This window comes from Uloborus diversus, chromosome 10 (assembly GCF_026930045.1).
Source record: "Uloborus diversus isolate 005 chromosome 10, Udiv.v.3.1, whole genome shotgun sequence".
NCBI lineage: Eukaryota > Metazoa > Arthropoda > Arachnida > Araneae > Uloboridae > Uloborus > Uloborus diversus.
The window spans coordinates 8,835,951-8,970,334 of NC_072740.1; the positions used below are offsets into that span (position 1 = coordinate 8,835,951).

The following is a 134,384-nucleotide window of genomic DNA, read 5'->3' on the forward strand; positions in this document are numbered from 1 at the left end:
TTTGCCCTGCATGTACTTGTCTTATTGTACAAAATATTTAAAATACAAATAAGCTTAATATTAACTAAATAAATACTGCACCGAATATTAGAAGGTCTCAAGTAATATTTCAACTGTTAATTACAAGAACTTTATCATAGAACAATGCCAAAAATAATTTGACTTGCAACAAAATATTACTATATGAGTATCAATTTTTGAAAATTGCTTGCATTATCATATTCTACAATAATTTTCAGAGGTAATTTTTTCTTGACTGGAATAGACTACATGTGTTACTACATAATTAAAATATTAGCAGATAGAAGTGGCACTAAAAGCAAAGTAAATATTTCACTTTGCCCGATATTCTGTACATCTATTCTATTTTTTTTTTTTTTTTTTAAGTCATAAGATAAAAGTAACAAAAGCAAAATATATATTTCTTTAATCTTTTTGTAGCAACATCCTACCATTCAAGCATTGATTTACTAATAACTCTTCCCCCCCCTCCCCTGAAAGCTCAAATTTTAAATTAAAAAATTGGTATTTTGACTGTTAATAAAATATTAGAGAGAGAGTTTTGTACTAGAGTTTGAAGTACATGCAGACTTAAATGCAGCTCTGATAAATAAAAAAAATTACATATCATGTTCACATTGTTAACAGATGCAAAATGATTATTGCTTAATAAATCCAGTCACCAGAAATAAATATGTGTATTGCCATAAATTGTTTAAAAATCTTCGAAATCAACAACTCATTCATTATTAGTTTAAATGGTGTAAAAAGTTTGTCTATGAAATAATCATGAGGAAAAAATGTTTGTATAGTGGTTCAGGGGAAAAAATATCAAACATGGAATAAACAAATTTTTATTTCAGATTTAGAAACAAACAAGCAGCACAGTCATGGCCGTATAAATTGAAGTAATTGAGAATATATATAAATTTATACATCTCAATTCACACCTACAGTAAAAATTAAAAAATAAAAGATTTATAAAATACTTATATTTAAAAAGATTTTCAGAAACAATGAAAGTATATATTAATTGACATTCTAATTAGTTTATTCAAGGAAAAGATGAAACAAACATTAGTACTTTAAGAATCTAGTGTAATAATAGATAAATAAGATAGAAAAGTGTGCATACAAAAATTAAGATTAAATTTTTTAACGTGCTGTACAAAATCTCTCAAAAATAATGTTTGGTATAACAAATTTTTATGCCAATTTTAAAAGTGTTTCCAAAAGATAGACAAAACTAACAAAGAAAGTAAAAATCACAGTTTCATGTAAATTGGAATAGAAAAACATGTATATTAAGTAGACAACACACATAGAGATTCAGAAAAATGTAATGAATTGTCCAAAGTTCCACACCAAAGTCATAATTAATTTATCAAAGTGTTAAGACCCGAAGCTCAAATTTTAAAAAAATTGTATTTGAAGAATGTTATAAATATGAAAAATGTGGATGATCAGTGTAAAAGGTTAGTAAGAAGTAAATCACAAGGTTCACAATAAAACTTACAGATATAACTACCTAAGTTGTATATCAACCTATGTATATGAATATCGCATTATAAGCTAAACCTTGAACTCAAGATAAAACATTGAAACTTTAGAAGTTTTTTTCCTTTGATTTACAACTTTTACTCTTTGACATCAGTTAAAAATATCTCCTTCTTTAAATAGTCACATTTCAATTACTTGATATAAAAATAAAAATACATATTTACCCAAAGTTATACATAAATCTTAAGATACGTTAAAGGAATTTAATTTTAAAGGCAAAGTTTGAAAAGAACTGCATTCATATATAATATTCTTTTTAGCAAAACTCAACATGATTTTTAAATATTTCATCGTAAAATGAGTAATTGCAAACATGTAAATGCGTTGTTAGCAAAAAGGAATGACTTAACATAATACTTAAGTGTGAACAACTAAAAAAGGTAGAAAACCATTATGTCTACTTTACAGGTAATTTTAGGGGAAAATTCAATGTTTTAATAAAACATTACAAAAACCAGAAGCCAATTAACTATTACTTAATAATTTCTTCAATAACTATTACGAGTTAAATAATTTCAACTGCCGAATTTTTTTAATAATTGAAACTGAAGGAAATTGGGGTTCTCTAACTAAATGTTTAAATATGTCATAATTTTATTCTATGAAGCATTATACTTCAAAAAGAAATTTTTTTTTACTCTCTCTCTTGCAAATACTATTAAAAACATCACATTTTATATTAACATGCACATCACATAACTTAAACACTCTTTATGAGAGGAGAATAGATGTTTGTGCTTTGGCTATCAGAAGAAGATAAACTTTCTTGGGAAGTGTTTGGCTCATAGGGTGTTGCAACAACAGGATCTATATTACCCTCTATCAATATTCCTGGAAGTCCAAAATCATTAACAGGAGATGAGCCTCTAGAACCAGATGAGCTTTCTTCCTCAACCACAGACAAATCTGGAATTTTAATGATGCAATGATCTGGTGGCTTTTCTTGATATAAAACGTGCTGATCTTCAGTTTCTAAATTTTCGCCACCAACATTGATCTCTTCTTGAGATAAAGAAGTTAGAAGTGGAGATTCTGCACTCATTCTGGTTTCATTTATCACTAACGAAGGTTCACAACTAGACCTTCTTTTTGGACATGGGGATTTCAAGATAAATGGTGTTGAGACTGAATTGCTTTGCGTATCTTTAACTGAATCAATGCTACATGACAATTCTCGATTAGAACCAATAATCATATTGACAAACTTGGATCCAGGAAAATCTAATATTTTAGATCTTGACAATGATGTACTATCTGCATCAATGCTACAGGTACTTGTTCTCCTAGTAGGTGTGTCTAAGACGAAATTTGAATGACCTAAATCAAATGAAGGGCTCCTTGGTGGGCTACTGTAATTATTTTCATCTTTATCGTCTTCCATGATGGTTTCCATTTGTATGAACTCTGCTTCTTCTAAGTTTACACTAAAAATGAGCAAATTTTATCTTCATAAGTAATATTTAAAAAATGATATTTTTTCTATAATCAACAATTCCCCCCCCCCCCACATGATTTATAACTGATCATATGCAAGAAAAATATCAAAACATAACTTCTGTTCTTTATAAAGAATTATTTCTTTAGGGCTTTCAGAAATAAAACCAGAAACAACATTTTATGAGAGCCCATAAAGATAATTTGCTTAAAACTGAAACAGGATGCACTAAAAAAAGCCTTGCATTTACCTTCATGTTTTTTTTTTTTTTTTTTCGTTTTTTGCTTAATCACCAATTTACTTTTAAAAACATAACAAACATAAATAGTTCATATGAAAATGAACCTCTCTCTAAAAGCTATCCCACCAAAAACATTCTGTAAAAAACTAGCCAAGTCTCGATGGAGCTGCTTGTTTATCTCTAAAAAGTAATGAAATCTAGACAAAGTCATGACAAGTCTAAGGTTCCTTACTGCGATTTCTTTATTATTATAGTTAATGTTGTGTGACTTGGCCGTTAAACGTTCTTTATACGTTAATGGGTACAAGTCAATTTTGTTTACACGTTTTCCAAGTGGCAATTTTCCATCGTCATTGGGTAGCGGTTCTGGCGACAGATTGGTGCAATGGTGTCATGGAGCACCTGGTTTTGTACCCTTGTGTACCCTTTAACGGCCAAGTCACACGACATTAATTATAATAATAAAGAAATCGCAGTAAGGAACCTTAGACTTGTCATGACTTTGTCTAGATTTCATTACTTTTTAGAGATAAACAAGCAGCTCCATCGAGACTTGGCTAGTTTTTTACAGAATGTTTCTGGTGGGATTTCACTTCTTTTTGTAGAAACATTTAATTTGTGTAATGTTCGAGTAGACTCAAGTTAGACTAGATTAAATTAGAAGATGTGTCCCACTACGCTGGACTTTTGCAATGACAGTCTATTTTTTGATGTACCAATAGTAGAAGGGGGCATTACCATATCTCTAATACAGCTGAGACCAGCTGAGGTTTCTTCATTAGATACTTCAGACTTTTGATTTTTGACATCAAATGAAGCGGCCCACCAAGTTGAATATTTTTCGTAAAGGCGTTATGTCGATCTCTAATAGTTTGGTTGGGCTCTTTTGTTTTCTAATCACGGTCACTCTAGAACTTTGATTAGCCTAGTTTTTATAGTTTTCCCTTTATGTAGTCATCAAACCCTAACTCTGTACCAAATTTCACCTCTCTGAGTTTATGGGAAGTACTAGTTCTATTTTGATGATCATGAGTGAGTGAGTGTCATAAATGCGAAACTTTGCTTTCCCTTAACTTCGGAACTAAATGACCTACAGACTTGAAATTTCGGATTTCAAGTATGTGATTATAGCTTACTGGATGACGAAAATTTCTGCGTTCTGGTCTCATCAGAAGGTTCTCAAATAGGGGCCTGAAAATGCGGCGAAATGGTTCCAGTAAAGGATGGTACGGCAGTGTTTGCTTCGTGCTCGACTTGGCCGATTTACGTGCGGCAAAGTAATTACTCTTTTCTAAATGAAATCTTTACGAATTCCCTATTTCTAAACAAAATGACGACTGAACAATCTAATGCATCCAGTTTGTCACTAAATCCGTACATATCCCTTGACAAAAAGATAAATAATTAAAAAAATTCTAATTTGTCTAAATTTATTCTTTATTCATTACGTTCAAAAAGAACCAGCGGACTTATTATTCTAAATAGCCATGCCAACTGTTATAAAAATAAAACAAAATATTTAAGTTTTCTTTTAGTTTTTAGATCATTTACAGATGTTGAAAAATGTTTAAAAGCAGACCAGTGCCCCATTTTAAATTAAAAATTTAAGATTCTTTCTCAGTAATGGGTCATTCTTCAAAAACTAACTTTTCTGTCACACACCTCTTACAGTAAAAACGTTAAGGGACAATTCATTTAACAATGATTTTTAATTTCATCAAAAATATATCTATTTAAACCTACCAATGATTTTTAAATACTAATACTTATTTTAGGCTCCCAACATGTGAATTCTCACATTAGTGGCATGTCACACATCTTGTGTAAGTGTTTATGTTGCTTAATAACTTGTTTAATTAAAAGTATACACTTATTTATTATTCCTTTCACAAGTATCTCAAATACTAATTGTTTAAGTATATTTAATTTTTTAATATTGTGTTTTAGTTCGTTTTAGTAGGACAAGGAGTCATGTCACACAATAAATTCTCACCTCAATTACCTAAACACAAAATGCCATTCTTCATTAACACGTGGCAGTAATGACATCAAATTTTATTTTTCGTAATATAAGGGAGCCTCCTTGTTTATTTACCAGTCATAAAGAAGTTGTGAGATCTTTGTCCAAAAACAAGATGGATTTTACTTTAAAAACTTAGTGTGGTTATTCTGACTTCTCACCTCTGTGAACTTGAATTTCAAGGATATAAATTAATGTAAAAAAAGCAGTGAACACGTCTTTATATGCTTAAATGTGCAGATTGTAGCAACGAAGAAATAAAATCCCTGAAAACTGTATCTATTAGGCCTATATTAATGGAAAATTCCTCATCTCTGTGAATCTCACCACCGTGACAGACCTTATCCATGTCATCATTTCTGAGGTGAAAATAAATGATAGAGGGGAAATACATCAATTATAAGCATTCTACCAAAGTTATAAATTGCCAGTATATCCTCAAATTTACTAAATACTATTTTTTAACATACATTTGAAACTACTAATTAAGCTGTATTTTAATTAGAGAGTGGTCTCAATTTTTAAATATTTAAGTTTTTTCTTTTTTTTATTCCCATGAACGCTTTTTATTTTTATTTATGAGTAAAATAATTGGAACTTAGCTGGACCATTGTTTATGGTTACTTCTTGTATGTAACAATTTCATGTAAGAATGAAAAAAATAAGTTTCGGAATTGAAAAATATTTCCATTCAAAAGTTACGTTTTCTGGAGAATGACCCTAATAAACAAGTTAACAACATCCATATTATTTTCTAGTACGAAACCTCTAGTACTTTTTGTTATTATACTTGAGATTTGAGAGTTTTGTCTGCCTGCAAGATGAAAACTTAAGGATCCAATATTTTATCAAATATACACTAACATTTAAATTTCTTGTTAAAATGTAAAATTGAAACTATGTCACACTTAAATATATTACATAAAATTTGGGATACTCATAGATTGCAGGGATGACCCATTTGTCATTAAGTTTGCAAAGACTGGCAGATAACATAAACAGGAATCCCAAGAGGTTTTTTGCATAAGCTTAATCGGGGAAAGTTCGAAATAGTCATATTGGGCCACTGGTTGATGAGCACGGAATTTTAATTCAGGACGATAATGATATTGCTAATGTTCTTAATAACTTTTTTCGAGTGTTTTTAACGATAACTGTATCTCAACAGTTGACACCAACAAGACACAAGCTATAGTACAGCTTGAGGACTTTGTATTTTCCAGGGATGACGTTTTACTTCATTAAAAAAAAATTAAAGAGACTAAGGCTCCAGGACCAGATAATATTTATCCAAAAATTTTAGTTGAATGTGCAGAGGAATTAGCAGATGTAATCGCAAACATTTTCAATGCTTCTTATAATTCGGGGACAGTGCCAGAGGACTGGAAGCTGGCTAACATTACACCGCTCTTCAAGAAAGGGTCTAAAGGGAGTAAGGGAAATTACAGACCCATGAGTCTAACTTTGGTGGTTTGCAAAATTTTTGAAACATTGATGAAAATTAAGATAGTAAATTTTCTAGAGACTAATAACCTATTGACTAGTTTTCAGTACGGTTTCAGGAAAGGTAAATCTTGTGCAACTAATTTATTACATTTCTATGACAAAGTTACCATGGCTTTGGACAATAAGAAGCCTGTAGATGTTGTTTACATTGATTTTCAAAAGCTTTCGAGAAGGTACCGCATGTTGCTCTACTGAGCAAATTAGCTGATATAGGAATAGGAGGGAAAACGTTCATTTGGGTAAAAAACTGGCTGACTGGAAGGAAACAAAGAGTAGTTGCAAGGGGAAATTATTCTAATTGGAGAGTGGTCTTAAGCGGGGTTCCTCAAGGATCAGTGTTAGGGCTGGTTTTGTTCATTGTCTTTATGAACGATATTCACAAAAATATTTCTGGGAACATGAATTGTTTTGCTGATGATGTCAAAGTTATGGGGACTGTAGAAAATGAAGAACAAGGAAATCAGCTGCAAGAGGATCTAGATCATATTACAGAGTGGGCTGATAAATGGGGTATGGCTGTTAATGTTGGGAAATGTCAAGTGCTACATTTAAGGCATGGAAATAAGTGTACAAGTTATTATTTGCAAGGTTCAGTCATTAGTCAGGCAGACAAAGTTACTGATCTGGGGGTCTTAATAAGTCAGGATTTAAAGTTTAGCCAACAGTGCAACATTGCTAGCAACAAAGCCAATAAGATGCTTGGGTTTATCAATAGATCTATTTCAAACAAATCTAAAGAAGTTCTTCTGCCCTTATATAGAAGTTTGGTAAGACCCCATTTGGAGTATGCTGTTCAGTTTTGGTCTCCTTATCTTAAGAAAGACATTAATGTATTGGTAAGGGTTCAAAGGCGGGCTACAAGGCTAATAAGTAGACTTTCCCACTTAGATTATGATTCCAGGCTTAGAAGGCTTAAAATGTACAGTCTTGAGCAAAGAAGAGACCAAGGGGACATGATTCAGCTGTTTAAATTTATTAAAACGAAAGATGTTACGGGGCTGAAGTTTAGCACTGAAAACAGGACAAGGGGTCATTGTTTTAAGCTATTTAAATCTCAGGCTAACATGGATATTGGGAAAAATTATTATTTTAGCAGGGTAGTGGAACCTTGGAACAGCTTACCGGAAGAGGTGGTAATGAGCAAGGGAGTAGACAGTTTTAAGAGGGCCATTGATCTTCACTGGGGATTGTAAATTGACTAGGACCAGTCTAGCTGGGCCCAGAACCTGTTGCTGGTCGTCACTTTTGTATTTGTATTTGTTATGTGTAGTAAAACTTTAAAAAAATTTGTTCAAAGCAAGAAGAGAGATGAATAAAATATTGTTGATTAGTATTCTACTTTTAAAACAGATAATCTGCAGATAATTGGGTATACCTATACGGTATTTTCCTGCATATAATCTGCTGATTATTTGTTAATGACTCTGTGGATAATATACAGGAAAATATGGTATATAAATTTAATCCAATATTTATCAGTCATATTTTAAAACTTGCAATCTCATTCTCAATCTCTCTAAAGTAAATATGTCTAGAAAGACGGAACATGTGTAATTCTTTACGCTGTTGACACTAATCAAGCACAATTTATAATAGAGTTAAAATAAAAGTATTAAATCACAGTCCCTCAGCTACATAACACTCAAAAGTGATCAGAGGGGGAAATTCCAATAGGATTCTTTAAAATAATTATTTCTTACTTAAGATCTCCATTTAAAAAATAATAATACTTAAGCTGAAACGTATTTTATAAAATGAATAATAGATCAGTATGAGCACAGCATGTGTCAAGTAAACAGCTCCAAGAATACAAAGAGAATCAAGTTTTCACCATATGTATCATATGTGACATCATAGAAGTTGAACTATTTGTTTGGCAAGTCTGCAAATCTGGACATAGAGAATTGTTCAGATTCATTTCATTTATTTTAGGCAATATATATAACATAAATTTAAATAATGTTTGAAACATTACTTTTATACTATATAAGTCACAGGCGATAACCCACCTTTTAAAGACATACAAGCTGAAGCTTATCTGCCAGAAAATACAAAAATTGATAGTACAAAAAATTTTTCTTTAAGAAACAACCTTAGGGCAGTGTTATGGAAAGAAAATTTCAAAATTGGAATTCCATTCTCTCCTACCAGATTGGATCACTCAATAGAAAAACACTTGAGCATGTCAAAATATCTCAACAGTTAATAAATGTAATACCACATAGTAAAATAATGCATGACATTATGAAAGCTACCAATGGTTTTACTTTTTAAACAAAAAAAAAGGGACAAGACAAACAGATTCTAGATTTCTTGCTTAAACCCTGTTTGGAAAAAGCTGCTGATTGCATGCTAAAACCTAATTTTGAAGCATGTACTGAACTCCATATTTCACATCCAATTATTTGATAAATTAATTTCTTTTATGTAAAGGTTAGAAAATTATATATCTTAATGCAATACAATAGCAGATGGGTCATTCCATACAGATTCAACGGATGAGTGAGCTCGACCATTTTTAATTTTTTTGAAATTAATATCCCAAAAAGATGCATATAAATGATGTTTAAAACCACTATTTTTTCTCTAACCTTAACCCTTGATTTTTTAGAGGTCATCAAAAGTCATTTTCATAGTCAAAAATGGGACTTTTAGACCTTTGCATTTTGGCCCAAATCTAATTGAATAACAATCATGGCAGAACATTTTACATTTTGATGTTAAAGTACATAAGATAATAGTCTCACACACTGAGTTATGTACCTGTAACTTACTAATCAAAATAATGGCAGCAGGCCAAAGTTCAAGGTCAAATGTAAAGTTTTTACTCATTTCAAAAGGGTCATTACTCGCTTAGGAGATAAAAACACAAAGTGAAATATGACAAAAACTAATCACTGGAGTCACACTAATGAAAAATATAGCTGTAATTGTGTGTTTGTTTACCCTTTATAAATTACAGCCCCTCAAAGATCAGAAAATTGAGAAAAATGACATTTTTAGACCCCTGTAAACCAAAAGGGGATGAAATTAAAAATAAAATTTTTCAACCAATTGAATATTCCATTCTAGTACTATGCACGTTACATGTATTGTTTTGTGTATTTGGTTTGTAAAAAAGATACAGCTGTTCGAAATTGTGTTATTTATCCATTTAACTCATTTTGAAAAGGAGCACTAAATCATTGAATTTGTTAATTTTGGAGTGTTTTTTAATCTATAAATGGGCTCTAAAGTATTGCAAGGCTGCTTTAATTATAATTTAATGAAGAACAACAAAAATTTTGTTTGCTTTAAAACATATTTAAATCATTTTCTGAGTTAAAATATTTAAGACAAATGAAAATTACTGACCATTTTTTAGCTTTAATTATACAAAAACAATGAAGCATTTTTTTATGTCAGAGTATCATAAATAATCTGAAATATTTTATAAAATTGCAAATAACATTTTGTGTATTAGTAAATAAAAAGTGATGTTGTATCAATGAATTACAAACCAACAGCTTTTGCATAAGTGATTATTTGCGCCACACTACAGTTGCAGTTGATTCTTTTCAAAAAGAAGTACTACAAATTGTAAAATCTGACATTCCTAACTTGGAGAAAGTTTATTATTTTACAGATGGAGCTAGCGTACATTACAAAAATAGAAAGAACTTTAAATTTATGTCATCACGAAGACGATTTCAATTTGAAAGCTGAATGACATTTCTATGCAACCTCACACGGTAAAGGACCATGTGACGGGATCGGAGGAACAGTGAAAAGAGTTGTTACAAAAGATAGCTTGCAAAGACCTACGGGAAGTCATAGTTTAACTCCTTTGGAAATTTATAACTTTTGTAATTCAGCTGTTACAGGCATTAAATTTATCTATGTAAGCACTCAGAAAGTTGATTTAGCTGAAAAAATGCTCCAAGAAAGGTTTGACTCAGCAAATAGAATTCCCAATACAAGAGCTAATCATTGCTTTATTCCAACGAGTTTTAATACACTCAAAGTAAAATTATTGTCCAGTTGCAATACACATGAAGTATGTATAACTAAAAAAAATCTTCTGCTGAAAAAGGTCAAAAAATGACTATATGACCTGTGTGTTAAAATTTTATTTTCTATATTTGCAATATGATTTTTAGTTTTCGTATTATATAGAGTACAATATACATAATTTCAAGATGGTGTAATGCTGTTTTCATAATTTTTCTTTATGTTTTAGGGATGAGTATTTGGACAAATAACACAATTTTGAAAAGTTTAAAATTTTAGAAAGAATTTTCGATTGTTTGTGATACTCTGACATACAAAATGTTTCATTGTTTTTGTATAAATAAAGCTAAAAAAAGGTCAGTAATTTTCATTTTAATTAAATATTTTAACTCAGAAAATGATTTGAATATTTTTTTAAGCGAAAAATGTTTTTGTTGTTCTTTGTTGGAATATGATTAAAGTAGTCTTGCAATACTTTTGAGCTCCATTTATAGATAAAAAACACGCCACAATTAAATAATTCAATGATTTAGTGCTCCCTTTCAAAATGAGTTAAATGGATAAATAACACAATTTCGAACAGCTGTATCTTTTTTACAAACCAAATACACAAAATAATACATATAACGTGCATAGTACTAGAATGGAATATTCAATTGGCTGAAAAATTTTATTTTTAATTTTATCCCCTTTTGGTCTAAGGGGTCTAAAAATGTCATTTTTCTCAATTTTCTGATCTTTGAGGGGCTGTAATTTGTAAAGGGTAAACAAACACACAATTACAGCAATATTTTTTCATTAGTGTGACTCCAGTGATTAGTTTTTGCCATATTTCACTTTGTGTTTTTATCCCCTAAGCGAGTAATGACCCTTTGAAATGAGTAAAAATTTTACATTTGATCTTGAACTTTTTCCTCCACCCATTATTTTAATTATTAAGTTACAGCTACATAACTCAGTGTGTGAGACTTATTTTATGTACTTTAACATCAAAATGTAAAATGTTCTGCCATGATTGTTATTCAAATAGATTTGGGAAAAAATGCAAAGGTCTAAAAGTCCTATTTTTGACTACAAAAATGACTTTTGATGACCTCTAAAAAATCAAGGGTTTAAGGCTAGAGAAAAAATAAAAGTGATTTTAAACATCATTCATATGCATCTTTTTGGGATATGAGTTTCAAAAAAATCAAAAATGGTCGAGTGCACTCATCCGTTGAATCTGTATGGAATGACCCAGATTTGAGAGGAGTTGCGCATGTGGCAAAAAAGAAAAAACTCAAATATTTGGAAATGAATTGTTAGGTACATTTTGCAAGCTTTTGCATCCCCCCCCTCCAGAAGTAAATTCAGAGCTTTTCTCAGAGGTTCTTTTCGAGAATACATAAATATTTTTCATATCTAAACAAAGAGAGGGGGGGGACCTAAATTTTTTTATACAATTTAGTTTTAAAATGCACACAAATTAAGTTATAGTTTCATGCTGTAGAAAAAGTTAAGTACAAATTGAAGCAGATCAAAAGTTTATCAATAAATAACACATTGAAAATCATAATCAATAAATTTTTAACAACTTTATGTCACTTACTCAAGGTTCATTGCAGATCCAAGATGCGGTTGTGTTCTCAAATTAAAGGAGGATCTTGTATAAGGAAGCTGTGGTTCACTCTCATCCCAAAATGCATCTTTTACTAAGAGAGGATGGCGTTGGTGCATTACATCCACCGTATTGTATGAAAGCTGTAGAATATGAAAGCAGAACTTGAAGGTAAAATTGCTTGATATAACATAAATATTAAAACATTTTTGCACTTAAAAACTGATATTCAATGCATAGCATAGGCTTTCCTAGATTTTTATCTTTGAGTAGGCAAATTTTTTTGAATGACAAAAAAAATTTCTTCTGGAGTTTACTGAAATCTTTTATTCATACTATATCATCATTGAAAGTAAAAAAGCAGTTCGGAGAAAATTACAAAATCCAACTTCTATTACTCTCAGTTCTCTACAATTATATTCAGTAAAATTTGACATGTCCTATTAAATATAACATACAAAAGTTTGAAGCCATTATAATAGAAAATAACTGAAAATTTAAGGGTTTTTAGAAAAAGGCTAAAATGTCAAAATTTAACTGGATTTCTTAAAGCTATTTCATTACTAAATATGATTGCCGTACTAGATCTTATACCTTTTGCAATATATAATGAGAAAACTTTGATAGTTAAACAGGAAAGAAACCATTTGTAAGAGATGTCCGGCATTAATACATTGAACTTGAAACATTGAATGGCTCAAATTAAGTTGTATCAACCTTCCCCATCACAAATTTATGATGAAAATATTCTTCAACTTTCAAACTATTCATGTAACAAGAGATTGCTTAATTATTTAACTTTACATTGCACCTAATTTCAATCTTTAGTTGATTTAGATTATGTTGTAAAAACTCTACAATATAAAAATTGCGTTGGTAAAAATTGTAAATTTTGAAATTAAATAACTCAATGAAACATTATCGTATAAGCTTTGTATTACAATATGCAACCAATTGTATTGGTTGCTTAAGGATTTTTGGTTGTGCTGGTGACTTTTTGCACTGATGAAGAGGCTCCATTGTAGCCTTGAAATAGCTATATGCTGCATTTTCTTAAAAATTTTTGCTTTATTTACGTTGGTTTTTCACTTTAATTAAATAATTCTAGTTGCACAGAAGCTAAGCTGTTTGTATTACATTCACTTAGACAACTAAACTGATTCAAAATGTAACTAAAAATAACAAACCAAAAATAATATTTTTCGAATTCTTAACTTTAATGTCAAAAATCATAACATTCACATATTTACAGTACTTGAAAACATGCCAACAACTAATGGCTGAAAATGAAGGCTGGGCAATGATGAAATGTTATATTTTGTAGGGTCTGAGGGGTCATAAAATACAGGTTTTTCAACTTAAACTTTAAACTTTTAACAAAAATAAAAACAGGAATTTCTTTTAAAACTTCAAAATTTTCAGAGAGAGAGTTGTTATTTTACATTACATTATTGAAGAATGAACATTGAATTTTCAGAAGAAAAAAAAATTGATTTAAATAGCTTAATGGGGCTTTTTCCTTTTCACGTGTGTTAATGACCAGAGTTGGGGTAAATGGTCATAGTTAAAAAAAATTATCTAAAACCATCATAAACAACTAATTTTTTTTTAATGCTCAACACACGTAGTTCTTTTGAAGATTTTAACTTGATTTAAATACATTTTTGATGGTCGACTATGGTGAAAAGTTGGTTCACCAAGAATATTAATCATATTTCACTCTTTGATTTCATCAATATCATCAGGAAAGGTGTGATAATTTGCAATCAATATTTTATTTTTTTAGGAATATATTAAAGATAGCGTCTGAATAATGTCTTAACTACCTAAATTACATAATAAGAAAATATTACACTTAATTAATATTTTTTGGCACTCTATTTAATTGAAAACAAAAGGGAAAAAAATTCAAGCTTTATCTATTTATTCAATATATGCGAAATGCTTCTAATTTTCTATTTTACTAATATTTAACATCTGGAGGGGGGAAGAGTAGTAGCACTAATTATTCTACTAGAATAAATTGAAAGCTGTGGTTGCAGAAAAAATGCTTTGATTTATATTAAATGATTTTAGATGAAGGATGCACATTAAACTTAACCTATGACCACTTTAGCCCATCTTACTTAAGTTGTTCTAAAATATCATATAAAATGAAACCATCTTTGCTGTTTATGCATACGTGTTCTAGAGATACCTGGGAATCTACCTGCACAACCAATCTGCTAAAATTTTAATAAACAAAATATTACAAAGTAAAAAGAGGTGTTTAAATTTTAAAATGTTTCATGTGCACACAAAACGAATTTTTTCATGAAATAAAATACTGCCAGTTTCAAAATTTTGAATTCAAAATATGGTTCCTAATTGTTAAAATCTAAAATAAAATATTTACCGTCATTCTTTTATTTATTTTGAATATATAGCTCTTCATTTGATTCATGACCACTTTATCTGATTGACCACTTTCCCTCACCAGAACCTATACATGGTTTCAGGATAGATTTCTGTTTCTGCTTAGAAAAAGTTTGATTTTAAATGGTGTACTTCAGTCAAGTAACATATTTAAAACTTCTTTGGATGTTTAAACAATTGCAACACTGTTCTCATTTAATTCTTGTTTTTCAAACTCCGGGCGCTTTAACCAACTTTTAAAGCATTGATAATCCAAAAATTATCTTTACATTCCACATGTTTAGTTGTTGTTGTCTTATTCCTCCTGTTCTACCCGCTAGGCTAGATCAGGTCCATGAGTCTAAAAAGTCTAACACCAGAAGAGGACTAGAATAAATGTCCTCCCTGGTAAGGCCAGCGCAGTTCAACAGATGTTCTGGGGAGGCCTGTTGTGAGTTGCGTTTGGGACACAAATATAATTTTTGCCCCTTTTCAAAAGATTCATTCATGAGTCAAGACATGTTTAGTAGAATATATTATGGCCTAGAGTATAATATGCTTTCAAAAAGAGAGTGCAACAATCACCACCAATTGTGAATCATAAAGCAAAGTGTTTATGCATTATTAATATATATGTGGGAGTGCTCACTATGTAGTGATGGAGTGTGCAAGTCGAGATTTCCGATCTCAACAGTTAATAAAGGCTTTCTTTAAAGTTCAATTGAAGTCCACTTGAGTTATTTGAGTTATGTGTAATTATTGTGAAAGTTGGAGGAACATATTATGCATGTGAGGTGTGAAATGAAAGAGTTCAATTAGCTTTAAAACAAGACTAGTAGCCAAAGCAAAATTCAGCAACCACTTCAAATTAATTTAAGGATTTATACAACGTTTTGAAAACTCTTTATTAATATCTTTCCTCCAATTAAGAGAACTAAAATATTGCAGCAATTGCATTTGTACAAAAAGCAAAAAAATATACAGAGTGGCTTGAGGAAACACCATTTAATTTTAAGTGTTTCTTACCTGTAAATTTCTGTCCAAGCACCAATTCAATTCAAAATCATCATCGTCCTCACCAAAAGGATTTATTAACTGTTCGGCAACCTTTAAAAGAAGTAAGAACTTTTCTAAGAAAAATAAAAGATGATGGAATTCCATTGAAATAAATGTTAATTATATTTCCATTATTACTATACCTTAAGCCATCCCATATAAAAAAAGAATTGAAGAAGGGTAAAAACTGGAACGTAGAGATCTATTTCATGTCCAGGATAACCCTTTTCAGGATTCAAATACTGACGTCCCATCAAAGTTGCAATGAAGTAAGTATAAATAGCTAAAGTCACAACCTAAAAATGAAGAAAATGACTGTATAACAAACTACATATAACTACATGTAACTGCATATAACAAACAAATGAGACTTTGCTGTTAACCCCTTAACAATTGAATAATTTTCAAGAAAAAGGTCATAAAAGTGTTTTTATTTAAGAAAATTATATAAAAATAAGTGTACTAACAACATGTACATTCAAATTTTCATTTTTGATATTTTTCAGATTGAAATTTTAAAATTTTATGAAAAGCCAACAAGCAAGCTCAAGCAAGCAGAGAAAATTTAAGAAATACATCTTTTAAACATTAAAAGAGAATTTTATTAATCTTTTGTGTAATATAAGTAAAGATTTTTAGTGTACGGGGTGTGTTGCGCGTAGCACTATCCATTAGCAGCAAACGAATGATCAAGGCTTGCAAGTATGTTACGATACATTTAATAACACGTACACACACACGCGGCCGAAGCCGTTCGAACTTTTTTAAGGACTGACTAACTACAGTGAACAAGTTACGGTTACAGTTACACATACAAATACGATTACGATTACAAACATAAATACATAACATTCCTCCCCCCTAAGTTTTATAGTCTTTAAACCATTCTGGTGGACGCCTGTTCCTAACAGGCCTCTGAGACTGTGGCCCAGGACCGGGGCCGCTTGCAGTCACTGCGCCAGGATCATCATTAGTCGAAGACTGCACTGGGTCGTTGTCGACATCATCTACTAAAGGCAAATCATCAGACATTGTAGGAGAGTCCTGAGAAGAACCTGAAGATTGAGCTCGCACTGGTGATCTCGGTAGAATATCCGAGTAGATTTCATCGGAATTATCAGAAATATCGGACTGAGAAGTCGGAACAACCCGGCTCCTTAGTTGATCAACGTGTCTTCGCCAGACCATGCCCTCATCCGTTTGTACTAGGTATGTAGTCATACCAAGAACTTCTGTAATTGTAGCAGGAACCCACTTCCGATGAGGAGGGAATCCTAGTGCATAAACAGCTTCTAAGGGAGCGAACATTTTTACCTTTGTGCGATTATTTAAGTAGTCCCGTTCTTGTTTAGTGTTAATGGCTTCTGATAAGTCAGGATGCAATTTGTCAAGACAAGTTTTTAATCTTCGATTCATCAGCAGCTCTGCAGGAGACACGCCTGTTGTAGAATTTGGTGTCGCGTGTTGAGAAAGTAAGAATGCTGCAAGTCTGTATTCCCAATTTCCTGTAATAATTCTCTTTAAGGCATTCTTAGTCGTCTGCACCATGCGTTCCGCCTGTCCATTTGAAGATGGATGATGTGGTGCAGTAGGAACAAATTTTATACCGTTCCTAACCAAAAAATCTTGAAATGCTTCAGAAGTGAAGGATGGACCATTATCCGAGACTAGTATATTGGGTATACCATGAGTAGCAAATAATTTTCTTAATGCATTTATCGTTGCGGCGGACTCGATGGAAGGAACCCGCACTACTTCCAACCACTTAGAAAATGAGTCCACAACAATAAGGAATAGCGAATTTTGAAATGGACCCGCATGGTCGATGTGGATTCGAGCCCATGGAGTCTTCGTGTTTTCCCACGGAATTACCGTTTTTGGAGGTACATTTCTTGTCTGTTGACACGTTTCACATGAATTGACCACCTTTTCTACATCTTTGTCGATGCCAGGCCACCAGACATAGCTTCTAGCAAGAGCTTTAGTTTTAACAATACCCTGATGAGTATTATGTAATATTCCCAACAGGTCAGCTTGAGCTTTTTTTGGAATAATTACCCTTGCTCCCCATAGCAAGCAACCTTTGTGTACAGACAGTTCTAACTTCAGGGGTCTGGCCAGACGATATTTGGGTCCGTTAACGGACCCTTCACAAAATCCCGATCAACCAAAACGGACCTTTCACAAAATCCCGATCAAACAAAACGGACCCTTCACAAAATTCTGATAAACAAGATCGGATCTTTCACAAATTGTTTATTGAAAGAACAAATCTGAAAGCAAAATAACGCATATTTCTGTGTATAAACCGATAATTTTTGGATTTTTTTAAAAGTCAAATTAAAGGGATCAGCTTATACAAAATCCGCTAATTTTGAAAAAAAAAAGAAAATCGGCACTCTTGCGATGTTCCTGCAAGCGATAAATAATTGCTGCTGCCAAATAAATATAATGGTTGTTGGTTTTATCACACCTAATTAGCAGCGGTGTTGCTGTAAACTTTTCTGAAAAGGCATTGATAAGCACTTTTCTCCGCTTATGATTTAATAAACAATAATAATATATATCTGCGAAATGAACTTAGAACTGCAAAGTGATAGTAAGGTGGGGGGGGGGGGGGGGGGTTAATATGATCGCTTCAGATAGGGTTACCAACTTTAAAATTATCACCACTTAGCATCTGGCATTGAACCTTTATAATGACTTGATTAGAAAATATTCTCATCATTTTACCAGATGGTCAATATTTGCGTTTTTATGGTGCGGTGTGGTGCGATGTTTAATTGTTATTTTGGGAGAAAATTATATGGGTTTTGATTTTTCGATACTAACAAGGATGATTAATTTTAAATAAACTCTTTTAATTACCTTTTTTTTTTCTTTAGATGTCTACATTTTGAAAAATGCAATCTTTTAACATCCGATATGAGAATCATATTTTGTTCTTTTTTCAAGCTAATTTCGCTTTATTAGGATGCAAATAAATGAAAAGTCTCTTTATTTCTGTTAGAACTCTCATTTCAAGTTTTTAAAGCAAAATTCCATTTTCTGTTATGAGTCAAAAATTAAGATGCTGAATAGATGGTTTCTTTTATTTATTTATTTTTTGGCGTCAACTGTGTCCACAGATATTAATGAAATGTTTATCATAGGACTCTAAAATGCAATTTTAAAATAATTTTATCAAAAATATCTTTTACAAGTCGTTTTTATACTTTTGATGCCTTCACTTTGAGAATTGCGATCTCTTTGCATCCGCTATGGGAATCCGATTTTTCGAATTTTTGATGATATTTACGCTTTGTTAAGAGGTAAACAATTAAAACATCTTTTTATTTTTGTTAAAATCACGGAATATATAAGTTTTAAACGAAATTCTGTGCTTTTTTAGAGTGTCTTGGGTCAAAAAGTTAAATGCTGAACCCCCTATTCTGAATTTTATTTTATTTATTTATTTTTTTGTTACAATTATTTTAAATAATGTACAGAAATATTTCTAGTATAATATATTTCTGTACAGTATTTAAAGTAATTGTAACAAAAAAATGTTAGATAAATATTGATACTTGAGAGAGCGATGCCCCCCCCCCCCGCCAAATATCAGAAAAACACTCCAGAATGATTTTCTCAAAATAGAAGAGGAAAACACTCAACTTTAAGTATAATTGATGCAGTTTGTGCCACCTCTAAATTCCAAAATTTCGTTTTAACAAAAAAAAAAAAATTTTTTTTTGCGAAATTTTTTGATTTTTCACAAAATTAATTCATTTTTCACAAAATTATTTGATTTTTCACAAAAAACGGACCCTGTGAAAAATCCTGGACAGACCCCTGAACTTTCTTGTGTAAAACGGTTCAAATACCTTATCGGGACTTTGTTCGGGCCATCCCCTCCATGTCCAGTTGAGAACTCGAGATAATACGGGATCTAGGGCCGTAAGACGAGCTAAATCGGCACATTTCAAAAGCGGCTTCTTCAAAGCTTCCAACAACAAAATTTCCATTGGAGAATTTTCTTCGTTGGACGACATTGGCTGTGGAAGGCGACTTAGACCGTCAGCGTTGGTTATTTCCTTTCCTGGTTTATAGACTAAATTGTAATCATATGAACTTAACATGATCGACCATCTCTGCATTCTTGGTGAGAGCATTGAAGGTATAGGTTTGTTCGGAGCTAAAAGTCCTAACAAAGGTTTGTGATCGCTGCGAATTTCAAATTTCTGTCCAAATAAGAAGTTATGGAACTTCTTTACACCTTGAATAATAGCCAATGCTTCTTTGTCGATTTGTGCATATTGACGTTCTGTTTTATTCATCGTTCGTGAATAATATGCTATTGGAGCTTCGGTGCCATCTTCTAGTTGATGACTTAACACAGCTCCGATTCCAAATTGAGATGCGTCACAAGTTAAAATGATGGGCTTCTTTTCGTCAAAATGAGTAAGTAGAGTTTCCGCCGACAGGAGTCGCTTTACCTTTTCAAATGCAGACTGATGAGTGTTTGTCCACGTCCAGTGAGCATCCTTGTCTAAGAGACGATGAAGTGGTTCGGCTATGTCAGCCTTGTTTTTCAAAAACACATGATAAAAGTTTAAAAGTCCTAAAAATGCTTGAAGCTCTTCCTTGGACTTGGGAGTTGGAGCATTGCGAATAGCATCAACCTTGTCTTTGGTTGGTTTAATTCCATCTTTATCAATGTGAAATCCTAAATATTGAATACTTGAAGCTCCGATGATGCACTTTTCTTTGTTGAGTCTTAAGCCAGATTCCGAAAACTTCTTTAAAACTTGCCTGAATCTCTCTGTAAGTTCTTCCATAGTTGATCCTTTTATTAAAACATCATCAAAATACGGCAGCACGCCTGGAATACTCGATAACAGCCTTTCAATGAACTGTTGAAAAATTCCGGGAGCAGAAGATATTCCAAATTGCAAGCGTTTACATTTAAATGCACCCTTGTGAGTTACGATTGTCTGAGCCATAGCACTGTCTTCATCAACGGTGAGTTGTAGGTAAGCTTGCGAAAGATCTAGTTTGATGAAAAAACAACTACCTGCAAGTTCAGCTAACACTTGACTCACAGCAGGAACTGGATATGGGTGTTGACCCAAAGCTCTGTTTAACGTGCATTTATAATCACCGCAAAGTCGAATTTCTCCATTGGATTTTAGAATCGGGACCACAGGAGTTGTCCATTCTGCATAATCCACCGGCTCAATTGCCCCTTGTTCTTGCAACCGTTGCAATTCCTTCTCGATTTTTTGTTTTAGTGCATATGGCACCGTTCTAGCTTTTAATTGGATTGGGCGAAAGGTTGGATCTAATTTGAGTGTTATAGGTGCACCTTTGTAAGTCCCTAACTCATCTTTAAAAACGTCTGAAAATTCTTCCACCACACTGTCCAGAGTTAAGTTACTGATCCTATGAACTCCAGTTAAACATATTCCTAATGGCTCAAACCAATTTGTGCCTAGCAAGCTTTCTCTAGGCTCCTTAGCAATTAAAATTGGAAGTTTTCCTTTGAAAGATGAATAATGCACGTCAACGTCACATTGTCCTAAAATTTTGACAGCATTCTTGTTGTAATCTCTAATTATGTAAGGACAATTTTCTAATCTCGGAGGATTAGTAGGGAACAGTTCTTTAAATGTAAAATTATCAATAATTGTAACTTTAGCACCCGAGTCTACTTCCATTATAACTGGCGATTCATTTATATGAACAGTAGCTTTCAATTTTGAACAGTTAACATTGTTTACACATAAGTATTTTAACTGCAGAGACTCAACATCAGGAACAGTGTCGATTAAATTTGCAGAATTAGTGTTAAAATTTTTCTTAAACACTTGCTTATTATTTGGAAAATTATTAGATTTACTTCTACATACCCTTGCAATATGTCCTTTCCTCTTACAGACATGGCATTCAGCATCTTTAAATTTACACTGTATTCTAGGGTGATTACCCCCACAGCCAGAACAGTTCTTAGATTTTGAACGATCTTTGTTTACATTCTGTTTCTGATTCCACTTGTGAGTTGAGTTGTTATTCCTGACTTGAATCGGTTTCACGGATAACGAATCAGAATTTCTTATTTCTTTTACGTTTCTACTAGCAGTTTCCGCTGCAATTGCTTTATCCAGGGCATCCGAAAACGTTAGAGAAGTTTCAGAGAGTAATCTTCGTTGTAGATTTTCATCTTTAATTCCGCAAACCAATCTATCTCTTAACATTACTTCTAGCGATGCTCCGAAATTGCAATGTTCTGCCAATCTTCTTAATTCAGAAACAAATGAAGAAATTGTTTCTTCGTTTTGTTGTTTCCTACGATAAAATAAATATCGCTGAAATATTTCGGATGGTTTGGGCGAAAAATGAGCTTTAACAGTTTTGATCAAATCTGGGAACTTGATACTCGTTGGAACGCTCGGTGATACCAAGGAACGTATTACAGAGTATGTGTCAGGACCACAAACGCTTAAGAATACAGCACGTTTTTGTTCATCTTTTTCAATAGAATTTGCTTCAAAGAAACATTCCAATCTTTCGTAGTAAGAGTCCCACGACAAAGGTTTCGATACGTCAAAATGTTCCAGAGTTCCGATAGTCGACATGATGGCGAACATTTTGCACACAATTTTAAAAATTAACACTCGTAAATGCTTTTAATACTTGCAATTGGTCTTGATATAGGCGAAAACAACTTACAGAACATGCAGAATTGCATCGGCGTCAGTTTCGATTTTGTTCACAAAGAACACAAAGTTCGTTCTGCTGATTCCGCGATGATTCATCATCCGGTCCTCGTCGCCAAAATTTTAGTGTACGGGGTGTGTTGCGCGTAGCACTATCCATTAGCAGCAAACGAATGATCAAGGCTTGCAAGTATGTTACGATACATTTAATAACACGTACACACACACGCGGCCGAAGCCGTTCGAACTTTTTTAAGGACTGACTAACTACAGTGAACAAGTTACGGTTACAGTTACACATACAAATACGATTACGATTACAAACATAAATACATAACAAGATTAGTAAATTTTTCTTGTGTGATATCTTTCAAAGCATGAGATAGAGGTCAACATCACAATCTGGACAGTACTACCGAATTTCCTTCTTGCATCTCAGCAATTACGTTTAAAATGGACTGGTGCTGCCATCTGGTGTATAAAAAAAGAAAATGTATTTTGGGCAAAGGAAATGAATTGGTTTTAATTGTTTCGTCACATTAATATTGCACACCCCAGCATGGCAATATCAGGGAAGCTAGAAATGGAGGTTGAAACCCCAGCCCCTCATTTTCACGGGAGCGAGAGGGAAGTGGTTAAGCTACATCCATTTTCATTTCATGGAATGTATAGAGCCTTTGCTACTTTTTTTTAATTAGAAATCTAAACTAAGCATCTCTTATGAATAATGCAGTTCAAAAGCATAGTAACCTTTACTGAATGTATCATCCTCATTAAAACAGCAACTGCCCCCCCCCCCTTCAATCGCCCAAATGGCAGGCCTGATTGCTACACTGAAAAAAAATCTGTTGTATAGGTAGCCAGTCCAATAAATACGTGAACTCATGCAATCTAGCGGCCATGACGCGGACTATACTGCCGTCAGTAGGTAAAGGGCAGTAACTGCAATTTTTTTTTTGCATTTTTATCATCTATTGTATGTTATCTTTACTATACAAGCTCACTAATTTGGTTTCCGCTGAAAAAGAGGTGCGAAAAAACTTCTAATTCCAACATTTCCCTTATTGTTAGTATTGAATCCAAAATGCATTTCTTCAAATGTCTCAAAACCTCATTTCTGCAGATACTGCCGTTGACCTGCACACAGCAGTGTAGTGATAGAATTAGCGCTACTATCACTCCTCTTGACTTACCATTTATTTAACTTTATTTACGTTCAGTTAAAACGCCACTCTGTTGCATCACATAATATAGTCGGCAATCCCACATGTTTTGCTCGTTTAGAGGGCAATACCTGTATTAGACGATTATGCAGATTCGTACACGTGCTTAGCCAAGATTGGTTGCAGTGTTCTACATGCGTATGGGAAGTATCTGACAACTTTCATGTTCCATCATGCATCAATATGTTAATTTGGTTTTGAGATATAAGCGAATGTTTCCTAACTGAATGGCACTCTCTTATTCACCAGAGGTAGCGAGCTGCTACTCTCTACCGGTTAGGCTGCTTAGCCATTTTACACAAACGTTGAGCATGTGCTAGTTGCAAGGGAAGATGATGACTCTGCCATATTAGACTTAGGCTCGGTGTTTGTGATCAGGTATGCATCCATGTTAAAGTAAACCGGTGGACTTTTCATATATATTTATTTTAAGTTTATTTTACTTCGTTCATCTACGAATTTCCAACCAATCACTCTGCTAAATATTGACTAAATGATATCAGATGTCTACAACATTCGCTAAGACAACAATATATGGTCCTGCTAACTGTCTGAGATAGTTAGTTGCCTGACACCCAATGAGCTGTCAGTGCATGGCAGATTGCCAAACTGTGCGTATGTTGCAAGTTGTGTTATTTTCTGTTGTCCTTACTGTTTGTCGAAAATGGAAATTGACAAAATCACGGAACAATAAATAAATCAGCGATTGTCTGCATCGTGTGCGACCAAATTTGACTCAAAGTGATAGATGGATCCTTCACCATAACATTCAGCATTGATTCTTTGCTAGTTTCTGCAAAAAAATTCAAACACCATCCTTGATCATCGCCCTTATTCACCAGATCTCGCACTCTGCAACTTTTTCCTATTCCCAAATGCAAATATGGGATGAGAGGACATAACTATGAAGATTTGGAATCAAAAAAGCGAGAAAGAACAAGACAACTAAAGAGCCTGACTGCTGAGGACTTCAAAAGGTGCTTTAAAGATTGGAAAATAAGATGGGATAAATGCACAGCAACAAATGGAGAGTACTTTGAAGGAGACAAAATTGATGTGGACTAAATTATTGTGGACTGAAGCTATAAAATGAAATTTTATAGCCTCAGAACAGATATTTATTGGACAGACTACGTACAGTCAACTTAGCTATTACTTGGGATTTTTCCCTAGCTTGGATCACTTCGCAGTTCTTTCTAGTGTTTGTACATTCATCAGTATAACAGAAGAAAAAAAAAATGATGCTACAAGGTAAATGAATAGCTTTTCCTCAAAGTTATGAGGAAATTTGACGCAGTAGGTTTATAGGTAAGCAAAAATTTTGAAAATTGGCAATTTTCAATTAAGGAAAATTGCCACATCTAGAACACACCATAAACCTAGAAAACTTTCGTTGTCTAGGTTTATAAAAAGGAATTAGTTTGAATGTTTTCCCTAATCTTTCTTGCCTTATGTCTTTATGCAGTACTTGTGCACTATACTATTTTTTTTTAATAGTTTAGTTCAATTTATATAGAGGAAAGTAATAAACCATAAGACAAATTATAGAGATGAAATTAAAACTTTTTTCTTCAATGCTATCTTTGTGACACCTGTGATATTAGGCTGTTTAATCACTTCATTTGGAATAATTTCTAATCACACCTCAATATGTGTGCTCCATTCTACTGGAATACCTTATTTTAGCCTAAAAGTATGTTATATATGTTGTACTTATTTTTAGTTGATTTGTATCTGTTAATTTAATTCAAATTTAACATATGATTCACAATTTTCCGCTTTATACCATTATTTTTAACATAAGAAAAATAATGAAAAGGAACTTTCCTTTTTCCTTTTTGTACAAAGAAAAAAATTACTACAGTGAGACACAGAAGAAGACTTTTACATTTTTGATGCGACCTTTTTAAAAAAATTGAATATTGCCATAATTCTGCTTCATCCAATGCTAATGAATTCAGAAAAATTGTCAATACCAGTTTCCACACTGAAATATGAATTGATCTTATAAAAGCTTTTTGCATAGCAAAAATTATGTTTGGATTTTAGGTAATATATATTTTGAATTAAACAATTGTAACCTTTCACTGTGTACTTTGTATGGCTAAAGATTACAGAGCATTTAAACAAAAAAAAAAAAAAAAAAAGAATTACATGAAAAAGAAATAGACATACCTGAGTGTAAACTAGCGGAATGCTGATCCAATCAAAACTAAACAAAAGTCCACAATTTCCACGGAAAACATGCATTTCCTGCAAAGACAATTTAACATTAGGCCTCAATATTTATCGTGACAGATTGACACAAGTCTAAAATATTAAATATTGCGGAATAATGCTAAAATATTGCGGAAATATGAAGGGTAAGTGCTTACATCCAGCAAATGCTTTAAGAGAACATCATCCTTGATCCGTCCTTCTCTACGAGCTCTTGTGGCTACAGCAGTAAACCACTGAGCAGGAACCCACCATTTTCCATGGGTCATTAAAACTTCATCATAGACTCTTAACTCTTCTTTGGTCATAAGCCCTAAAAAATCAAAACTCATCCTATTTAATAAAAGAAAATGTTTCATCAAACAGGGGAAAAATCCTGAAATCAGACATTATTGCTGCTATTATTAATGATACTAGAGGAAACTCAAAGAACCATAGGCACTCATACTGAATCTGAACATGGGATTAATGCAATAGGAAGTAGTTCCAGAGATAGCAAGGCTCCCAAATGGAGAGAGAGGTCTCAAAAAATGACAGAAACACATCTAAAATTACATTATTGTGAAGGAGAGAGAAAGTTTCTAGTAACTCTGCAACTATGGTACCTGCTAGCAACCAACCACCAAACTTTTGGACCTTGTTAATCCTTTATCAAGATATTCGAGTGAAACAAGGAACATTACTGTTTTGCTACACTTGGCTTTAAAATACTAATGTTTCAAAGTTAGCAAAGGAGCGGTTATTATTTATAACTTTTAAAGACTGAGATTTCTGAAGAGTCATGAGGATTAGAAATAAACTTATAAGGTAATCTCAATTGTTTAAAACTATCCTGTTAAAGAAAAATCATTTTCCTTTTTTTCTTTTATGTAAAAATTATCAGATGAAAAATATTTTTAATGCAATATTCCTCATCTCTTAAATCTGGTTTTGGTGTGCATAACTTAGATCCCTTCCTTATCATGTCCACACATGATCAAAATTTTCTCTTTATCAAAAGATTTGGTATAGTGGAGTAACAAAACGACAGCTTAACTGTTCGGCCTATGATATTAAAAAACCTGCATGATAGAGCTGCAAAACAAAGACAAATGGAACTGTGCCAAACAAACCGCAAATGCGGTTTGTTTGGTTCCCCAAAAGTTCCTAACTTCAAACTTTTGGGGATATACATACATACAAGCTACATGGGATTGGTCTCCACATGCCAGTTAGTTATGAAACAAAGAAATTTTTTTTTAAAAAAAAGCATTTTTTGTGAGACTAAGTATAAACTTTAAAAACTTCCTCAAAAAATTCAATCTCATAGTTAAAACATTTAACTAGGACAAAATGCAAAATTTTTCTTAATTTAAGGAATGTTTAGATGCAACACAATTACTCAAAAGTAAATTCAGGAGGGAAACATGATTGACATTACAATTACCTGCTTCAATCAAATGATCAATAGTAGGGAAGCGTTTCTTGACAGCTGGACTAATTGCTTGAAAAGTCAAAGCTGACATCAAGTTCAAATACCGAGCCAAGGTTCTCCTAATAATACGACCTCGTTCATCTGCTCCATTCACATAGGCAGAAATTAGCATTGAGCACCTATAAAGAAATGCATACAAAACATTGAAATCGATATACAAGGTGTTTCAGAACTCTCAAGCAAAAGTTTAAGTGTGATAGTACACATTGGGACAAACAATATAAAAACTTAAATTTTCATCTCAAAATCAAAATCATTGGGAGTGATTAAGTTGCACAAACTAAACTGTATTCAGAAGTTGAAATACACTCTGTCACCAAAAAAATACATTCAACCAGGAGGAAACAAGCAATCTTCAGGAAACATTGCAGCAAAAATCCAATTCACTGCTTCACACTGGTTCGAGATACCAGCATCTTTAGTCTACTATAAATTGTTTTTCTTGATACCATCAGTTTTTTCGAAGGCATTAAACTAATGTTAGCGACCTTGTTGATACAGTAGTGGAGACTCCTATGATGTGCAATCTTTGCGCTCATTTCTGTTCCTAGAATGCCTTAACCAACTGCAATGGAGTGATTCATTTATTTTAGTCTACACTAAGCTAATACCATATCGCTCCGACTGAGATGGCGGCAGATACGACCGTACAACCAACCTGCTTCTCTGAGACCTACAGTAGGTCCCTTTAAAAAGTCCAACAATTGTTTGTATACCTCTAAAAGGTTGTCTTAGTCACAATAGCATCCTTACAACTCAACAGTTGCATTTGAAGTGCCCTTTGACACAAGCTTTCCCACTTTCAATTGAACCTATCTGCGCATCTTGTATGAGCACAGATTGCTTACCCTTTCCTCACTGGTGATGAAATTTAAATTATGTCTTACCAAACTACCTTTTTCTGCCGAGTATGTTGGTTGCAGCTCAATTTATTCTTGATGCATACAATTTTTTATGACAAAGTGTATTTCAACCTTTGAATACAGCTTGGTTTTTGCTACTTAATCACTCCCAAAAATTCAGGTTTTAAGCTCAAAATTTAAGTCCAAGCATTTGAAAGCATTTAATGAGATTTAAAAATAGCGGTAAAAAATAGTTATTCGTTACTCCTAAGTCAAAAGCCTCCTCTATTGGCAATTTTTTAACTGCATCTTCAAAATTTATTTTCAAGAAAATACTGATAAAAAAATTTTTAAGCAAAAACCGCAAATGAATCAACCAATTTTTCAGTTTATGATAATTTGAAATTTTGGACCCTAAACTTGAATGGCACCTATCTCTTTCGGAAGATGTTTGGGATCCCTATTTTTGACTTTTTCTTGTTCATCCTGATATGTACTATCAACCTTTAAAGTTTTGCCCAAGAGCTCAGAAACACCCTGTATGTATATGAAGAAAAGTTATAGTTCCAAGCAGAGGCACTCAACTAAAATTTTTGGCAGAGGGAAAAGTTTCAATTTGCTGAATGATGCTCCAAATTTTACCAAATGCTAAATAAAGAGCATTGCATCATTTTATATATATATTAATGCAATTTTGTAATACTGTCTCCAAATTTGCTGAAGAAACTTTTGGGAGGTCACAGTGACCTGCCAACAAGATATCCCTGGTTTCAGTTGTGCTTCAAAGTTAACTTATATACCATATTTAAAATGAAATAGCAACTTACTTATCTGGCCAAGGGATAGCAAGAAATTGATTCCACCATCTTCCAACTACTATTGTTACATAAAACCCCAAAACAAATGACAAAGGAATTAGTTCTGTAAAAGCTTCACAATAAATTGCTAGCTTTTCAAATGTCCTACAAAAACAAAAGTGAGAAAGAGGCTTACTTTTTAACTTAAAACTGATGAAAAACATAAATGAATCACATAATAAACATAAAACTTTAACAGAGACAAAAATTACCACCAAATCAAAAAGGTAAGGTACAATCAAATTGTGGACATAGTTCAACATAACACTATTTAAAATATGCTAGAAATTGAATACATGGAAGTCGCAGACTAAACATTGTAGCAGAATTAATGCAATTTCTACAGTTCACCCAAATAACATTTGGAAAAAAATATGGCCTCGGAGGAATTCACCTCCGAGGTGAATTCCTCACGAGGTGTTCCTCACCAATTAAACTCTGCATTTGTATATCAATGAACAAATGATTAAATTCAAGAAAAGAAAGAACATCTTTACTAATAATAAAGCTGAAAGTCTCTCTGTAAGGAGGATGTCTGGATGTCTGCAGGATGTCTGTGACGCGCATAGCGCCTAGACGGTTCGACCGATTTTCATGAAATTTGGCACAAAGTTAGTATGTAGCATGCGGGTGTGCACCTCGAAGCGATTTTTCGAAAATTCGACGTGGTTCTTTTTTTATTCCAATTTTAAGAACAAAAATATCATAAGATGGACGAGTCAATTGCGAAATTGTCATAACGTGGAACCGTAGCATGGGCACAAGCCAATTGGCGAGATACGAAATGATCATAACGTGGAACCGTAACATGGGTACAAGCCAACTGGCGAGAAGATTCACCATACATTATTTGTAAATATACAGGCGAACCAAAAGACCTTTTAATTTTTCTATTGCGGGCAAAGCCGTGCGGGTAACACTAGTTATTGAATATTTTTGTAACAAGCTGTCAGAGTAAATTTGCAGCATGACTGAAAATGATCAGCAGTTCTGACAAAGTTCCCCAGACTTTCACTACCTATTACTCAGTAACACTATGTCCAGGGCAGGTCCATCATATATGGAGAAAATCAACGTCCCTGCACATAAGTGTGTTTTTGTCACTTTCTGATAAAATTCGGATTGAGAATACACTATTTGCCCCCAGGAAAATTCGAAATGATTACCTGGTCCAGGGCTTTAAACTTTGATTCTAATATTTTTATACAAACCAAAAAGCATTGAGTAGGTCACGGCAACAAGAGCATGAAGTCATGATAGCACACCTATTTGCTGGCATCCACTTTTGCACTAGCACAGCCAGAATTCATACATTCTTAAAGGGTCAAGAATCAGATTACACTCCCTTACGAGCATATAAACTACCATATTTGGATTGGCAATAATATTTATACCGAGAGCTTAAGGAAGGGTGGTTGACTCCAGGTTTGGAGTAATCGTAATCTGCGTAATCAATTACATTTTTGTGTAATCGTAATCATAACCATAATCTGGCAATAAGACACTCATAATCTTGTAATCGTAATTTTAATCAACTGTTTCTTGCATAATCATAACCAGATTTAGATAAAATGGAAAGCTTTCTGCAAACACAACTCCCAAGTGGAAAAGTTTCTGCAAATAATTATTTTGCCTAACTCACCCTTGAATAAAGAATTAAATTTATATTCAAATATGAATGAGGCAAAAAAAAAAAAAAAAACTTTAAATCATTTAATTTTTTTTTACAATAACATAGTTTGTGCTTATTTTTTCACCAACTGAAGAAAACTGTCAAAACAAATATTTTTTTTCACACATGTACTTTAAAAGGCTTTTTTTTATTAACGTTAACAGTTTGAAACAAATTTCTGCAAAGCCAAAACTTTTCTGCGAACGCTGTTGGCGCATTTGCCTATATTACGCAAGACAGATCATAACTGTAATCTAAATTTCAATAATGGCCATTCACGGACAACTGTAATTTTGTCCCGCACGTGACGCTTCATATATTTCATGAAAAATCATAATTTAAAAGGACGATGAAAAAAATTTTGTTGCTTAAGAAATCACAAACGTATGTGTGACCTCTTAAGCAAAAACTTTCTCCAAAAAAATTTTTTTTAATGAAATAAAGAAACCGTCACATGTGAGACAAAATAAACATTTTCAATGGAATGGGCATATACAGATTTTTTTCCAATGGTTTAAATAATTATTTCTAAACTAATGAGATATGTTTCCTTTACGTTGGAATCTCAGCTTTCAAAATCTACTATTTGTTTTGTCATTGCTGTATTAATAGAGCTAAAATATTAACTTATTCATAAGCAAGTTACCAGAGGTTGACTTTGGATGTCTCGCACGTGACGCATGTAAATAAATTTTATTTTGAATAACAGAATTGTTTAACAATAATCTACTTGTGTCAGGGGTATCTTTGCATCAAATGTAAAGATTAAACAAGTTGCTTACCACTGTTTCATTAAAATATTAAGAGATATGACGAAGTTTTAATGAAATTTAAGCGTGTTTTTGTCCCGCATGTGACGGTGGAATGGCCCATAATCGTAATTTGGACTTGTAATTGTGTAATCCAGACTTTCTGAAAGTTAAAACTTGTTAGCTGAGATTCTACAATGGTATAAAGGAGATGAGATCCGGATAAAGGAGAAGATAAGACTTCAATAGAAACTTAAAAAGGAAGACCTTTAGGCACTGCTGACGGTTGTCAAATGAGGATCATAAATGAGGTGTATCGCGAGTTGTTTCTACCCTTGTAGGTGCATTGACAGGGACTCTGCAGGAACTTCTCTTCTCCCGGGGTTTTTTAAGGATTGGTCATCTATTTTCCTTTTCATCACTCAATGACAGGCAAACAAGCGAAACTACCCCCCTCGGTAAGAGAAGAATATGAGCAATACAAGCATATATTTTCGGTTCGAGAAAGTTTTGAAAAAGTTACATATATGACTTTTGGTGTCTTTTTACTTTCATTCACAGATGTCACCAAAACTGCCTTCAAAAGAAAAAAGAAACTGTTCACATTTTTGGAAAAACCTGCCCACACTTCCAAAAATGATAATTCTTTCATAAAAAAGAAAATAGAAAGCGAACTAAAAGCTTACAAAACCGGCACACCAAATGGGCATGATATTGGTCCCCTAAAATACTGGGGATCAAACATTCATATGTAACCATTCCTTAGTAAAATTATGCCTTAGAGCATCATCTGCTCCAGTTGAGTGTTTGTTCGGCATTGCTGGAAAATTTTATACTTCTCAGAGAATGAAACCTGACAGTTTTGAAGCATTGGTGCTATTGAAATGCAATAAAAGATTATTTAAAAAATGCAGTATTTATTTTTGAACATTTACTTTCATATCATTTATTTATACTATCTGAATGTATTTTAATCCTATGCATGTTTTACAAATCCTGCATAAAAAAAGTTTATTTTTTCTCAATAATTGTACAGAACAGAATGTAGAAATATAGCATGTAAATTTTAGAAACCATAACCTCTAAAATTTTGGTTGTATGCAAAATAACAATGAATATTAGAATCATGTACAATATGGATTATGCTGGGGCGAGCCATTTAGATATGATATCTAATTGCCTATGCAGGATATATAATCAAATTATTTATGTAGTATTAAAATGCACAATCAAAAATCATATTTTTTCAACCATGATGTAGTTACCGCAAACGAGGAATGAGAATAATATATAATGTGCATATATATTTCTTCCACCAGTCTGTAATCATAATCAAAATCGTAATTGGCACATCATAATTGTAATCTAGTACATTTTTTAAATAATCTAATCATTGCTGTAATCGTAATTACGTTTTGGCCGGGGATTATAATCATAATCTATTTGTCAAGCTTGTAATCGTAATCGATTACATTCTTTCGTAATTGACTCCAAGCCTCGTTGACTACCAAATCTCCTCTCGCTGCACTACTACTGTAGTGCATGTGTGACTCAAGGATAGAAGTAGATAGTTGACCCAGCTTTTTGTGATTCACTACTGCCAAAATTTTTCAACTATCACATCATTTTGACCAACAAGCTGGCTAATAGTACATCTGTTAGAGTTCTGAAGCCTAAGATGCAACCCTTTTTTAAATTTAGGTAACTATTGATAGATCCATCTTGGAATGTGCTGAAAGCACTTCTCTTTAAGGAGGATATTCTAGTCTACAGGCTCGATTTAGCGACAATCTTGCGGACATGATAAAAAAAAACTGTAACCATATTTAACAATTTTTTATTGATACTTGAGAAGTTTGAAAATGTATAATAGTGGGGAAAAAAATCAAAATCAGTAGAGGGCAGCAAAGTGTGAACTCAAAAAAAAAAAGTCTACTGGTTGACAAGATTCCAATCCTCCTGGTAATGTGAAACATGAAATTAAGGTTGATTCTTATTAAACAAGGCTGTAGAATTGTCTGGACGTAGCTGATTTGTAAAAAAAAAATTTTTTTTGCTCAAAATGGCATCTTTTTGAGAAAAAAAAGTTATTTTTGACTCTTTTTTTCAACTTTCGTAATTTTTTAAAAATAGAAGAAAAAAAAACAAAAAGTAGAAACCCCTACTCTGAGACAATTTTGATAGTATCTATTTTTAAATAGTATCTATAGTAAATCTGTGCCAAATTTCAAACAAAGCGGTGCATTAGAACTTGAGATATCCTGTCAACCGCATTGAAAATAGTAGTTTTGAGAAAAACAAGTTTTAAAGTTTGCAGTTGCATTTCGGGCAGTCTGAGTGGTTTAAAGGTACGCGATACTTAGATTGTTTCCAACAGCCATCCCTGCCTTCAACATTGTTTCTTCCTTTACCTCAAAAGCTATATTTTTGGCAGATCTTTCAGCCATAAGAGCAGTTCTGCCTGCTTTTGAAGCATCCGAAGCTCGTACCTTGGAGCATTTGTCACGCTTTGGATCTTGTTTCCTGACCTTTTCTTTATCTTAACAAAATTAACTTTTGATCCGAAAATAATTAAAATTTCCATAACTCCTCTTACAAGTTTATTCTTAAAGGTCTTAACTTTAAAAATATTTTTTTTTTTGGAATTTCTAGACTGGAATACCCCCTTAAGAAAAGTAGTACAAGCAAAACGAGCCCAGTATCAATTTAAGCACTGGTCCTTTTAAATACTGCTTAGTGCTTACTGCTCCGATTTAACCATGCACTACAACAGGGCTGTCCAACTGGTGGCCCGCCAACTTCTTATTCAGCATATTTCTTTATTCGACATTTTATGGTATCAAGAAGCATCCCCAAAATTTCTTCTTGATCGCTCTTTTACTCCTTTCATTGTATTGGGAGAAAAAGGAACAGGACATCTAACAGGTCAAGCAGTCCTATCCTGCACGCTGGTGTTCAAACGAATTCCTAGAAATAGAATTGCCTTGCATTGGTGGAGGGAAACAGGGAGAGAAGAGAGAAACATTTTAGATAAGCAAAACCTGCCTGCAATTGGTTAAAAATAAAGATCCCCCTCACTGACTCTACTGCGTTTGTTGATATCGAAAAAGAAATTGAGAATTTGCTCTCGTCACTTCCATGTTTGGGAGCACATATTTATGTGTAAGTACTTTTTCGGCGATGAACTTCATCAAGAATCGTCACAGGAGCTTTCTCTTCCACAGTTCATTGTTAGACCTTCTTCTACTGGCAAAGACAAACATTGATGTTGACATTCCTGCCCTTATAAAGAAGGCACATCGGCCTCAGTTTTCCCATTGAAATTATTAAAGCAAATTGTTTTATAATCCTGTTTCATTGTTTTATAATTAACATATTAATTGTTTATTGTATAAGAGGTTATTGCTCCCCCTTTTCAAATTGCAGCCCGCCAGGTGATCAGTGACCAGAATTCTGGCCCGTGGGCTCTTAGCAGTTGGACAGTCCTGCATTTTTATTCATTTATTTTCAGAACAGAACTTATAAAATTAAAATACGAATACTACTATACTTATAAAATTAAAATACTTAGATTGTAGATGCATAATCTATAATCTAATGTCTTTTGTAATAAGAGTAATTTACCCACATTTTGGACAAATATATTTACTGTAGTATAACATTTGTATCAAAATGAAAACTATAAAAATGAGCAGTGGTCCAGTCCAAAAGACAAATATTAATTTTTAAAACATATTCTAATAAATTGCATAAATACAATGGTTTTTCAAGGTCTTAAATCAGAATAAAATATCACTTTTTTTCTTTGTTGCTGTTTAGGAAAAACCTGTTTTAATTCGAGTTTTTTTGTTTGAATCAGATTTTCTGATTTTTAGACTTGAGACACTTCAGTTATCAATTTTTATTTGTTAAAATAATAAAACCTTTAATTGATATTTTTAAAAAACAAAAATAAAACATATTTCAAGCATTTCTCCTCCAAAAAAAAAAAAAATCCATGCAAAACCAATTTAATACAAACAATTGAAATTCAATTTAAAATAGATGATATAATAATATTCCATAAATACAAAAAGAGAGGGTAGAATAAACAAGTTGGACAGCATTATATGAGAAAATCAAATGAAAGTTAAATGAAGGAAAAACTAGTTCTTTGTTTTTTTATTCATATCGTTTTCTTTAAAAAGCTTTTAACTTGAACCTTTTTATTCGACAAAATTAAATTTTAATACATCATTATTTTTTTTTATTTTTTTAATCTAAGGTTAACTCAATTTTCTGAGCCTTTTAATGTATTTAGACTTTTTAAACAATTATTCTTTCATGCAACTACATCTAACCTAACGCTTGGCAGCATCTTGATCCTCTGAATAAGTTAATTCTATTTTTATTTGCTCAATTTCGAAAAAAGGTACAACCCCCCAGTAACAGACACCTAAAAATCTGATGGCACCCAGTAACAGATAGGAAGAGGAAAGGATGAGAAATGGACAGAATTCCCTTTTTCTCGTCAAAATGTTCAAGTTTTTAAAAATTATTTTAGCATTTAAAAAGTATTTTTAGGACTTAAGCCTTATTAAATTCAAATGAACATGAAACATTTCACATACGGTGGCTGTTTATAACCTTCCCCCACTGCCTTGTAAATACCAACTGGCTCATAAAATTCGCTCTGATAACACTAGATGGTTGCACTGTATTTCATGGGCCACAGCAACATCAGTTTTACCTGCCTAAATGTCTTATTATTTAAATCCAAACTTATGACTGTCTGTTACTGGACCCTTGTCCAGTAACCTTGTCCTGTAAGACACTTGTGCCCTACATGTTTTAAATTTTTTACAAGGTCTCATGGGTAAAGCAGTATTATTTTCCAGTTTCCGTTTTTCTATTTTTCAAACATGCAAACACTATAGTAAGTCCTCTTTTACTAGGACTTCTTTTCACTTCTTTGCATATAATGCTTTAAGTTGAACATTATTTTCATTTTAAAAAAATGTATTGAATACAACAGTTACTAATAAAAAAAAGTATGGATTAATTTTTAAATGCTCACTGACTGAAAGCATAAATTTTCAGGTTGAGAAATGAGATTCAAATAGATAAATCCTAGCAACAAAATAAATTCATGGCAGGAAGGTCACATTCTAAAATGAAACGGTAGAACAAGTGAAATTTAGAATTTTGAAGATCATTTCTAGGGTTTACATTAAAGATGATTTAAATGGACATTTTTTTTAATCAATCAATTGATTAAAATTGTAGACACTTTGGATCTTAACAAAACAAAATTTTAAAAAATGTTTTAAATAAATGAGCAAGAAGCTGTTGAGGAAAAATTAATAATGATGCATATTGACTTATGAAATTACATTCTGAGAAAAGCAAGAGAAAAAAATCTTACCCCTTTTGGTTTTCATTCAGAAAGACTCTGTACAGAGCCCATAAGAAATAATACAGGAAAATGAAAATCAGCATTTCTCTATAGAGAAGCTTGTAAATACTTCCTCTCCATCTCACTAAAAGCTTAGCAAAGCCACAAAGGCGAGCCTTAGACACATGAAGTGAATATGTCACAGTCATGACTTCAACTATATATTTATTAAGAAAGAAAGTTTAAAAGTTTTTTTTTATTTTTGTAAATTTCTTTGATGCCAGAGGCTATTTAATTTTAATCACCCTGAAATATTATAGATCTAATCCCTCAGTCTAAAGTACAGTGATATGTCATTTCCAGATTTATCAAAACTTCAAGAGTACATAGTCTCATCCATAAAAGCCAAAGCACAGATTCCAACTATTCTAAAAGCACAGACATGACTAACTGCTGCTTGTTGAAGCTGAAAATTAACATTCTTGACAAAAAAAAAGAGAAAGGATGGCAGTTCAATGTGTAAGATGACTCTTTCAGGTGCCCAACTGAATTTGCCACGGGGACCAGAAGTCGTGGCCCAAAGCCACAGCAACTTGACTAATCGGAAAACACACTTTCATAGTGAATGTTGGATAACGGAGGTCCAACATGCGCAGCCAGTGGTGAAACACTAAATCTGTAGAGAACTTCAGCACAAGCAGATTTAAAAGACACAATAAAGCTCTTCTGCAGGTATTTTACCTAAAATAAACAATTCAAATGTTAGTGATTGCATATAAAATTAAAATTTATAATATCAAATTAATATCATATATAAATGAAGTCATAGATCAATAAAGTTTCGTTGAAAAACTTATTGAATGGAAAGATTTTAACAAGTTGTGTTCCCTAAAAATCTTTAGATTACTTTTGAAAACATTCAATATGACATTAAGAAAAAATAATGCAAAAAACAAAATTTCAGTCAAGTAAAGCAAAACAGGCATAAAGTACAGTCTATATTTAGTTAAGTTTCACTACGAATGCTAAACAAGATAAATAAAACATAACATTTATTTAGAATGAGTCACTTTAGTATAATACTTATGAACAGGGCATTAAACTGTGCACTGATGATTTTGGACAAGGAAGGATTCAGGGGAGGGAGTGTCAAAGGGTCAGCTGACCCCCTGCGACAAGAACTTTATTTTGATTATTATTAACCACCTTGCAGTTTTTGACGAGATATCTCGTCCATTTAACATGCAATTCTGGGACCGTCCAACCGCAAAGGGGTTAAACTTCTTTTTTTTTTATCCGAAAAAATAGTACATAGAATCAGTTAACCCTTTTTTGAGCATTCATGAATTGCTTATTGTTTTCATTTGACCTTTGAATGATGTTCCTATGATTTTATTCCCCCCCCCCCCCCGCCTTCCTCTGCAGCACCACCGTCGACCGACCCCTCCTGATGCTGCTCCTCTAACGAAAACCGTCTCCAGGTCGCGTTCATATCCTACACATACAGGCATAGTTACACACATGCATACCTCACCACATGAATGCCTAACACTGTCACATACATATACACACACACACAAACCCGTGCATACATACACAAAGACACACACACACCTACATACATACACACACTCATGATTGCGAAAAATGTAATTTGAATTTAAAATACCAAAAATTCAAAAATTTTTTTTTTTTGCTTGGTTCTGTAAGCTGTTTCCTCTCAGTACATAATAATTCAAAGGGTTGGCTCGGTTCGATTTTGAGTTATTTGTTCATTTTCAAAAGACCAATCATCTCTAATCAACTCAATATTTTTTACAGCACTCATATGTTCAAAGTTTACAGTAACGTGCAAAGCCTGTCTGCCTAAAGAAATATGACTTTTGAGGAAAATTTGAGGGAATATGATCCATGGTACAGGTTGTGCCATTGAAAAATTTAGAGGGGGATTTATAATTGGAAAGGGTTTTGATATTATTTGGGGGGGATACCATCATCCTTGGGGGGGGGATGGGCACCTCAGTTTTACTAACATTATTTTAACGTAGGAGGTATAACACGCTAGCCATTGAAACTTAACCTTTCTTACAAAAATTTCGCGATCTGCCCCCAAATTTGGACAATATAACAGCTTCCAATGCAGCTTGATGAATGACTTGCCGCTTAAATATAACCAAACAAAACATATATCCTATTCTTGGTTTGTTCCAAAATCGGCAGAATTTCTACCATATTAGAAAAGTACAAAATGTAAAGGACAAACACATAAGTTAAAAATAGAAAGGGCATAGAAATTTTTCAGTATTCAATAAAAAGTGTTTATTTCTTTCATGAATAATAAATTATATTTACAACACTTTTTATGACTAATCTAACCTTAAGCAGGATCCTTACCTCAAACTTTTCATTTTGTTACTGAAATTATTATTATTTTTTTTTTTTTAATTTGGACTTAGGCCATTTGGTATTCAATATCCCAAAAATCTTAGTTAGAGTGATGAAAATTAAAATCAAGTACCTAAAACAAATTAATTTTAAACTAATTAATCAGTTAAAAATACAATGACAAAGTGACAAAAATAATTAGAAAAGTCAATAATCACAAAGCCATTATCTTAAGAAAATACTTCTTGTACTTTCCTCTTTTTTGTGAAATAATCTAAAGTCTGGTGTAAAAAAACAAATAGTAAAAAATAAAAACTAACAAATTGAGAGAAAAAAAGCAAAAGTTTCATATGCGTGTGAAACTAATATTCATAAACTTAATCATATTCACTCCATTGAAATATTCTTTTTCAATCCTCCTCGTCTAGTTTTGTGCACCAAGTTCAAAGTACACATTAACATGATTAGGGTTAAGATTGCACTGAATATATATATGTACCTTCTTGATATTGGTTATTTCCTCCCATATTATGAACATTTTCCCTTCAAACTCAATATTTGCAACGGTAGTTCAGCTGACAAGAGATACTGTGCAAGCATGAAAGTATGCTCTTGAAAACAGACAATAAAATAGCTAGGCTGAAACCGTCCCTTTGTGTTCTATCAAATATTTTGAAAGGCCAAAGGTGTAACGCAAATTTCATTGGAAAGCGATGAAAACAACACCCGCTTATACGGAAAATAATTAGCTTTTTAAAGTCTGAGGAAAGGGAAGTCCCCCCCGACCCCCCCCCCCCCCCCCCCCAATGATGGATCCACCCCTACCCTAATGGCGCTAGGGTACAGGTTTTACTTCATTACACCAAAAATCTAGCCATTCTATGATCATTTCATATTCACATTGCACCTTACTATTCCTTAATTCCCATTGAGAACAGAAACGGCATAAGTCGGGACTTATGCCCTTTCTGCACTAAATGAAAATTGTGGCTCCTAAGTTAAGTGCTTTCTTGTACAAAGATTCACTTCCCTTCTACACTTGAAAAAAATTTCTACTTAAAAATACGTTAAAACGCTAACTCAATTTTGCAAAAAAAAATTGGCTTACCCCCTTCCTGAAATAATAGATTCATTTATGGTTTCTGGCAGGAAACGCATCTAGAATGCTCTGGAAAAATTTACCAAATAAATCTTTTCAAAAGTAAAATCATATAACCAAAAAATATAGATAAAGTTTGATTTGGAAAAAAAAGTAGAATTTCTTATTCAGAAAAAAAGAGAAAATTAATCAATATTTTTGTGACATTTTGCACTAAACTAAATTCCCAAAAATCTTTAATCTTAGAAAAATCATTTCGTGAAAGTTAATATAAACAAAATATAGGGGCCGCTTATAAATGAGGAGAAGCTTTGAGGGGCGAGGGGGGGAAAGGAGGGACGCATTTTTAAAAAATAACAATATGCTTGTGAAAAACAGCGTGACACGTTACAAAAGAGGAAAGTCAAGATGAGACACAGAAGGAGAGGAGGGTCAGAAAAAAAAAGATGTTTTATGGACAGCCCCCTATTATAAAGCTAAAAGTCTAGAAGAGGAAGCATTCAGGGGTGATTGTGAGTTCATCAAAAAAATACCTGAAAGTACAAATTATCTTAACATTTATTTGTCCATCTTAAGGGATAGGTGTCCATCTTAAGGCTCTTGCAGGTATAATTGATGAGTATTATATAATTTTAAAAAATTGCGGAGGAAGGGAGATAAAAGCATAACAAAAAAAAAACCATAATTCCGGTATTTTCGGACATAAAAATACCGGAAATACGTCCGAAAATACCGGAAATTCGGTAAAATACCGGAACACAATCACCCCTGGAAGCATTGAAATAATTGTAAACAATTTCCCAAAGATGGCAGCACTAGCGCAGTTACAAAAAGGGTTGCACTTTCTTAATTACCACGTTGAATTTTACTTAAGTGTTTAGTGCCACTTGTCTTAACTGACAAAATATTTAATCCGTTTTTTCTTCTCCTTAATTAGTCAGAAGTGGAAACAGAAAAGTTTGACGTTCATAATTGGCGCATTTAATTTATGCTGAAATTCACCTAGAACTTTCTAGACTCAGTTGTACTAAGCCGTAGGATCACCGAATTTAGAAAATGCTTACTTCAAGAAAATTATTCCGTCAAATATTGCATTTCAAATTCTTTTAAGGTTAGTACGTAACCATATTTAACCCTTTTCAATGCCTATTTCCCTGACATTGAAACATAAATAGATGCTTGAAAAATAACTGATACAATTTTATCATAAACTCATTATACCATTTTTTTTTCTTTTTTTAAATGTGACACATCTCGTAAAAAATTTCCTAGCCAGCAAAAAGAATATTGTTCTGCTACAAATAAAACTTTTTCAGAACTTAGAATGCCAAATCCAGCTAAGATTGATAATAAAATATTTTCTTTTGAAATACCTTACTGGGTCGTAAATATAGTAATTTTCCGCAAAATTTGTAGAATTTTTTTTTAATGCTTTTGGATCATAACTGAGACAGGGTTGAGTCTGTAACTAAGTTTACAGGATTATAATTTAGTAATCTAACTAATACTGAAATATCTGACACATTAAAATTATTCTATTACTGTAAAATGGTCCAATAGAACAATCAACTTTACATTAAAATTATTAATATGATTTTAAATAAATGGAAACTTTCCAACGTGATACAAAATATAATAAGATGAGTTATTAATAAATATCATTCAAAATTGTAACAAAAAAAAATAGGGGGAGAATAAGTAGTTTGTGTGCCTGCATTATACATAAGACAACAACATAATATTGAAATCAACAAATAAAATTATATGAATTATTACTTAAATTTAAATATTGATTATAATATGCACTAGAGAAAGTTCCACTGCTAAAGTTTTAAACAATTTTATATATAAATTACGCAAAAAATAAGAATTATTGTCAATTAGATTTTGGAAAATGAAGTGAAAAATTAGTTTTGACTTCATCGGAATAAATATACAAATAGGCAAAAATTATAATTTTCATGATCGAAAGAAACAATTTTGAAACCGTGCCGAAAAATCAATTCATAATACAAGAATAATTATGGCGAAACCAAATTGGCTATGCTTGCACAAAAAGAATGGCGAAAAATTAAAAACTTACTGAAAAGTCACAGGAAATTCAGAAGAGCAAGCAGAACACGTCCAGTCCAGACTAACTGTAAAAGAACAACGCAGATGCAGAAAGAACGCAATATGAGTGAGAATGGTGAAGCAGCAGACAGAGAGGAATATTCCACGCTAGGTAAGCATCGGGGGGGAAGCGCAACACTAGCGACCCCATGTATTCCGTTGTCGGCTTCCTGATTGGTTGAGTTGCCGGCTTCCTTGACCAATCTTATGAAATTGGAATTTTCAGAACAAAAAAAAGTCATGATCTCCGACTGTAAAAAAGAAAAAAAAAAAAACACACAGTAAATTTTGAAATCCGCTTGAAGTTCAGATCTTTCTTTCGCAATTTTTCCATCTCATAAAAGAAATTTTTAATCATTCATAAAGTTCTAATTAATCATGCTTTTTTTTTCTAGTTTATCATAGGGGTTATGGGCGCCCATATGCGAAATTTCAGGGGGGGGGGGGGGTCAGATATTTTCCCCATGGTTAAGCAGGATATTTTCCCCCTGGAAACCAATTTCAGCACAGATTAGAGTTATTAAAATCTGACTTTTTTTTTCTTATTCCTTAATGACTGGAGAATAAATGCTTTTATATTTTTGCAAAGAAAAAAGTACCAAAAGCAAGGAAGTTCTAATTTCTAGGAGGGGGGCTTGAGTCCCACTTGCCCCCCCCCCCCCCATATTATGGGCGCCCATGGTTATTTAAAATATCATAATAGGCAGTGGTGCCCACTCAACCTGCGCTCCTAATGCTATGGAGCAGTGGCGCACACAAGTGGAGGGTCCAAGGGATCCGGGCCCCTCCCATCGCCCTTGAGTTTTTTTTTTTTTTGATTGACAATAATCCTATGATTTTGCATCACTGTTTTTATTTTTAACTATGCGAAAAGTAAATACATTCATTCTTATACTTTCTGGTATTTTAATCAAGAATTTATTATCAATAAATTAATTTTATTAACTATAATGCTAATAATGATTCAATGTTTTTTAAACGTTTTTCATTCTTAAGAATCTATAAAATCAAAAAATATGTCTGGATGCGTGTTGGAGTATGATATGAGAATGGTAGACCTTCGAATTTGGACCCACCCTATGAAAAATTCCTGTATGCGCCACTGCATGAAGTACCCCCCCCCCCCCCCAAAAAAAAAAAAGAGAGATCAAAAACCCTGTGAAATCCTCCTCCTAAAAATTTCAAAGACGTACTCTGCGCCATGGACCCGCTCCCTTTCCCTTTCCTCATGGGCAACCCTGTAATAGGGAAATAAATGGAATTTTTGGTTCAGCAACATGATAGGTTAATTATTTTAAGGAATGAAATTATTTTCTAACTGAAAAAAATCACTCATCACAATTTTTTTTTTTAAATCATCTTCTTCTTTTTCTTTTTTTTCTTTTTTTTTTTTTTTTTTTGCGTCGCCTTTTCTTACATTTATTATTCATAGTTTACCTTTTTTCTCTTTCGAGACCACCGTTGCAGAGTGGTCGTGCTTACCTGCGTGACATACAGAACATACAGGATACAGGCAAGGGCGTCCCGACGGACGATTCTTGTTTGAAGACATAATTGCAATTTTAAAATGTTCTTTTTCATTAGATGCACAGATGTGAGAATAACCGTATTTTATCATTCGGAAAAATTTGGAGTTCCGTTAGGCAAGTTGAGAATTTCTGCCTCCCCAAAAACGCAAGTTCGGGAAATTCGTTAAAAAGCACTTTATTTATTTGCGGCGGTGTTTTAAAATGTTATAACCTACATAAGTTCTACGCGAGCTACAAAGTTGTTCAATAGGTCATTTTAAAAACAATTACACGCGTTTGATATATATCTTAAATAATTTTCGTCAAAAAATTTTTTCACAAAATTCAAAAATTCATAACTTTATTCATAATTCATAAGACAGTGTCCTTTAAAGTTTTCAATGTATTTTGATGAATATATTCAAATATATTCAGAGTGGAACCATGAATGAATCAGCAGTTACAGCGTCTAATATGGGACAATTTTTGAAACGTTTGCTGGACTTTTGCTTTGAAATGTTATAACTCAAGTTTTATGAGAGCTAGAGTTGTATAACTCATTAAAAAAAAAGAAAGAAAGAAAGAAAAAATGCATGCACTTCAAAATGATATTTAATTTGAATAATTTCCGAGAAAAAATTTCCTTCGCAATATTTTAAATTCTGAAATTCAAAAAGTTTCGAATAACATCCTTCGAATTAAAAAAAAAAGAAAAAAATCATGATTTTTTAACGTATTTTAATAAATACATCCAAAAATTTTCAGAGTGGGACCATGATGAGATCAGCCGCTACAGCAGCTACTGAAAAACTTTTGAAAAAATTGCAACAAAGTACATGATTTGCTGAAAGTTTCATGAAAATCTGAGATGTTCAAGCCTTGTTGATTTACCTTTTAATGACCCATGCGGAAAAACGTATTCAAAGCGCTTGGCAAGCAGTTCTCTTTAAAATTGAGTGAGCAAATGTCCTGTATGAAAACTAAAATCTGAAAATTATTCTTCCTTCCTTTCATTCTTTACAAAGCACTGTTACCACAGACGAGCAATTATGCACTTAACAGGTTTACTCGGCCCAACATGAAGTTCGCCTATGAATCTCTGGGACAACTATAGCTTTCAGTGGATTATCAAATCACTAGGAGTTATTGGAAAAAGTTTAAAACCAGTGGTGCCCACGAGGGAGGTTGTGTTGGCGCTGACTGCGCTATTGAAATTTTTAGGGGAGCCCATCTTAGAGCGTCTTTGATCGCATTTGGAATGTCTCGTTCTTTTTTTAAGGGGGGGGGAGCCCCCATCAATACCAAACAAACATCCATGCCTTTTTGTCGAGATTTAAACCTTTGGAGCAGTATGTTCTACAAATGAGACAGAGAACCAACTTCCCAACAACTACATACAAAGCGGTTCTAGCGCAGACAGAATTTACCTTCTGAAGGGGAGGGGAATGTCATAACAGTCCTTACCTGCATGAAAGGTACCATATTAGGGTTGACCATATTATTAAAACCAATGACTCTGGGGTGGGGGGATCCCCCCCCCCCCTCCTCTCGCTACGCCTCTGATGAGCAGTGATGACGTACGGGAGGCAAGCTGAACTATGCAGGGTAGCTACTTTTCCAAAAAAAAAAAAAATCCTATAAATGAGCTAATTTGGCATATTTCATTTTCAACTATGCACACTGCGTTGTCGATTCAGCTGTTAGGAATTTCTTCTCACAAACACGTGCTTTTCATCCGATTAAATGAGCTTTGAAAAATTGATTAAAAACTGCTACATTTGTGCTCTTAATGCATTGTTATAATCCGTAACGGCTTACAAACGCGTTGTGTCCAACTACTAAAGCAATTAACGATGCAAACGAGCTAAAAGTTCTCCCATTACTCTACTATCCCATTTGAATTTCCAAAATGAACTTCATACAAAATGAATGGCTGCAAAACCTAGAGATTTTGAAGTATTAGAAATTCAGGAGTAAGTAAACCTTTTCATATAATATTATCAATTCTGAGGTTTTGAATTTATTATTTTTATAGAGTAGGTTTTCTCAACCTTTTTTGACTTTTTGGCCCCGAATCAATACCAAATACTTTCATTTCCGTCGCACATACACATGGTCGTAGCCAGAGAGGAGAAGAGAGGATTAACTGCCCCTCCCTAGTTAACACATTTCTAACTCTAGTTATTTTTCTCAAATCAAAATTTTATTTCCGACAGAAACATTCTTTTCTGTCATTTTTTGAGCCTATATTCTCAATCTTGCACCAAAGAAAAAGTAGTAAAATGCAATGCAAAATAGAGAAGATTTTAATACGTAAGATAGCCCGATTAATTGTTAATGCTCTAACCATTCTTAAAATGCCTTTAGGTTCAGTTGAGTGTGGGATGTTATCTGCTGTATTGAACTCTTAGCAACTATGGCACTAACTTGTGGTTCAATAAAATGGCTATTCTTTTTCTTTAATGCTTTCATTGACGATGAATCAGTTCTCCCTTTTAGTAGTGCACTTTGCTTTCTTTTGTTAGTAATTATAATTATGTCTAGTTTTCGCTTCTGACAAGCATCAACATTTGAAGTAACAAATAGCCACTAATAAGACAAAGTAATATGTATGCTTAAACATTTTAAGTTTATAATTTATAAATTAGAACTGTTCTAATTTTATTATTATGCCATAACAAATAATAACTTGCGAACATTTATCATACACGTTTTTACTGCCCCCCTGACTTTCAGACTTATTCTGGCAAACTTGGCAAGATCAAAAAAAAAAAACCTGTGACCCTCTTCCTCTAATCAACTCTAATTTGAATTCTGAAACTTTGAATTCAAATTATGTTTTTCGCAATCACGAGTTGCGACAAGACCCTACTCATTAGAGTTATTGTTTCTAGAAATGGCTCCCCCCCCAAGCATGTCCCTCCTCCTGGGTGGTTATGTGTGTATAGTTGTGTGTGTGCAGGCTTAAGTGTGTGCACGTAGGCCTGTGTATGTGTGTAAAGGCGCTCACGCGTTGGCGAGTGTGTATGAGAATACGTGTGAAGGACATGGACGCCACCACCCAGCAGAAGTGGATTCCGGGGGACAGTGCTCAGGACCAGAGCAGCCGTGCCGCCGCCGCGCCGGTGGGCGGTGGTGCTGCTGGTCCAAGCTGAAAAATAATCACAACGTCAAGGACTGTCAAATGAGAACAATAAGCAATCGTGATTGCTCAAAAAAAAAAAACTTTCCAGAATATATTGTTTTTAAAAGCATACTATGGGGGGGGGGGAGCTCCGTCACCTGCTCATTTCGCTCACCAGCACCCGTTCGCCACCTGCAGTGACCGCCTGCGACGGATGACAATAGATGATTTTAATGCATCTCAGAGCATTAGGATATCTCTGGATGTCCGATCTCTTAAGGTTTATATAGGTGACGCTGGGCGGAATCGCTTCCCTTGGATGTCCTGAATACAATGCTGCTAGTACTGATTTAAAGATATTACCAGTCCAGAGGAGATATGGGTTACAGACACACACACTGACAGGCGAGCACAGAAATTAATAGTAGGGTTGCACCGATTAATCGGCAGTACCAACTAATCGGCCACTTTGCGATTATTTATAATCGACCAAAGTTAACTGAAACAACCTGTATATGCACTCCTGATTCAAGCTTTTAAAACTTAAATATTATTTATTGAATTTTTAGTTAATTTATCGCCGTTATATTGCCAGGAAAGTTTTCAAAAACGTACAAAATATTAACTCCGGCTTTCTCTTGTCAATGAGTTGGTGGGTTCATTTCTCTGAAGTATGTAGTATAAATATTTTCAAGAAGAGACGTCTTATACGACATGCTTAATGCGACATTACCTAATGCATCCTTCGATTCTCCGCCCCTCAAAGCAACTTCCTATTTGTGGAAGTAACCACCTGTGAAGAATGGACCCATATTTCCGTAACAGGTCATTAACAGCTGATGCAATATCACATCATCTGAAATCACACCAGTCTCGGAGTTGATGTGATGCAATAGCAGAGCGATGGAAATAATGGTCATCGATTTTCTCAAATTCCGAATAGGAGTAAGTAAGAATAATAAGTAATCAGTAATTTAGCAAAAAAATTCATATTTCTCTCTTTCTGCCCTCTTATTCGGTCTTTTATTCATAAATTCCCTGCCAAAATTTCGTATTTTCAAAAAAAAAAAAAAAAAGCAATAAATAAAAAAATAAATAAATAAATAAGTAATACTTAGAATTAAAAAAATATGTATATATTGATTCACCTTTTCCCTTGCCACTAGTTTTTAAATCTTTGGAAATATAAAAGTTATTTTAAAGATAAATTTTTAAACCATAGCTATTTAGAGAAAAATATTTAAATAATTAATATTATGGATAAATTTATTAATATTACACACACGCGCGCACATCTCTCTCTCTCTCTCTCTCTCTCTCTCTCTCTCTCTCTCTCTCTCTCACGAAAAGCTACGAAAGCTGATAGGAGTTAGGAGTTATGAGAATTTTTCTTTTGAAAAGTACTTTTCGACAGAAAAATATTTCGCATTACTATTACTATTCGATGATCCACATGACTCAAAAAAAAAAAGAGGACTGCGTACACTAGCCTAGCCTCTTAACTTTACAATTTGTATAATACAACTTAAGAAGACTGTTGTAACGGAAGATAGGCAAAACCTAGTCCGAAAGAAATCGCCCCCCCCCCCCAAAAAAAAAAAGAAAACGGAATGGCAAAACAAAATGTTTCATATGTTGCTCAAATAAATTGCCAATATTCGTGCAGGGAAAGTGGAAAAACGGAATTAATTAAAAATTAAAGGGTCATAATTCTGCCAAAGCTTGACGTTGGACAAAGTAATGCTCCTTCTTTAGAGAACAGTTTAAACACCTGTTACTACGTAACAGTTTTTAGCTATTGAAGTGATTTCATCTTTGTTTCAATTATACGATGAATTATGACTAACATTTTCATTCATTGAAACATTTATTCAAATATATATCATATTTATATTTGGGCGGGCTGGGTTTTTTTTTTCTGACAAACATTTTGCTGCATTATCTAAAAGAGCACTTGCTTTTGTATGAAAGATGCTCTCACGCGATCATTCTTCTTGGTGATGTTTTGACATAGAATCCCAATAAGATTAAGAGATTTGACCGTAAATATTCAAACGTTCAACTCGCACTATTTTACAAGAATTTTACTACCAAAAGTAGTTAATGGTTCTCCGAATCCTTGTGAGAAAGGAATTAAAACCATCATTGGCTCTCTTTTCGTGGCTATAAAAGTCGATAACAACGATAAGATCTACGTATTTTATTAGAACTAGTCCAGTGAAGGAAGACATCATATTGCGGAACTCCTCAAAGAGCTGCATAATTTAAGGGGCCGAACAAGATCAGATACGTCAAAGCTATGATCATTTTAGTTTTGCAGATCTGGTTTCTGCACCTGCAGAGCCTGGGGATATTCAAACCTTTCTTGCTTTTGCATTGCTTTTTCAAGTGTGAGTTCCCGGTATAAGATTTTGCAGCCAAGCAATTTCCCTTCCGTAGCTACAATTTACGTTTCAGGGGTGGAGTAAACTTAACGACCTCGTGGACCCTCAAGCTATGAGGAATGCTTGCATCTCTTCAGAGCAAGGCGCTTTTTCTTTCCAACAGCATAGAATTAGAGGGTTCGAACAGATGCATGCATGCTATGCATCATCTTGGACGACTTTTTTTTTTCTTCCCTCCGAGAGATAATACTCGTTCTTGGTTGATTTGGGATACCCTTTCGCGAAATAGCAAATTAAAGTCATAGTTTGAATAAAAAATCAGAAAATATTCCAGGTGGATAGTAAGCCGGTGCTTCTCAACCTCTTTTGACCCGCAGAACGAAAAAGTCATTATATAAAAAAAACACCCACCGCTGAGGGTTTTTTTATTATTATTATTTCTTTTTTTACGGAAAGAAACTTCTACTCGCGGACAGTTGAACAGGTGCGTTTTTTTTTCTTTTCTTTTTTTTTTCCCTTTCTGTTTTTGAGGGGGGAAAAAATTTTCGATTCTGGGAACGTTATACGCTTGGAAAATGTTTTTTTTTAAAGTAATAATGATAATAAATGAATAAATAAATAAATAAAACTTTTAATGTTAATGTTTTAATGTTGAGATAAGCAATATTGTATAAATTTGCATAAATATTAAACATTGAAAAAAATTAAAAAATACAAAAATGAATCACAATCTGATGTAAAAAAATGTCGTACTGAATTTTTTCATTAACATAGTTTTTTTCATTTCCTTTTTCTTCTATTTTTTTTCCTGGTGTGTGTGCGTGTAAGGAGACTTTTTTAACGTGAAAGAGCTGAACCTTCCAAAGTTTTCTGCGGACCGGTGCCTATCCGGTGGACCACCGGTTGAGAATCGCTATTCTAAGCTGTGATCATAACGCATTTGAAATATGTCATACTTTATTCCAAAAGATAAGTTCAATAATCTCGGCAAAATTTTATACTACTAAAAAGAAGACATTGCGAAGTTTATCTTGTTAATTAGTCTATCTATTTTTTGTTAGAAAATGCCATACTCTTCTGACTCTGAGGTAATGCCTAAGAAAGAAGTTTGTTTTTTAATGATTGGATTTTTTTTTTTTTATTTTAGAGAATCTTTATTTTTTATAAGTATTGCTAGTTTAAAATTCACTTTATATGGTAAAACAGTCTACTGAAGCAGCATGCATTAACTTCCAGAAAAGCTGTATTTGTTTTGCTTTTGGAACTTTTAGTGCTGTTAAGTCAAGTTTTTTTCTTCCATATAGGTAATGTTTGTGAAAATCTCCTGGCGTGCCTGCCTGAAGAAGAAGTCTATCAAATGAAATTCTTCAGGAGAACCTGGCACATATTTCATAATACACTACAGGTATTACCGAGTTAGTGATCAAAAATTGCTTTGAAAAGAACAGCAGCCTTTTCAAATACTGCAGTATTTTTTATCTTTTCGTAACTTCAATAAAATTTAACATTATTAGCTATGATTTTTATCTGCTGGTAATGATTTCTGAATGCTCCAGACCGAATTCAGATTGAGACTCTAAATTGTAAAAACGTTTTAGAGCCCGCAGCAAAGACTAGCTCACATCCTTGAGGATTCCTTAAGATCCCACGATGGGGGGAAAAAAAGTTATTTTTCCCCCTTAGACGCTTTAAAATTGAAGAAATATTAATTAAGCTTTACTGTAATAATTATTTTTAAAATTGTAATAATTATGGCATTATAAAATAAAAAGGGGAAGGTATTTTCACCGGGGGGGGAGTAAAGTAGGATGCTATACTGCCGTGGGCAGGTAAAGGGCAGTAACTGCATTTTTTTATTAACTAATTAATTAATGAATTAATTTATTTATTTATTTATTTGCATTTTTGTCATCTAATGTACTTTGTTTTTACTGCACAAGCTTTATTATTTTGTTTCCACTGAGAAAAAAGCGCGGAAAAATGTCTAATTCTACCATTTTCTTATTGTTACTATTGAATCCAATACGCATTTCTTTAAATATCTCCAAAACTCATTTCTGAAAATTCTGCCGTTTGAGTGCCCACGGCAATATAGTATTGCTGTATTAATGTATTTAATGTATTTAATGCACGTTCAGGCCAACTAATGGATGTCTGAAGCTGTCTTCTTTTTTTCGTTGGAAGCCCAGGTGGTCTGGCGTTCGTAAAACCACGTCTACATTTATACGAACATGCCAAATGAACGATGTAAGAGTGGAGCATTGCTTCACTCTTGGAAAAGTTGGCTTGAGAGGTATTTTTGCTTCATATTTTCTTTTTATTTACTGAAGCATCATAGCAGCAACTTTACTCCCTATTTTACTAAAATGAGCCAATTAATGAAAGTGTTTTTCGTTGTTAAGATGCAGGTTTTATTATTTGTAGTTTTATTACTTACCTGTTTTGTGGGTGTGAGAAGCAAAAGGATCAACAGTGATCTCTCGCTTATACGCGACCTCTGTTATACGCGTTTTTCAGTTATGCGCGTTTTTCTCACGGGCCCGGCCAGCGATATGGGAAAACAATGTTAACTCTTGTTCATTTATACACAAAACCTAAAATGCACCTTTCATTTATGCGCGATAAAATTTTTTCAAGTTATAGTTAAATCGCGTATTGTTTCGCTTATCTGAAGATTTGCACCCTTCTTGTTCTGTCTCTTGGAATGCATTCACACGCTTTTATTCCATCGTTCAGATTCTTCAAAGAACGCGTTCTTTTTTGCACAAGTGTGCAATGGGGTGGGGGGATAGTGGAATTAGTCTTGTACTTGACATCGAGAGGGGAGAATGGGTTACATACCAAAAGGTTGACTTCACTAAAAGTTGTGGTCAAGCGGTAAGCATTGACGTAGCCTATCCAGGATCTTTTACATTTTCGTAGACTATAGCTCTGGTCACGTGATATTTTTTAGGTTTTGAGGAATTCGCTTACGTACTGTACAGTGTATAAAAAATGACAAAACGTACAACTTCAAAATTTACATTTTTATTGAATTACAATGCATAAACGGAAATTATGTCCATATTTATTCATTAGTATTAGTAGTGAACTATTAATATTACTATAACTGATGTGAACCTATTGTATTTAAGCTTACTTTTGGGTTTTTCACTTATGCGCAAAAATTTCGTTGTTCCCTTTGGTCGCGTATAAGTGAGAGGTAACTGTAAGTGGACTTTTTAAAGTTTTGAGAAAAACGCATTTGAAATTCAGATCCTAGGCAGGCTTTCATTGAATTTTTTTTTCTAAATACAGTAAAACCTGTTTGCAACGATACTGTTGGGACCTAAAAAAATATTGTTATAGACAGGTTATCGTTATAGACAGTTGGATTATGTATGCTGAAATTTTGCTGGGACCGAGGAAAATATCGTTATAGACAGGTTTATTCTTGTAGACAGTATCGTTATACACAGGTTTCACTGTACTGCTGTATAACAGCACTAACCAAGGACAATAGTTTTGTCTTTTGCCCCGAAACAAAGGAGGGGTGCTCCTATCATTTGTACAGGTTGTCTCGAAATTTTTAATTTTAGCACTTTCACCCCCTTTGCTTCTCACTGCTTCAAATCAAAAAATGCACCTTCAAGAGTAAAAGAATCTATTGTGTTTTGACTCGCACCTAAATCGCGTAGCAATCCTAAAGCAGGAAATTTCTCAAAAAAAAAAAAAAAAAATGCCTGGCATAAAAACTGCATACATTTCTCTAAAATCATTAGTTCTGTCATGTCATTCTTTCATCATCCCTCAGATATACTACAGTAAAACCCCTCTAATGCGGACACTAACGGGAAAAGTTTTTTTGTCCGCAATAGAAGGGTGTCTGCAGGACAGGGGTTTAATAATGTTTTTTGCCTTGGAATCGGGGAATTAAAAATTGTCCGCATAAGAGGGATGTCCGTTAGGAGGGGTTTTACTTGAAGCATTCTACCCGGGAAGCTAATTTAACTGCAATTGCCATGAATTTATACTCTGCTGTCGTTTTTAGTCCTATTTAAAATCTCATCCATATTTTAAGTTGAGTAAGTTATCCAACTGCACCACTCAATCAGAAGAGTTACGTTTAGTGGGGCCATGTTCCATTTCACTTTTCTCATCGGATTAATTTTGCAGCTTCCACTCTTCGTCAAGCATAATCAAACACAAGTGTAAATCTGCACTTTTGCAATTCATAATGTACATTTATCAGATTACTGGAACAAAACAATGGCGTTATTAGTCAAATTATTGTTCGGACAGAAGTCATATCCAATATTTTTTTATACTCGAAAAACGTCATGGTAGATTACATAAATAAATTGATTTAAAAAAGGAAATGAAAGCTTATTATTTTTAGAATTTTCATTGAAATATACTTGCTGATAAAAAAAAAAAAGTATATTATGCGATATATTTTATCGCAAACAAACGTTTGACACCATTACAAAATCGATACAAAAAATGTAAACTGTAACTTTAAACCTAGAAATAACGTCGTAAAACTGCAGTGGGCCAGACAGTTGTGATAGACAGATTCGTGACCCGTGTTTTGAACTTCAGTTTTAGGACGATGCTCCAATACTTCTTCCTTAGATGACCATTCTTGAATCCTGAAAACTCGAACGTCTGATTTAAAACATTGAACAGCGTGACTTCCCGTGACCTCTTTCTATTGTTTCAGACGTAACGACCGATTCTGACTGGCTTGATCCCTTGTTTCTGTAGTGAGAACTTTTATTTCCTCCCATGCATCGGATTTCAGTTTCTCAAATTGAGGAAAAATGGATTTTTGATTGACGTGCGAGGAAGAGCTCTGAACTATCTTCAGATTTGAATGTAATTGCATTTCATATCTGCATTTCACCCACTTTTGAAATTATGTATCAAAAAATGATAACTAGGGTACTCGCAAAGCATAAATTATCCAATTAAAGTTTCAAATGTACATTTTTTTCGAAATTTTATCTTACATGCATAAAAAATAAATAAAAATTAATTTTAATTAATTTTTGCCTCAAATTTCCTTGTAGGATCTGTTTACTTTTGAACCGTTCAAAATTGAACGAAATATTGTTCAAATGAAATGTGGGTCTTAAGAATGAGGTGTCCTGGCCGAGATCTTTCGAACAAAGAATACATGTAATAGTGTGATCTGAAAATAGCTGAGCTTCTAAGTGGTAAAATAAAATAAGCGTCGTAACATGTTTAGAGATAATATTTATCCAAAATAGGATCCACTTAACTCAATGCAACATTTTGAACTCCGTCAACCCATGTATCCATATACGTTTTAAATTCGGTTTCGAGTATGTTATGTAGCCTCTGTGTCAAGCTGCTTTAATGGCTGGAAGAACAGCATCCAAGAAAGCTGCTTTCATTGCAGATTTCAGTCTCGGGAGCAGGAAATAGCTTTGTATATTCGATAACTCTCTGTATTTGCCTGATTTATCACCGTGAGACTATTTTCTGTTCCCGAAACTGAAAACTGCATTGAAGGGAACTTCTTATGATGATGTTTCAGCGGACCCGTAGTTTAGGGGGGCAGATGCCCCCCCTGGGATTGGGAGATGAATGTATTTACATGTAAGTGGGCGTGGTTTTGCTATTTAGCTGCATAATTTACATTGAGTATATACCATTTGCCCCCCCCCCCCTAGAAATTTTCGAAATGACGGGCCTGTGTTTCATCCATTCAAGCAGCCGTGACACATGCACTGGAGGACATCTCCAAAACCGGAATTAATTAGTCTATGAATATATTGGCTGACCGTTCAAAACGCTAAATTGAGTTTCGTTAGCGTTGTATTAAAGGAGGGGGGGGGGGTGACAGATCAAAAGACCAGTAAACATACATTTCCCTATCTAAAATTACAACTGTCAAACTTTTTATTTTTCAATATTTATTTAAATATTGTTTTATTTTTGACTTTTTTCAGCTATATTTTTATGATCGCCTTCTTTTACGCTCCCCTCCCCCCCTTCCATACATTGATGTCAAAAATAGGCTAAAACAAATATAACGACACTAGATATAAAAAGTACTTAATCCTCTAATTTTTAAACATATTTTATTCAAAATAGCGCATACTTCTTATTAAACTATATTGAAGGCTATTGGATAAACACTATTATTAACGTGTCCAGAAAGATTACATCAGTCATATTCAATTACGCGGAAATAAACATTACAAAAAATACGAAATCGAGTTTCACAACAGATCGTTTTCAACACTAGTCTTGAAAAAGGTGTTTTGATGATAGATGAATTTGTCAGTGAATGATGAATGACTTTTCCTTTCCAATTAAAGAAGCGTAAAGCAATTTAAAAACATAGAATAGCATAATTTGTCGTCATTAAACCTGTTTAGACTATTTTTTCCCTCGGTTTCTCTGTTTAAATAGAAAATAAACGACGCTAGGCGTTGTTGAAAATCCTATTTTATTTCAAAAATTCTACTGTGATGATATCACGCTTTGTAGGGGAAGGAGGGGTTCTTAAAATTGTGACAGTTTGGATTTCTGACAAGGGGGAGGGAGGGGGGCAACAAGAAGTGTGACATCACGCATTTTTTATAAGAATATGTTTATGAAAAATAGGGTGACATGTGAGAAATGAAGGCACTTTGTGACAAAGGAGAGGGGGAAGGGGCCAAAAATGCTGGAAAAAAAAGTTACATCATTAGTGGAAACCCCCTTTGCCGGTTAAACAGTAAAAATTAAAATTTACGCAATACAGTATCGAATACCCGCAAGTGAATTAACTAGATGCGATTTCGAAAAACCTCTCTCCAAATCTTAAAAATTAAGGGGGAGGGGGGAAACACTTAAGAGCAATTTTTCACCTTAGTTAGTTGCTTTAGTTTGCACAAAATGGTGGTAATGATTTGGTGACATTTTGAAAGAATCCAACTGTGTTGGATGCTATTTATGATTTTCTCCTGTTTAGGAAGAATATTACGGAGATCTTTTACAAAAAGCGCAGTATTTTATTCTTGTAGTTGTAAAGCAATCGTAGTGTTTGTATCACTTTAGAAAATCGTAGGGGAAATATTAAGAAAATACATAATTAAAATTTGCTCGATTTTGGGAAAGAAATTACTTGTAAAACAGTGCACACAAGTCTTGAATGTTTTCTAAGATGTGTACATCAACATGAAAGTGAGGCATGGTGAGATCAAGGATAAGAGCATGGAAGGTTAGAAAAAGACGATAATTTTTTTCGACTATGAAAGGAGTCGCTCAAACACCAATGCGGTTAGTGTTCTTATTTTTGCAAACTTTAATGTAATCAAAATTCCCTTTTTAGTTTGATATTCTTCTCAGTTAATTTTTTAAACAATTAGAATTCCGGTGTTGCATTGTTGACTAATTTTTCGAGCTATTTTGATCATTAGGAAGACACGAATTTATATATTTGCTCTCTCTTGTTTCATCAAAGAATCATGCTGTCAAATTTCCTATGAAAAATTTCTATGAAGAGAAATCTCTGATTTTAGATTACCTTTCTTAATTCTGGAACGTAACAATAAACATAAAAATATAATTTTCTTTTTTATAAACGTGGACCTCATCCGTGATCATCAACCGTGAAGATCCGTTTTTAGATTTTTCCTTCTCACGAAGCGTTTTAGTCAAGTTCCCACATCCAATAATTCAATCCCGAATCGTTCATACGTTTTTTATGTTACATTCATCTTAGCTTTCACTTTTTCTCGGGGCAAATACGAATTTTCTCTAGTGACTTAAAATTGCATTTAATCCACTTGTCAAAATCATCAGATAGGACGAATTCTTCACTTATGCTTTCAATTTCACAAGAGGGATCGATATTTGTCTTGATTTACCCGTGATGATGTCTCCAATGAACACCCGGTTACATGCTTAGTGGTTAGTTTTGTTTTTGATCTGAATGAGCAAACTCTGACAGAGAGAGAGAGAGAGAGACAGAGAGAGAGAGAGAGCGGTTATCTTACAATTCCGATTTCTTCGGAATGTTTTCGATCCCTTAAGATTCATCATCAGAAATAATACTATTGCTTTTATTTCAACTTTCAATTCTTGAAATTGAGCATTTATCCGTATGACCCGTTCCAGACATTGCTAGTTATTTGGACGACACGACGTCTGTTCAACGAGTGAAAATATGATACTCGGTTTAAGTTGGAGGGGGGGGGGGAGCGAATTCTATTCTGTGTTCTAACTTAGTTTTTCAATTTCATCTGAACTTGCATGTTTACCATTTTCCGTTTTTTCTTTTCAGGTTTGTAATTTTCAGAAAAAAAGTACTTCACCTACCTTTACACGTGCGTCCAGTATTCACAATTAACCTTTCTTTCTTCTTTGCTTTATTGCAATGAGTTTATAGTAATTTTCTCTTTTAGTTTCCACCCATTATTATAAAATTTTCTGTTTCCATTTTTATTTAATTCATTCAATGCTAAAAAGCTTTACGCAGTCAAATTCCCACCAAATAAAAAACAGGCAAATTCCCACGATTTGATATTCCATTTTCATTTATTGGAGTGATTTTGAGAACATCGCTGTAAGATAAATTTTCAGGCACAAATCTTTTTTTCAGAAGAAGCAGTAGTGCACGAGTTATTGTCGGTGTATGCTCTGCAGGCGTATCTGTATCTATTTTAGGGTAGACTTCATGTAATTGTCGTGCAAGTTTTGCTTATCCGGGGCAGGCGGACACTTTCCTAGCCGTGCGGTTCTTCCACTGATCTCTCTTCTCTAGCTGGTATGAGGTTGGAAGTTAACCGGTATGAGATCCAAGGTACTGCGTTTATTTGCCCCGTTTTGTTTTGGAAAACACTTTCAAAAAGATCGCTTATATCCTCTCTCATGAAAGCAAGGTGCTGATCTCTGAATTATAGAAGGGTTCATTGTATTTGTTCACTTTTTCCAACATTGGGGCAACGAGGATCTAAAGGGTTATGATGTTGAAGCTCTACTGGTAGAATACATTGGCTGTCGACTTTCATTTCATCCATATGCAAGTGAGGAAGAGCTTCAAGAAGATGTAGATCCTCAGCAAGCCAAAACTCCATATTTTATCGTTTGCACGATTGATTTGTTGCAAGAAATATCACACGACATCTTTTTTAGACATCCAGATATTATCCGGTTTGATAGCTCGGGTCAAAATTGTTTTCCATGAAGGCATTATAAAACACAGGAAATTCTGTGTAGTCTCTGCTTGGGCTTTTCTTAGATCGATAAAAATCGGATTAATCAGCAATAGAATAATTGGATTGAGTATGACTCTGCAGAAGTATTATGAAAAGTGTCTTAAAAGTGCATGATGTTAGGATGTGGATGTGGCCAACAATCGCTTTCGTCTTGGAATACATTTGCTGGACACTAGCCGTTAAATCCTGAGCTAATCTTTTTAACGAAATCCATAGTAGTCAATGTCTCCCGAAAAGTGGTCTGTTCGGTTTTTTCCCGAACTTAATGGATGAAGTGTTATCAGGGGATGCTCCTGCAGCTACCTTCATCCATAAAGAGGGGGCGGGACTGTTTTTTGTCCTCGGTGTTAGGGTAATTTTCCACTCTGTGAGGTTAAAAATGTGTTGTTTAAGTGAAAAGGTTTTCAGGCGGTTCTTAGTTGCATATTGCTTGTAGGTAATCGTACTTTGAAGATCTTGAATGTTACTTCATACAATGGTTGGATTCTTGAAATACGCAATTCAGTGGCAGAAACTTCAGGCTCATATTTCTCTACTGAATGATTAGATGTAATGCAGCAATGTCCGCAAAAATATTTTTTCTTCTTCTTCTCTTCATCTTCTTAATGCTCTTCAATCATTGTGATAAAATTGTGAAGGTATTTAAGGTTTTCCTATTTGATTCATAGGAATTCTTGAGCACTGATTGTGAACAAGTTCAGTATATAGAGATGTGACAATTGAAAGGGTTAAAAATTGCGTTCATAATACTGGGGTGATCATATTATAAGGTGTTCAGAGTACAGAGAGGTCAGCCTATGTTAAGTCTATGGAGTTTCACCGGGATCATCAAAATGTGTTGAGAATATCCGGGTGTCCACGTTAGGGATTGTTCAGATGGAGAGTCAACTGTACTGTAATACTTTTACATACACCTTTATGAAATGTCTACAAAACATCATCTGCTATACATTAGGCAGTTATGGACTTGACTAGTAAAAATAGTAGCACAGGAAATAAAAATCCTCTTATGCACTTGAGCACGAACTTAAAAAAATAAAACTATACCAATCCAATGTTTACATTTACCTGATATGAAAGAAAAATTAGTTGAAATATTTTTTTTTCACAGCGAGTGAACGAATGAATTGTATGTATAATTGGTGTTAAATATTTATAATTATGCATTAGTAACTACATGAAGTTAATGGAAGTATCGCTGAAATTTTTGCAAAGGTGGCCACTTTTTCAAAGGTTGTCTTTTAAAGGTAAACTGTTATTTGGCGTATAGCAATAATACATCATTCAATTACTACTCAAAACAAGAGAGTTGAAGAAATTTCTTTCCACCTAATAGAAGAACAATCCAAAGTTATTTTAAATTAATAATTATGTAAAAGGACATTGCAAAGGACACGTTTAAATTTGCAAATCTAAAAATATTATTTAAAAAAGTGAGCATTTGAAGGGAAAATAATCAAGAGTACAGACGTTGAATCATTATTTAAATGAGAAGGACTTCTCCAAATGTTAAAGGTTCAGTAGAGAATCAAGTTCCAAATTGGAAAAAATCTTTAGGGAAAAGATGGGGTGAATACAGAAAGTCTAGATGATAAGTAATATATGATCGTTTGGACAGTTGTTCATCCAAGCATTTCTCCTTTCCGATATGAGTTTCCCGCGCTTGTTTAATTTGTCCTGGGGGAAAATCAAGACCCCGTCTGGTTTTAAAGTCCTTCGTCATTAGTTACTCACTAATATTTTAATATTTTTTTCTGCTTCAAGTTCTGCCTCCCTCCCCCCCCTTTTTTTTTTTTTTTTTTTTTTGCATTTTCTGGTTTTCCTTCCTCATTATAAAGCATTTTCATCAGTGATTTTCAACCATTTATCCTCACTTTAAGCTTTTGATAATTCGAAAATGTTGCACTATACTAACAGTAAGACACGTTTAGATGAATCTTTAATTAATTTATTGACTAATGTATCTATAATATGTTATGAAAAATTACATTCGATGATAATTTCGAATGAAATAAATTTTTAATGAAGTCGTTTTTTATTCAGTTTGGGGAAACATTATTGCAGTAATGTGTACACAAATTCTAATGATAAGTTGGAATCAAGCCTAATGCCCAATGCACATAGCAAGCAGACAAAAATTAAACTACAACTTTTTTTTTGAAAAAACTACTCTTGCTAAAATATTGTCGGATTGGTAGAATAGTTATGGAAGAGACATACCACGTTGTCTAAAAGCCACATGTTTAAAATTATTTCAATTTTCACATGACATACTTGGGTATAATGTTTCTCATAAACATTCTTGTCCAGAAGTTCGTACCATATAATGAACATTTTTTAAAAATATTTGCTGTTTTCCTTCTTGCGCGCTCCATGATAGATAAACCGAAATAAAATAACGAAATACTTGAACTCATTTTTATTTTTTAAGTTTTATATTCATTATATTCATGGTAATTGAACTAACTTACTTGCAAGTAAATTAATTAATACGACATTCACATGCATTATATTGTTTGATCTTTTACTGACATAAAATTTTTCGAATTCCGGTTAGAAAAGTTTTGGATTTCCAGATTTGAGTGTTTGTTTGTGATTAAGTCTTAAATTTAAAAAATCTGTTTAAAGTTAGAGGTAAAAAATATTTAAATAGTTGAATATTTATGTACTCGTACTCTCTCAATACAATTTTTAAAAAGTACCCCAAATTCTTTAATAAAATTCCATTATTTCTGTACGACATCATAACATTGCTCATAGGAACATAGTTTTAAATAAAATGTCAATTATTTTAATCGGATACCAAAAAGTTTAGGAACACATATTTTTAAAATAAAATTCACCAGTCTTAAATAGAAATTCAACAATGTAAGTATATAGATCAGGTTTCAAAACTATTTATTTTTAAATGAAAATTTATTAATTTCTACTCCCCATCATAACATAACAGAAGGCAGTCGTTTTCATATAAAAAAGAATTAATTTTAAAATAAAACTTCAGTAATACCAGCATGATATTAGAATAAAAAAACCCATTCAAAAAAAAAGGATGTAGACTATTATAACATAACTCAACACACTATTTTTTATATTTTTTTCACTGGATGGATCTTTTTCGTTTTCTTCTGTTTCTTAATGTATTTATTGAGAAAAATACGTCTCTGAGACGGGTAAATTTCCCTTACCTTTTTTGGATTCTTAATTAATTTTGGATTCTTACCTAAAATAAAACTTCAGTAATGCCAGCATGATATTAGAATAAAAAAACACATTCAAATAAAAAAAAGGATGTAGACTATTATAACATAACTCAACACACTATTTTTTATATTTTTTTCACTGGATGGATCTTTTTCGTTTTCTTCGGCTTCTTTATGTATTTATTGAGAAAAATACATCTCTGAGACGGGTAACTTTCCCTTACCTTTTTTGTATTCTGTTTCAATGATTTCTGTTTGGGTTGCACCGAAAAATGAATACAATTGAGAGAATATTTCCATCCCTACTTTACATTATGCTTGAAGTGTTCAGACTGACCAAACTGTCAAGCAATGCGCCAACAATAACTACTAAGCCTGAATTATAATCGCCTAAGAGACGAATATTCCGTTCCAACTAATTCAGTATTGTGATATTTCCAGAAAAAAGTAATTAAATTTGAGAAATGAAAAGTCACGAAGATTTGCAAAGTAATTTTACAATTTTTTCTCTATTTTCTTTAAATTCAACAAAATATACAAATTCTCTTAATTTTGCCTACACCATTGAATATCAAGTTGAAAATCAAACACTCTCTCGGTTTAAATAAATTTTAAGGTTTTCCCTCTAGACTTTATTGTTTAAAAAACGCACCTAACTATTTGACAATTGCTATAACTTAGGAGAAACAAAGTTTTAAAAATCAACTTTTAGACCACTTGTGAACGTGTAATCACATTGAAATTCAAAACGTATTTGAAACCTGGCATAGAATAGTTTTCTTTACAACTTTTTTTAAAAATCCATTATTAGTGAAGACATTGTAGTGACATCACTAAGAATGGATTTTTAGAAAAAGTTTAGTGATATGTGGTGCTGAAAACTGGCAACCTTTATTCAACCAACCTCATTTTCATATAGAGGTTGGTTGAATAAATCATGCACTATCATGCATAGCTCTAAAAGACATGCATAAATATATAAAACAATTACGATGTGTGTCTGATATGGGATGCTAATAACTAGTTTTCTTGTTTCGTCATCCAGGATTATTACCTTGTAAAACTCAAAATAAAAATACCACAGGCTTTCCAAACCTCAGTTTTTCGAAAACAAAAATTGAACTACATTCTAGATAATTTCACGAAAAGTTTATTTTCCCAGGTCTACTGTCTTCAATTCTAGGAAATATAGCTGAGGTGATTTCCATCTGGTCAAAATTCTGTTTTTCAGACACTTTATTTTTGTGCTTCGTCAAGCATAAATTTTCATCAAACACACTCGAAACATGTGTTCGTACTGCACACTTCACTGCAAAGAGAACAGGAACAGTAATTTTCTTTCACCCGGACACTTTCATTTACAAAGAAAACTTGTTTTTTTCCTCCCTGAAGAGAGCTTTATACCACCATTAACGACCATTAATATGCGTTTTATTTCGTAGTAATTTAAAAGCTATGGATGATTCGTTCAAATGTCTTCAAAGCTCTCTTCTCGAATAGTTTGAAGCTTTAGTTTCATTGAAAGGTTTTTGTTTTTTTTTAACTAGAAAGAAAATTAATAAATCATATCCTACTTGCTGCTATCTATATAATAGTCCTATTGATATCAACTATTAATAATTTTCAGAAATTAACTTGTGTGCACAGATTTTGTAAATTTCATAAGTGTACTCTGTCAATCACCTAAATCTTATGTTTATCGTTTGTCTATCTCGAAAAGTTGTGCATAATTTATAATATATATTGTAATTTTTACCAGCTATTAACAAGACTGACAATGCGAGAAGGAATGGGCAGCGTGATACAATAAAAACAAATCTTATTGGCATGAAGGGAGAAGGGGAGAGAGTTTCGACTTCAGACAATCTGCTTGCGGAATACCAAAATTATATATATATATGGTGAATTCCAACGTAACGGAAGGACAGTTTCACAAAAAATCGATACATTTCTGTCTGTAAGCATAACAAATTACATATTTTTTTGAAAAACTGATGCATAGACTTTTATACACATCATAGTAAGTTGCTTAAAAAGCCAAAGCCGAGAATTTTAGTTAGTAATGTTTTCTTAAAATCAAATTTAAAAAACTGTAACGGAAGGACATTTTTGCGACATGATTTGCACGCTATCATGTTCTCCCCAAAAGTTCAACTAAACTATAAAAGGGAAAATTCTATAAAAATTAGAGCACATACAGGAGTGTTCAATCATTACAATACCGTCTCTAGTTTTAAAAAATAAGTATTTTAAGCATATAAATTATGTATTTGTTAAGGGTAACGGAAGGACAAGAAGTTCAAAACAAATAACTTGGAAATTTTCAACTTACAAATATTTATTCAGCTAATACAGCAGTCTGAAAAAATGATATCTAATGCCTGAGTCATGTGTTACAATTTTGAATTCTTTAAATATTCAATAATTTTATCAGAATCCGTAGAACATTTACCTTCTTTCTCGGGGAATACAAAGATCATTCCCACATTATTATGCATTCTCAAACAAGTTATTTCTATCCCTTCATCTTCTATATGAAGTACCTGTCCAACATTGCTCTTTTTTAATTTCTTTCCCTTCCATCCAACTAACAAAACTTGTCCAAACATTAATGAATCCTTTGGCATATTCTTATGATTTGGTGTTTTTGATTCAGCAGTATCTTCATTTTTAACATTATTTGTAACTTAGAGTCTGTTGACTTTGAAGAGAAATCTCGTTCGATTTGTTGAAGTACTTACTATATTCAATAACATAACTAGGGTTCAAATAGTGCATATTTTGTGTGTCAGAATGAGAATGGATATTTTTGGATCCTTTTTTCTCCATCTTTTTGAAAGTTGATCTATGAACTTACTGATCTCTTTTCAGTGCGTTTAACCGTTAAATCAGTGCTCTCAAGAGTCCTTTCCTGTGACTTGTGGCAACAAATCTGAAAGCAGTTTTAATATTGTATTGTTCCAATATAATTTTCAAGTTTTTAAGCATATGCTTCTGCTTGAATTGACTTGTCATATCACAAACATGTCATACCTAAATAATTTTCACATGCTTAGGCGTTTTCAAGTGTAGTTTTCATGATTTGCATCACATACAATGGAAGGAATAAAATCACGAAACATTGTTTTAAAAAAATTACATAAACGTTTTTTTTTTAAATAAAATAAAGGTATTTTTTTTAAATACAATAAAGTAGAGAAATACTTTTGAAAAAAATCTGAAAATTGGCTTCTTTTCGAGACTGAAGCAAAAATGAATTAGTAAATTTGTAAAAACAGATTCGGAGGATATATTGCTAGAATTAAGAACTCTAAAGCTGATGTCCAAAAACGTGTCCAAAATTTCATTAAAGAAATTAAAAAAGATTCAGAACAAATAAAAAAGATTCAGAAAAAGTTTTTTTTTTTTTTTTTTTTAAATCACCGAGAGTTAAGTATTTTAACTCGGTCAACAAATTTTCAACTTTCAACGTTTATTATTTTTGTGCATGTATGAAACTATAAGGAAAGTTTAGTCTAAATTGTTTTACACTTGACCGTGGAATCACCTAATATTAAATAAACAAATACTGCATCGAATATTAGTAGGTCTCAATTAGTATTTAATAGATAATAACAAGAAATTTATGATTGTATAATGACAAAAATAATATTTTATATTCAACAGTATTTTACAATATGAGTTACAATTTTGGAAAGTGCTTGTAATATATGCTTTGGTCTTCAGAGATCACCTTCTCCTCGCCGGAATAGACACACTACATGAGTTACTACGTAGCTAAAATACTACCAGATAAGTAGCGCTGAAAAGAGTAATTATTTCACCATTTCACTTGATCCCACATTCCTCAATATTTATTTCTAACTAGAACTGAATTCTTGGAGAAAACTTCATTGTCACCGACTTTGAAAAAGTAGGCTTGAGTTTCGCTATTTACAACAATACATCAACACAACAATTAGTTCAGGTTTGGTTGGATAAAAAGTACTAAAAATCACATGAAATATTCAGTGACTTTTTTTCTGATTCATTTATCAAAAATTTGGGTTCTAGGTGCACATCGTCGGCAAAAACTACATCTGTGGGCCAAATTTCATGTTTACAAGTCTCGTCGTTTTCCTGGGAAATGCGTCGCATACACAAACGTCTTATTTTACTATATGCATAGACGAATGATAAAGCAAATGCTCTAGCTTTTCTATTACATTTAAAATGATGAAGTAAATGTTCTAGCATTTATACTGCAATAAAGATCAAGTAAATATTTTAGCGTTTTCACTTTATGTTAAATGACACAAGAAATGTTCCAGCATTTTCATTACATTTAAAAAGATCAAGTAAACCATCTCTCACTTTAATTGCTTTCATGTGCAACAAAATAGTAAAATAAGAGCCTTTCAGACATGCACATAACTCTTGAATGGTAAATATTTCCATTTAATGTAACTATTTTTCTTGCATTTTATCGATTAATGCTCTTGCCTTTTTGGTAGACTGGAACGTTAAACAAAGAGTACAAAAATATTTTACGATAGTAAATATTAAATATTTCAAAAAACAAACTTTTCTAAATACATTCTGGCATTTTTATTGAACTAAAAGTCATAAAGTAAATGCTCCAACATTTTTGTTGCACCAAAAATTATGAAGTAATTGTTTTGTTTATACTGCCTACATTACATTTAAAAAAAAAAAAAAAAACATCACTAAACAAATATTTTAGCAGTTCATCACATTTTTTATGACCAAACAAATGTCTCAGTATTTTTATTACATTTTAAATAATCAAGTAAACTTCCTGTCATCATTATTGCGTTAAAATATATTAAAACAACTAACTAATAGTATAAATGTCTTAGAATTTTTAATATGTTAAAACGTTCCAAAAATTCATTACTCACGCAAATAAAATGTTTTAATATTTTGGCTGCATTAAATAAACACCTGTCATATGGACGCAAATGTTTGATATTTGACACATTGTAAATGCAAATAAAGTATCTTGTTGGACTACTTCTGTAAAGGAAGAATTATGTATCGTGACCACACATTACCCCAAAACATTTTGATCCATTAACATATTCAGTTCTCAGTTTGTCAGGATCACAACAAGAAATTAGATCATAAATAGGAACTGCACCTCCAAAGTAGGGCAACAAAGGAAAGTTTTGGGCTATCCCATTTGACTTGATGCAAATGCTATGATTTGATACAGCATAAAATTGCTTTAGAATCGGGTTAATGATGACAAAAAAGCTATTAATTTTAGCTTGAATCTTTCTGAGTTTAATTCTGAATACTTCAAATATTCATGAAGACTAAGCTTATGTGATTATTAATTTGCAAATACAAATTTCTGTCTTCTTTTATTGACAGAGGGATTTGTTAAGTATTGCCTAAAACTAGATAATTTATTGAAATACTTGGCAGAAATACATCGTTGAATTTGACATGTATTATTCTCATTGCAATTCCCTTAATTTTTTAAAAGCAAATATTGTAAAAAATTGCTTTAACTGCAATTGTTACTCAGTGGAAAGATTATGATTGCTTTCAATTATAATTTAAAATTTAGAAATAAAAGAAAGAAAAGTAAGAAGTAGGAAAATAAAAATAAAATAAAAAATAATTTTTTAAAGGAAAATATTGTAAAAAATTGCTTTAACTGCAATTGTTACTCAGTTTAAAGATTATGATTGCTTTCAATTATAATTTAAAATTCAGAAAGAAAAGAAAGAAAAGTAATAAGTAGGAAAATAAAATTAAAAATGTAGTTTCCGAAATGCTTCAATTTATATTTTCAAAATATATAAGACCACAAATATTTTTCACTTTTTAATCGGTGATAATTTTACCGAAAGTTATTTTTGTTGTTGCAAAAAACACTAAAATTACTAATGTGTGTGTTTCAATTACTTATTCTCAGTTAACTCTTTATGTTTCCTCATATTTCTGTATGAGGCTCAATTGTTCACAATTCATGGGAAATTTTCCCTCATTATGCCCTGTGTTCATTCCGTGTACCTTGATTACCTCTTTCATCGGTAAAAACATAGAGTTAAAACTTCAATCAAATTAAACTTAATGTAACCAAACCTGTAGAAAAATATTCTAGTTTAACTCCTGACTTTTAGTACACTTTTTGAGCGAACGCCTGATTTCATCTAAAATCTTTACCGCTCTGAGATAAGTTTCAAAAGCAGTAACAACGTTAAAATTGCATAAATAGCAATAAAAATAGCTATCGGTCGTGTTTGGGGGTCAAAATCAATACCCCTATTTAAAGCAAAAAAAAAAGAGCTTACAATCTCAGAATACATCGCTCACTTTTTTAAAGGATTCTTCAACTGTTAGACAGATTTCATTATTTCTGGCATTTCTTTCGTCGGTGGGTCAGAAACTGATGCTCAAAGCTCACGAAATTTTCGTAAATTTCACGAGAAGTTTAATCGGAGGATTATTCACGAAGCAATTTCTAAAAATACGGTGAAAATTACGTGAGTTTTGAGAATCCATTTCTGAGGCTGGTTGGAGGAAAGGACTCCCGATACAACATTTGCTTTTTCCCTCAATAACTTTTGTCTCAGAAGTTATTGCAAACTAGTAGTTTTCCCGATCAAAAAAAAAAAAAAAAAACAGAAAAGAGCATTATTCTGATGATGAGTTTGAAAATGACGTTGAAAGAAAAACCTGAAAATATTTATAAAGAATATCATAGAAATATTTGATGACCAATAAAGTATTTGAAAGTGAAAAACGGAATTACATGACATGGAAAGATAAAATGCTCTGTCCTATTGTTCTCAATTTTAATTATGAATTGTTACTCGGACAAATAATGGTGGCTGATGGGTAATTTCAAAGGTTTCGTGATCATGACAGGGTTGCCAGGAGAAAAAAAAAAATAACCAAAACGTTTTTCATTTTGACATAAACAGCCAAAGCGTGAGATAACGAATTTCAAATATTTATAGCATATTCCCTTTCCTTGCACATTTCTAAATACATACAATGTTTATTGTATAATACAGTGAAGTCCCGTTACAACGAACTTCAAGGGACCACAAACTTTGTTTGTTGTAACGGGAATTTCGTCGTAATGGAATTAAAACAATGCAATGGAAATTGAATCGGAACTGCATATGTTTTTCATTCAAATAGATATTTCGTTGTAACGGTATTCGTTGGAGCGGCATTTCACTGTACATTAATTAATTCCTTAGTGTTATTCTAATTTTCATTTCTAACTCCACTCGCACTCTCTGTTTAATATAGTATTTAATGTTACTTTTTTGCAACTTAATTGCCAGTAGCTCTTTTCGCACAACCCAAAATTATTCTCATAAAGTTCTTAAGATTTCCATAAAAAAATCCTGTAACTAAGAATTCTTAAAATTTATTAAATTTTTTTGTTATCGTAGCTGATCTTGGTAAAGATGTAAAAAATATGATAATAAATACTAAAAATGATCTCTCAATAGTTATTTCTTTGGAACAATTTCTTTTTAAATGATGTTAAAATCTTCTGCTGCACAAAAAAAAAGGTATTACTAATGTCCTAATACAGATAGTACAGATAGTACAGTACAGATAAGCAGGAAAGAGTTACAGCATAAAGAAATTACATCCGCTTCTAAAGTGGAGAAGAATTTTCTTTTCTTCTCAAATCATATTTTTATATAGTCACTGCATGAGCATGAGAAAACATCCATTCTAAGTTGCTCAGCCAAAAGTTTATATTTTAGTCAAACTAAAACATTTTATCGTTGAAATATTGGATAAATTTATCTTTTTACTTAATAAAGCTCAACACCTAAGAATTTCTATCAGAACCATAAAAACCCGACGTCTCTACAAATAACATAAGCTTTGGCGGTCCTCTGCTTGTTTAAACTTAACATTTCATTTGTTTAGACTTCATAAATCTGACTTTTTCATTTTACTTTCGAGACTTAACTTTAAATAATAGAGAATGAGGTTAAGATAACTTTGAGTAAAACATAGTTGTATTTTTTTTAGTTATGAAAAGTATGTGATGTTTATATCAAGCCTAAATTGGTTTGGCTTACACAAAGGTACTGAATCACACATAAGTTATTTTTCACTACTCGCACCATAAAAGGGGAAATTAATGTACAATTATTTGATAATGACGCTAAGTTTATCAAGCGAACTGTATTTTTCAGGGCCGAATCAAATTGCAACTCTTTCGTAAAAAGAAAAAGTTCCTATTAGGCAAGTGCGAATCCAGCTCCTTTTTTGATAGGGTCATTAATATAATATGGACACTCGAACTGGAAAGAGGTTATAAGTGTAATGTTCTGGCACAAATATAGGATCTGGGGCTTCCAATGTAGTTTTATACCATCTTTGGTCAGGTTAAGGGGGCTAACCACCACAATGATCCTCTGGATCCGCCTTTGCATGAACTGTAAACCTGCATAAAATCAAGTTTATTTTAAGTTATGTCAAGTTTTCCAATTGCGCTTACTCAGAAAAAAAAAACGGAAAGCATGCTATACGGTTTAATTTGAAAGGGAGCTCACAGGAGATCAGCTCATTAACATTTTTTTCCTCTGTGATGTTTTAGAAATTAGACAGTAAGCAGTGTATGTCATCGATAATGCGCTCCGGAGCAACCGCAGGGCATTATTCTCAAACGGACGAACAGTCATTTTCTTTCCTTGGGGAAATGTGTACATCTATGACGTAGGAACGTAATTAATAGTTTCTTTTTGTCACTTGAAAACTTCCAGTTTCAGTGAGAACATAGTGGTTAGGACTGCTAGTATTACATAGTCATAATTGCCGTTATTTGATTTCTCGTGTACTTTAGCTTCTTTCTTGTATTCTAACATTACAGAATTTTAGAGACTTTTTGTACCGATTTTCCCTTATTTTTACTGTCAATGTTGTGATTATAATTGAAACTAAAGTATAAATAAGAGAAAAAGTTTTCTCTCTTTCTTCTGCTGCGAAAATGAAAATAAGTTGTATAATTATTCTATTAAGATAATGAGACTTTTTCATAATACTATAGCTTCCTACATGCGCAATTGAACCATATTCTTGCAGCCTGCATTAGTATATAACGTTCTGATACTGAATAATTGCCTAAAAATAAGTTGTGGAGACTACAAGGCTCCTGCACTCCTTGTGGTAGAAATTAATCCCTTTCTCCTACGGACACAAGGAAGTTCAGTTACTATAAGTTAGTTATTTCAGTTACAGTTACCTTTTTTTTTTTTTTTGAGTCAAGTATGAGCAAAAATAGCCAAATTGTCAAATAAGAGCCAACCTTGGCAGCCGTATATCATGGGGAGTTCACGTGAAGTTGTTTTTAACGCTCTCCTTTTGTCTGTTGAAGCTTTTCCCAACGATTTATAACAATGATTTTAATGAGTCTTTCTCTTGTTTTGCATTATAAATTTCCTGTTATGATATTTTTTAATTTGTCATCCTTATTTTCTCTCAGAAAGTGAGGGAAAAATATGGTAAAAGTGTGTTATAAGTACGAAGTTATTATTCGTCTGAATGGAATAAATTCCTCTTGAATCAAGGATGATTTATGGGATTTGAATCGATGTAATTGGAGATAGTGTAATGAACTTGAATTTCGATTGAAGTTAAGTAACTGAATTTAAATTGATGCCTTTAATTCTTTTATACAATATGCGTGTAAATTTGAGGAAACTGACTATTCTATTTCGTCTTAGCACTCCACTACGAATATCGGGATAACTAGGACTAAAATTACTTATATAATAATAATAATAATAATAACAATGATTCAAAATGAAAAAGTGAAATATTTCGTTTAGAATCCATTTCGCCATTAATGTTACATGAAGGTTTACTTTTAATTCTTGCTTTAACTAGTCGAAGTAAAAATTAGGATAAAGACGTCAAATTTCAAACTTCTGGCTAGTGATTTTCGATTTTTTTTTAAAGCAGGGAGGGGGAGTTCATGACGCAGAACTGCTCCAATGGAGTTTTTAAATAGAGTTGTTATACTGGAGCATTTTCTCCTTTTCTGGTGGGCTCTCGTTCTTTGGGATTGCTATGCAACTTTTGAGGGGATGCGCCTTCGCTATTAGGGGGGGAGCCCCCCCCCTGGTAGCAAAGGTATGTCAATTCATCTCGAAGAGCTGTTTGGGTTTTAAAAAATAACAGCTTTTAGAAATTCATTTCTGAGTCAAATCTTCCTTATTAGTACTTTACCGGTAACATGAATAACTGTAAGCTTGAGAAGTTTTAAAAATTTTAGTTACTTTATTTCATACTAGGGGTACCCGCACGGCTTTGCCCGTAGTAGAAAATTAAAAGGTCATTTTGTTCGCCTGCATATTTACAAATAATGGATGATGAATTTCTCGCCAATTTGCTATGTTCATTTGCTCACTCATGTTATGGTAATTTGCTCGTCCACGTAATGGTAATTTGCTCGATAAAATGTTCTTAAAATTGGACTAGAAAAAGAATAAAACTCGACTTTTCAAAAAATCGCTTCGAGGTGCTCACCCCTATGCTACGAACTAATTCTCTGCCAAATTTCATGAAAATGGGCCGAACAGTCAAGGTACTATGCGCTTAACAGACATCCAAAGGCACAGACATCCAGAGAAACCTACATCCAGAGACACAAACATCCACAGACACAGACGTTCAGAGACACAGATATCCAGAGACACAGACTTTCAGCTTTTTTATTAGTAAAGAAGACAGACTAAACAAAATATTCCCAAATTAAACCAATTAATTGCAATAACTGCTACAAACGCTCTCAGAAATCACTTTCGAGGATTCTTCAATCGGTACTAGGGGTCTAAGGGTCTTTAACTTTTAAAATTTTCGATTTTCTGGAAAAAATATATGTTATGCATAATTTAATTCTGAAAAATTTGATACCTTTTTCATTACCATACGGCAAAAACTTTTCAAGTTATCGTTAAAATGCGTAAACTTTTCCCATAGAGATTTATGTTAATAGCAACTGTTTAAGCCTCTTTTTCTCAGGTGCCGGTTCATGATATTTCAGAAAGTTTTTTATATATTTCCGTAAAACTTTTCATGCATGTTTGTCTGGTATATTTTTATGATCTAAACCTAAATTTCAACTAAAAATGAAAGTTAATATTAAAAAATATATATATTTTGCCCAAAATTTTGGAAATTTTCGATATTAGCTTATAAAATTTCAAAAAATAAATAAATAATTTTTAAAAAAAATTAATATATTTAGGTTCAGATCATAAATATAAACCAGATAAATATACGTTAAAAGTTTTACGGAAATATATAAGAAACTTTCTGAGATATCATGCGCGCAAAACGAGGAAAACCGAAGAAACCGGCATCTGAGAAAAAGAGGCTTAAACAGCTGCTGTTAACATATAGGGAAAGTTTGCGCATTTTTACGATAACTTGAAAAGTTTTTGGCGTATGGTAATAAATAAGATATCAAATTGTTCAGAATTTAACTATGTATAACATATATTTTTTCCAGAAAATCGAAAATTTTGAAAGTTAAAGGTCCTTTGACCTCTTAAATTTCGCCGATTATAAGAATTCTTTACTCGCTAAGTCAGAAAAATCTCACAAAATACTCTTCAATTAGACAAAAAGTTTACTCAGCTTGGCGAAAAATTTACTCAGATCATTACATTAAATACGAAAAACATTTTGTAATGTATAAGGCTACATTTCTGAGAATGAATATAACCGCAAAGATAGTCTGTCATTACATTACCTTCAGTAGGATAACCTTAATTAATTAATTCAATTTTAACACTTCTTAATAAAATATTCATGTGAGAATAATCTTGATGATCGATGCCGAAAACGTTTGGCTATTAAAGAAGAAGAAGCGACCTTCGTCTTTCTAGGTCACTTTCAGAACATTAATCTTTACCTCTTTAATAAGCACTTTTCGAGCTAACTTGATCACTAAACATCGCTTACTTAAATTGGACATATTGATGTTTCTACACGTCCACACTGTATTAGCCATTGCTAACTCTTCAGTATTTATAGGCGCACGTAGTTCGTTATTTTTAATTTTCTTTTTCCTCAGAGGGCACTTAACCCATTTTGATTCACTCTTACAAATACGAGAGCAGTTTCGTAAATAATATGAACGCTACATTAAAAGTGAGTATCAGTGAGCTCATAAGTTAAGAAACAAAGAAAAAAAATATATATATAAATAGTGCAATGTCTATCAATGTAGAAAAACGCGTATTTAGTCAATTCACGAGTCATTTGGTGCAAAATTGTTCTCTTTCACTCACGTGCAAGTCAACTAGTTCGCTTACGCATGTAAATAATAGTAGTAATATAAAATGATGTAGTAGTAATACAAAATAATAGTAATATAAAATAGTTTATACGCATTTTATTATAATAAAGTAATTTATATTACTGTTTACAAGATTACTAAAGGTATTAAATTTTATTTTCACGCAAAAATTTTACAGAAATATAAAATTTCTCAAAACGACCACACACAATTTTTATTCATAAAGTTTCTAATTTTTCTCTGCTAATGCTAAATGAATTTTATTTCAACTAGAGTTAGTCACTTTGCCTATCTACTAGCAGCAAAAGCTTTAATTTGCTGATTGTCATTCACTACTTTTTGTTGTGACAAATAAATTGTTTGATTTGAATAATATTAAGATATTGACAATCACTTTTTTTTGTTTCTTCTCTCTCTCTCTCTCTCTCTATATATATATATATATATATATATATATATATATATATATTGGGTTGTTCGGAAAGTCATTTCGTTTTTTTTGGGGAACATGAAAGACAGTTTTCGTATAATGAATAAATATTTTATTAAATTATATATTGGTCATTCTGGTCCAACACCTTTTGCCATCTTTCTGGCAGTAACATAATTCCCCTCTCATAAAAGTTTTGGTCCTTGCTGGCAAAAAAACTGGTTCAGGTGGTTTTTGACATCTTCATTTGAGGTAAAGGTTTTGCCATCCAAAAAATTTTGCAGGGACCGGAACAAATAGTTGTCGGAAGGCGCCAGATCTGGAGAATATGGTGGATGTTGCAGTACGTCCCATTCAAGCTGTAAAAGTTTTTGGCGAGTGACCAAACTTGTGTGAGGCTCCGTAAGGACATGGGGCACCCACACATCGAGCTTCGAGGTTAAGCCCATGCCTTTCAAATGGCCATAAACAGTCGAATTCGACAAATTTAATCTCTCACCGATCTCTCGTGTGGTTATTCGCCGATTTGCATCAACTAATGCCCTTATCGCATCTTTGTCAGCTTCGACCGGCCTTCCAGACCGTGGTGCATCTTCGACATCAAAATTGCCGGATCGAAATTTTGCAAACCAGTTCTGGCACTGGCGTACTGTTAACACGCCTTCTCCATACACATCCGTCAATTTTTTTCTCGCTTGGACAGCATTTTTACCTTTTTCTGAAGTAAAAAAGTAAAATATGACGAAAATGCTGCTTATTGCTCTCCATATTTAAAAGGGCACCAACCAAAAACTACTGCGTAGAATTAATAGAACTTTTTCACACACTAGCCTTGCAATATCAGCTCTCAAGACATATAATGGTTATGCGGCTTAAGTGTGAAGTTGGTTTCGAAAAAACGTAATTAAGTCCTCTGACGGGAAAAAACGAAATTACTTTCCGAACAACCCAATATATATATATATATATATATATATATATATAGGTGTACTCCAATTCCTTCCTCAGACCCGGGGGAATAGGGGGAGCTAACAAAGCGCTTATTGTTAGCCGATGCTCTCCTTCCAAAATAAAAGAATCCTCAAAACTTTTAGTAATAATGAAGTAAAAGTACTGGTGAATAGCGAATAGTTAAGCTTATTTTATTTTTTCAACTTCTGAAATTTTTTTAATAAATATATTTTTTTTAAAAATTAATAAAGGGGGCATTTCATCGTATTTTTTCCGAATGTAAGGCTTCAACATGACACTTTTTTTTTTTGCCATAACAGCTTGATGAGCACATTGTTTTATTTTGAGTTTGCGTGTTGTATATATATATATATGCGTTATATATATATATATATATATATATATATATATATATATATATATATATATATATATATATATATATATATATATATATAATTTATAAAATTATTCTAAAAAAAGTTCGAATAATCGTTAAGTTCAAATCTCATCGAACTTTTTTTAGAATAGTGGTAGGTTGACGGAGTAAAATAACTAAGTATTAATATTTTTCATTCAATAAATGCAAATAAAGGCAAATCTTATGCTATGATACGTAAAACCCACTACAGAAGCTCATGCAATTTGAAAAAGCACGCTCTATTCGCGCAAATAATTTTAAACCCTCGTCAGTCGCTATTATATATACAAAGCGAAACAAATTATTTTCTAGACACATCACCGAAACGATGTGGAATCAAGCTTTTGACACCTTAATGGTATTTTATTTTCCTTGCAAGATATCTGAAATAGTTTTTTTGATCTCTAAGACAACTTCATCCTTGTTTATTCATTTTTAAGTACCTTAAAAACCGATAATATGATATTTATTTGCTTTGAATTACTTCAAAGAACGAGCAGAAATAATATTTCAAGAAACTAATCCTTAAAACCGTCTTTATAATTTGGTTTTGACGTTAAGAGGGAAGTTTTCGGTTTTTCAATTTTATTTTTATATGATAGAGTAACATGTATGAACATCATAGGTGAACAAAATTTTGCAATACGATAAATAGTTTTTTTTTTAAATTAATTTTTAAAGTTCAAGCGATTGTGACATCAAATGGCACAGGAAGTGACGTCATGCGCTCTTCCGCAGCGGGAGAAGCCGAAGGACGTGCAGTTGACTTCGAAGACGAAACGTAAGGCTTACCTCCTCGCATTTAACTCCTCGCGTTTCTGGAACATTAAACCTCTCGTCCTCTCGAAAATATTCGAATACCATCATTGATGCTACTTGAAGAAGATTATTAGATTGTGCTTTAACGAATCCGGCCTCCATAGTGTGTTCAATAGGATTATTGTATTTCTAAAAAATAAAAATATCAGCGCGCTCAAAATGTCCGTAGCGAAAACAAGGGATCTTCGGCGGAAGGCTGCTCATTAGTGCCCTGTGACGTAAGCTCGTGACGTTTCAGAAGAGCGCACTTTTGAGAGTGGTGTTTTAAAATTCGACGATGGTGAATTTTTTTAGTTTTGAGGGTCAATTAACAATATTCAATAGTCAAAATATGAACATTTAATAGGTTGCAACTTCCCTATTATCAGTGGTATAATTATCTGGCATACCAAGATAACATAATCACTTAGCTTCCTTTGGAAGAGTATTGTCTGAAGTCATGAAAATAATAAGTTATTATATTACTAGCTGACTTCACACCAGTTTGAAATTCCTTGTCAATTTGAACCTGCTTAAATAAAAATCAGAATGAACATTGCGACTGATTTGTGTTTCAAGAATTGTATCGTGTTTTCCAATCATGTTTGTTACATTGAGTTAAATAATCACGACAACTATAAGTACCTACATTTAAAATCAAATAGGTAAAAACCCCAGGGGAAAGTAGTAATTATTATGTCAGAGTAAAAATTTTGTGGTTAAAAATTTGAGAAATCTGTTTTTAATATTCAAGTGGAGCTCTTAATTGAAGCTTCTAAAATTATCGAAAGGTGGTGCAGTTTTCACACATGTCACCTATTTTTGGCTGAAATGTAGAGTAGTGTTTTGGCCATTTTCAAAACTTTTCATCCGACAAACCTGGTTTGAGAGACGGAAATAAAATACACAAAGTATCAATGTTCTCTGATAAGGTTTAATTATTGATAGTGATTGACTTGTGTATTATTATATGATTGTCTATTACTTTCTCTACGTCAAGTTTACGGGCGGAAGGCTCAAAACTCAGAAATAAACGTTGCCAAGTAGTCCCAGAAAAAAAAGCAGGTTCTTATATGTGACCTTACAGGAAAAACGGAATTTCTGTAGCAGAAACGGAAGTCAAAGACTTTCAAGAATGAAACCTTCTTGATAAAGCAGTATACTTAAAGAAAAAATATTCTCAAAGAGGATTACATTTTCAGCAGTTATCTGGAAAAAGATATTCTGCTTGTGCATCTGCATGGCATGATAAAAAGCAGAAGTAAAAGGCATATTTTGTACAAAGCAATAAAAAAACAAACATTTAGTTAAATCGTATTGTAAATTCGTTAATATAAGTGCTAATTACAAGCCGAAGTACCAGTGCTAACTTATTAATTAATATTTATACATTTTGCCGCCCAAGATGTTATGCGAATCTGTTTCTAAACTGTTCCATTGGCAAAGTTTCGTTCGTCGTACGTCATGTTTTGAATTACTGTTCTTTTCTGTTACATAAAAAGCAAAAATGAGTATTATTACACATGAAAAATAATTTTTAGGAATGAAAATGGTGCAATATGTTGTATTTCAGTGATTCTCAACCTGTGGGGTGCACCCCTTAGGGGTGCCTATCCCCCCAAGCTCAATGGCGCAAATCCTTCCTCCCCCCCCCCAAATTTTTCTATTTATTTCTTGATTTTTAATTTATTTCTTTTTTAATTAATTAATTAATTTATTTAGTTTTAATTATTATTTACTATTATTATTTTATCAGAAAAGTTCTGACTTTTAATGACATACATACACACACACGCAAACTAAATAAATAAATGAAATAAAATATAAACAGAATAAGATAAAATAAAATAAAAAACTTTATTTAAAAATAAATCAATAAATGAATTTAAAAAAATAAAAAATCCCCCTCCCCCCAAAAAAAATTGATGGCGCAACTTGCGCCATAATTCCCCCTTGTGGGCACCCCTGCTCAAGCACACTCGAGGGAGGGTGCGAAACTATCCAAGAGAAAATATTATTTAAAAGAATTGATTAACTGACTGAAAGGAAAAGCAGACATACAAATAGAAAAGAAAATGCATTTCAACCTATTTAATAATTATCTTCATAAAGTAAACAACTTCTGAATCAAAACTTACTTAATTAAATTTCGTAATTATTAGTGACTTTCTTGGACTTGTCTTAAAGAACAAAGTGTACCGAAGGAAGGCTTAATATTAGAAATAGCTACTCTCAGTTCCATTTCTACATTTAGCCGAGATCTATATTTTGTCTTCAAAGACGCCGCTGCAGAAAATCCAGTTTCACAAAAGCAGGATGTTTAATGTTTAAAATGATAATAGAATGCGAAATGCTCTTGCTTTTAGTGTGGGAAAAGCATTTTCTATTCCTGACCAAAATTCAAATAGTGATTTATTATTAAATTGTCTTTTAGTTTCGTTACTTGTCGTAAAGTCTATGAATTTTTCTTCCTCATCAATGGAGAGTCCTTCAGGAATCTTATGAAATGGATAACTAGCCCACTCGTAACTTGCTGTCAGTTTGTCGTCAGTAAGAAAATACTTTTAAAATGCTTTGCCACCATGGCTAAATGATTTTCAAGGATTACGAAAACAACTATTACATGTTCTTTTCAGTAGCGTACCTAAGGGGTCTGGCGCCCCTGGCGAACTTAAGAAATTGTGCCCTCCCCAAAGCGTCGTCCCGATGGGAAGTCACCGAAGGTCACTGTGACCTCCTTTTTTTTGTGGGAACATTTGGCTAATTGATTCGACAAATTAGGAGACAACATTTTAACCTTAGTATTCTTATTTTCTATTTTTAAAATGTTTTCAATGATGCCCAATTTTCCTTCGCAGTAGAGGTTATGTATGTAAAAATACTCGAATTTTATCATTCGGTAAAATTGGGATTTCATTTGGCATATTCAGAATTCTCCCCTTACCAAAAATTTTAGCTCCCCCTCCCACCATTTCACATTAATTCAATAAAACCAATAATATTTGCAATTCATTAATAAATATAAAAAATGTACGTTCTTGAACCAAATGAGAATTTAAAAAAAAAAAAAAAAATCAGTTCCGTTTATAACAATGTATTTATTATTATTATTTTTTAAAACAGATTCTACTTTTAATAGAATTTGTTTCAAACCATTTAGTAGGGGGGCATACTACATTCCGTGGGAAATTTCTCGAGGAAATTGTGAGACCAACTTTAATATATTCCTTATGGTCAATATGACTATGCCTCACCGGGTGGTTTTTCTTGAATTCGTGTCAGACGGCCTGTATGACGTCATCAATCCAAGATGGCGGCTTTGATGAGTTTTTGAAATTATGAGTTTATTTTTGGGTATTATGTGATAATTTTCTGGTGAATTTACTTGATTAATATTCTATTCACCTTCTTATTATAAATTAAAAACAAAATATTTGATTTATTTGTTTATTGACTCATTTTTAAAGAAAATTCTGATAAATCCTTTTTTTTTACCTTGGCACACTCTAATTAACAACTTAAAAGTATCTCGGGTGAGCTTTCGCAGTTAAAAATACTTTTATTTTTCAGGCTAAGATCACTAAACATTAGTACAGTCGGACCTCGTTAATTCGAACACGATTATAACGAACTACTGCTAAAGCGAACTACATTTGCGGACCCAGTCCTTCTGTTGAAAATCACTTAACACACTCAACACTATTGTTTTTCAGATAAAACAAGCTGCTGTTTGGACAAATTTACTTTGAAGGTCCCTTTGAGCTCGTTTTAACGAGGTTCGACTGTGTAATTGTTTAACAGAATTCCTAATAACCTGTATAATTGAGCCTGACGAGAAGCTTTTCTTACATCTTTTAGAATGCACCCCAGTAACGCAAAACAGTCCCCTGCAGGACGATTTTCTGACCCTCACCCTTGTAGTCCAGTCAAATTAGGTCATGACCCGGACATTCAAAAAAAAAAAAAGAATGTGCGCCTATACCAAGTTTTTCAGTATCATGATATCATGGTACCTGACTGATATGAAGCGTCTTAAAGTTAAGCATCCAAATCTTTGGAATGAATTTACGGAAGGAAATTTACTTTAGGGTCAGATGAAGCTTTAGAGCAAGAGAATAGGAGAATGAAAGTAATTGGTGGAATAGTAAATATAACTCAAAAAAAGAAAAATACTTTAATGCGATTTTTTTTTTTTTTTTTTTTTGACCTCACCATAGCTGGCACGGCTTTCTGATAAATCTAAAGCAATGATTGGATTAAATGAAATGTTAAAGAGTGAACATCATCATTTGGTAGGTTCAAGAGGAAAGCGACAACATGAAGATGTGCAATCTATATATAATGCCATCAGAGTATCAACAAACCCTATAACATATGATGGAAGTGAACTTATTAACACAACAACGAAGTCTACATAGTGAAGCCACACAAACAGATGTATTAAGCATTTTAAACAGAGGCCGTGAAATGTACGCCACTTTCAAACGAGAGAGAATTGAAACTGAAAATATAAACTTCTGGGCCCCAATGAAGAAAGAAAAACTAAATCTATGTAAAAATAGCATGAAAAAAGTTGCGACAAATATAGCTGGCACTGTTCTACAGTTAAAAGCTGATTGATCGTTATTTACCCGTTTGCTAGTTGTATCGACGAGCCGAGCAGACATTGATTTAAAAGTAGCACTTTTGCATATGAATTTTCGGCTGTTCCACAGTCTATGTTTAATTTGGTCCCCCCCCCCCCCCCCCCGATAAAATTGTCCCAAAACAAATCAAAGTTAATAAAGATTTTAGAGAAATGTGGCTCAGAAAAAGTAGCCAGTAGCATCAAAGATTCTTTACCAAACCCCATGAAATACTCAAACATACCGAAGCAAATGAATAGAAAATCTTACAGTGTTGCTGTTATTGATGGAATGGCTGAGCTACAATCAATGAAGAAATCAGTGCTAGTGAAAATATGTAATGATTTAGCTGCAGAAGTTAATAATAAGATCAAGGAAATTCTTTTAAATTATGAAGAAACACACTTAGTGTTTGACACATATATTGAAAACTCGCTGAAATCTGCCATGCGGAAAAAAAGGGTGAGTACGTTAACACATAACTGATTCTACTAGTATTAAAAATGTACAGATGAAGACCCTACTTTCTCATATAAAAACAAAGGATAATTTGACAGCTTATCTGGCGGATAAAGCTTTAATATACGCACGCAGCATTGAAAAAGACCTAATCGTTAGCTGGAGAAGTGAAGCTAAATCATCATTAAAAGGTGTTGTGACTGCACTGCAAAGCAGTCATGAAGAGGCAGATGTTAAAATAATACTGCACGGTCTTCATGCTTCTAGAGAAGGGGCAACCAGTATTCATATATATTCCCCTGACACCGATGTATTTTTACTAGCATTGTTCTGGTTGAAATCATTTCTCTGCCCATGCTCATTTTTGACTGGTGTTGGTAGTAATCGAAGAATGATCGATCTAACCAGCATTGTGACTGCTATAGAACCCAAAAAAACTAAAGGAATATTAGGACTCCATGCTGTATCAGGATGTGATACAACAGGTTCACGTGCTAGGAAGGGGAAACCATCTTTTTGGAAAATTTAGAAGACGGCAGACAAAGATACTCTTGATACTCTGAGTAATCTGGGTCAATCGAAGAATTTAGTGCAAATGATAAAGTTGCTATTGAAGGATTTATTTGCCCCGTGTATGTGCTTCTGACCAAGATTTCTGACATTGGAGAACTTCGTTGGTTCATGTTTTCCAAGCAGGAGGCTCAAAATGAAAATTTGTCTCCTACAAAAGCATCTTTGTCCCCATATATTTTAAGAGCGCATTATCAGGTATTAGAGTGGCGTCTTGTAGACCAGCAGCACCCGAATTTACCGTCACCGTTAGACTTCGGATGGGAAAAGAAAGACAATTTCTATGCTCCAGTTATGTGTATACTTACTTGTGCATCTGAATCAACCTTGAAGCTAGTTCGATGCAGCTGTGTAAAAGGAAAATGCATTGTTTCATGTAAATGCAAATCTCAGAACATTTCATGCACTGAACTTTGTGTGTGAGGAGGTGATGAGGTCTTATGTGAAAATCACGGCCAACAAAGCAATATTGATGACACTTCAGATGAAGAACTGTAAGTAAGAACTGTCTGTTTACTTCTAAATCTATATTTTTTAATTAAAATCAGAGTTTAAATAATTTACTCGTTGTTTAGAGTACATAAAATGTTAGTAATAAAATTGTCATTGTTTCCGATATTGAGTAACGGAAGTTGTAAATTTTTCTACATTAAAAAAAAAAAAATCTTATAACCCCAAAACATGTGCATGCAAATAATTTTACATGTTTTTATGGAGTAATAAATTTTATTTTATCGTACAAGTTTTCTAAAATATTTTTAGCTGCTATTGGTAACTAAAAAAGTTCATAAAATCTGAATCGAAAATCACAAATAACAAAAAAAAAAAAAAAAACTTATTTTATATGGACAATTTGTTTTAAATTTGAAATGTAATCGTATTCAAATATTAAATATGTAATACAAGTTGAAAAAATCATAATAGGCCTCAAAAATGTGTTAAAACCGAGAATTTTCATCAATATCTAGTGCAGCCGCCATCTTTGATTAATGACGTCATACAGGCCGTCTGACACGAATTCAAACAAAACACCCGGTGAGGCATAGTTATATAGACCATAAGGAATGTATTAGAATTGGTTTCATAATTTCCTCACGAAATTTCCCACGGAGTGTCTTTTACCTTAAGTATGCAACTGGACTAATTAGGAAAATGTACATTAAACATAATTTACACACTTACTAGAAGAAAGAAAGAAACCTTAATTTTTTTTAAATAAAAATCAAAGCATTTAAAAAATTATAACAAATTACAATTAGGAAAGCACAGAAAATACAAGAAACATTGCTAATCTGAAATTGACTAAAAAACGCGACCGTTTACATACAGGCAAAATAAAAGTTCTATGTATTGGTAATTAAGGTCTCCCAATATTTCGTTCAAATGAGACTTTTTTTATTTATTGTGATGAGAATAAATATTTAACCTAAGAAAAACTATACACTTCAAACTAGACCCGACACAATGTCGCTCCCTCCCCGAAAAAAATTGAATCATCCAGCATACAACGCTCTTCACCACCGCTCCCTGGTGTGCAAATTGTGTGTATAAGTCTTTAGCTAACTCAATGAATCGCTATAGAATTTCACACCACGGGTTAACCTCCTCCCTCCCCCCTTTTTTTGAGTATTAAGGACTTTTATTTTCATCTCAAGCTCTTTTTCTTGAGAGACTTTTTTTTAAGAACATTTAATTTATAAAAGCATTTTTCTACTCATATGATCAATTTGTAAAAAAAATGATTGATTTTTTTTATACATATAAATCAGTCGAAATGCCGCCCCCCTGGCGAGAGCCACTCCTGCCAATCCCTTGTTACGCTCCTGGTTCTTTTCACCTTTGTAAATTTTAGTACTGTTACAGATTGATAATCAACCTCATCTAGGTCCTAGATTGCTTGCATTCAGTTGTTTAATTTTCTATGTTCTAATTTGAATATGCTCAAAACAAAGTTACGCGTAGTAATATTAAATTTGTTTACGAAATTATCAATATTTTTATTTAATAACCTGCTTTAGCTATCCCAACTAGCTTCAGTTTCAAATTTTGCCTGTGCCCTCGTTTTGACGGGGGGGGGGGGGGAACTCCCGTCAGTGTTCAAAGGGGGGCGCAGGGCCTACAAGGTAGAGAACCCCTGTTGTATTTGTAATAATATCAACTTAAATTTGGAAAAGTTATAAGTCGAACTCCATATGAATATTCTACGTTGCAAACCTCTTACGTTCGTCACAATATAGTAATTTAGTTTAAAAACCAATGATGTGATTTATAATGTTTTATTGCATGAAATGTTACACAGAAGCTTAAATTCAACAAAACTGGAAGTAAGTTATTATTAAACATTTAAATTGCACGTTTTATGTATGAAAATAAAGGTCTTTGAATGTTACAATCGTTACAATGGAATGACCCAAGTCCTTTTTTTCATAGATATTCTTTTAATAATATACACATATTCTTTTAATAATTAACAAATTTTTAATAAAAGTGTGCACCGATTGTCTGAACTCCACTCCAATTATCCGGACTGTGCCTCCTACCTGTTCACTACTAAATTTGATTGAAACAAATTTTCTGTAAAAATATATATTTAAACTATTTTCATTTAATCAGAAGCATCTCTGAAGTTGCTTGTCCAGTTACATTGATAATATCTTCAAAAGCACTCTTACTCATTGTCACTGAAATGAAATCACAGTGATAAAAATTCGGTAACATATTTGGTCGCTACTAGGTCGGCAGTTTTCCATATCTCAATAAATTTAGTGCCAGAAGTAAGATTTTGAATCTAGTGTGAACTTAATGATATTGCCGATTTTTTTTTTTTGGCAAAGTTTCCATAACTCCATGTGTAACCTATGCTGATTTTTTCTGTTGACTTACATCTATAGCTCTTTCCCAAAAACTTTCTTGAATCAAATACGGCTTATAGTCCAAAATGTTTTATGCGGCAAACTTTTCCGTAAGATTTTAATTATGTTTTTTCTTTTTTGAACTGTGTTCAAAAAGCACACCCAAAATAACCAGGTCATAGATTCTTTTGTCTCATGTCACAATCTACGTCAAGAGTTCGTTCTATTTCAATTTCACCGTTAAAGCTAAGCTGTCTTTTTTTTGTTTGCTCAGAAAAGTTTTTGAAAAAAAAAAAAAGAGAAAAGCAAGAGAGAGAGAGAGAGAGAGTATAAAAATCTTTTTTAATGGATGTATTCTGCATCAAGAGTTCTTTACAATAAATTTTAGTTCAGGATTGCTAGGTGTGTCAAATTTCCTCGTAAGAACTAATGTCTTTTTTTTTTTTTTTTGTATGTGTTTGTGTGTGAGTGTGTATAAAAAAGACTGAAAAACCAAATTAAAAAAATATTTTTTATGGACACATTCGAAAGTTATCTCCGGTGTTCAAATGCTTTCCTTCTTAAAACTCAGCATCAACTAATAAAATGTACATTAAGTAATATGCATTGATTTTATTGAGTGAGAAAAATAGAAGATGAAAACATTAATTCACGTCTGAATCTATTCTGTATGCCAAATGCGAAGTTGGACGTTGAATCATTGAAAAACTATTCGCATTATAAGCGAAAGCATTCATTGTTTTCCCGCCGCACAAAGCAAAACTTGCGCCGGCGCTAATACATATTATTATTTCCGCCGTTTTTCTGAGAAACGCGGCTTGAATTGTCCATTCACAAAATAGTTTCGTTCCACGTGCATACCAATATTCAAGGCCAACTTCAAATATCTAGACTCAATTTTTAGGAAAGAAACGTAAAAGTTGTTTGCATTGATTACTGTCATTTGAGAGCTGGATCTTTAATGTCGAGATAGTTGACCAAACAATCAGTTATTCAGAGCATTATTGTGAATAGTCAAAAACCAAAACAAGATTTTTTTTTCATTTTAATTAATTGATTTCATAACCTTTAACTACTGTAATTTCAAAATCATTTCATGGAATTCATGCGGAAAATTTTAATTCTCTTATTTCCTTCCTACATTGTGTTGTAAAATAAAATGATAGTTGACCTATATACAAGGCCGGATTTGGAAGTGTGGAGGCCCCGGGGCAATGAAGGAGTGGAGGCCCCTAATCAGGGTTCGAAAAGATCATCATATTTTCGAAAATATCCGATACTTTGATGTATATCTGAATATTTTTATATATAGGGATCTGGGAGAAAAAACGTAAAATTTGCTGACCCATGAAAGTTAGGATATTTTTAAAAAATTTATTGTGGGGGCCCCTTTGTTGTGGAGACCCCGGGGCAGTAGCCCCGCCTGCCCTCCCCTAAATCTGGCCTTGCCTATATAACAGAACGGGAAATTATTCTTCTTACGATAGTTACGATAAAATAAAAAAAGCCAATTTTTGCAGTTACGAGCAGTCAAATAAATAGCTCAACAAGACATTTCTTTCAAATTCATTAATCCCACAATATATAACTGATGAATAATAAATTTTTATTTTCGTTTCTTTTTTCATAAATTGTTCAAAAATAAATAATAAAAAATAATTATTAAATAAAAACAAAAAACCCAACTGCGTAAAAGACAAAAAAACTAAAAAGAAAAAATATAAGCCTGGTAGTTTAGAATGTTATTAAGTACCACTGAATAACTACACCAATGAAATAGTTTTAAAATCGATACCCACATAAGACAAACCATAAATTCAAAAGCAGAACAGAAGGATCAACAGTCGGGGCCCATTCAAATTTTACGGAGTTCCTTGATTCAAAAGGGAATGCGCCCCGACTGTTGATCCTTCTATTCTGCTTTTGAATTTATGATTTGTCTTACGTGTGTATATCGATTATAGAACTATTTCAATGGTGTAGTTATTCAGTGGTAGTTAAAAACATTCTAAACTACCGGGCTTATTTTTATATATATATATATATATATATATATATATATATATATATATATATATATATATATATATATATATATATATATATATATATATATATATATATAAAATTAAGCAAACAGAATTACAAATATTAAACAAATTATAAATAACAAATGATGATAAAAAGGAAAAATGCAAACAGCTATTAAGTAGGAATAGATAAAGAGTGAATCCAGAGCTCATCAGCCTTGGAGGATTTTATAGTTAAAATTTTGGTCTTTTGACCATAATTAATGAATCCTCCACGGCTGATGAGCTCTGTATTCACTCTTTATCTATTCCTACTTAATAGCTGTTTGCATTTTTCCTTTTTATCATCATTTGTTATTTATAATTTGTTTAATATTTGTAATTCTGTTTGCTTAATTTTATATTTACTTGGCTTTTTAGTTTTGCTGCGGTGCGCATCTATGGGCTCTTGGTGTGGTCTTTTCAATATTTTTCACTTTTATTATATATATATATATATATATATATATTAGTTTTTTGGTTTTTGCATAGTTGGATTTTTTGTTTTTATTTTATAACTAGTGGCACCCGCACGGCTTCGCCCGTAATAGAAAAATTAAAGGTCTTTTGGTTCGCTTGTATATTTACAAATAATGTATGGTGAATTTTCTCGCCAATTGGCTTGTACCGACATTACGGTTCCACGTTATGATAATTTCGTATCTCGCCAATTGGCTTGTGCCCATGTTACGGTTCCACGTTACGATAATTTCGTAATTTATGATACTTTTTTTCTTAAAATTGGAATAAAAAAAGAACCACATCGAATTTTCGAAAAATCGCTTCGAGGTGCACACCCCCATGCTACATACTAACTTTGTGCCAAATTTCATGAAAATCGGCCGAACGGTTTAAGCGCTATGCGCGTCACAGACATCCTACGGACATCCTACAGACATCCTCCGGACAGAGAGACTTTCTGCTTTATTATTAGTAGGGTCTGGTGGGGTAAAGTGGTCAATGGGGTAAAGTGGTCATAATTCAAATAAACGGCTATACCTTAGAAATAAATGTTCGAATGAATGTGAAAATTTTATTATAGAGTAGTGTAGTAAGAAACTACATTTTGAGTACAAAATTTTACAACTGGCAAAATGTTATTCGGTAAAAAAAAAATATTTTGTGTCAATATGAAAAATTTTAAAATCTAAAGACCTCTTTTAACTTCCTTGGGAAATTTTGTTTGTTAGAATTATGAACAGATTGACTGCGCAGGAAGCTTCCTACATGTCTCAAGAACTCATACTCATTAGCAGTTAGCTGAATCTATTTTGAATAATTTTTTAGAACAATTTTAGTAAGATGGGGTAAAGTGGTCATAATATTAGGCTTAACGAATATTGTTCTTTTAAAATCACTTAATCTTTAAGTATAAGGCAGATATAAATTAAGTATTAATTTCACTTAATATGTATTGTTTTTACAGTAAACAAGGTTAAATATATGAGTATATGCGCATGCATACGCATATACTCGTGTAGGCACGTATATATACGTATTTACATAAATGCACCAATAAACACGTATTTGGATATCTCGTAGTATTTTTTATCTATACAGATATACATTCGACTATACACGTATATACCCGCTTATATTCGTACATATACGAACACTTATATACTCAGGTAGACACGACGAATAAACGCGTACGTACTCGAGCTGACACTTACATACTAGCATATGATATACATGTATGCAGGGTGAGTTTAAACTCTTGGGCAAATTTTTAAAAGGTGTTAGAGAGGAGGATAAGAAGTAAGAATCATAAGAAACATATGGCCACAAACTCAACGCTGACGCGCTACATGCACGCAAAGCCAGAAACTAATGAATGCAAAACAGGTCACAAATTTATTACAAAAAAGACTATTTTACTCAACGACTTAAGAAAGTTTTAAAGTGATTGATGAAACTTGCGGCCGGCATCTGTAATACATGCGTCGCAATCACTCTGTTGCAATTACGAGACTCTTGAAAAACTTTCATCAGTCGCTGCGCCTTTGTTGCGATGCGTGTATTAGAGCTACTACGGGCCTTACTTTTTAACAACTGTCTAAATACTTCTTAAGAACTAAAATGTCGGGTAAAATCATCTTTGTGTAACAAATTTGTGACCTGTTTTCATTCCATCGATTTCTGGCTTTGTGTGCATGTAGCGCGTCAACGACCAAAAGTTCCTTATGATTCTTTGCTTCTTTTCCTCCCCTTTCACACCACTTAGATTTTGCCCAAGATCTTGGATTCACTATGTAAGCATACATGTATATTAGCGGATATACTCGTAGATATACGTGGATACATGTACTGGTGTTTACACGTAAATGTACGTATATACGTCTAACACGTATATAGAATCGTGTTTACACGTAAGCATACGCATATACTCTTGCTTCCACATATATATACGTTAGTGGACACGTACCAAACACGCACTGGATATATCCACGAATTAACTCGTGTATACCCGTATATGTATGTAAGTACACTACTGGCCGTTAAAATTGCTACACCAAGAAAGAATAATCTGAATGAAACAAAATTTTGCACACGTGTCGGCAACATTGACACTAGAAAACGATTACAAAATGAAAGCGAAATGATCATTTATTACTGGAAAAATCTCACATGAATAGAGGTTTAAGTACCCTGTTGCGCCACCTCTAGTTGGAATTTAAGAACCGATACGGTCGAGCATTGAGGTACAGCAGTTTCGTACGATGTCTTACGTCTTCTCGTACTACAGTTGCTGTAAACGCGCCACTAATTTGATCAAACTTACAGGCTGTCCAATTTACCGTCTCAAGTGATCCCAGGTATGCTCAATTTGTGACAAGTCACAAATCGCAGACCAGAGCATCACGCAGACCAGAGAAAGTGATAATGCGGAAGAGGAAATCCCTTTACACCCTTGCTGTGTTTGACCGAGCATTGTCATGTTAAAAAATGATTCCTGGGAGCCCCGTCGTGAGTGCTAACAGTATGAGTTTGATCGAATGAGTGGCACGTTTACAGCAACTGTGGTACGTGATGACGCAGGATATCGTAGGAGACTGTTATGTCTCAATGCCCGATTGTTTCGCTTCAAGTACATCGTACATTCACGCTAGAGGTGGCTTAACAGGGTACTTAAACCTCCATTTATTCGAGATTTTTCCAACCATAAATGATCAATTTGCTTTAATTTTGTAATCACTTTCTAATGTAAATTTTATTATCACGTGTGTAAAATGTAGCTTCATTCTGGCAATTTCTTCTTGGTGTAGCAATTTTAATGGCTAGTAGTTTATCTATGTACACTTATATATGCGTATATACGTCGACTATACACGTATATACTCAGAAACTCAGGTATGCACGTATATACTCGAGATACATGTGCAAACACTCAAATGATGTTCGTTTTGCGCGTATATACTCGCATTTACACGTGACTCGTATATACTCGTGTAGACACGTATACACTCCTGTAGGCTATCACGTATACATGCTTATATGCTCGTGTATACACGAATATACTTGAGTAGGCACATGCATGCATGTATCTGATGTATACATGTATTTATTCATATATGAACATGTTTACTCTTGTTTACACGACACGTATATACTCGTGCATACCCGCATATACTCGTACATAACTTATAACTATAAAAATAACCGAAATATACAAATAATAGGGTTATTTGCAACAGTTTTGCAGTTGTTTTTAACTATGACCACTTTACCCCATGCTATGACCACTTTCCCCCACCCCATGGGGTAAAGTGGTCATAAATACAAAAGGAAATGAAAATGTTATAAAACTACTTAAATCGATATTTTTTTCCCTGAAATTCAATGTACGTGTTCTTTAATAATGCAATGTAAAATAATAACAAAAAAAGTTGAAGTATTTAAAGAATTTATTGTATTTATTATCCACCTAAGTTGAAAACCTACTATTTTATGACCACTTTACCCCACCAGACCCTAAAGATTATTTTTTATTTTACTTTTTAGTTAATTTTCATTGATTTATAGTTATTATGGTTATAAGACGGTAAATTTCGCAATCTTGTCATTTTAGTGGGAGAGTTTATATCGTGAGGATTGTTAAGTAACTTGCGGTGATCTTAACTACTGATTAATTGGTCCATCTAGGGACCTAACTCGGCTTAAAGCTACATATGCTTGACCTTTAGCAAAAATGCGCGAAGTTACGACAACCACAGCTCGATCCAAAGTAGTTCCTTGGAGCTTATGTACAGTTACACCCCAGCACAATATCAATGGCAATAGTTTTCGTTCTATTTTACCCTAGCCACGAAGTGCATCCAATTCTGTTGTTGATGATTCGATAGGTCGATTCTGACTCCTCAACAAGAACATTGTTTTTAATTGCTTTGTCATCAAATTCTGTATAAACTAGCTGTAAAACTCATGATGACGCGAACTCGGAAACGTCGTCAGTCAAATCCTTCCCGTAAACCAAAAAAGCCCGTCAAGAAAGTACACGTTACGAAACTCAGTCTTCTGAATCACGACAAAAACAAATGCAACATGTTAGAGATGAAAAAACAATTCAGGCAGCGAAAACGCTACCTGCATTTATCGCACGCAGGTAGAGTGCGACACGATCCCGAACTGACAATATGGCGACCGGTTGTTGATATGGTGAATTTTGATTACTGTTATGTGTTTAGTGACACTCCCAAGGTTAAGACAAATCGATTGACGTAAGAATCATCAAAATTGGCCAAGGCTTTTAGTCTCTACAACGCCACATAAGAATAAACATACATACATGCATAGACTCATAAACACATTACCCTCCTTTGCGTCGCGCACGCGCAGTTGGGTAAAAAAGTAAAAGAACATTTAACCAAAATGATAGACCAAGAACTTATTTTGCTTTATTCAATTCTATAAAAACGTTTATTCATGCAACTATTTTTTCTGTTCACTTACGATCAGTCTAGAACAATGGTGCCCATTCTACCGCCCATGGTCCACATCCGGCACGCGAAGCTTGTAGCCCGTTGTTTTGCTCAATTTGCAAATCGAAATACACGAAAAGTGACTGTGTCACACATTTGGAGCTAAATATTCAGAAATTAGTTTCTGGAAAACATGTATTTAATAAAATAAACATTAAGTAATTGATAACAACAATTATTGGTTTCTTATTTATTACATTATTTATTATATACTATATTATTATACGCTGCACTGAATTTTAGGATGAAAAAAATTGAGTTAAATAGCTTAATGGCATTTTCTTTTTCATGTGTGTTAATGGTCTGGGGTTAGGTAAAGTGGTCATAGTTAAAACAATTGATTTAAAACCATCATAAATAGCCGTAATTTTTTAATGCTCAGCATACCTTGTTCTTTTGAAAAATTTAACTTTATTTAAATATATTTTTGATGGTCAACTATGGTCAAAACTTGGTTATCCAAGAATTTTAATCATATTTCTCTCTTGGATTTCATCAATATCACCAGGAAAGGTGTGATAATTTGCAATGTTTTATTTCTTTGAGAATATATTGATGATAGCGTCTGAATAATGTCTAAATTGCCAAAGCTACATAATAAGAAAACATTATATTCAAATAGAATTCCAAAAGAAAAAAAAAATTACTTAAAAAAAGCAAAAGGAAAAAAAATATCAAGCTTTATCTATTTATTCAATGCATGTGAAACACTTCTAGTTCTAAGTTTCTACTTTTTACTGATATTTTACAGATTATTTTGGGGGGGAAGGGGAAGGGGAGTGGCATAAATTATTCTACTGGAATGAATTGAAAGCTGTGGTTGCAGAAAATATTCTATGATTTGTTTTCAAATGTTATAGGACTGACTACAACCTTGCTTTTACTTAATTGATATGCTATATTAAACTTAAACTCAGTTTCATTTAATTTAGTTTACTTTAAAAACAGTAAATGGTAAGTAAACTTATTATTTAACTGATGTCTGCCTTATAAGTGAAGATTAAATGATTTTAGATGAAGTATATATGTTAAGCTTATAATTAATAAGCCATTTTACCCCATCTCACTAAGGTTGTTCTAAAATATTATATAAAATGAATCCAATTTAGCTCTTTACACAGACGTATTCTACAGACATCCGGAAGCTGCTTGCACAACCAATCTGCTAAAAATTTTAATAAACGAAATTTTACCAAAAAAGTTAAAAGAGGTGTTCAGATTTTAAATTGTTTCATGTGCACACAAAACGAACTTTTTCACGAAATAAAATACTGAGAAAATTTTGAATTCAGAATATAGTTCCTAGTTGTGAAAATCAAAAATAAAAATTTACCCTTATTCTTTCATTTGTTTCGAATATACGAAGTGTGGCTATTAAATAACGAAACTATTACTGTAAAACGTTTTATTTCTAATTTATACACATTTAATTTTTATCACCTTCAATATACACCCTTTCTCTATCCTTACAACGCTGCATGTGAATTTTTCATTGTTCGAAACATAGCTGGGAGTTTTGTTCTGTGAGCTCCTGCATGACGCGTGCAGCTTTTTCTTTCACAGCTTCAAATGATTGAAATCTTGTTCCTTTAAATGCAGATTTGACTTTAGGAAATAGCTAAAAGTCACATGGTGCCAGGTCAGGTGAATAAGGCGGATGGTTTAAAACTAGGATGTTGTACTTGGCTAGAAACGTCTTGACAAATAATGCTTAATGTGCCGACGCATTGTCTTGATGGAGAACCCACGACTTGTTCTTCCACAATTCGGGTCGTTTTTGCGTTTTTCTTTCACGGAGTTGAGCAAGCACCTCACGGTAGTAATGTTGATTGATTCGATATTAGGATTCGATATTTTCGTCCATTTTGGATGTGGAAGGGCGATCCAAGTGGTCCCCGTCTCCAACGTCTTCTCGGCTATCTTAGGAAATGCTTGAACCACTCAGAAACTCGGGCACGTGATAAACATTCATAGCCATAAACTTCTTTTAAAAAACGATAAGTTTGAATAGTGATTTTACCAAGTTTTATGTGAAATTTCACGAGAATTTGTTGCTTTATTATTACACTTATCATGTTTTCCGGCAAAACGAAACAAACACCTCTTATATAAACGATGGTTACGGCCAGACTGATTCCTCTGCAGACACGGGATTTGTTGCAATCGAAAGAGAAGGCTTTACGCTACACAGCTATCTGTCGTTCGGATTTGGCGCATGCATTGTTCTTCTGTAGCAGCATCAGTCTTGTTATTTAATAGCCACATCTCGTATAGCTCTTTATTTGATTTATGACCACACTTTACGCCATTAACCACTTTTTCCCACCAGACCCTATGATTTATAAAGCAACTTTATCCAATCACTCTTAAACTAAAAAAATATCTATAGGGGGAAGCTGCTGTACCCACGGACAAAATTAACTTTTCAATTTTTGCTGGTCTCTGGGAATGGATAATCGATCGGAAACAATTTCTGGCAGGATCTACTACTTATCATCTAATTTGGCAATTTTTGTCAGGTGAAAATCTCAATTCAATCTCAAAAAAAAATTCTTAAAAACCATCTTTTTTTTTCCGTGGGTACAACAACCAGTTCACTCCGCGGACAGGTGCCTTTGTACCCATGGACATATAAAAAAATAACACATAAATAGGTCTGAGGAACTCAATTATACTCAATACATTTTGATAAGCCATTTTATACTGAAATTCTTTAAACATCCATTGAAAATTACATTAAATAAAATCTCCAACAGAAATTAAACTTTGAAAATTAATGAAGGTTTTTTCCCTATTTTTAATTTTCCTTAATTTTTAACATTAGTGAACTCTTTAAAAAAGTTATTACTCTTAAGAGAGTTAATGATATAATGAATAATTAATATGTTTTTAAACAAAAAAATAACTAGATTCGTGGTAGTATGGCTCTCTATGTACCTACATAATAACTTCAATTTATATGCAAATTGAAACCTTTAACCAAAATTAATCCATTACGAAAAAACTCAGTTTAGATTAATCCAACAAAAATTTAGAAAAGTCGACTTCAAATGAAAACAGGTGGGATTGACGGTCTGTAGATCCTACAACAGGTGGGGTTACTTCAACACTATATCTTCAAGCCCTGCTTCAAATTCATTATCATTGCTAAAAGCCAATTTTAGACGTTGATGACAAGGCACCATTTTGAGGTACTTCACTTTGTAAGAAGACTCTGGTGTGATTCTAGGAGACTACAAATTGCCGTCCGTGGGTACACATGGTTATGTATCCTTATGTACAAAGGTACGCCATTTTGGTTTTGCTAGCCACATTGACAAGACCACAGTTTTACAACATTGAAAATCAGAAAAAAAAACCTTCAAAATATAGAGAATTATACCTACAACAAAAATGAATAATACAATCCACGACGGACGAAAAAAAAAAAAGAAATTGCTCATGTTTTTTTTTTTTTTTTACTTAGACCCTACTAAAACCAAAAAAATTGAGATAGAATCTTAAATGTTCGTTTGATGGCGTTGAAACTTCCTGGTGTACTGGAGAGGACTGTGGCACACACGTTGAACCCCAATTAGGACGATACACGGAATTTCCCGACCAACGTCTGTAGGTACAACCGTCCGTGGGTACAGCATCTTCCCCTATATAAATAAAAAACTAATAATATAAGTATCTTTTTCTACCTTATTCCCCCTTCCTCTCTTTTTCCAAAACGAACTGATAACTAAGAAATTTAATAATTGGGGAGGTGCAAAAAGTGACCAGATATCCCGATTTTGGAGAGACAGTCCCCTTTTTTTTGTTTGTCTATCCCGCTGGCTCAATGTCCTGCTAAAATGTCTCGCTTTTCCATTAGAACTCCGCTTTTCTATCCAAATTCCACTAAATGAGGGAAAATATAAATCTACTAGATTTGTCAATACTTAAGGTTGCGCAGTAATGTTTAAATTAAAAATATCTCCTTTTAATCAAAATAAACTTTTCACATTGATTAAGGAATTTTCAAATTTTTGAAAGGCGATGAAAATTTGCCAAAGAACATTTTTTTTAACGGTAAATATGACTGACACCTTTGTAGGTATAAATTTGCTGCAAGCTTCTCTTCAAGCTTCGCTTATTGACACCATATTGAGTTATTTTTCAACTAGAGCTATTTATAAGTTCATCTGAATAATATTTCCTTTATTAGTTACGCTCTTATTTCAAAATTGAAGAATAAATAACTGCTATGATTTCATAAGATTTGAGGGACGGGGGAAAGGGGGGGGGGCTTAATTCAAAAATACTTTTAATGCGAAATCTAAAAATCTTCAATTCGGTGACATAATGCCCCCCCCCCCCCCACGTGATATGCCTCGATTTTTAATTTGAAAATTCTGGTTACATTACCTATGTATCGATATATTTTGTCAATGGAAAACGTTTTATTTTGGACATGTTAAACCTGTACCTGGGAGGTATAGGGCACTATGTCCATTTTCTTTCAAAATAGAGCTTTACGTACCATCTTAATCCACTTTTCTCACCCTATTGAGATACAAAACTCTAAGATTTTGCTAAGCACATTTTAGCTTTTAAGCCGATAAATGACAATTCAGTCATACAAATCATCGAAAAAAAATATAATTTGAATTTTGACATCTTGAATTCAAATTATGTTTTTCGCAATCATAAGTGTGTGTATGTAGGCGTGTGGGTTTGTGTGTGGGGGGTATGTGCGTTTGTGTGTAGGGGGTATGTGTATGTGTGTAGGCATGTGTTTTTGTGTCTGTGTGCTGGCATAAGTGTGTGAGTAGTTGTGTATATGAATGTGTGTGGGGGGGGGGGGGGTATGTGTATGTGTGTGTAGGCATATGTGTTTTTATTCTGTGTGAAGCATGAATGTGTGGGTAGTTGTGTGTATGTGTGTGTAGGTCTATGTGTGTGTAGGTGTATGTGTGTGCATGTGTTTGTGTGTGTATGTGTTTGTGTGTGTGTGTATGCGTGCGTGCGTGTGTGTGTAGTTATGTATGTAAGCGCGTGTGTGTAGGATATGGATGCAACCTGGAGACGGCTTTCGCTATAGGAGCAGCATCGTGAGGACCCGGTCGACGGTGATGCTGCAGAGGGTGGCGATGGCGGTGAGAAAATAAAATCAAAGGACATCAAAACAGTCAAATGAGAACAATAAGCAATCGTGATTGCTCAAAAAAAACCCTCTAAACTAATTTCCTACCTTTTCCTTTTCTTGCTGAGTTCGTACCATTCACCTCCGAATTGAAGGAATTCCCGGTGCCATTTACCTCTCACGTACAGAAATGTTTTGAAGGTTAAAATGCGGTATCTAGATCAGTAATTGCTTTTTTCAACAGAAATTGTGAATTGTACATTTTAAAGCTTTTTGACCGTCAGAAATAAAGCACTGTTTTCTTTCAAGGCTATTGTTTTTCTCATTCCCCACTCAAAAATATAATCAATCATATCCTTTTTCTTCGCACCGTGATAGAAGTTCCAGCTAATCTATTTTTAAGCTTTTTTTGGTTTGTTTTCTGAAACACCTGTATGAAATAACTTTTTGAGAAGATAACAAAAAAGTCCATTCATCCCATTTGTATGTTTTCCTTATATATTCAGACAGATTCCTTTCCACAACTTATACCCAAACTAAAAATTATAAGTATAATAAACACATTTTTTTTTCGAGACAGTCTATTATGTTTCGCAGACAACAAAAAATCATCCTATTATTTTAGCACAATGCTTAATTGAAATTTCAGTTGGAAGTGCTTTCTAATATTGTTTTTTCTTTTCTTCTCTGAATACACTCTTCTAGCTAGAGAGAAGTTGTAGGAAATCACGTTCAGAAAAAATCACAAAACCAACCGCTGTCGCATTTGTGTACTCTACAAATGTTGCAGGTTTATATAAACGGATTATTTTCCACAACATATATAACAAATATACATATATATATATATATATATATATATATATATATATATATATATATATATATATATATATATATATATATATATATATATAGAGAGAGAGAGAGAGAGAGAGAGAGAGAGAGAGAGAGAGAGAGAGAGAGAGAGAGAGAGAGAGGGGGGGGGGGAGCTCATGTGAACAATTTTTTCATTTTCTTATTTTTCAAAAAAATATTATCAATTTATCAAAGCGAAAGCGTCCAACATGATTAAATAGTCATTTCTTTGTATCATGGATTTTTTTTTTTTTTTTTTTTTTTTTTTTTTTTTTTTTTTTTGAGATTAAAAAAAGGGATTTTTCTACTTTCTGGTATTTAAAAAAAAAATGTCGACAATTGTTCACATGTCCCCCTACAGGGACAGGGAAACACATGTGAACAAGCCTAGGACATGTATAAACAACAGACGAAAAAAAAAAAAGAACAGGACGATCATCATATTTCAATTAATAACTCTTTAATATGAAACATATGCGTATATATCTAGAAATAATGAAGATAATTAGCCCTTTCTTCTAGACTAGGCTGACTATTATATTCCTCATTCTGCGAAAAAATTTATCCGGCTCAGCTCTCCTTTTTTCGAACAGCAATTGAAATTCCAAGCTATTCAATTCCTTTATAAAACGGTTCTTGTTTTATTTTGACACCTAACGTGGTTCTGTTAGTGTTTTGAACATTATGTCTTACCATCGTTAAAATAAAGCAAATTTATTACAGACTGAATAGTGTATAAAGCTGAAGTTGAAGGGGCATGAAGACAGCACTATATGATTGTAAGCTATAAAATACGAATGTGTAACTTAACTAAAACTTTAATGGTAATTTTCAAAACTAAACAGCCGGAAAATACTAAAAATGGTTGAGACAGTTTGGAGCGAAAAAAGTGTCATGAGCACGTTCAACGTGCAAAAAAATTAATAAGATTTCAGTTCATACAAATACAATTCTCAAAAAAGGATAAAATTCTGCTAATTTTTATATATTTGCTTTTTTTTTAACTGAGTATTATTTATTCACAATAAGCTTCAAAACATTCAGCACAAAATTTACTCAACTTGGTAGAAAACAGATTATTCTTTTTGCATGCTGGACCGAAGCTCGACTAATGCTCAAAAACTTGTGAGAATATTTGCTAGGGAGTAGCATCAATCTGTTATGACTGTTGGCCCAACAGTTGTTGGCTCTCCAGTTATAATTCGCTTTGAAAAAAGGGTACTGCGTAAATGTGCCCCGGTCTACACTGCTTTAATATCAAAATTCGTTGGGAATTCGGATTCCTAACGCGTGTAAAATATAAGGAAATAAAATATGCTTCTAGGTTTTACGGTTTTACGTACATGCGCAATGGTAGGTTTGTCAGGTGTGGGGGATGCTGGTTGCTGGGGTGTTCAAAACTGGTTTTAGTGTTGCTCAGCAACTCCAAATATTGCAGGTTTATTCAACTAAGTTTTATTCTAAATTTATTCAATCCAAAATTTTCAAACCGAAAAAAAAAAAAAAAAAGCGGTGAATTCTAAAACTCCCAAAGAAAAATGATCTTCAATCAAACGCGTATTGTCTTTTCTTTACTAAACAATGTTCATTTCCCGCTTGTTTGGATAGTTTGTTTTAAGTATGTTAATAATGCTTAATCAATAGTAATGAAGTTTGATGATGCATGACGTAATAAATTTTAAAATGGTTATTTAGATATTTTGCATGAAAATCCCTACTTTACGCTTGCCTGATTTTTTCTTTTTTTTTTAAACTTTAACATTTTCGTGGGGTGATACCATAAACATTCGCTCCGAATGTCACTCATGCTTAAGGTGACCATGTGTGTCCCGTTTTCAGACAGTCTGTCCCGTTGTTCCGCACATTGTGTCGGGACACAGAAATGTCCAATTTTCTGAAAATTAACCAACTACTCTAGGAAATGGAAGGGGAAAAAATGTGAGAGAAGAGAGTGTAAGAAACTTGAGCATCGATGAGAAAATATACAGCGGCGGTCAAATTAGACACGTAAGTGAAAAAATAACAGTAACCAATCGAACAATGCTTAACCTCGCAATTAGTAGATCAGTGTGTGGAAAATATTTACCGCATTTGGCAAATATTAGCCGGTTTGAATTATTTTTTTTTTTCATATAAATTACACTCGGAGAATTAACAGAAGAGAACATAAAAGTATCAATTTATTGTTGTGTCATCTTAAAAATTTTGTGGGTAAAAAATACGGGGAATGTATATTGTATATTTAAGTGCACATACAGTTGAAATTATATCGAAAGGTGGTGCAGTTCTCTCTTATGTCGGCTATCTTCGGTTATTTTGAGTAGCGTTTTGACTATTTTCAAATGTTTTCATTTGGCAACCCTGGTCAGAGAAACAGAAATAGGATTGATAGTGACGAACTAAGTGTATTATAATATGTGCGTCTGTTGAAATCTAAGGTACCTATCTTTTTTTAATTTGTCCATTTCTGTTCTTTGTAATAAGAACAAACCATTTTTTTTTCAAGCAACTAGTACCTATTTAACTTTTTTATTACTAGTGCTAAATTACTAATTATTACTAGTGCTAAATTTTAAAGCTTCTCATTTTGAGAGAAAAACAAATCTGATCACCTAGGAATAATTTGAAGGGTGATACTTAATCAAGATCATGGAAAAAAGAGTCCTACTTGAAAATTTGAAAATTCATAAACTATGCGATGAATTGATGAAATGCGTACTTGAATTTTAACCGAGGTATAAGGAGAAAGCTCCTCAACTTTTGTTTATTTTTAAATCCCTTGTTCCCCCCCCCCACCACCACCACCACGCCCTCTGATTCCTTGTCTGAACTCTTTAAAAGTCGGTATCGTTTTCAATTTGGATATTTGATATTTTTCTATTATTATTAATAACGTGTCTTTTAAATACTCATCGCCCTCCTATCGCCCCTCATGAATTTATCACCCCCCCCCGAAGAGCCAAATCTCTCCTTTGTGTGCTATCAGCCTCAATTTGGGAACCATTGATCTAGCTAATATACAATAAGATGGTATTATGCGTCTTTTAGTTAGGATAAATTATATTCATTAATGCTATATCTGTTTTGTTTTGTTTGAAATTGTCATTAATAAATTCAAAGAAAATCTAGAGCTAGTATTCACTTTCAATCAGCACATAAAAAAAAAGTTTTTAAATCGTAACTATGCTCTTATTTTACTATGAAATCAAAATTTTTTGTACTTAAACAACTCAACTTTCTGGTTCACTTCAGTTTTTCCTCTTTTCGTAGCAATAGTTGAACTAACAAATGATCTCACATATAAGGGACATGAAATTTATAAAAGAAAATTTTTTTGACAGTAGTAGACAGAACAAAAAATAAATAAAAAGTCTCTTTTCGTCGCAATAGTTGAACTAAAAAATATTTTCACATATAAAGGGCAAGAAAATTTTTGAAGAAAATTTTTATTGACAGTAGTAGACGGAACAAACAAACAAAATTAAAAGCATTTTTGTCAAATTTCTCCACACACTCAAAGCCTATTTAAAACATGCATCAGAACTAGTAATTGCAGTAGGAGAGAGAAAGGCATCTTTAGCAATTTTAGTAAAAATCATCATATGTATTTCTTTTTCAGATCAAAATCAGTATTGTTTAAAAATTACATGATAAAAATGATGTATTTTTTCATCACATAATCCCAGTTAATTATACCAATAACTTACAATTAAATTAAACATTATGTAAAGATATAAATTCTTAAAATACTCTTGTTCAAATCTGCGCCCGCCCCCCGTATTGAGGGGGGGGGGGTTCTAATCTTCGAACAATGAAGCAAAAACTATATTTGGACGGAGTTTTATCATAATCTGGGTATTTAGAAGGAACAAAATATTATTTAAAATAAAATACCACTTCATTTACTTCTATTATAAAAATTTTATTTGTATAGTTATAAATCTATTTATGTATTTTTTCGACGAGTAAGATTTCGAAGAAAACTTTTTATCTACAAAAAATTATTTTATGTCATTTTTTGCTATTTATCCCTATGCTTGGCAAGTTAATATCTCATTTCTTTCTGAAATTTTTATTTGCCTTTGCACTTGCAGCTGTCATTTGCTTACAAGTCTCTTGCCAATCGGTTTTACTTTATAGTGGCAACCAATATGATAATTGAAATCAGTTGCAAATATATTGGTATACTTTCATTGGTGTAAATTCATGACATGTAATTACGATACATCTCTCTTTGTCTGGGTAATGTTAAGATCGAGTATGAAGTTTCTCTTAGGGAAATTATGCGTTAGTGTTAAAACTTTTTGACATTAAGATATTTATTGTTATTATTATTATTATTATCATCACTATTACTTATTTTATTATTACAGAATTGTACTGTGCTACATAGCACAGATAGCGCAAGTTAGAATAAAATTTAAATCCCAAAGAAAAGGAAATAACACCCATGGTGAAGGCGGGAATCGATTCCTCGACATCGATTACTGCGCTCAGGCTGCTGTCAGAGCTGGTACTTCTGACCGGTCCGCCACGAAGGCCCCATATTTGTAAATTGGTGAGTTCCTTTTCACAAATGAGTATATATTTTATTGTGTTTTACTGATCAAAATATTTTTATTTGCAATGCGTAGTTTTTTGGTTTGTTTATTTGCAATAAATATTAATAACTTCTAAAAACACAAATATCTGCTGGTAATACTTCGGCTTAGTTTTACTATTATATTTATAAGATGAAAAATTTATGCTTCTAAGGTGTAATAGTATATGATCTAGTATTGTGGACGATTTTTGGGGGCATTTTACCATCCGTACGTTTTTACAGTGGGTTTTATCATATCACCACTGTAAAAACGTACCGGTAATATCTACAACATAATTACAAGAATTACTTAATCTACTCAAATTTTTAATTGAACTGGCTAGTACATAGCGTAAAAGTGAAAACCCACATGAGTTTAATTGGAGTTTTCATGAAAAATTTAAAAAAAAATAAATAAATAAAAAAGGCCGATTTACTTCAAAAACCTCTCAATCTAAATTATTTCTTCTGTAAATAATCAGCTAATCCTGCTAAATTTTAAAACGATAGCAAAAATGAAGTCGTACACCGAATGTTTTTGAGTGGAAGAAAAAATCTTTTGGAAAAATTAAAAGTGAACAGACAGTGAAATGTTTTTTCTCTAATGTAAAATTTTTAAAAAAATTATTGAGCTGGTTTTAGTACTAACTGAATCGATTAATAGAAATAAAATGAAATGGTTCAGATTTTTGTCTCACACTTGAAAAATGAACAAGTATGAAACAGGCTTCGTTTAAATGCAAATACGTATTCATTTTGGTAAAAATATTGAAATACAGCAGAGGCGTAACCAGATGGGGAGGCACAGCTGAGTTGCCCCCTCCCACCCAGAACGCTGAATTGAGTGCTGTTAAAACTATTCTTCACAATTGAAGAGAAGAAAAGAACCCGTCTTGGAAAAATAAAGTGATTTTAATAAGAAAAAGTAATGATGTTAGGGGACGATCTTTATTTCTTTTGAAAGAAATTTTTGAATTCAAAACTTTCACTAGTTACAGCTTATTGATCAGCTAATTGCCCCCCCCCCCCCTTCTAATCCTATTTCTTCCTCTTTTTCTCCTGTTTTCTAATTCGTCTGAAAATTTAAAAAGTCTTCATAATGCCCCCTCCCACACATACACACACACACCAAAATTTTTATGGAGCATCTGAAATTTCGTTTCCAAATGTTGAAATTTGCAAAATTTCCAGTGGAAAGCCCTCAAATACATCTCTATCATACTCTCATACAACATCAAAAATCGCTTAAATTTGCGTTTTTGGAGCTCAAGTTTTGAAAAATTACCGGCCCTAATGCAATCAAATGTGGCCTTACAATCGAATTTCAGAAAATATTCGGAAAGAGCCCTCGAACCGCCTTCCTCTAATATCATAAAAAAAAGGTGAGTGTTTAAACTCCACTTACTTAAGTGGAATGACCCGTGAAATCCTCCTTCTACATAGCATATTGCTTAAGCTTTTAGGACATTATTTTTGAAAAAAAATTTAGGGGAGAGCTCTAGAACCCTCTTTCCGTAAAATCTTCAAAGTTTATCTGCAATTGCGTTTTTGGAACTTCAATTTCGAGAAATTGGAAAGGTTTGGGGGAGAGGATTCGATTTCGATCTATTTTTTAAAAAAATGATCGGGGATAGTCCCTGAGCTCCATTCGTTGCCCTAACGTCAATAAATTTGTCCTATAATCATGTTTTTATGGTTTCAATTTCCACAAATTTCCGCTAAGCCCCTAGTGCCCAACACCTTTCTTTCCCTTAACCAAAAAAATCACCAAAGAGAATCTAAAACTACGTTTTAGCACTACAAGTTTCATGTCTTTTCTCCCCTCCAACAGATGATACATCCCCCCCCCCTCCTGCAACTTTCTTGTTGAACCACTGGAATATAGGACTCACACATGTCGCAGGAAGCATGTCAGCTACAGAATACACTGTTAAAACTACAGGTTGCATTCGGCACCTTTCAGGGGTGAAACGCTTGTTCACCAGCGGCACCCAATACGGAGCCGAAATTTCACCTCTAACTAGGGTGAAAAACAGGCACCTTTCAAAAAGTAGGCAGCCGGGGTGAAAAGAATGAACCTTCGGAGAGAGAAATGGCACCCTTACTGTAGATCCTCCCCCCCTCCCACGTATTGTGTGCGTTTTTGAATACAGTTGTGTATTTTTCTTTTTTTAATAGTTTTGTTTTGATTCATGATAGTCTACGTTTTGCACACTTTTCACATTGCATGAATTCAGTACTGGAAATGATTAAAACTTGTAATTACAGCATTTGACCATATTTCAGAGTTTTCAACATAGTTAAGAAGTGCTCATTGCTTTAATTCATCTGATCGTTCTCTACATCAGTGTTTCTCAACCTCTTTTGACCCACGGGTCGGTAAAAACAAATGAAAAACATTCGGGACCTGTGAAATTTTTATCTTTTTCTTAAAAATAAATAAAATAAATAATAATAATTATAATAACTCTCGGGGCGGTAAAAAACTTGTGAAAAAATTCTGCGTACTGATGAGTTTTTTTTTTTTTTTTTTTTTTTTTGTTTTACAAAGTAATATTAAAGATGAATAAAATAATAAATATCTACAGACTTTATTTGGTATCAAAGAGTTGTCACAAATATATTTAAAGTTAAAGACGAGTAATTATTTGAATAATCATAGTTAAGTTAATGATCATTTGTGAGAAATAACCGCACCGAAAGTAAAGTGTAGATGTACTTATGAATTATTTACATGAACAGCCAAAAATATTCTGGGATATTAAAGTTACGATAAAACAAAATCGTTTCTCAAACGTTCAACATTTCAATCAAAATAACAATAAAATAAAATGCGCATAAAATTTTTCGACAGTTAAAAATTTAAAGAAACTCCTAACACTATCGAATAACCGCTAACAGGAAATGATTCAAACACTTGAACGAAAAAGCAAAAGAAAAAGATATACGGAGAGAGATTTCTTTTTTATTTTTTGCGCTCGCTACACGAAGAACAAGAATCATTTTTATTTAGGTTCTCACTTGTTGGTTATTGAAAATATCATTGCGGTTACTATTTCGATGATTAAATGTTGCTTATCGAGTACTCAAGAAAATAATGATAGATACATTTAGTAGCGTTTTGTGTGAATGATGGAATTTTCACGATAGTAACGGTAACCTGAAAATAAACAACTAACGGTACTACGGTATCGTAACGGACTAACGGTAAATGAAAAGCATTAAACGTACTTTTAACTATGTTTGAAAGCCCTAAAAGCTACAAAGTGATCAAAAGCTGTACTTACTTGTTATTTTAAAGAATTATCCTACAAAAGTTGAGATTTAATCCAATAGTGTACTTCATTCAATGTGAAAGACGTAGAAGCCACGCGTAGTGCAACCTATCATTCGTCCGCCATATTGAAGTGGTTGAATGGTGAATGTATGCCGGAAGCGCATGCGCCAGCAAGTCATTTAGCGATTGCTTGCTGTTTTGGCACCCCTGTCTACGACTGTCTGCTACTTTCGCACCTCTGCTTTACTTCCTGGCCAGTATGGCACCCTTGGTCACCATGCTTTCACCTTAGGGGGAATATATTCACTCGTCTGGAACCTCTGGTTATAGCAGTGTATACAGAACTACTAATTCGCTGTAAATTGGAGGAACGTAGATTATTTTAGATAGAATAGCAACGGTCATGAAAATAGTTGAGAAATTTAATGATGCACATCAGCAATTCTGCTATGCTCTTGAAATTCGACTTGGAGAAATCAATGTGGCGTCAACAAAATCAAAGCAGCACAAGAATGGGAAAGAGATGAACTGGATTTCGCGACTATGATTCTGACTTTGAAGAGAGAGGCAATCAAGAAAATAATTTTGCGATTGTTGAAAATATCTTACTTGGATTTCAGGTTAATAGTTAACGAGGACGAAGCCTTACCGTTCCAAGAATTGCTTCCTGTGATTAAGAAAAATTCAGAAAGTTGTTACGATATTTAACCCTTCCGAATGTATCGTTTTACGAAAATGTGTACTTACTACTTATTGAAATGAAAAGGGAATGTATGTTAATTTGAAGCTCAAAAACATGGTAGAACAATTTGTTCAAAACGATAGAAATATCATTAAAGCCAAAAAATATAATTCGAAGTGCATAAGTTGACTCATGTTTACAAATTAATTTTCGAATTAGATTTAAAACTTTCAAAAACTTACTGTGGAGGTATGTAAGACCGAGGTACGAAGACCAAAGCTAAATTTTATGTCATAATCTCTTAAATAATGACGTGATTTCGACTCAGTTAATAAATCTTTTTTTTTTTCCTTTTTCACCCTTAAAAACAAAAACTTACGCACGGATAATTTTTGCTAAAAAAAAAAAAAAAAAAAAACATTCGTGTGGTTAAGATAATCAAATGAAAATTTAGTGCGAACAGGTTCTTAAATGGTTCTGAAATTCAAAATGGATGTAGAAGAGAGCAGAGAAGGATTCTCTCATTCATATTTCCCCAGTTTCCCCTTCCTTCTAGGTTAAGAAAAAGAGCTTTGCACCACGGGAGAACAAAGCACTCGATGCCGTTCTATCCAGATAGATCTGGTTGGAACCGGTTGAATCCCTCTGTGAGTCAGTTCGAATCTAGCGGAAGGTCCCCTGTAATCTTGCCGGGGCCAGGCAACCCGTCCAGGTTGATACAGCACACTGATTCTGAAGAATGCGTAATTTGCATGGCCAAAATCATTTTGAGGGATGAAGTTCACTCACTCGCTCTTTTGTTGGTCAGCAAAGCGTTGTAAAATTTCTGATTGTTTTTTTTTACTTTTATTTATAGGATAGATTACTTAATTACATCTCTGTTTGTCAAATATAAAATTTCTAATTATAATATGTTTATGCATATAACACAAAAAAAAAAAAAAAATAAAAACTCAAACTAATAATAATAATGATAATAATAACAAAAAGAAAAGAAATAATAAAAAAGATAATTAATTTGAATTCTGAAATTTTGAATTCAAATTATGTTTTTCGCAATCACAAGTTGCGACAGGGCCCTACTCATTTGGGGCTATTGTTTCTAGAAACAGCTCCTGTCCCTTCAAGCCTACCCCTCCTCCTGGGTGGTTACGTGTGTATAGTTGTGTGTGTGTGTGTGCAGCCGTGTATGTATAGGCGCGCGTGTGCGTGCATGTGTATGCGTGTGTGTGTGCGTAGATCTGTGTGTATGCACGTAGGCTTGCGTGTGTGCGTAGATCTGTGTGTATGCACGTAGGCGTGTGTGTGTGTGTCTGTAAAGGCATGTGTGTGTGTGTGTGTGAGAGAGAGCGCGTGTGTGTAGGACATGGACGCCATCGACAAGGAGAAACAGATTCCAAGAGGCAGTGCTCGGAGCCGCTCCTGCAGAGGCCGGTGGACGGTGGTGCTGGTGTCCCTGGTCCAAGCTGAAAAAGGAACCAAACGCCAAAGACGGTGAAATGAAAGCAATAAGCAATCGTGATTGCTCAATAATATTAAATAGAAAATAACAATTGAAGCATAAGGCAGTGAGAAACAAAGGGATGTAAGTGGATTTTTTAAAGTTTCGAATAAAACGTGCTTAAAGTTCAGATACTAGGTAGGCTTTCATTGTTTTTTTTTTTTTTTTTCCTAAACCATACTGTATGGCAGTACCCACCAAAGCTACTAGTAACATCTCTTGCCCTAAAACAGGAGAGGTTCTCCTACCATTTGTACTGATAATCTCCGAATTTTTAATTTCGGCACTTACACCCTTTTTCTTCTCACTACCCCAGTTAATAACTTCATTGCATAAACATTAAGTTCAATGTAACAAATGCCGTGTAACTAAATTTACAGAAATGAACTATCGGAAGTAGAGGTATCAAAAAGATAGCAGACAAACCTCATTCAAAATAAGTTAACAACAACGAATTCTGGTATAATCGAATACCGGCACTCAGGGGCGTTCAAAACACATTTTCATTTCTAATACATAAAAATACGGTTTAAAATATCATCACGGAAATCATAGCAATATTTTTGAAGAAGAAAAAAAAACATAAATTATTTGGGTCAACGAAGTTTGTATTTCGAAGTTTTAAAACTTACAAAAACATCTTAATTATAAACAACCACTGCTGTACTAAAACGTATGAAGGGATAGGAAAAGGGTCATTCTCGCGCAAACAACACAAATCATATCCGACATTTTGGAACTTTTTTTTAATCAATTTAAATAATTACCATCAAATAATCATTTTTTAATTTGATATTCCATTAAATTGTGTTTCGTTTGTACTTTGGTAATTATGAAAGGTTCAAAAATATTTTGCTTTTTAAATAAAAAGGAAGACAGTCTCGCTTCAAATAATTCGAAGTTAAAATGAGATTTAAGATTGCTGAAATGCAACTGCTATATAAAATATCACTTAAATTATATGTTTCGCTTAAAAATAAATTTAACAACACAACTTGAGAAGAAAAAAACCCCCAGAAAATAAATGTTTTTCATTTATGTCTCAAAATTTTCTATGGTTCATATATATCGCTACAGCAATTTCGAAAATAAAGAAAGCAGTTACATTGAATTTGGTGTAATATTTTAAAGAGGACTAGGTTAGTATAACTTCTATGCTTATTGACCCACTTTGAATTCTATAGTCAACAAGCACGTTGAGTCTTATTCTTTTTTTTTCTTCTGATAATCAATTTTATTTATTGATGTCCACCATGATACATTTTTATTCATGATGAAAAAGAAGTGCTTTTCCTGAAATTGCAATCAAAATCATAGCTTTAAAATCATTAATTTGTTTTATGTTTTTTCTTAATTGACATTTCATTAAGATTAGAATCATTTTTAAGGGCCTCTTTGCCCTCTTATTTTGTTGTCACTTTGTTACACTCAATATGTAACCGATTGATCAAAATATTTTTTTAATCTCTCATTATTTACTTATGTACAAACCATTCGTACTTGGAAAATACACAAATAAATGGAAAATCAATTTCAAAATTAATTTATTGGTGTTAATTAAATCAAATTGATAAAGTATGGGACCTGATTTATATTGAAATGTAGAGCAAAATGAAATGGTGAAACATTTACTGATTTTAGCTAAACCCATTTGGTAATATTTTGTCCATGTAGTAACGCGTGTAGTCTATTCCAGTCGGGAAAAACATATCTCTGAAGGTCAAAACATATGAAAATGAAAGCAGTTTTCAAAAATTTATGGTCACATTATAATATTTTGTAGTAAGTCAAAAATTATTTTTTGTTATTATAAAATGATAAATGTATTGTTATTAACTTTTAAATATTAATTGACATCTACTAATATTGGATGCAGTATTTCTTTATTTTAATACTAAGCTTATTTGTGTTTTAAACATTTTGAACAATCAAGCTGATGCGGAGCAAAGTGAATGGGGCAAAGTGAAATAGCTCATTTCGTTTACTTATTCGATCATTTTTTAAATCACTTACGCATTCAATTATTAACTTATTTATTTACATTACTTCACTTCATTTACTAACACCCTTATTTATTTATTTTCTTATTCTTTCACTATTTTATTCACATATTTGTTTTTCTCATACATTTACTTATTTATGTATTAACTCTTTTATTGTTTCATTATTTATTCATTCATTTTTTTTATTTACTTATTCCTTTGATTAAACATATTTTTAATAATAAAATGGAAAATATTTCATTGAAAAATATTTTATTTTTCATTTTTCTCGATGGGAGGAAAAATTGATCTCGAGTCTGAAGCGAAATAGGAGAAATAATAGCAGATACGGTTACGTTTAATAGTGGCATTCCTCGTGTATCTGTGCTTTCACTGTCAGAGAGAGAGAAAAAAAAACTATTGGGCGATAAAAAAAGAAGCTCTTAGTTACGATACAAGTTACATCACAGATGTTCATCACACATGTCAAACTGTTCATTTTGCTTAGGAAATTGGCCGACTATTCATCAGTTTCGGAATTGATAAAGTACTAGTAGGCTCCGAAGCGCAATATCGATGAACTGCGCCGTTGGCCGTCTAATTTCTAAAAATTATCTGAAGAACAGGAGCTGAGAGCCTACGAGCTCCAATGCAAACTAAGTCCTGACTCTTCTCAATATAAAATGTCAAACTGAATAAGTAAAACAAAAGAAATAAGAAAAGAAAACACATTTTTGATAATTCTTTATAAACGCTCTCCATTTCAAGCAGCATGTATTGAATCTACAATCGTTGATTTTATAAAAAGCAAATTGCTCTACTTATAACTTTGTTGCCAAACAAAACAAACATATTGAAGTTAAAATTTAAGAAAAAAACAAGGCAGTAAACAAGGTAGTGCCCGAAATAATTTCTAAATTTTAATTTAATTTGAAATTGATTTATAAAAAAACTTTAAAAAATGAAATTTGCAGGAAATCGCTGAATATTTTTAGCGATCTATTGCACGGGAAGGTTTTGATGTTAAATACAGATGTCATCATCATAAAAAAAACATTAAACAATGAGGTGAAAGCGCGGGAGGGGGGGGGGTGCATTTCCTGATAACCAATCAATTTAGGGTGGGGAGGTCGATGCATTAAACACTTAAGGGATAGAGGATATTTTGCCCTTTTTATTTTATTGAATTATTTTATTTGACCTTATTATCTAAAATCCGGGGAACTTGGGGACTTCGAGCACTTTTTTTCCACTGCAGAGTTACTTCTAACTTCCATCCATATAGTGTTATCCAGCAATGTAAGGGTGCAATGAAAACGATTTCTATACTCATCGACAAAGAGGCCTACAGAAACGCTTTATCCCTCATTGATTTTCGTTTTAAAAATAATCCAGTTTTTTCGCACCTTATCACAGGGCTAGGAGGGGGGGGGGAGACAGTTGGGGCCATCTTGCTCCCATCAATGTTCCTTTGCTCAACTATTATTACTACCTAATTACCTTTACTACTATATTTATTATTTTGCTTTCCTATTAGGTCCACTTTTCTTCTGTCAATTGAATATGTTCATTTTGTATTACCCAATTTTAATCATTCCACTGTGTTCTGCGTCAGAACAAAAATTTAAACTTTTCATGTAACCAAAAGTAATCTGCATTTATGTAACCAAGATCATGTGATCAATATTTTTATTATTTTTTATTTATTTATTTATTTATTTTTTTTTTTTCAAATCATTAAACACGTAACGTCATTAAGGGCAAACCAAACCGAGAAGATCTTGCAATCATTCGGGCCCTGGATGATGGCGCTTACCTCAATTCTCTAGTTGGCAAATTCCTTTAAGGGAGCCTAAAAGCATAAAACAGCTTTAATTATAGCGAGTTATTATTTAAACAGCGGAGAACTTCTTTCTACTCCTCGGTCTCCCTCAAAGATTCTTTCTTGATCCTCGTCCTTGGTGTAGTATGGAACGTGAGTGAGCTCTTTCATTTCATGACTATTCGGTAGAAAAAGAAGTATTATTTTTTCTACATTGCAGTAAAAGACTAGTTCAAAGTATATTTATTATGGCGAAATATAATATTATGGCGAGTAAAAAAAATCTGAAACATTTTGTCTCATTTTAGGAGACATTTTTATAAAGGTGAGGCAGAAAAAGTATGATTATTTTACATATCATTTTCAAAGTAATACTTAAGCAACCTCCCCACCCCCTCGATTTTTTTTTTCAATTTTTATTTTAACTTGTCATTTTTCTCAGAAGCTGAGAATCACTTTTTCTATATAGTATATAATATATATATATATATATATATATATATATATATATATATATATATATTATATATATATATATATATATATATATATATATATATATATATATATTTACTTCGTTGGGGCGAAGTGAGATGAGCAATGCTGCAAAATTTTTTCAATATTTTGAAGAAAAATACCTGATCAGTTATTGCGTAAAATCTGATCTACTATTGAAACTGTTTTACAATTGTCCACAACTAAGTTGATCAAAATGCATGCCTTTGTTTGGAAAGTATATATGGAAGAGACACATTGTGTTGACGATCTTACCTTACCATCATTTGAGTTACTTAAAGAGAATATAGACGTACATTAGCCTTACTTATTTATATTTCTTTATGACAAAAAGATAGTTGTGTAAATAAATAGAAATCGAATAAATATCCTTAAAAAAAAAAAATGAGGAGTTATTTCCAAAAAAACTTTTTTTTTTAATTTTAGTAACTATTAACACACATAATATGATTTCGATTTGTTTGTAGTTAAATAATCTTTGTTTTTGACTTTAAAAAAATTAAGTAAATAAAAGTTTTTTTTTTTTTTTTTGAAAATCCTTATTGATTGTTAAAAGTGTCTTGTAAAATAAGACCAATGAATAAAGGTGATCTATACTGATTTTTTTCAGGCAATACACTTTTCTTAGTACTTGGAATATTCGTTTCTGTACAGCTGCGAGGTAGTTTATTCTAAAATCGCTTGTGCCTTCGTTGGATAGAATACTACGCCGTTCATCAAACCGAAAGCAAAAACACGATATGAATCCAAACAAAAGGAAACAAAAGCTCTCCAAGAAACTAGAGTTAGGCTGTAAATATGAACGAGGAAGTGATAATGAAGCTTGCTATTGTGATTTCTGCAAGTAAGACTTTATTATTTCTCATAATTATATTTCTTGATGACTCATTAAAGCTTGTTGTGGTCACTTTCCTAATAATTATGATGCAATAAATTCATCAATAATATTTGTTTCTTGGGTAATTTAAGTTATTTTCTTTTATTTTTGATCTCTCATTCCATGTTGCTCAAATATTTTATATTAACCTGCATTTTTTTTTTTTTTTTTGAGCAATCACGATTGCTTATTGTTTTCATTTGACTGTTTTTGGCGTGCTATCATTTTATTTTCCCCCGCCGCCACCCCCCCGCAGCATCACCGTCGACCGGCTCCTCACGATGCTGCTCCTATAGCGAAAGCCGTCTCCAGGTTGCGTCCATGTCCTACACACACGCGCATACACACACACGCACACATACACACATACACCTACACACGCAAACATTCAGACACATACACATACACACAACTACCCACACATTCATGCCTGCACACAGACACAAACACATATGCCTACACACATATTCACATACTCTCCCCCCCCACACACACATTCATACACACACTCATGCCAGCACACAGACACAAACACACATGCCTACATACACATACCCCCTACCCACAAACACACATACCCCCCACACACAAACGCACACTCCTACATACACACACTCGTGATTGCGAAAAACATAATTTGAATTCAAGATGTCAAAATTCAAATTAATTATTATTATTTTTTTCATTATCATTATTGTTTTTTTAAACAGTTTAGAGAAGAAAAGACGGTTGTGACCTGTTAACGAGTTCAGGGGCAGTATCTCCACCTGTAGACAAATCAATGCGCAATCCTTTCTTTTCGCGGATTTCATTGATTTGTCTGCAGGTAGAGATACTAACACGCGGACCAAAGTCATTTATTTTTGACTTTGGAATTAACTAATATTTTACATTACTATTTAAAAAAAAGTCTAATTTATAACCAAAAAAAAGGAATTTTCGAAGATTTATTGTTGCTGCTGATGTTGGTTCCAGATGACAATTTCTGACACCGGGGTTGGTAAATAATTTTCAGTTTGGTGCTAAGAAACAAATTGCGGTGGTAAGATATTCCCCACCGCTGGTAAAAAGGTTATGTTCCATATATCACAATCGTTCCACAGTTTATAATTAGAAAAAAATGATGATCCATAATACTAGACGCTCCTCTATATTGCTGCCAATTGTTGTCATTGATTTTGTTTCTGCCACAGAGTTAGAGAAATTGAACTTAAGTTCATCAGCGTTACTTAGTCCTGAAAATAATCACTCGCTATTCGCCTTCTCAATGATCTCAATTTGTTTTTAAAAAAAGTGGAGATGATTGGTTTTCGGACTCAACGATTCATTTAAACAGTGAAGTGCAAATAAAAAAGGATAGGACAAACATACCCCTAACCCCCCGGTAGCAGAAACAGCGCGACGCTGTGACACCCGTAGCAGATTCTGGAGGAGGTCTACAGACTATTTCTGAATTGAAAATATTTTTTTTTTTCGCTTTCTGCACGAATCTATTGAATTTAAAGTTGAAACATACCATCGCAATAGAGCAGAAATGCCGTGGTTCTGTGTGACTGAGATGTCTAAAGTTTGCTCCGGTAGTCACTAACCAACTTCTAAATATTTTCCGTTTTCTTTTTTTACTCATAATTTTAAAATTTAACATTTATTTAAGGCATTCTTTTGTGATGTTTTATAATAAGTGCCACAACTAATCGAATGCTGATTTAACTTGCAGACTATTTTCGAGGGTTTATATATATATATATATATATATATATATATATATATATATATATATATATATATATATATATAGTATATATATATATATATATATATATATATATATATATATATATATATATATATATATATATATATATATATATATATATATATATATGTATATATATATATATATATATATATATATATATAGTATATATATATATATATATATATATATATATATATATATATATATATATATATATATATATAACTTGCGTCGCAGATTGTTGAAAAAAAATCCACAAACAAAAGCACAGCTCATGCGTGATTTTATTCGCGCTGATGTTTCAGACTGCAAGAAACGTAATCGCATGTTTACCACCAGCAATTTTTTTAATAGTTCAGCAGAGGACCCATTGCCAAAATTGTAGATCATTCAGCCAACAAAGCGCTGCCCCGGGTGCACCACGAAGAGGTAGATCTATGTTGCCCCCCGAACTTGCTTAACTTTTAACCATCCAGTGGGCGCGCGTATCTGAGAGATACACTAAGTGGTCATTTCGTTTCGTAGCTCTACTCCAGAAAGCTCAACGAACTTCTGACCTTACGTATTCTTCCCCCCGCTTTTAGTCATCATTGAAAGTTTTCTAGTGTCAGTAGTAGTCTGCGAATCTGCTGTTTGAATCTGAGAGATATGTGATTTATTATTATTCTTTTTTTTTACTTTTTTAAAAAATTAAATTTTCTTGTTTTTAACTTTCATATTACCTTTGGTCTATGTATTCCACACGTAAATAGTTGTGTCAGTACATTGGTAATTTTATTTATTTACTTTTATCTAAATTTTACTAATTCTTTGGTATTTTGTTTTTGTGTTTTGAGGCAGATTATTTCTGAGTTTTTAATGGGAACTTTTAAAACCAATATTGTGTTCAGTAACTCTTAGCTAATTGCAACATACAAGGTGCGTTCCATAAGTAATGCAACACCTGGATGCTTTCAATCGTGTCTCAATGTTTTCCTTTCGTGGCTCTTTTTAACCGAGAACCAAAAAAAAGTCAGGTGGAGCCAGGTCCGGAATGCAGGGTGGCTGAGGAACCAATGGGGTGTGGTTCATAGACTGGAAGTCGTTGACAATGACGGCGCTATGACCCTGTGCGTTATCGTGATGAAGTTTCCACGAGTCCTTGATGTCGCTTCGGCAGCGGACATCTCAAGTTTAACGCAAAATTTGATAGCGTGCCGTTTCTACACACGACGATCCATTGAGCCCTGGTACATAAACTCGAACCGGGGTTGACGGGAGCGTACGTCCTGACTCTCCGGCAGCTCGCAGAAGAATGAGACCGGGCGCATTTTGAAGCCAACATGCCCCTCCATCTAGCTCCTTAGACCATTGAGAGCTAGACGAGCCTTCCGATTCATTCGCTAATGTATGCGCTGTAGCAGGAGTAAGGGCGACAGGTCTTATCTCCAGGGTAAAACATCAAATAATTTCGCCGCCGTGTACCACGTGGTTAAGTCCTTCGATTTCGGGGGGGGGGGAAATACTAACTCTATTTCGCAATGAGCGTAACTTTTAGAGCCGTTTTCAAATCGGCATAACTCAACAACTTACTGTAGAAATTGAAAAAAAAAAAAAACACGCTTATCCATGAATCAGTAAACTATGCGCTTGCGGGTGACAGAAAAAAAAAATGTGCCAAAACATTTCAGGCAGAAGGTAAAAAATTTAAATCGATGACTGTTCAAATCCCTACGAGAATTAACATAGCTCTGGCGAAACGTCTTCGGTGGAAGGTCGCAGTCACGTGGTCTCCCCCGCGAAGATTCCTGCTTCAGCAACCACTCCCACTTGTCATATCTACCTGTATGTCTCAATGATCTAAGTATAGCCCAGAGGTTAGAATTCACTGCGCCGTACCGTTGCGTCACTAAACAATTGGTCGCATTACGAACGCACCTTGTAATTTTGGTATTGAACCTCGTGAAAATATTATATTTTTACAATTGTATACCTAAGCAATACTTGCTGTCGTTTATGTTGTTATGAAAGTCACTCCCGCAGAAAGATTAACTATCAGACAAGAGAATTTAAGTCTTCTTGTTACTCTTCGTGAAAAAATTGAAATGAAAACATATTTGCGATACAATAGTTCTGCGATTTCGTCAATGAGATTTCTACCTATGTCAAACATCAAATGGTATGACATTGCACTTCGTATCAGAGGCATATCCTGGGAGAGGAATATCCTCGCTTCGAAAATGCAAAAAGGGATACACCCTGCTCTCTAAATCGAAAATTTTAAATTTTCGATCATAGAAAACGAATAAAATTAATTATACTTCCCTTCACCGAAAAATAACCATATCCCCCCCCCCCCCCCCCCCCATTTGTTTCTGATTACGCTGCTATTTTGTATGAGCGAAAGAACAATTTTCTTTTTTAGGGTAAATAAAAACGATGACGCTTTTTTGCAAATCAATCACTTCTCTGCAAAACACTATAACACAAAGGAATTTCACAACGACGTTTGTTAAATCATCACATTACAAAAAAACATACGTCTGTCGTGTAATGGTTACCCTTCGTAATTAGTTTCGTTTTCCAATCCCGCAAGGCCCCGGTGTAATACGATAGCAATTATCAAGACAGTGTATCATGTACGTATCTAGCGGTTTGGAAAATACAATTCATGTTACAATTTGCGTTATTGCTCTATAAAAACACAAATACTTTTTAAACGCGTCATTAGTGGACGTTCCTGTTTCTCATTAAATGTTTCTTAACATCGTAAACTCTCGGAAGACGTTTTCTTATCATATTACCAAAATATGAGTAATTGCTGGAAGGGTTAGTTGGTCATATACACCCATTTTAACGGGAATTTTGGAAACGCACTCATAGAGAATATGTATTTTTTACATTAATATATAAAAATATTTTTCCAATGAAGAAATTCAAATGTTTGTATCTAAAAAAAACTTCTAAAGCAGAAAAAAATTTCCCTTTTTTTTAAATAGAGAAAAGAAACCCGAGACTTTTTTTTTGGTTTCAGAAGACAAAAAAAGTTATAGGTTCAAAAAATACATGAAAAAGAAGGAAGAAAGAAAGGGAAAAAATATACTTCGTATTAAATGGGTCGAAATGCCAAATTTAGCTAAAGAATTCTGAAAATTTAAAACGTGTTTCTTTTCCGGGAGAAGGAAAAGAGTTCTAACTTTCCCAAAAATGATTTACTAAAATACAAATCTTTTATTTTATTCTTTATTTTAAATATTTTTATTATTTTGGTCTTGTTTTGCCATTATTAAAGCCTATATAAATGTGTTTTTCATTTAATAAATGAATGCAGTTTAAATATTTACTCTTTTTAAATCAAATACCTCTGAAAATATACATCTCACGTTGAACATTTTACAACGTATTATTTTTTTCAATTTTACATTCGGAGCATATTTGAGTAAATGTAGCTTATGATTTAATTTTCTTACCAACATGCATTTACAGATAGAAATACTGTATTAGAATGTTGCAAATTTTCCGATTAAAAAATCATTTGTGGTTGGAATTCGCTAAAACATAACGTCTAACAATGTGAAAAGAGGAATTTTAGTGTCATTTGCGAATGCCCCCCCCCCCTTTTTTTCAACAAAAGACAAAGATTATTATGGAAGGGGGCATATTTTAATGTTTGTAGTCTTTGAAGGCTTAACATCTAGGGCTGCCATTAGAATTTTTCGCAATAGCTGATCTTAAGAACTATCAAAAAATAAATGTGGGGCAAAGGAAATAGTTGAGACAACTAACCTTTTCCTAAATGAACTAATTGGATTTTTTTTTTTTTTTTTTTTTGAAAATTACGATAAATACAGAAAGAACAAAGTATTTTAAAATCAAACTGTTATTGAAACATAATTTTTAATTTTTGGCAGTAGATTGGTACCTTCAAAAAAAAAAGAAAAAAAAAGTGGAACATTTTCACTTTTTTTCATGTGGCAGAGTGAAAAATAAAATACGTATTTGTAAATAAAACATTTTCGAATTGAATGTTAGAATTTTTTTTGCTCAAATGAATGAGTAAACAAAAGGAAAGAATGAATAAATGAATATATAATGAAACAAAATAAATAAATTAATTGATATACGAGAAAAAATTAATGAGTGAATAAAATAGTGAATTAATAAAAAAAAATAAGTGAAATCCAGGGTTTTTCAAGCTGGAGAAAAAGTGAGGTGGCAATTCCTACTCTTACCAAAATTTTAAGTGGGGTTTTAAAAGTTGAAGTGGGAGTTCTTTTTTTTTTAAATATTGCGTGACAATTTTAGATACATATTCATTTGAACAAAATATTTGCATATCCTTAGCACAAAACTGATATACGGAGCATAATATTGAAAGCGAACACTTCATTTGTTTTCTAGAATAAATGTGCATCTTGTTATTTTAGAATTAGACTAATTTGTTTTGAAGAAAAATTAACATTCAAATCTCTTAATTTCTGCTACATGGGCAAGATTCTTTTTTTAAATCAATAATTTATTAAATGGTGTTCTAATGAAGTACTCTCAACTGTTATAAAAAATCTATCAATGCTTTCACAGGGAAAAAAAAAGAGTCCGAAAGTAGTGATCTTGCCGACGAAAGCATTTTTGACTCAGCTTCGGCGCAATATTGGTAAAAAAAATTGGTTTTGTTTGGTGTAAATGGGAGCAGATGATACATTCTAAGTTTTAAAAGGTGTTTGAGCGCTCAGTAAACCCAGAGAATAAATCTATTTTCTATCTTTTATTCCTGCTTCTTTGTGGCAAAATTTCTAGATTTTTTCTGTTTATTGATTATAAGATGCTAGTAGAAAATTATCATCAGTCATTCCATTTATATTGGCTGTCTTCTTAAAAGAAATATTTAAAAAAGAAAACGAAATGAGAAATTTTGCTATTTTTTTAACGCATGCCCGCTAGTCGGGATTGGAGGAACAGCACACAAATGAGATTTTCATTTATTGGGATTTTAGAAAAAAATGCGGATATCGTGCAAACCCGCATCCTAGCGCGAGCCCTGAATGAATGTATGAATGAATGATTAAATGAAGGAAGGAATGCAAATTTTTTTATATTATTAAAACCTGTGCACGTATGCCTGTGTGTGTATCTGTTCGCCTTGGACCATATCTCCTCCGGATTGGCAATGTCTATCAGGGCAATACCGGTACCGTTATAAACAGGACATTAAGAAGAAGCCATTTCACCCAATTTCACCCCTTAAGATTTAAAGGGAGACAAGGGACCAGACATCAATTCCTGAGGATGTCCAGGGATGTCCAGACACCCCTGGATGTCCTCAGGACATCCAGGCGTAAGCAAAGGGATGTCAGTGGATATTTTCAAGTTTTGAGCAAAACGACTTTAAAGATAACGTCCTAGGTAGGATGTCATTGAAATTTTTTTTCTAAATCATGCTATACAGCAGCACCTACCAGGGCTACTAGTACCATCTCTTGCCCCAAGACAGAGGAGGGGTTCACCTACCATTTGTACTGGTTATTTCCAAATTTTTAATTTTGCCACTTACATCCCTTTGCTTCGAGTCACCGCAGATGTCGAACGGAGGTTAGCCGGCGAAACGAACAGGAGCGGAGCCCCCAGTGAGTTAAGAAAAAATGAATACATTAAGTGATTTAATAAATGATTGAATAAGTAATCGAAATGAACTATATTTCCCTTTACCCCATCCGCTTTGCTCCGCATACACTTGACTAATTATATAAAAAATATAAAAATAAGCTTACTATTAAATGAATAAATACTGCACGGAATATTAGTTGGTCTCAATTAATTTTTAGAACATTGATGACAAAAACTTTATTATTTTATACTGACATTTTTTTTTTTTTTTGACTTGCAACAAAATAGTACAATATGGCTATCAATTTTTGAAAATTGCTTGTATTATTATATGCTTTGATTTTCAGAGGTAGCTATTTTTTCCTAACTGGAATAGACTACATGTGTTAATACATAGTTAAAATATTACCAGATAGGTGGCGCTCAAAAAAGCATAAATATCTCACCATTTCACTTTGACACGCTATTTCACTTTGTCCCACATTCTTCTATATATAATCGAAAATCCTACCAAATTATCTCAAAAACTTACCAAGTGTTTAACGATTGATTTTTATTATGTTAATATATCAACACTCAATCAGTAAAAAAGCAAAAATAAAAAGAAAATATGAACAATATCTCAAACACGATACTAGTATATTCATTATTAAAAATTAATAAATAAGCTATCCGAAATATACAACATAGCTAAGAATGCTTAACCTCTTCCCTCTCGCACAAGAAAAATTTACTAATCTTTTCTTATATTACACAAAAGGTTAATAAAATCCTATTTTAATATTGAAAAGACGTATTTCTTAAATTTTCGCTGCTTGCTTGGGCTTGCTTGTTGGCTTTTCATAAAATTTACAAAAAAATTAAAATTTCAATCTAAAAAATGTCAAAAATTAAAAATTGAATGCTCAATGAAATTGAATTGAAATGTTTATCGTACACTTATTTTTATGTAATTTTCTTAATTAAAAAAATAGACACTTTTATGACCATTTTCTTGAAAATTATTCGATCGTTAAGGTGTTAACTTACTTCAAGATGCAATTTTAAATGATATGCGAATAACTTTGATACCAATAGTTTTTGCTTAAAGGGCTAGAATTGCATGAAACGGTAAAATTTCCCTTTTCATACTTTTTTTATGGCATAGTAGGGGAGAAGTGAGTGCAGTGACGCAGTGAGACAGGGAGAACAGTGATACAACAGCATTAAATTTTCTGTATGGATATTTCCAACCTGGTAAAACTTTTGAAAAGACAGGGCGAAATAATATGAACAATAATCTAGACAAGAATTTGCTTTCAAGTATCATGTAAGGAAAAAAATTCTGTCATCATAGTTTGAACCCATCGAAATAAAATCATCTCCATTGTTTGTTGCAGTTTCTAAAATGTTGGATAAGCTTTACAGACTGGTGTTGTTGAACATACAATAGCTCATTAACCAACGTTCACTTTGGGAGTAGAATGATGTTGTTAACTTTCTTTGTCTGAGAATGGCAGGCATTGAATTTATATTTTGTAATGAGGGAACAGTGAGACACCATTAACTCGTTGCTCACTGCTCTCATGGCACTTTTATACTAAGAGTGGAGAAATTATACATTGAATTACATTTAATTACACGTAGCCTGTTAAAACAAATAATAAAGAAATAAATTTGAAAGACATGCGTCAACAAAATAAGGATGCTTGAATGGAATTATGACTTTTATTGCAATTGAATATCACGCAAATATTTCCATTTATTGCTTATTCTATTTAGATTACATATTTTTATTGTTTCATTGCGATATGCTAAATGTAATAATATTTTTACAAGTTTCAAAATTTCAACATTCCTAGAAAAAAGAAAGTCAGATAAGCTACTTCGAAGATTTTCTGAAATAGACAGGATAGACGCTGTTGTACAAGTAAAAGACAAAGGATACAGTGAAAGCATTCGATCCTTATCTAGTAATGCATCACAAGATGACACTTTAGGTCATTTTACTAATCCAGATTCGCCTAAATCATTCTATCTCCGCCCCAAACAAATGCGTGGGAGATGTCACTACTGTGTGTCAAGATGACATGAAAATTACCTTGCCAAATACAATAGCTCATGCTCATACCAAAACCAAGTGACAATAAGCATTCATATTTTTCCAGGCAAATTTAGATTCTTTCAAAGTTCGGTAATTGAAAAAAATATGTCTCACTGTTCCCCCTTACAAGGGAAAGTGAGACAAAATTACATTTCGTTTTCATTTTTTTAATCGCTTTTGTAAATTCGTAGTTTTTTCTAGATTCACTTTTGTAATAGCTATTACAGTGACAAATATTGTACCATTTGAAACAATTTAATTTCTGTGTTTTTTAATGATAAAAAATGGGAATTGAATTTTCGTGTCTCACTGCAACCCACTATTCCCTTAATATTTATTGTTAGCCGGCCAGGGCAGTTCCAATATCATCCTCTTTTATAACCTTAACAGCAGCTTCCATTTTTGGTGAACATTGGAACAATAATAACATTGAAATCTAAAACGTTCATCCACGGGGCATTCTCGGCTGCCAAAAAACACAAGCGTGCTACATAATTGGCAGTGATCGCTTATTCATATATTTTTCTTTTTAAGCCACTCAATTTACCTTATTTTGTTTTTCCTTTCCCCAGTTGAAACATAAGATTTTACTCCCCTGTTAAAATTTCAAAATTGTTTTATCTACAGAAAATAGACTAGCTAGCCAGAGAAGGTATATTTTCCTTGTTTCTCGGAATGGGTCGATTGAAAGACACGTTGAGGAGTGCAGCATGACTTTTGTACGAATGTGTGGGAGGTTGATAGAGACTCCAATTCTATTTCAATTTTGTTGCTTTTCTCGGAAACGGAAAGAGTCACTTATTTTTCGTTTCAAGTTGTCTTCAATAATGGAAATTAGTGCAGTTCATATTTGTATATATGTGCACATCACGTTTCTTTGTTGTGTGAGGGATAATTTCGGAAACTCTCGCAAATGTTACAACTATATTTCTACTGTGAAGGATTGGGCTCTTTCAGGGCCGTTTCCAAGGGGAGGGTTTTAGGGGTTAAACCCTTCCCATTGGGGGAAAATAATGATAAAAGCAATATGAAGAAAATGATATTTAACTTAGTTACAGTGTTAAATGATTATGTCAGTGCTCTTTTTTTAAGTCATTTTCTTTGATTTTTTTTTTCTGCAATTTACGAGTGCCCACTCTTCACCAACTGAAATTATATTTTAGAAAACCAGTTGCAAAACAACCACTGAATAGACTGACAATACAAAACATCCAATGGGAATATTTTTTGGTATACAGCATGTAAAAAAAAATATTTGTGCGAAATTTTTAATACCTTTTGCAATGTAGTTAACAGACAAAAAGGCTTGTTTCTGAAGAAGCTGTAAAAAAACATTCTAGCCACTAGCGCAGCCAGAATTTGGGGAAATAGGGGAGGGGTCACAAACGTCCCTACATGTATATAATACTATACTTGTTATCTGTTCCTAGGAATAGTAATGCGCTTTAAAATCAATGGCTCTGGCCCCTAAAGTACTCCATTGCTTGATTATAACCATAAAACAGGAATGAATTACTATTTGGTACAAGAGGTGTTTTCATGCCACTGCGAGAAATGATTTTTAAAAGATCTTTGAAACCCCTCCCTTTGTGAAATCCTGGACACGGACCTGGGCTCTTTACTATTTGGATTGTTTCTTCATCGGACCTTCTGGTCCTTGACGTTAAGTCCAAGGGTCTTTGGCTGTGTACCTTATCTCCGGATCCCATCATTGGCACTAACTAATGGGACAGCTACCATTTTTGAGTTTTTATCCGTCCTTATTTCTTTATGTTCTAAAGAAAGACAGTAAGATTTCCTTAGTTTCATTTTAAAAAGTGAGTTAACACTCAAAAGGTAAATATTTCGTGGAATATATTACATAGAGAGACTCAAATTGGTGCGAATGCTTGAAATGCAATTTCATAAAGAAACCAAAAAAATAACTGCACAATATGTGTAATAGATGACATTTCAACTAATCATAAAAACGGTAATGGGCATCGCTACTCATCTTATTAAGCAAAAATGACTTCACAACGATGACCCAAGATGACTGCCGTTATTTATTAACAATGTCTGTAAGAACAGTGTCATGTGCAACCCTGTATTGCACATTTGTACGAACGGTGAGAAGTTGTCGTTGGAGTTGCCACCCTCCTCCTCCACCTGTTGGCTATTTTTTGTAATTAGTACTTTTGAAGGTTTCAGTAAGTGACATGCAATTATTTCAAGACCAGTTCTGCCTATATTATTAGATGAGTTTTCAAAATTAAACTGAAGTATGTATTTGTAAACAAATATTTGAAACGTTTCAGAAAGTGAGCATAAGCAAGGCACTTGATAGAAAGTTCAATAATTTTGTTTCAAAAATTAAAGAAATTGTTACATTTATAGCTTTAAATGTTATCAGAGATAAGAAGGCGAATACATTTTTATTGAAGTGTGTTTTAATTTCCATTGAAACACGTGCTTCCATGAAGAAGGTAAGAAGAGAAATAAATTAAGTCTATGAATAAGTATCGACTGGTGTAGAAAGTTTCAGAAACTTGATCCAGTTTGATAAATTACTGACTGCTTTTTCTTAAAGGTGCGTACACAATGCGGCCAATTAATGCGTCATCGCATACAATGATTGATAACCATAAAGCTAGGTGAGGAAAGCCTTCAGGCTTACGTAGAGCATTTATTTGGCCCTGTTTTTGACCCACAGGAATAAAACTTGCCCAACTTGTCTCTTTATTCATCCATTTTTTAAGAGCTTCAGATATTAACATACTGAAACAGGTTACGCCACTTGCCATAATATGATTATGAAGAGAACGGCCATGACTGATTATTGTGATAGCTCTCAAACTTAATGTGGTAGACAGCTTGACTCTCTGACTAAGGACGTAAGAGCTAGACAGCGTGGCTTTGCCGAAGGTTACTGACGATAAGCTCCATTCAGATAAGGTGTGGCTCTATCAGGTCCTGGGAGAGCACGTCCCAGGATAAAACATCCCAGGAAAAATGTTTGCTTAAAAAAAACATCATTCATAAAGAATGTCCACATAAAATAGAGTCATATTGTTTTTATCACGTATTACTTTTAATCTCTTCTAAGGGCACTTAACATGATAACTCATCGCGACTCGTAGGACTTAAATTTTATTAATCATTTAAAACGTAACTGGTGAGCTGATTTTCTGCAGCGGAGGTGATGTAACCTCGATATTAAAAATCTTGGGCATTCTACAAAACTTTGTAAGAAAATTTCAACTTTTCTTTTTGTTTTATTTACATATGTAAATGCAACTAAAACAATACCGTAAGTGTATATCATATAAATAGAAGGCCTTGTATGTAAAAAATATAAAACTTTTGTATACAAACTAAATGTTCACTTTTATAAAATCTCTTTTCTTAAACCTTATGGTGTTCTTAAACCTCAGCAACGCACATTATGGGTGCGTTTTCTCCTTCACCATTCTATCACCTATTTTCTTCAGTGTATTAATTAATTGTTTTTTACTCGTTTTCAATAGTATATATTTGTTTATTCATGCTTTTTTGTACATGCTTTTTAGATAGCCAGAGAATTTCCTCTCACATACATTTCAGTTTAAACTCTCATTAGAGGCTTTTCATTATTAGTTGTTGTCTAGACTTAAAATTTTCTTTTTTCATTTCTTTTGGAGCGAGAGAGTGAGAGAGAGAGAGAGAGGAGAGAGAGAAAGAAAAACAGTAAAGTCTCCGTAAATTGGGAAAAGTAAAAAGTCAATGTCGTTGCAATTTGAGGGAAGAAAAAGGGCGATCAATTTTTAATTTTAAAAAATCGGACAAAAATTGCACTTTAGATTTATTCCACACGCAGTGATGTCCGCATCAATTTTTTTGAGGGTATACTTCCAGTAATCCATTATGCACAATATATGTGTGTGCGAACATGTACATAATATGTCTAAAAATGTTTAAGAGTATACTGCGTATATGGAGTATACCCTGTATGGGAACACCCATGCCCACACGTGCTTTAAAACCGATAAGCCTGTATTAACGCTCTGACTGCTTATCCCACGATTACTACGGGCGACTTAAAAAAAAAAAAAATTGCTCTTCCTGCAACTTCCGCATGAATGAGACTGTTGCGTAGAGTTAAACTTAGATTGATAGCTCATCATTTTTGAAGCCACACACCTCCTATTTTAATTAAGAAAGAATCTCACAGACAGTATGTTGTATGTAGCTCAAGGAAAAGAAAACAAAAATGAGACTGGAAAATAGTTTTTGCAAAGAAACTCGAATTTGGTGCAAAGAATGCGAAGTTGGACTTTGCTTTGAACTTCCTTTGGATATTTACATTACTAAGCGTAGTTTCAAACTTAATTTGTGTATGTAATAAATATTATGTATGTTTATTTTTATTTTTATTTATTTTTTTTAAGCATGCATATTTCGAAAAAAAATTTCTTTAAAAGCCATTGTGCCGTCAGTGACCTAAATAATATGTTTGTATTGCCTCTTCTTTTTTTCTTTCGACCAAAAAAAGAATATTTTCAGCGGCTTAAGTCTCGGGATTTTAGAAAATACGTTAAAAATGTTTTTAGCAAAAAAGTGAAAAAAAAAAAAAAAACCTCTCACAATGCTTGAAACATATATAACTTGATCATAATGAGCATAGTATCAGCGTCCTACAAAAGACAATAAAACCTATGAATGGAGTTAGGTTTTAATTAAATATCTAATAAGATAAAGGCAAAGTCCTTAAAAAAGGAAATATATACCGATCTATCGCTGTACTTTGGAGGGTTAAAATATTTATCAAGCTTTTCATATTTTTTACTGTTTAAACTTCTCAGTCCCTTTAAAAACCTAAAAAAAAAAAATTGTCTTACAGTCGTGCTAGGTTTTTTTTAAGTCCATGATTATTTTCCGTGTTACTTATACCCATATAATGAAAATATCTCCCATTTGAGGGAGGTTTACCATAATTGTTTGGGTCCAACCCCGAACATGAACTTGTTAACTGAAATTATGTTTCTTAAAGCTTCTCCTGATTTCAAATAGTAACAAAAAAAAAAAAAAAAGAAAGAAAGAAACTACATAGAAGGCTCGCAGTTTATCAAAAAACTGCTCTCAAAACGTTAAGTCCGGGAGTGACTCGGTTGTACTTTTCACTAGGCATATTTTTTTTTTTTTTTTTTTTAAGAAGAGGATTATTTGCTTTAACTTCCTCAAACAGCTTACAATATATTCGTTCTGAACTAATTTTAACATTTAAGGTATGTTTAACTCTGTACGAACCAAAAGCCTACCGCTTATTTAAGTCCAAATGTTCCCCACAGTTGAAAGAAAAAAAATAATCACCAACTATACCTACTGTTTCGAGCCAACACATTGCAAACTTAATTATTTTTTAAATATTGATAAACGAAATACCAATCAATTTTATGGGGCAACTTAAAAATTTCTTGCTAATTTTCTCTCGTCGTATCTGGTACGGTGGTACGTTTTCAGAGCTTAAATTACAACCGGAATTTGTTTTTAAATTAACTGGTTCAACATACGTTCATCGAATAAGCATCAATATTTATGTAATGTTTTATAATTTCATTCATAACTTGTTCATTCACTTCTAAATAAGGGTAGGCAATTTCCGTTCAACTTATTGATCTAAAATTTATAAAACAAAATCCTTGCCGGTCATAAATTTCTCAAAATCCCAGACATCACTCAGAGCAGCACTAAAAACTCATTACCGTTCAGACTAATTCTGCACGTTTGGTAAGACTATTTATTGGGGGATTGCTTGTCATCAAAGAGACAATTTTTAAAAAGTTCACTTGTTTTTTGAGCAATCACGATTGCTTATTGCTTTTATTTGACCGTCCTTGATGTCCGGTTCCTTTTTCAGAATGAACTAGGGGCCTCTGCAGCACCGCCGTCCACCGGAGGACGGAGCTGCTTCTCTGGTCCTAGCCTCCACTAGCAGCACTGTCCACCGGAATCCCCTCCTCCTAGGCGGTTGCGTCCATGTCCTGCATACACACACTCCTACATACACACACACGTCTACACACAAACAAGTCCTTACACACATATACACACGTAACCGCCCAGGAGGAGGGGCAGGCTTGGGAGGATATGAGCCGTTTCTAGAAACAATAGCCTCCAATGAGTAGGGTCCTGTCGCAACTCGTGATTGCGAAAAACATAATTCGAATTCAAAGTGTCAGAATTCAAATTATATATATATATATATATATATATATATATATATATATATATATATATATATATATATATATATATATATATATATATATATATATATATATATATATATATATATATATATATACACATATATATATATATATATACACTGGTGTGCAAAAATTAAGGACGAAGTCGAAAAATTAGCATATCAGCTAAACGAAGAGGCAGAGCGGACAGAAAGACCAATCAGGAGATTAAGTAAGGTGATGTACGGTAGCACATGCGCAGATATACAGGCAGACGTAATGGGGGAGTGTCTGAGTAGTATAAAGCATGTTGTCGGTGTAAGATCAGAATTTCTGGCAAAGAGATTGGACGCCGTATAGCAGTTAAAATCACACCGAGTTTCTGCCTCAGCGAGAAATGGCGAATAATCAATCGGTTAGACGACATCTGGATGCTTTTACCCGAGGTCGAATCATTGGGAAGTTGGAGGAAGGCCGCAGTGTGACAAATGTGGCTGCAGAGTTCGGAATTGCTCACAGCATCGTTTCATGACTTTGGAGACAATTTCAAACTACAGGAACAGCTATCCGGGGGTTCAGTAGTGGTCGTCCACGAGGAACCGCACCCGCAGATAACCGGTATATTATCTTACAGGCCAGAAGAAACAGGCGGCAGACAGCGGGAGAAATCGCTAGACACACGATACAAGCGACTGGACGACCGATATCGCGTTTTACCTTGGCCAGAGGACTGCACGGTGGTGGTCTGTTTGCACGATGCTCTATACGGTGTGTACCTCTAACGCCTGTCCATCGGAGAAGGCGTTCTCTGTGGTGCCGGGAACACCGGAATTGGAGAGACAATGAATGGGGACGAGTACTCTTTACAGATGAGAGCAGATTCAGTCTGAGTAGCGATTCTCATCGCATACTCATCTGGAGAGAGTGGAGAAACCGCAATCATCCCTCGAACATCATTGAAAGGGACAGGTATGGAGGTCGTGTTGTTCTCGTTTGGGGAGGCATCATGCTTGGTAGTCGTACAGACCTTCACATCTTCGACGCAGGTTCAGTCAACGGGACCCGTTATTGTAACGAGATTCTTCTTCCATATGTGCGTCTTTTTAGAGGCGCTATGGGTCCGCAGTTCCTTTTCATGGACGACAATGCACCATGTCATCGCACAGTAGCTGCCGAACAGCTCTTAGAGAGTGAGGATATTGAACGTATGGATTGGCCGGCACGATCTCCGGATCTCAATCCCATCGAGCATGTATGGGATTTTCTAGGCAGACGCTTGGCAGCTCGTACCTTACCACCAGTAACGATTCGGGAGCTTCGATTGGCGCTGCAAGACGAATGGGCAGCAATGCCTCAACAACTCATTGACACCCTCATTCTCAGCATGGGCAGACGCTGTGAAACCTGCCTAGCAGTCGGGGGAGATCATATCCCCTACTAAAGACGGGATGTTTCTTGCTGGGCACCCATCACAGGGATGTTTCGGCCTTCAGTCGCATTGCGCTCCATGCTACTTTTTCAATAAAGCTTCTTTTTATTCCTCTGATTTCTCTTTTAGTAAGTGTTGCTTACATTACACATGTCCTTACGTATTGGGGATCTTACGGTATTAAATGTGTTGATTTGGAAAAAGTTATATTGAAAAAACCGTCTCGTCCTTAATTTTTGCACACCAGTGTATATATATATATATATATATATATATATATATATTAATTATTGCTCAATTTAATTTTTTTTAAATTGAGCAATAATTAAGCTTAAGCGCAAAACATGATTCGTATCTAAAACAAATATTCATATAAGCATGAAAAAAAAAAAACTTTTCATTCTTATGGCACTCCAGTAAATCCGTTCTTCATGCTGGGCTGCCCGACATTTTAGCTGACCTTTACTTTTTGCATTAGAAACTTATGATTTAGACTTAATACTTGATTTTTACGTGATTGACTTTGAGATACATTACTGTCATTCTTTCTTAGTTATTAAAGAAAAATTTTTTTTAAATGTTTTCAATGACCAATTGAGGTAGTGAGAAGCAAAGGGGTGTAAGTGACAAAATTTAAAATTTGGTGATAACCAGTACAAATGGTAGGTGAACCTCTCCTCTGTCTTGGGGCAAGAGATAGTTGTAGTAGCTCTGGTAGGTGCTGCTGTATAGCATGATTTAGAAAAAAAATTCAATGAAAGTCTACCTAGAATGTTATCTTTAAATGCGTTTTACTCAAAACTTGAAAATGTCCACTTACATCCCTTTGCTTCTCACTGCCTCAATTGTCGATAAATTCTGAAATCTGTGATGATTGAAACTATTGCACTGATGTTCTTTTGTACTGGTTAGTTACTTTTAAATTTATTTTATCTACTAGAAAGTAACCCGTCATGGCATGACGGAGGCGGATTGCCTTTTATCAGAGACTATGCTTCAAATTTGACTTGTTCCAATAAATATTTGCACTTTAAAGTCTGACTAACGTAAGTCACATTTTAGCTACTTTTGAGGCTGGGGTAAAATTCTACCTTTTTAAATGAAATTATTGAATTTTAGGCCCTCCTACAATGAAATTATGTCCGCCGGATCTTTCGGACGTGGACGTTTTGGTTTCGGACCTTATGTCCGACATTCGCATCCCGCGCGTATTAGCACCAGTTTCATTGTTGGTGACGTCAGAGCGTTACTCGATCAGTTATTTTGGCTATTATATATATGAGAATTATTATTGCTCTGGAAAAGTAATTTCTTCTGTGTAAATCAATATCTCACAAATAATGATAATTGATATTATTATTATTATTATTTAATTTTATTTTTTGCTAGAATTTTTTGGAGTTATAGTATACTTTTGGCTACGAAAAATGAATATTTTGACTTGAACTAATGCATTGATTATACAGCAAATTTTATGTCTATTGAAAACTAATTAAGGAAATGCGAGGTAAAGTGAAATAGCTAGGCAAAGCGAAATAGGAAAATATTTTACTCTGTTTGCAGCGTATATCGGCAAATATTTCAACCATGTTTATTAAAGATGTCGTTAATTCCAGTCAAGTTACCCCTCAAGAAGAAGGTACACGATAATGCTAACCGTTTTTAGATTTGATAATAATTTTGTAATATTGTGTGGCATTTCAAAAATAATTTTAGTATTAATAAAATGAGAAAGTTTTTGTTATTAACATTTCAAATATTAATTGAGACCTGCTGATATTCAGTGCTGTACTGAGTTATATCTTATTAAGCATGTTTTGTTTTTAATTGCGTAGTACTACAAGTGCCGGCTCTAGTAGTGCTGCATCCCTAGGCGATATTGACTGACAAGTGCCGCCTCCTCCCCATTAAATAATAATAATAATAATAACATAAACATTTAAAATATTAATAAAACAAAAGTAGTTGTAAAGAGCTTAAAATTAAAGTGAGTTTTTAGTTAAATTCCAAACTGGGTTTTGCACATCCAAACACTGGTACACACTTTAAATTATCTTTTTTAACATTAAAGTAGTGCAACTTAGTTCACTGAAACATATGTTATTATTTTTAAATGACTTTTAAATCACGCAATTTGCCGCCTTTAAAATTAAATTGAATTTCTCGTTAAATTCCGAACTGTGTTTTGCATATTCAAGCACTGGTACACACTCTAAATTATTATTATTATGATTTTTTTTAGCATTGTGAAACAGTGAATTTTATGACGCTGAAACAGATATTTATACTTTTAAAAAATATGTTTCAATTTCGAAATTTGCCGCCCCTAAAATCTGCCACCCTAGGCGGCCGCCTAGGTCGCCTACCCCAAAAGCCGGGCATGAGTACTGCTTATTTAGGTGAAAGTCATTCGCCCACTTTTCCCTAAGCGTATTTCGCCTTTTTTCTTTTGCTTTTTCTTTCTCCAGATCTATACTTGCCACCGTATGGGTTTCGAAAAATTCCAGAAAAAGTGAAACTAAGTAAAGGAAACGAATCTGTAGTTTGACAAAAATAAAATCATATTTACGAAATAGACATTTTATTTATCAATATTTTTAAAATTATAACTGTGCTCTTCAATGTATTCCAGGAACACCATCAGTGGATTCTCAAAATAGCATCTTTTTAGACCGTCTCCCCCCTTTTTTTCCAAGCATAAATTTTATCTACGTTTGGAAAAAAATGTTCAAAATGAGAAATTGCAATTTCCTTTGCATTTAAATTTTTGAAAAGTTTCTTTCTTAAGAGTTTGACATTCAAATTTCTTATCAGATGGCATTTTTATTGGTTTTTATTGGTACGTACTTATTCCTCAGCTTGTTTTCCATCATATAGGTATATTTTTGCCACTAATAAAGGTTAAAAGTTAAGGCTTAAGATCCTTTCAAGCGGATGTGCCCATAACTCGTCAAGTAAAATTAAGTAGGGAACATGGGGTAAAGTGAAATACCGGGGCAAAGTGAAAAAGTGAAATATTTTCTCTGCTTTTAGCTCCACCTATCTGGTATTATTTTAACTATGTAGTACTTTATTCCTTTCAGGAAAAAAATACCGCCGAAGATTAAAGCGTTCGGTGATACAGGCAATTTTTAAAAAATAATACTGGTATTGTAATATTTTGTTGTTGTAAGTCACAAATTATTTTTGTTACTATAAAATGATAAAGTTATTGTTATTAAAATTTTAAATATTAATATAGACCTCCTAATATTCAATGCAGTATTAATTTAATTAATATTAAGCTTTTTTGTATTTTAATAAATTGTACAATAAATTGTACATACGGGACAAAGTGGATGGGGCAAAGTGAAATAGTTTGTTTCATTTACTCACTCAATTATATCATATAAATCACCTACGTTTAAACTTATTAATTAATTCATTTACATTCCTTCATTTATTAATTCAATTATTTATTCATTTATTCACTTATTTTCGTATTCATTAATTCTTTTACTCGTTCGTTTATTTTTCCTTATATATTATTTGATTTATTCATTTAATTATTTCAATTATTCATTTAACCTTTTATTTACTGATTCTTTTGATCAAAAATATGCTTTATAATCGAATAGAAAATACTTCATTAGAAACATATTTTATTTTTCACTTTGCCCCATTAAAAAAAAGTGAACATTTTTTAAGGCCTAAATTTTCTGCCGAAAACGAAATATTCTGTTTCGACGCAAGATTT

General features: G+C 33.1%; 2 protein-coding genes across 2 annotated transcripts in view; one reads left to right on the top strand and one right to left on the bottom strand.

Moving 5' to 3' along the window:
• Positions 1-839: 839 nt before the first annotated feature.
• Positions 840-42,531, bottom strand: LOC129231250 (bestrophin-4-like). The gene is made up of 10 exons (XM_054865528.1): positions 42,470-42,531; positions 36,933-37,643; positions 29,078-29,212; positions 27,361-27,527; positions 26,093-26,247; positions 25,893-25,970; positions 15,943-16,095; positions 15,770-15,850; positions 12,341-12,492; positions 840-2,984 (listed from the first exon to the last, which is right to left on the bottom strand). Exons 2-10 carry the CDS (start codon positions 37,109-37,111, stop codon positions 2,261-2,263), a joined length of 1,824 nt encoding a protein of 607 aa, XP_054721503.1. The 5' UTR covers positions 37,112-37,643; positions 42,470-42,531; the 3' UTR covers positions 840-2,260.
• A 60,268-nt stretch (positions 42,532-102,799) lies between these two features.
• LOC129231642 (tyrosine 3-monooxygenase-like) overlaps positions 102,800-134,384 on the top strand; it is a 54,984-nt gene continuing 23,399 nt past the window's right edge. The window contains exon 1 of the mRNA XM_054866006.1: positions 102,800-102,907. Within this exon, the coding sequence (XP_054721981.1) occupies positions 102,800-102,907 (108 nt within the window). The remainder of the gene's footprint in view (positions 102,908-134,384) is intronic.

What these genes read in the sequence shown, in the direction of transcription:
- LOC129231250 (XM_054865528.1), bottom strand. Translation starts at nt 37,111, where the DNA reads ATGACTGTGACATATTCACTTCATGTGTCTAAGGCTCGCCTTTGTGGC. An exon ending in TCTTAAAGCATTTGCTGGAT is followed by an intron (nt 25,971 to 26,092) that starts GTAAGCACTTAC and finishes TTGTCTTTGCAG; the next exon opens with GAAATGCATGTTTTCCGTGG. An exon ending in GGATCTGCAATGAACCTTGA is followed by an intron (nt 2,985 to 12,340) that starts GTAAGTGACATA and finishes GCTCATTTTTAG; the next exon opens with TGTAAACTTAGAAGAAGCAG.